At 44.9% G+C, this 144,179-nt stretch overlaps 1 non-coding gene across 1 annotated transcript; it reads right to left on the reverse strand.

Moving 5' to 3' along the window:
• Nucleotides 1-33,761: 33,761 nt before the first annotated feature.
• Nucleotides 33,762-33,947, reverse strand: LOC138752059 (U2 spliceosomal RNA). The gene has a single exon (XR_011350346.1). It is a non-coding gene; the product is annotated as a U2 spliceosomal RNA (small nuclear RNA).
• Nucleotides 33,948-144,179: the final 110,232 nt, after the last annotated feature.

Genomic DNA, 144,179 nt, shown 5'->3' on the forward strand with positions numbered 1-144,179 from the left:
ACCTCCTTTGAAGAAGACCGCAGAGCCCACCTCACTGACAAAAGACAAAGGAGGAAAAACCCAACACCCAACCCCAACCAACCAATTTTCCCCTGCAACCGCTGCAACCGTGTCTGCCTGTCCCGCATCGGACTTGTCAGCCACAAACGAGCCTGCAGCTGACGTGGACATTTACCCCTCCATAAATCTTCGTCCGCGAAGCCAAGCGAAAGAAAGAAGAAGTAATGGTTTAGCCAACCTAGGACTTTTAGTATTCCTATATAAGATGATATTTTAGAATCTAATTTATCAAAGAATACTTTAGAGATGAAAGTTGGGATAGCTTGAAATGTATGTGAGAACTTTGGCAAAATAATAATTTTAAATGCATTAATTTGACCTACTAATGATGATGTGAATGGTGACCATTCCGATAACATTTGTTCAGCAAAATCCATCAAAGGAAGATAATTATGTTTGTATAAATCCTTAAAAGTTTTTTGCAATTTTTATACAGAGAGTGTAAATTGATTTTTAACATCAAATTTGACATTCCCTCAGTAACACTTATTTCAAAAAAATGTAAATTTCATTCTTTAATAAAATCTTTTAAAAGAGGATCTTATAATACTGTAACATTGAATCTCCAGAGGCTCTGATAACTCAGGGGAGAGAGCACTATTCTTGTAAACCAGAGGTTGCGAGTTTATTCCTTGCTGGGGCCACATTTCTGTGAGGGGCACTGGACAAAGTGGTGACTCTCTGTCTTCTTTACGGTAATTTAATGTATGTTAAATTCTAAATGTAGTATTACATAACAATAATGGAACCTTTACCATTGGGAAGCCTTTTTCATGCTGTCAGGAAGATTCATAGACATTTTCAAAGGTGCATGATCTGATATTACAATTGAATCATATTCATAACTAAAGGGGCCAAACAATATCAATCAGAAAGTAGTCAATTCAAGATTATTTAGTAGGTAGCAATGAGTTACTTGATGAACTATCAATCAAAGGGTTAAGACAGTAGTTAAAATTACCACCCATAATTGTGATGAAACTACTATTGTTTGTAAATGACATGACCTTTCATGTTAGACCCTGCTCTCATTGGCCGGCTCGTGACTCCTCCCCTTTATCCCTCATAAAGGCTGCCATGCCACAATCCTGCCCCCAGTTCGGGTCCAGGTCAGGGAGAGCCAGCAACAAAAGGGTTGCTTTCTATCTCTTGCTAATAAAGGACTTCAGTTCCAGTGACTTCAGTCTTTGTGTAATTGATTGTGCATCAATTTTATTAGCAAGACTTTGTTTCTTCGGAACATGAACAAATACTTGAAGCTGGATCCTCCTACAGATCGACCCGATGAAACCCAAAGCAGCCTACAAATTCACACTATGATGTTGCTGTTTCAAAAGATTCCTCGCAGCCTCTGAGGCTGCAATCCAGAACGACGAAGACAAGCTCCATCTGCTATTTTCGTACATCGAGTCTACCAGATGGTCAGGGACTGCCAGACTTACAAAGATGCCACGGACACCCTGAAAGGTCAGTACAAGATTCAGGTGAACGAAGTCTATGCGCGGCACGTACTCCACTCACGCAGGCAGCGACCCGGAGAAACTTTCGATGACTTTGTCAGGGCCCTGCAGGAGCTGGCGTGGGACTCCAACTGCCAGGCTGTGAGTGCAGAACAGCACACACAGCTGTCGATCAGAGATGCCTGTGTAGCAGGCATCTGCTCTGATTAAGTGAGACAGAGGCTACTCGAGCAGAAAAGACTGAGCCTACCTCAAACAATCGAACTGGCCAACACTCTGGAAGTAGCCATTCACAAAGCAGAATTATTCTCCAGCAAACATGCAGCCACCTCATGGGGAACACGGGTGCCGCCATCTTGGGGATCACATCCCCTTCCTGCCCCGAACTGATCTCTTCAGCAGTCAGCGACCACCTGAAGTGCTACTTCTACATGCATGGCAAGCATCTGAGGAAGCCATCTGCTCCAACTGCAGGAAGAAGGGAAACTTTGTGAAAGTTTGCAAGTCTAAGCAAACCCCCAAGCCCAGCAGCACCAACCACCCAGGAAAGTTCTCTGTTTCACTGTCCATTCATTCATTTTTCACTTCTCTAAGTTCAGACAATTCTTATACTGTGCACAGAATTTAACATTTATGAATTTTCACCATGCTCTGGTGCTTAAAGGTAAACAGTTACCACTCAAGAAGGTTCTTGTTGGTTTCAGAGAGAAATTTGTTGCTCGTTGGACACACACAAAACTGATTTCCTCCAATCAGTCACTTCAGTGTCTTGCTAAAGAAACTTGCCCCATCATGAGTTTTCCAAATGATAGCCTCTTCTTCCAGATCACCACAGAGTTCCGCTTGTTTCCCTTATTTCAAAAGAAACACTCTAGCCAGCCATTTTCTCTTGTAAGGACTACAAGGGTTTTGAACAGGCTGAACTCAGAACTCACAACCCATCTTCAAAATGGGGTTTTCAACAAGCTGCCAGCTTGCCATGTTATAGCCTCCAAAAGCTACTATAGAACTTTTCTCTCTCTCTCTCTCTCTCTCTCTCTCTCTCTCTCTCTCTCTCTATCTATCTATCTATCTATATATATATATCTCTCTCTCTCTGAAGAATCCTATTTGTTTTTTAATCTCTGATTGTAAAATCTAAAAACCTCTCGCAAGGCTCCAAACCCAATCTTTGAAAGATCTTATCAGTACTTCTGAGCCTGGACTTTATTGCCCATACACATTAGATCCACATTCTTCATTGCTTCTGCAAAGCCAACCAGAGCCTCAACGTCTCGCTTCAGCAAAGTGCTTGCATTTTAACTGAGATGTCCTTTGTAAAGTATTACTGTTTGTGAAGTGACCTAGACTAAACTCCCTCAATCTATCTCTTTTAAAGACATATGTATTCATAACCATACTAATATGACCCTTAACAATAGTAAGTAACTTACATAATTACTTGCGCAGGAGAGAACTCATACAGCAGGGAGAGATGTGTTCATTCTCTATCGAAAAGAATCCAACCTATAATAAAAAGAACCCACAAAAAACAGTTTAAAAAAACTCATTTAAAACCCCTCAAAAACCAACTACAAATGCCCAGGTGGACAGCATATTAATTAAGTCTCCTCCCTTCTCTCCAACCAGCAAGCCTCAATTATAAAGCCAGGAATTTATTTACTTTAATATTTGTATACTTGGAGTGTGCACATGCATTGTTTGTCTGTATGTGTGATATGTCTGGATGCGTGTCTGTGTGTTTTTGCACTGAGGACCAGAGAATGCAGTTTCGTCAGGTTGTACTTGTGCGATCAGATGATAATGAACTTGAACACTTCTGTTTGTGGTGGATAATTATGCAATATTGTCTTGCTTCCTACATTACCATAATGATGCAGTTCTAAAGTGCACCAGGGGCTGCAAAGACAATGGCCTGTAAAGCACTTAAATTGACATGCCAGCTTCTTTTATGTCAAAGTGTTCCAAAGAATCTCCATTCTTAGGTCAACCCGTCAAAAACCAACATGGATTGGAGCCCTGGAGAACGGTAATTGACTTGAGGCATTAACCTGTCAGATTTGATAAGTATTTCTGGCATTTTTAACCAAAGATAGAATTTATTCACAATAAATTATTTACAAATGGAAACCCGTTCAGTCTGTTCTCATCCTTACTTACATTCCCATTACTGTACCTTTTACATTCCATTTACACTGTTACCACCACTGTGGCATCATGTTGTTTCTCCCCCGCCCCCTCCCCCACACCCCCACCCCACCGTTGTTTGAAAGATTTCCCCACAGTGCCCTTGCATTGGCTGCACCAAGCTTCAGTGCGTTCCTCAGCACATACTCCTGGAATGTGCCAGTTGATATGCCATAGACAAGTGTTCTACTAATACAAGCAACTCCATACATGAGACGCAGTCAGTATAATGCACCCCACCCCCCTCCCCATTACATCATCACTTCTAGTGAGGTGGGCCTGTGCTACAAACACCGAGACTGGGAATTGCAGCGAGGGGGAGACACTGCCACACCTTCCGCTCAGTCAGCCCGACCTCAGCATCTCATGGTGACCAACCATCAGGAGGTGAAGGAGGTGCTTGCCTTGGTCAGACGGGGCATTGAGGACAAGAGTTGGGACATAATGTCACAGCTGTTTATTGTACACTGAACGATATACATGTGCACCAAAACGCTTACTTGCTGCAGCCAAATAGGAACTCCATGAAAAGACATGACAATAGTTTACCTTAAATTAAATTTTGATAAATAGTTCAAGAGAAAAGAAATAAAGATGTCTATTGTGTGCGGTTCTGGTCGCCAGTTTGCAGGAAAGATGTCATTCAGCTTGAGAGAGTGCAGGAAGGTTCGGAAAGATTGGAGATTCAAGTTTCTTTTATTGTCACGTCATAAAACAAGTGTAAGATTACACAAATTTCCATTTAGTCCGCTGTAAGGCATGCAAAGGTTCATCAGTAGCAAAAATCGCACGGTGCCTCTAACTGTCACAGAAGAAAAAGTTACTGAGTGTCCGTGGATTCGGCTCCCGCAGCCATTGAGCCCAGAGCCAAACCTCCGACATGATCAGGAAGTCTTCAGCTCCTGAGGCCTTCGGGTGCCCTTCTTCCCTCGGCATCCTTTTGCATCCTGGTTCCCGATGACTGGTACCCTTTCAGCTGGTCTCCAGTGTTAGGTCTGCTTTGTTCCAGAATGAGTGAGTCAGACACCAGACTGAGTCGAAATCAAGGTTCTTTATTACCGGATTGTAACACTTACAACTAACAGAGTTAGTTGGAGAAGGCGCATTCTCCCGATATCAGCAAGTGGTGTTTTTTTATACCCCAGGACACGCACTTAGTAAATTATCATACCATTACATTGTCCAATGAATAAACTGTTGCTATCCTTCTCTGTTAGTCTGCTGTACATCATCTTGTTATTGCCACACTTATCTTGAGTGTACAAGGTCACATCTGCATTCTGTTACTCCTTAGTACTGGGTGACTCCTTCTCCGGTCCCATCTCATGATGTTTTTACCTTACAATCCCTCCTTTGTCCTCTTTAGAGGACAATCTTGCCCTGACTACGCTACCACCACGTTACATTAGTTCGCCTACTATTGCCAAGCTCTATACGGGTTCTGTTCACGGGGTTTTTCGTCTGGTGGGCGAGGGCTCCCCCCAACCCTCTTTAGCGTATACCCCCATCCGTTTCCCCGATCCCATTGCCCGCTTACAAGTTTTCTCCCCATTTGCCCCCAAGCAACTAACTGTCTTTCCCTTCTAAGCATTTGTAATTAGTTAAGATAATAGTAAACATTCGTGCTACAGTCTATTTTATAACATCTCCTCCCCTTCGCATTCTTCATCAGACTCCGGATCGATCTCAGCATTTTTTGACGCCTCCTTTGAAGTGAGATAGTCCCGCTCCGTAGCTTGTAGAGCTTGATATTTCGGAGGCAGATCATCGCGGTTGGCAAAGGCTCTCTCAATGGTCCTCGTGACCAGCGTTCGAATGCATGGAATACAACAACAGCCACAAGTGATAAAAATGGATACAGAAATGAAGAATCCTAGGAAAAGTTGTCCCAACATTGTGCCCCATTTCCCAAACACTCCATGTAACCAGGACAAAACAGGGTTAGAGACTCCAGATTGGGCTTTTAATTCCTTCGCCAATGCCTTAAGTTTTGTCAGCCCCTTAGTGAGTGACCCATCTGGCCCTGTGTTATTAGAGATAGAAGTGCAGCATAGATCTCCAAACATGGCACACACTCCGCCTTTTTCCGCCAGGACCATATCAATCGCTATCCTATTCTGAAGCGTCATAAGGGAAGTTCCTGACAGTTGTTGGTGTACTGCCTCAACAACGTCCCTGGTCAAATTTGTAAGGCGCTGGACATTATAGTGAATTAGGTTGATCCTGTTTACGTTTTTATTTGCTGTGATGGGAAAGATTGCACTAAATATAGGAAAGTTTTCAAACCCAGCTGCAATCTCATCGGCTAGTTTAAATTCATCCGGTATATTCCAGGCTTGGCCAATTGCATCAATCCACACCCCGTCAGGGTTCCTTCCTTCTGGCCCCAGGAGTCCAACACTCCTTCTCCTTCTCCACATCCAACCCCCTGTGTGGTGTAGATCTAGGGCATCCTCGCCCCCCCCCCCCCCGCCTTTCCACAATCAGGACTGGCGCATTCAGCGTTACTAAAGCACACCGACCATTCCAGTTAGAGGGGAGCCAGTTATACAGCACTCTACCTCCGCAAAACCACCAAATATCTGCCCTAGCCTGGGTCAATCGGGTAGCATTGCTGCTGCCCGTGAGATCAACATGAGTCCTGCACGAGTCACTGGGTAGCCAACCCATGTGGAAAGCATGTGCCGCTGTGTTGTTATTGGCGAAGCAAGAAACATTACTTATGCCCGTGGATCTAAAGATAGGGGGGGGTCACATTGGCCGGAGCTATGGGAAACGCCTTTTCCCATGTCAGACACCTATTCGTCACTACTGTCACTGTCCCCGTCAGGTCCTGATGTCTCAGAGTCGGAGGTATATCGTTCACGCTTGTCTCTAAGATAATTTCTTTGGTTAATGTCTAGTGGTTTTACGTCTTTCCCTTTCGTCCTAACTATGTCCAGGCGGGCATGTCTACTCTTTTCCTTTCCGAGTTCCCTTATGCTACTTCCCTCCCCTGGTGGGCCGTATCTCGTTTCCTCATCTGTACTACACTTTTCGTCCTTTACTCCTGTTACTACTCCTCCAGCTTGAAGTTCTGCTGACAATGTTGTAGTTATCTTTTCCATTTCTCTCAATACATCTACCATTAACTCTTTTTGTTCCTTACTTATCTTCCCTAGTACAATCACATCTTTGTTTAAGTTTTCAACGTTATCCTGAACCTTTTTCATGTTCCTTTTCTGTGTCTCTAAGTCTTCTTCTATTTTCTTGGATCCTGCGGGGGTCTCGATGTCTATTAATCCCCCTTTTATTTTAAGTAAAGGAGCCTGTATCTCGACTGACGTGTCCCCATTCCCGATGTTCCCGTCCTGTCCCAGTGTTTCAATATCGGGATATAAGGGACGTGACTCCTGGGTCCCATCTGTAGTGTCAGGGGTATCATGTGACTCAACGTATGCATAGGGCGGGGGTCTACAAGCTATTTCTACAGGGGCCATAATAGGTGGGTTATCAGGGAGACTAAATTCTTCGAATAGAGCTAGGACATCGCGGTACTGCATCTCCTTGTCTCTCATCATTTTTTTTACAGATTCTCGATTAAAGATTTTCCTTTCTATATCCCGTTTTGTTTCTTCCAGCTTATCTAAGACCCTACGCTTTAGAATTTTGTTTCCCTCACCTGTCAGGAACATCTCAGCGCTCCCGGGTAGCCACCCCATCTTCCTCCAGCACATTTTCGGAGAATCTTTTGTTTCTCCAATGCCTCTTTACTGGTATTTCGCTTCTCTAATTCCTGATTAATTTCCCTAATAACTTGGTCAAAGGTCTTAGCAGACAACTGTGCAGCCATTACTGCGGGGTCGCTTCCTAATGCCTCTTTTAATTTAGGTTCTTGTCCGTTTAGGGGATCTATGTTAACGAAAATCGCTTTTAAAAATATCTCTTTGCAGGCCGGATGACAAAAGTTTTTTAGTGAAACAGTCTCTAAGTCTGGTCCTCCGGTGGACCTCAGACTGTCCTGTACACTCTGATTGCTCGTCTTCCACTCTCTGTTTTCCCAAAGAGGTCTGAAAGTTAAATTACAACTAGGAAACCAAATTTTTGGGCTATATTTTTGTCCAGTTTCCCTGTACCGATCTATGAATTTACGTAACTTTATCTCCTTGGTGATACTGGGAATACCTTCATTTAACTTGTCAAAGATATTCCGAATAAACCGTGTGTCTCTTAAGATTCTGTCAACTTTTTCATTGATATCTCCTACCTGATCCGGACACAGCTTCTGCAGTCTTTGGTCGTCGCCCTTGTTCACCAGGCAGGCATCTCTGAGTACTCTTTTTGTCGTCTCGAGATCTCTAATGTCTGCTGTGGTATTCCGCCACGGCGAATTTGGGAAATAAATTCTTACGTTTTCAAGTGTACAGACATTATCATACCTACCGGACATTTATAAGCCAGTCTTTATACAATTGAGACCAATAAGCCTGAACCTTCATTTTCTTTCAAAGCCCAACCTTCACGTGGGAGATTTCTCCTCTTAATAACCAGTTTAGGGCAGAAAACTCAGGTCCCCAATTGTTCTTAGACCACCTTCTCACTCTATTGGACTTTGCAACGACACAATAAAGACTTTTTAAACTCTAGTAGTTTGTCGGCGAAGCACTTATCAAATGTCACTCAAACACCTTAAGGACTTTTATAGTTTTGTCTGTAAACACTTACGTGTTACAATCCTGGCAGGTGACGACCTTCAATTAGGATCATCTAATTTGTCCGATCTCCAGTTCTTACTGACAATCATAGAGATTTTAAATGGGAGAATTTTGTTAAAACAGGCTTCTCTGGATCTTTTTGTCAGCCGGCTGAAATGATTGTCAGGAAAAACAGAAACCGTCGTCTAGTGTTCACTCACCCATCACGTCGGGGTCACCAAATTGTTAGGTCTGCTTTGTTCAAGAATGAGTGAGTCAGACACCAGACTGAGTCGAAATCAAGGTTTTTATTACCAGATTGTAACACTTGCAACTAACAGTGTTAGTTGGAGATGGCGCATTCTCCTGATATCAGCAAGTGGTGTTTTTTTTATACCCCAGGACAAGCACTTAGTAAATTATCATACCATTACATTGTCCAATGAATACGCTGTTGCTACCCTTCTCTGTTAGTCTGCTGCTCATCATTCTTGTTAGTGCCAAGCTTATCTTGAGTGTACAAGGTCACATCTGCATTCTGTTACTCCTTAGTACTGGGTGACTCCTTCTCCGGTCCCATCTCATGATGTTTTTACCTTACACCAGCCAGTTTCCAGCAGTCCGCAGCCTGGTGTTAGTCCTTTTCCACGAGTCGCCAGCAGCCTGCGTGGATTCCTCATCTCGAGTCATCTGTGTGTTCTTCACTTGCAGAGCCTCCTGTGTGTTCACCGGTCTGCCGCCAAGGTCACCGTCTCATAGGGACATTCCCTCTACTTCTCCTTCTCAAACAGTGGGTGATTAACCTATTTCTGGTGCCCTATGCCAGTCCACTGCTCCCCTGGAGACTGCAACCCTTCAAGGCCGCTGCCGAATACAGGCGCCACCCTCTTGGCCCCAGACCCCACGGTCGCAGGATTTTAAAGTAAAATACGATTTGCTCCTTTAACAGGCTGTTTAAAGACTGTACGGCAGTCAGACTGGATGCTTGAGAAGCTCCAACAGTGCTGCATTTTCCACTTGCTGGGGCTGGAAGGCCTGAATCAGAAGAAGAGATGTTTTGGATGGTACTGGCATGAATAAGGTGAATGGTTACAGCCTAAACCTATGGTAGGGGATTCTTAAACTAGAGAGCATAGATTTAAGGTGAGAGGGGAAAGCTCCTCCACAAAGAGGGTGATGTATATGAGGAAACACCTTCCAAAGAAAGTGATAGAGGCAGGTATAATTGCCATATATTTTGATTTATAAATTGACTGGGATATAAGTCAACCCCCTTTTTCAGCCTCATACCCTATCAAGGCATTCCAGGCACCCACAACTCTCTGCGTAAAAAACTTGCTCTTGATGTCTCCCTTAAGCTTCCCTCCCTTCACTTTGTACATATGTCCCAGGTGTCCTCTGGTGTCTGCTATTCCTGCCCTAGGAAAAAAGAGCTGGCTGTCCACCCTATCTATGCTTCTTGCCAATCCGCATTATTCTTGCCAATCTGTATTGATTGGGATCGGGAGGTGAGGAAATCCAGGATTCAATTGTACAATGGGGGATTGAGGCCCAGCGCTTAGAGTTTTATCCAGCGTATAAGTCAACCACAATTTTCTGGATGCCTGTGTTGGCCCATTGATCGGCATATAAGTCAATGCCCCCCACCTTAAGATTGCGCAGATTGATCTTCTGGGCGTTCACTGGAGGCGATTGCCATCATAGAGGGTCCATCGATACAGTGCAGCATGCGACAAAAGTATGAAGCGAGGTTTAAGTTGAAAGTGATAGAACTGGCCAAGGAAACCAACAACTGTGCTGCTCCAAGGAAATTTGATGAGCACGAGAAGATGGTTAGAGATTGGAGGAAGACAGAAGAGACTTGAAGAAAAATATCAAAAAGGCAATGATCGTTGAGAAAAGGAATCACTCGTTGGCCAGAGTTGGAAAATTACATTGCAGAATGGGGACATGAACAGAGACAAAATTGCTACATAGTCACCTGAAATAAAATAAGAACATTTGCACTGTAGTGGGCCAAGTCACACCCAGATCTCCATGATGATTTTGAGGCTGGTGCAATCATTTCATGAACAGGAAAAATCTGGTATTACGCTAAAAAACAAAAATTGTACAGAAACTACCAAAAGATCTTGATCACCAGTTTATTATACGGAACCGGCAGAAACACCAGTTCGCATTGCCCAAATATCAGAAACATGGATGAGCTCCCCAATAAATTTCGACATGATAGACAATAGAACAATAGAAAGGTGTTAAAACTGTGGAAACCAGAAGTACAGGCCACGAAAGGATCAGGTTTACCGTGGTGTTATCGTACATGGCCGACGGGACAAAGTTAAGACCTGTAGTGCTGACACAGCCAAGAAAGACTCAGCCACCACATTGAAAGTCATTAATGACTGTTTTTATTCAAATTCAGCGCGCGCCCCTTTAAGGGCAGCAGGAGCTCAGTCACCTCGTGCATTGTGCCATCATAATTGCTGCCCCAGGCGTGCGCTGGGCAGGAGACGAGGCAGCATCTTCCCACGTGGTGTTACACACGAGTGCTCCGCCACACAATCCCCCCAAGAACCGGCTACACGTCCCACCACTTGGGCGAGCAGCCCCGGTGTTTTGGGCATGGCCGTCTGCACCAGCCATGATAGATCTAAGTGCGCCGCCTTCAAACAGTCCACGATGAAAATTTCATCTTTATCCCCTATGGTCCAGAGTGAAAGTCCTGCCAGACTGCTGGAGGAACTTGTATGGACCTCCATACGGGTGCTATAAAGGTGCTGTATGTGGGCCGCGCCAAACAAATACAAATTCTGTCAAGTCCAGCTCTTTGGGACGATGTGTCGGCCAGACGCCATGATGCAAGGGAGGAAGAGGCTAGCGAGAATAGTTTCTTACGGAGATCTGCCATAAGGTTCACGTGCTCGGACGTGAATTTGGGCTCCAGGCCAAAGACTCACTGGGTAGCGAGAGCGGCGCGCCGCAGACCAATTCTGCAGAAGACACCTGTAGGTCCTCCTTGGGTGATGTTCTGATGCCAAGGAGGACCCAGGGCACTTGGTCTGCCCAGCCTGGGCCGGTGAGACGAGCCATGAGGGCGGATTTCATATGACGATGAAACCTCTCCAAACCATTTGCTTGCGGGTGGTAGGCTGTGGGGTGGTGGAGTTTAACCCCCAGGAAGTTCACCAGCTGAGCCCAGAGCATGGAGGTGAACTGGGCGCCCCTGTCACTGGCGATGTGCACTGTGACTCCGAACTTAGTGATCCAATGACTGACTAGGTTCCTGGAGCACATCTCTGTGGAAGTCTCTTTGATGGGAACGGCCTCCGGCCATCTCATGCTCCGATCGACTATTGTGAGAAGGTAGTGCACTTCTCTGGACACCGGCAGGGGCCCACAACGTCAATGTGGATGTGCTGAAATCTCCGCACTGCTGGGTCGAATTGCTGGATTGGGGCCAAAAAGCATATGAAGGAATTCAAAGAGGCCAAAGGGGGTGATGATCACTGTCTTGCCGATCTCCTCGGGGTGGATCAGGATCTGATGATACCCCCGCACCAGATCGACCTTGAAGAAGACTTGCACGCCATGGAGATTGGCTGAGAAGTCGTGAATGTGTGAAACCGGGTACCCGTCCGGTGTGGTCGTGTCATTCAAATGCTGGTAAACACCACAGGGTCTCCAGCCCCTGGAGGATTTGGGGGCCATGTGGAGAGGAGATGCCCAGGCACTGTCCGAGTGATGGACGATCCCCAACTCCTGCTGTGAGGAAGACTCCTCCTTTGACAGCTGCAGCTTCTTGGGTGGAAGTCATCTGGGCTTGGCATGCAGCAGGGGGCCCTGTGTGATATACCCCATGCTGGGGTAAGGTGGCACTGAATCGTGGTTGTAGGATATCGGGGAACTCATGGAGTATGTTCAAATATTCAACTCTGGAAGTGGCGATGGCGGCGATCTCGGGCCTGCAGGCGATCGTGGCACCCAGGCACACCGAATGGAAGGTGCAAGTGTTGACCAGCCTCTTCCCTTTATGTCGACCAACAGTCCGAGTGCCCTCAGGAAGTCAGCCCCTAACAACGCAGTATCCACTGAGGCTAACACAAACTTCCAGTGGAATTTCTCTTTCCCGATCTGGATCTGAGCCCTGCGGATACCGAAGATCTTGATGGCAGAACCATTGACTGCCCATAGGGTAGGACCATGAGATCGGGTGCATGTCTCGAGGGCGGTGGAGGGCAGGACATTCAGCACCACTCCTGTGCCCACCAAGAAACACCGGCCGGTGGACTTGTCGGTAATGTGAAGGAGGCTATCCACGTGGCCAGCCATCGCAGCCATCAACAGTGGCTGGCTGGGTCATTTCCCCTGGTAGTCACATGGTTGTCAGCACTTTTGAGCTTGCGCTCCCCAGCGCTGATGGTAAAAGCACCAAGTGGAACGGTACTCCTCTGGCTTGTGCTTGGCGGAGTTTTGCGGCCTGCTGGCTTTTGGTCGTGCAACCTGACTGAGAGCTGCTTCATTCTCCCTCTTGGTGCGCCAGAGGGTGTCCACTTGGGCTGCGACTCGGCATGGATCCGTGAAGTCCTCATCCGCCAGGAGTAGTTGGATGTCCCCAGGCATCTGCTCAAGGAAGTTCTGTTGGAATAGGAAAAAAGGTTTATGATCCTCTGCCAGAGCCAGGATCTCATCCATTAGGGCTGATGGTGTGTGTTCCCCAGGCCCATTGAGGTGCTGGAGCCTGGAGGCACGCTGCTGACGGGAGAGCCCGAAAGTGCCAGGGAGCAGATTCTTGATGGCAGGTGGGTTGTATATTAGATCGTCCACCCTGGCTGCCGTTCCTTCGTCCAGCACGCTCACGATGTGGTAGAACATCATGGGATCTGCTGAAATGTTCCTCAGTTGAAACTGCGTCTCCACCTGCCCGAACCACATACACAGGTGATGGGTCCAGAAGGGGGGCAGTTTGATGGCAACGGCATTGATCTCTGCCGGATCCATGTTCTTGAGACCAGAGAGGCATCTGGGTTCAAAGGGGTCGCCAATGTAGTGCTGACACAGCCAAGAAAGACTCAGCCACCACACCGAAAGTCGTTAATTACCGTTTTTATTCAAATTCAGCGCGCGCCCTTTTAAGGGCAGCAGGGGCTCAGTCACCTTATGCATAATCGCTGCCCCAGGCGTGCACTGGGCAGGAGACTTGAGGCAGGGAGAAACCTGACAGCGCCATCTTCCCATGGCTGCCCTGTCACGTGGTGTTACACGCGGGGCCGGTTCGCCATGAGAGAGTGTGCTGCCACAGACCCATGTTGATCTTCAAATACAAAATTAAACCAAAAATGAAGTTCTCTGTAGGTATTTTTGTATATTTTCATGAAAAAGGATGGATGGATGAAAATGGTGTAAAACTATGGATAAGCAACTATGGATATGAACAAGCGTCTGGGCATTTTATGCAAGGAATGGAGTTTGCTAGTCTGGGATATGTTTCGTAGCCATTTAACTGAGAAGACTAAAAGTAGATTAGCACTACATTATACTTATATGGCCGTTATCTCAGGTGGTTTGATGTCTATATTGCAACCTCTCGACATCTGCTTGATCAAGTCATTCAAAGACCATGTGCATGAGGAATGGAATACAGGGATGGTGAGTGCAGAAAAGTCGTTTACAAAAGGCGGGGCAATGCGTGTTGCATCACCTGATGTGCTGTGTAACTTCATGCTCAAGGCACGGGGCAAAGTTAAAGAAGAGACTGTGATAAAATGGTTTAAAAAGTGCGGTATCTCTTGTGCAATTGATGGCACGGAAGATGATTTATTGTGGGACACTGACGACGAAGCTGAAACCACCTCATTAGATACAGACTGGGACCCATATGATGACTGTTTAAACAGTGAGAGTATGGATGTTCTTGCCGCCATCTTTGCCTCAGACGATGATAACATGAGGGATTTTGAAGGGTTCTAAATGTGTTGTTGTTTTCACTCAGACAGTCATTTTGAAGGGTGCTCATTGTGTTGTTAATTTCAATAAAAATCTCAATGAAAATCTGAAGCATTCGGGGTTTTTAAAAATTTTTCGAGGATCGACTTATACACTGGATCCGTACAGATTGTATTTTGAGCTGAATTTAAGGTCTCAAAAGTATATATGGTGTATAAGTCGACCACCATTTTTTGAGATTGTTTGTCCAATTGGAGGGCGGTATCGAGTGGAGGGCCTCAGGGATCGGTACTGGGTCCACTGCTGTTTGTCGTATATATTAATGATCCAGATGATAGGGTGGCAAATTGGATTAGTAAATTTGGAGATGATACAAAGGTTGGTGGTGTTGTGGACAGTGAGGAAGATTATCAAAGTTTACAGTGGGATATAGGACAGTTAGAAGAGTGGGCTGAAAGATGGCAGATGGAGTTTAATACTGATAAATGTGAGGTGCTACATTTTGTTAGAACGAATCAAAACAGGACATACACGTTAAATGGTAGACAATTGAGGAGTGCAGTGGAACAAAGGGATTTAGGAGTCATGGAACATAATTCCCTGAAAGTTGAAGCACATGTAGATAGGGTGGTGAAGAAGGCATTTAGTATGTTGGCTTTCACAAATCAGAGTATAGAACACAGGAGTTGAGATGTTATGTTGAAATTGTGTAAGGCATTGGTGAGGCCAAATTTGGAATATTGTGTGCCCCTTTGGTCGTCGAATTACAGAAAGGATATAAACAGTATAGAGAGAGTGCAGAGGAGGTTTACGAGAATGTTGTCGGTGTTTCAGGGTTTGAGTTGCAGGGAAAGGATGAGCAGACTGGGACTTTATTCCCTGGAGCGTAAAAGGTTGAGGAGTGATTTGATAGAGGTATTCAAAATTATAAGGGGGACAGATAGAGTCAATGTGGACATGATTTTTCCACTGAGAGTGGGGGTGATTCTAACAAGAGGGAATGGATTGAGAGTAAAAGAAGAAAAGTTTAGGGAAAGCATAAGTAGGAATTTCTTCATGCAGAGGGTGGTGGGGGTATGGAATGAAGTTCCGGCAGTGGTGATAGAAGTGAGATCAATGTTAATATTCAAGAAAAGATTGGATAGGTATATGAATGGGAAAGGTGTGGAGGGTTATGGGCCAAATGTGGATCAGTGGGACTAGGTGGGAGATGATGCTCGGCATGGACTAGTAGGGCCAAACTGGCCTGTTTCTGTACTGTAAATGATTATATGTGTGAAAAACTCTCAGATAGGGATATGAACATAAAACAAGTTGAGGGCTGTGGGTGTGAGGAAAGGAAGGGGATCCATTGTTATGGAGTAGGTTTACATAAGTCAGCTCAACACGGCCTGCTCCCTCTCCAAAGCATCCACATCCTTCCTGTAAACAGATGACACCATTTTCAGATCTTCAGATGACAGAGGCTGTCCAATGGCTGCAAGCAGTTAGCGCAATGCTGCTACAGTGCCAGCGATCAGGATTTGAGTTCGAATCCCGCGCTGTCTGTAAGGAGTTTGTACGTTTTCCCCATGTGATGGGTTTCCTCCCACCCTTCAAAATGTACCAAGGGTTGTAGGTCCATTGGGTACAATTGGGTGATACAGACTCATGAGCAGAAAGGGCCTACTGCCATGCTTTATGTCTGTATACTTTTTTTTAAAAGGTGCAAGGCTGGATTGTGCTACATCTTGACCTCTTGCCTGGGTGGATACAGCTCCAACAACCCTCAAGATACTTGATGCCGCCCAACACCAAGCAGACGACTTGATTGACATCACATCCACCTCCTCAAGCAGGCCATTTGGATGGTGGTCCTGGCACTCTTGGGTTGATCGCTCCTTCCCCACTGCAGCACTTTGTTACACTTCACTAGTAATGATGGCACAACAGGAGCTGTTATTAAATCATTAACAAGGGAATAATTTACAAATTTAAAGCACAATTAATATTCTTTTTTAATTGCAGCTTCGGCAACTAGAATGAGATTGTGTTCTCATTGTGGAGCAGGCTATTATCTATTCTAGTTATTCTATTTTAATATGATTTTAAACCCTTCCAACAAAGAAGCAGAATTTTATTATCATGAAGATGTCACGAAATTCATTGTTTTGTGGCAGTGTTAAGGTACAAGGTTGCTATAAATTACATTTTATTTTAAATAAATTAGTCCAAAAGATGAGAAAGTGAGGAAGGCTCTGGTTCATTGTCTGTTCAGAAATCTGATGGTGGAGGGGAAGAAGCTATTTTAAATTTAAATTTAGACATACAGCACGGTTGCAGGCCACTTCGCCCCACGAATCTGTCCCGCCAAATTTACACCCAAATAATCTACATCCCCATTACGTTTCGAAAGGTGGGAGGAAACGGAGCCCCTGGGGAAAACCCACAGAGACACGGGGAGAACGTAGAAGCTCCCTGTTTACAGTGTGGGATTTGAAACCCAGTCCGATCGCTGGCGCTGTAAAAAGGGTCGCACTAACCACAACACCAACCATGCCACTGGGTGTTCGTCTTCAGGCTTCTGTACCTCCTTCCCGATGGTAGCGGTGAGAAGAGGGCATGGCTTGGGTGATGGCAGTCCCTGAGGACATTGCTTTCTTGAGAGACCACCTCTTGTAGATGTCCTCATTGGAGTGGAGCTTGATGAACCATGGTGGGACTGCCAAATTAACAGCCCTCTGTAGTCTTCTTCTGACTTGTGCGATGGCACCTCCATCCCTGCCTCTTGCCCCTCAAAGTGTGCGCGCGCACACATTTTGCAACCAGTGCACAAAGAAAACTGTGTGCAAAAAATGCAGTAACCTAAAAGCTAGCAATTAATAATTATACTTCGTAGGATACAACCATACTTGCATGATATTAAAACATGCAAATATAGTTTTATTAGCTATGAGAGGCAAGCTGTGCCTGTGGTGCACTGTTAGACAGAATCAGACGTACACAAGGTCAAGGCTGTACAACAGGTTTTAGTATCGCACCCACTATGTACATACAATATTTACAGGTTGAGATGATTCAGTGCCCGCCGGGGTCCCTGTGACTGTCATAGCACTGGCTCCTGGTCACTGGTCAGAGGGGAAGTGGGGGGGGGGCTGGCGGCAGGGGTGTGTGTGGTTGGTGTGGTGCCGCACGGAGGGGTGGCCAGGGGGGCCGGGGTCGACGTATGTGGGTCGAATTGGTTGGATGGGGGGGCGGGTTCGTCTCCTAAGGCTGAAGTGGGCCCCTGATGGTCAAGGAGGCTCTGTGTGCCCCATAGCTGCCTGGGGACGGGGATGTATGCCCGGTCAGATTCATCCTGGGTTGGAGGATGGTGTGGTGTGATGGGTACTCCTGCTGGTGCCAGGTCCTTAGTTGAGACGGTGTCCTCCCTGCCACTGCCAAGCCTAACGTAAGCATAGTTATGGTTTGCATGAAGGAGGAAGACCTGTTCCACCAGGGCTTCGGCCTTGTGTGTCCGTACGTGCTTACGCAGAAGCACCGGTCCTGAGGACGTGAGCCATGCTGGGAGTGAAATTCCAGTCGCCGACCTCCTGGGAATGAGAACAGACGTTCGTGAGGAGTCTTGCTGGTAGCCCGAGCAGCAGTGACCAATGGCATGGAGCACCTCGGGCAGGGCGTCCTGCCAGTTCTCAACGGCCCACCCTTTTGACCTGACAGCCAGGAGGACTGCCTTCCAGACCACTCCATTTTCGCGTTCCACTTGCCCATTGTCTCTCGTATTATAGCTTGTTATGCAACTGGTCACGATGCCCCTCACCGTCAGGTACTGGTGCAGCTTGTCGGTCATGAAATTAGACCCCCGGTCATTGTGGATGAAGGCAGGGCAGCCAAACATGGTGAAAGTCTGCCCCAAGGCCCTGATGACGGAGCCGTGGAGGTGTCCGGACAAGGGATAGTGAAAGGGAAATGTGAGTACTCACCCACTACCATGAGGAAGTAGACGTTTCAGTTCGTGGAAGGCAGGGGCCCTTTGAACTCCATGCCGATATGCTCGAAAGACCGAGTAGCCTTTACAACGTGGGGCTGTTGGGGGGGGGGAAACTGAAGAAGTGGTATTTACACTCCCCACAGATCCAACAGGTCTCGGTCATGTCCCTGACGTCCCTGATGGTGTACAGCAGATTTTGGGACTTAACGAAATGGTACAACTGGGTGGCGCCCGGGTGGCAGAGGGTCTCTTGCAAAGCCTGCAACCTGTTGTCATGCATAGACACGCAGTTACGAGAGAGGGCATCAGGGGAGTCGTTAAACTTCCCGGGGCAGTACTGGATGTCGTAGCTGTAGGTGCTAGCTCGACTCTCCAGTGCAGGACCTTGTCGTTCTTGATCTTGCTCTTGTGGGTAGTGTTAAACATGAACGCCACAGCCCACTGGTCCATGAGGAGCGTGAATCTCCTGCCAGCCGGGTAGTGGCGCCAGTGGCGGACCGCTTCCACAATCGCCTGGGCCTCTTTTTCAATGGCAGAGTGCTCTAGCTCGGAGCCGTGGAGGGTCCTGGAGAAGAAGGTGACAGGGCACCCCCCCTTGGTTGAGGGTAGGAACGAGGGCCACCTTGGAGGGATCGCTCTCCACCTGGAAGGGAGAGTCCTCATCCGCAGTCTGCATCGTGGCATCCGTGATGTCTTGCCTGATGCGACGAAGACTGCCTGCACCTCAGGTGGGAGGGGAAAAGTTGTGGCTTGGGCCAGTGGGTGCACCTTGTCCGAGAAGTGAGGGACCCACTGCGAGTAATAAGAGAACAGACCCAGGCACCTACGGAGGGCCTTTAGCATGGGGGGGAGGGGTAACTCCATTAATGGGCGCATCCTTTCCGGATCTGGGCCGACAACTCCATGGGCTCGATGTACCCCAGGATGGCAAGGCGGGTGGTGCTGAATATACACTTCTCCTTGTTGTAAGTGAGGTTCAGCTCCCCGGCCATCTGGAGGAATTTTTCCAGGTTAACATCGTGGTCCTGTTGGTCACGGCTGCAGATAATGACGTTATCCAGATATGGAAACGTTGCCTTCAGCTTGTGCCAGTCTACCATGTGATCCATCTCCCACTGGAAGATGGAGACCCCGTTCGTGACCCCAAAAGGAACCCGGCAGAACTGGTACAGGCGCTCGTCCGCCTCAAAGGTGGTGTAGGGCTTGTCCTTCAGGTGGATAGGAATTTGGTGATACGCCGACTTCAGGTCAATCGTGGAGAAAACCCAGTAGCGGGCTATCTCATTGACCATGTCAGCAATCCTTGGCAGGGGGGGGTAGGCATCCAGCTGGGTGTACCAATTATTGGTCTGGATGTAATCCACAACCATCCTCAGTTTACTTCCCCCTTTGACCACCAGGACTTGGGCTGTCCAAAGGCTGTTACTGGGCTCTATAACATTTTCCGCCAGGAGTCACCGTACCTCCGCCTTGATGAAGTCCTTGTCTGCAGCGCAATAGCGCCTACCTCTGGCAGCGATTGGCTTGCAGCCTAGCGCAAGATGTGGAAAGAGCGCCAGTGAGGTGATGCGCAATGTGGAGAGACCACAGGTTGGACGGGGCTGCTAGGTTGGTGTGCTGTGCAATGTGAGTGGAGGTTGGAGCCCCCTGAAAGCAAGGGTGACATTCTGCAGGTGGCACTGGAAATCCAGGCCTAGGAGGAGTGGTGCACAGAGTTTGGGCATGACCAGGAGACTGAATCCTGTGTAAGTCTCCCCTCGCTCCATTATATTGACCAAGCAGCGCCCGAGGGTATCACAGTCTTATCCTTGTTGGCGAGGGCGATTGAGCAGGTGGTGGGGTGGACCTTTAACCTTAGGGAGTGGGCCACACTCAGGTGAATGAAGCTCTCGGTGCTGCTACTGTCCAACAGGCACTTTGTTACCTGTCCGTTGACTCGCACATCCATCATCGAGTGCCCAAGATCGTGGTGGCTGTCCCTGGTCAACGTGGTGGCAGTCAGGACTGCCTTGGATTCAGCGTTGTCGCTATCCAGAGGGATGAGGAGCATCGATAGGGTGGCCTGGTCATCACCCATGTTGACCACGTCAACATCGGTTGTGAGGTGCAGCGTGGGGTAGCCGATGGCCTCCGGAGGCATGGGGAGCATCGGTAGAGTGGCCTGGTCATTGCCCGTGTTGACCACGTTATTCTCAACGTCATCAGGGGCCCTTCGTGTCGGGTACTGCCTTTCCCAAGATGGTGGCAGTACGTGGGGAGCCACTGCATGGCTGGCCTCCTTCCCCAGCTGCATTTGCTGTGCCAGGGGAAGTGACATCATCACGGCCGGTGGCAATGACGTCGTTATGTCAGCCGGAAGTGGCGTCATACCGTGAGCTGGAAGTCTCTGTCTCTGTTTTCCTTACGGTAGACAAAGTTAAAGAATTTTGTGTATGTGGCATTTTAAATGTAGTATTACTTGACAATAATGGAACCTTTACCTCATCGTAGGAAGGATGTGGAAACTTTGGAGAGGGTCCAGAGGAGATTTATACCAGGATGTTGCCTGGATTGGAAAATCTATCCTTCAAGACAAGGGTCTTCCCTTTGGAGTGAAGGATGAGGTGATTTAATAGATGTTTACAAATTTACAGGAGGCATACATAAGGTGGACAGTCAGCACATTTTTCCTGGGGCAAATGCCAGAGGACATGGTGAAGTGAGGGCAGTTTAGGGGAGACATCAGGGGTACAGTTTTATTTACATAGAGTAGTGGGTGCCTGGAATGCATTACCAGGGATGGTGATGGAGGCTGGGACAATGGGGGGGGGGGGGGCATTTAAAAGACATTCAGTCAGGCACATGGATGAAAGACAAATAAAGGGTTATGAGGTAGGGAGGTTTAAGTTTTCTTGGGGGTAAGTCAGTAGAACATCGAGGCTAAACCTCCCACCCTCCCCCCCCCCCCCCCCCCCACCCACCTTCAATGCAGGCCCTCCAGTATAGAATGTTTCCACCACAGGAAGAAGATCCTGACTGTCTGTCCACACCCTCTCCTGATTTTATAAACTTCCATCAGGTGTCCTCTTATCCTCTGATGCGATAGAGAGAAAGAGAGAGAGAGAGAGAGAGAGAGGGAGGGAAAAGAGAAAGGTGGCACAGTTTGCGCAACGCTATTACAGAACCAGAGACACCTTTGTATCTGACACTATCTGTAAGGAGTTTGTTCGTTCTCCCCATGGGTTTCCTCAGGGTTCTCCAGTCTCCTCCTACTTTCCATAGACGTAAGGGGTAAGTAGGTCACCTGGGCGGAAGGAAGCAGAGCCTGTTACCCAGCCCTATCTCTAAATTTAAAAACAAGCCTATCCTGGTGACTGATATCAAAGTTCAAATGTATTGTCAGAGTGTATACCTGACATCACGTACGACCCTGAGATTCTCTTTCCTGCGGGCCAGGCAGAATTTCTCCTGACTGTAAACTCTACTCAAGAAGAAAGAAATGCATACAAAAGAAGGAAATGTAAACAAATTGACTGTGCAAATACTGAAAATAAATCTTCAGTCATAAATAATGAGCAAAAGTAAAGAGTCTTTAAATGAGTCTCTCAACGAGTCTTGTTCAGGGTCTGATGGTTGAGGGGTAGCAGACGAGTGGCTATAATTTACATAAACAAAAGAACACACTCACTCGTTCTTCAGTACAAAAATGGAGTCGTCCTTCTTTATTACTCATTCACAACAACCCTTCCTCATCCCATAAAAAGCCACCCAGCCAAACCCTGCTGACCTTTCCATCAGTTCGCTGCCGCACGAGTGATCGCCCCGCTCGTGCGCTTCTCCTGTGCCCCTTTCACACGCGCGTGGCCCGTCACAGTGTCCACACCCCTCCCCATTCTGACCCGTGCATGCGCTCTACTACTCGCGCGCATTGCCCCGGATGCATCACCAGCTGCGACCGGCTCTACTCCCAACCCAAGTGAGTGACGGTAGCTCTCCTCCAATCCGGTGGGCGTTCCTGGTGAGCGGCCCATTAACTGCACGGACTAACCCATGACCAAGTTCAGAAAACTGGCACCCTCCGAAAGCCAGGAGAATGTGCAGAAGAGGCTGAATTGGCCAGGACCCTTGACAATTACACTCACATTAGTTGATATCTGGGTGGCAATCCCACAATTTATTTGCTTTATGTTGTAAATGATTGATAACTGACAATGTAGTATTACAACGTGACAGGATTTGCGATGAAAATATTGATTTGAACATTCAGTATTACAGACTGCTTACTTGCTTGCCTGTGCACCTCCCCATTCCCCTTCCTCCCTCCTCTCCTCCCACACCCCCCCCATCTTTTTATTCAGGCACCTAGCTTATTTTACCTGACCATTCCCCTTCCTCCCTCCTCTCCTCCCACACCCCCCCCCATCTTTTTATTCAGGCACCTAGTTTATTTTACCTGACCACCCCTCCCCCCAAACCTGGCCCAAAATCTTGGTTACCTGTTTACTTCCTGTGGATTGTGCATCGAACGTTGGAGATAACCTGCTGGTTGCTCACAGAAGAACCCTTCTCCCTGCACAAGGTACAAGGTGACAAATAAACTTAAAGCAGAAAATAAGGTCAAGAGGTCCATGAATTGCATACACCTATTATTAGAGGTGAGGTTGGAAGAGATACAGGCTTCATTAATCTCACACATGTGCACATAGACGGCCTTTGTCTAATCAGGTGTGAGCTAATGACCTGTTCAGTTTTACTTGCACAGTTTAATCCTTCCTTGCCCTTTACAGCTATCACAACAAACTTAGAATAGTATCTGGTTTTTAACGCTGATGAAATAACTAGCTTTGTTTTGAATAGAAGACCTGAAATTCAAAGAGAAGCATACCCTGTTGTCAGGAGAATCCTTTATCAGATTGCAGCGGTGCACAGCTGATGTGATGACAGGACCGGTGTGCGGCAAACAATTCAGCTCTCATCCAAGGGGAAAAAAAATGAGTCATTTTTAAGTTTGCAGATGTCACAAAGATTGGTGGAGTTGTGGACAGTGTCGAAGTGTTAAAGAAACCCACAGGATATAGATTAGTTGCCGATTATAGAACCATTAAACACTACAGCACAGAAACAAGCTCTCTGGCCCATCTAGTCCATGCTGAATAATTTATTCCGTGAGGTCCCATTAACCTGCACCCAGGCCATGGCCCTCCCTACCGTCCCCATCCATGTAGCTATCCAATCTCTCTGAGATGTCAAAATTTCTTAAATGCCTGCCTTCACCACTTCAACTGGCAGCTCATTCTACCACTCTCACCACTCTCTAAATGAAGAAGTTCTCCTTGCACGTTTCACCCAGGAAAGAGGTTGAGGCTACTTCATTAAACATATTTAAGGTTCAGTTAGATAGATTTTAACATAAAAAATGAATTGAGGGCTCTAGGGGTGGGGGGGGGGGGGGGGGAGGGAAGCCAGATACATGGAGTTGAGCCAATGATCAGATCAGCCACAACCTCATCGAATGGCGGAGCAGGCTCGATTGGCCAGATGGCCGACTCCTGCTCCTATTTCCAATGTTCACCTTTAACCCATGTCCTCTAGTTTTTGTCTCATCTATCCTCAGTGGAAAAAGCCTGCTTGTATTGCCTCTATCTGTACATCCTTCATAATTGTATGTACCTCCATCAAATTTACCCCCATTCTCTGATGCTTTGGGGAATAAAGTCCTGTTGCACATTTTCCTGTAACTCAGGTCCTCAAGTTCATGCAACAACTTTGTAAATTTTCTCTGCATTCTTTTAATCTTATTGATATATTTTCTGTCGGTAGGTGACCAAAACTGCACCCAATATTCACCAATTTCCTATACAACTTCAATGTCCCAATTCCTTTTTTTTTAATTTATGAAGGTCAATGTGCCACAAGCTTTCCTTGCAACCCTATCTACCCACGATGTCACTTCAAAGAATTATGCATCTGCATTCCATGTTCTACCACATTCCTCATTTCCCCATTGCTTACCTTTCAAGTTCTACTCTGGTGATATTTCCAAAGTGCAACACCTCACACTTGTCTGCATTAAATTCCATCTGTCATTTTGCAACCTATTTTTCTAGCAGGTCTTGATCCACCTGCAAGCACTGAAAGCCTTACTCACTGTCCACAACACCTCCAGTCTTCGTGTCATCTGCAAACTTGCTGATCCATTTTACCACATTATCATCGAGATCATTGATATAGATGACAAACTGCAATGGTCCCACCACTGATGCTTGCAGCACAACACTAGACATAGACCTCCAATCTGAGAGGCAATCATACACTACTACTCTCTGGCTTCTCCAGTCTAGCTAACGTCTAATCCAGTTTACCACTTCATCCTGAATGCCAAGTGTCTGAAAATTCTTGACCAACCTCCCATGTGGGACCTTGTCAAAGGCCTCATAAAGTTGATGTAGACAACATCCACAGCCTTTTCTTCATCAACTTTCCTGGTAGCCTCTTCGAGAAACACTATTTGATTGATTAGATATGACTTTCCATGCACAAAGTCATGTTGACTATCGCAAACCATAGACTGGCCAATAGTCAGAGAGAATTGGAGGAGCAAATTTGTAGAGAGATAGCAGACTGATATAAGAAGCAGAACGTTGTGAGTGTAGGAAATTTTAACTTTCCACATATTGACTGGAACTCCCATACTGTAAAATGGCTGGATGGCTTGGTCAAATGTGTTCAGGTACATTTTCTAAATCAATATATAGAGGTACCAATAAGAGAGGATGAAATACTGGATCTCCTATTAGGGAACCAGGCAGGTCAGATGTCGGTGAAGTATGTGTAGATGAGCATTTTGGGTCCAGGGACCATAATGTCATTAGTTTCAAGTTAATTATGCATAGGTCTGGTCCTTGAGTTGTGATTCTAAATTGGAGAAAGATCAATTTTGTGGAAATGAGAAAGGATCTAGGAAGAGTGAATGGAAATAAGTTATTTTCTGGCAAGGGTGTGTTCAGTAAGTGGAAGGCCTTCAAAGGCAAAATTTTGAGTCTGCATGTTCCTGTCAGGATTAAAGGCAGTTAACAGGCACAGGAAACCTTAGTTTTCAAGGGATATTTGCAAACATCAGGAAGGCAAAAAAATGTCACGAGGTTGCTTTGGCAGATAATGTGATGGTAAACCCAAAGATTTTCTACAAGTATGTGAAGAGTAAAAGGATAGTAAGGAACAAAATTAGTTTACAAGAAGATCAGAGTGGTCGTCTATGTGGTGCCTCATGAGATGGGGGAAGATCTTTGTCCGCAGTTTTTTGCATCAGTATTTACTCAGGATACTGGCATAGTCCATAAGGAAGGAAGGAAGGGAAACAAGCAGCAGTGGCATGGAACATATAGAGATGAAAGAGGAGGAGGTGCTTATTGCCTTACGGTGAATAAAGGTAGATAATCCCTTTGGCCTGAGATGATATTCCCTCGGACCTTGAGGGAGACTAGTGTAGAAATTTCAGGAGCCCTGACAAAAATATTTGAAATGTCCTTCACCAGTGTGAGGTGCCGGAGGATTGGATGATAGCTCATATTTGTTTCGTTGTTTAAAAAAGTAAATGCAGGAAATTACAGGCTGGTGAACCTGACGTCAGTAGTGGGTAAATTATTGGAGGGTGTTCTGAGAGATCAGATATACAAGTTTAACAATTCTTATAGAGGAGGTTACCAAGAAAGTAGATGAAGGAAAGGCTGTGGATGTTGACTACATGGACTTTAGTCAGGCCTATGACAAGGTCCCACATGGAAGGTTAGTTCAGAAGATTCAAGCAATAGATATCCATGGAGAGGTTGTAAACTGAATTTGAAATTGGCTGAATGGGAGATGACTGAGAGTAGTAGTAGAAAAATAATTCTCAGACTGGAGGCCTGTGGCTAATGGTGTTTGTCAGGGATCTGTCCAGGAACCATTGTTGTTTGTTGTCTATATCAATGATCTGGATGATAATGTGGTAAATTGGATCAGCAAGATTGTTGCTGAGACTAAGACTGGAGTCATTGTGGACAGCAAGGAAGGCTTTCAAAGTTTGCAGAGGAATCTGGACCAACTTGGAAAATGGGCTGAAAATGACAGATGGAATTTAAAACAGACAAGTGTGAGGTGTTGCATTTTTGAAGGACAAATCAAGGTAGGGTATACACAATAAATGGTAGGGCACTGTAGAGTGCGGCGGAACAAAGGGATCTGGGAATACAGATACATAATGCCATGAAAGTGGTGTTACAGGTAGATAGGGTTGTAAAGAGAGCTTTTGGCATTTTGGCCTTCATAAATCAAAGTATTGAGTATAGGAGTTGAGATGTTATGGTGAGGTTTTATAAGACATTGGTGAGGCCAAATTTGGAATATTGTGCGCAGTTCTGGTCTCCAAACTACAGGAAGGATATCAGTAAGATTGAAAGAGTGCAGAGAAGATTTACTAGGATGTTGCTGGGTCTTCAGGAGTTGAGTTACAGGGAAAGATTAAACAGGTTAGGACTTTATTCCTTGGAACGAATAAGATTTGATGGAGGTTTACAAAATTATTATGGGTATAGAGTAAATGTGAGTAGACCCTTTCAACATGGATTAGGAGAGATAAATACGAGAGGGTATGGCTTTAGGATGAAAGGAAAATGGTTTAGAGGGAACTTCTTCACTCGGAGAGTGGTGGGAGTGTGGAACGAGCTGACAGGAACATGTAAACTCAGTCCTCTTCAAAATTTCCCATTTGAAGGCCTTCCACTGGTCTAGCAAACATGTGCTTGGTTACAACGTGCAGTCCATACTTACCAAATCCTTTCTGATTCCATCAAAGTTGGTTACACCTTCCAAAATCTTCTTTTACTTTCTTTCACCAAATTGAATGACCTAATTTGTCCTCAGTGGCATTTCCCCAGAGTAACATTCCTGGTATTAAAGCTCTAGTTATATATAGTTATAGCGCCTTTGGAAGACTACACAAAAGAGTCTGGAAAAACAACCAACTGAAAAACCTCACAAAGATTCGCATATACAGAGCCATTGTCATAACCACACTCCTGTTCGGCTCCAAATCATGGGTCCTCTACCGGCATCACCTACGGCTCCTAGAACGCTTCCACCAGCGTTGTCTCCGCTCCATCCTCAACATTCATTGGAGTGACTTCATCCCCAACATCGAAGTACTCGAGATGGCAGAGGCCGACAGCATCGAATCCACGCTGCTGAAGATCCAACTGCGTTGGGTAGGTCACGTCTCCAGAATGGAGGACCATCGCCTTCCAAAGATCGTGTTCTATGGCGAGCTCTCCACTGGCCACCGTGACAGAGGTGCGCCAAAGAAGAGGTACAAGGACTGCCTAAAGAAATCTCTTGGTGCCTGCCACCATGACCACCACCAGTGGGCTGATATCGCCTCAAACCGTGCATCTTGGCGCCTCATAGTGCGGTGGGCAGCAACCTCCTTTGAAGAAGACCGCAGAGCCCACCTCACTGACAAAAGGCAAAGGAGGAAAAACCCAACACCGAACCCCAACCCACCCATTTTCCCCTGCAACCGCTGCAACCGTATCTGCCTGTCCCGCATCGGACTTGCCAGCCACCAGCGAGCCTGCAGCTGATGTGGACATTACCCCTCCATAAATCTTCGTCCGTGAAGCCAAGCCAAAGAATATTCAATCAACTCCATTGGGATGGTATTGATCATATGCCCAACACCAAGCTTCTGAAATAGGTAGATTAATGGGATGCATTTATCTATCTCTTCACAAGTATAGTGTGCATTCCTTTGAATATAACTTGCTCCGAATCTAATCTCAGGTTTATCCTGGTGCCCTCAAGTTCATGTTTATTTATCATTTGATTGTCCAGGTGCAACTTGGATGAAATGGCATTGGAGCAACACCGGGCCAACATGCACAGTATACATAAAACACCTGGTGTCTGGCACCTACAGGGATTAGTAGTTGCCGTATAAGCGTATTTGTCAATTGCTTGAGATTGCGAGTTGCGTCATTGGTAAACTAATCGTGAGGCACGCCAATTTTAATCTTCCATATTTTCTACCTATTTATTTTCCACAACTATTTTGCCGGTTATTTTGAGGCTGCCAGTTGCTTGAAATCTGGATAACAGAGATTTAACTGTACATTTTAAAAATATATAATAGTCGAGTCACAGAGAGTTGGCATGAGCAGTTCATTAGTCGTTCAGTGTTCTCACTGCCCATGGGAAGAAGCTGTTCCTCAGCCTGGCGGATCTGGATACTCTTGTATCTCTTCCCTGACAGGAGCAGCTGAAAGATGCCATGCACAGGGTGGTAGGGATTCTCAATGATTTTGAAAGCCCTCCTTCGACAACAATCCTGGTAAATCACATCGATAGGGTCCAGTGGATTGACCGCTGATCCAATGCTCTACAACAACCGTAACAACACTGTGATGAGGCCGGCCAGGACGCTCTCGATAGAGCTTCTCTAGAAGGTTGACAGGATGGTGGCCAGTAGACTTGCCCGCCTCATTCTTCTCAGGACGTGCAGTCACTCTTGCGCCTTCCTGGCAAAGTAAGGGGACGTTGTGTGTCCAGGATAGGTCACTTTTCAAGTGGGCTCTGAGAAATGAGGTACTTTCTACTCTCTCCACTCCAGAGTTGATAAAGTGAAGTAGAGGGTGGTTGTTCCTGGTCCTCCTGAAGCCCCAATCACCTCCTTTGTCTTGGCCACATTGAGTCTCAGGTTGTTATTCTGACCCGACGACTGTTGTGACATCTGCAAACTTGATGACACTGTTGGTGCTGGATCTGGTGATGCAGTTCTCTGATCAGAGAGTCAGCCATCACCCTTACAGGGTTGGAAACATGGTCAGGCCATCATACGTAGCCCCTGGCCTCCATCGGTGTTTCCTGTTGCCTTGGAAAAGCAGCTAATATATTAAAAGACCTACCCTACCCCGGCCACACTCTCCTCACCCACCTCTTGGCAGAAAGATTCACAAGAGTGAGACTATGCACGACTAGATTCAAGGACACTTTCTTTCCTGCTGTTATCAGACTCCTGAATAAACCCCATAATCATGAAATTATATTGGCTTTGCTCTGTACTGACTCTCTCTCTCTCTCTCTCTCTACCACTAGTACTATTTTTTGTACTGTTCCCATAATACCATCAGAGGGATGGAATTAGGACATTCGGCCCATTGAATCTGCCTTGCCATTCCATCATGGCTAATTTAGTACCCTTTCCAACCCCATTCTCCACATAACCCTGAATTTCCTTCCTAATCCAGAACCTCTCCACCTTGATCTCAAATTTACTCAATAACCTGTCCTCCACAGCAACAAATTCCACAGGTTCACCACCCTCCGGACAAAGAAATTCCTCCTCATCTCTGTTCTAAAGGGAGTTTTTTTATTCTGAACCTATGATCTCTGATCCTAGACTCCCCCCACCATCTTGACATCCGCTCTCTCCAGTTTTGGACAGGTTCAACTTGCCCTTGTGACGTTCTTGCTGCACTGTGTATGAGATCTCCACTGAACTGTTGACAAAACAATCTCTATCACTGCATCGCAATGCATGTGTAAGGTGTGGATCCGGGAGAGTCACGTGACCTCTCCATCCGGAACCTGGTGGGTCACATGACCTCTCCGTCTGGGACTTTGTGGGAAGGAGAATTTTAAAATAAAATGCTGTCAGCTCCTTTAACAGGCCATTTAAGACCAGTAGAGAGCTGCCGGTGGTCGGACTGGGTGGCAGAACCCTACGGAGAAGCAGTCTGCTCCAGCAGGCCCAACAGCACCACCAATTTTCTATGAAAAACTACTGCCTAGTGGCACTCACCACTATGATTATGAAGTGCTCTGAGCCACTGGTAATGGAGTGCATCAAAGCATACCTACCAACAACAAAGGACCCATATCAGTTTGCCTATCGGTCAAATGACGCAATAGCTCTGACCCTCCATACTGTCCTGACCCACCTGGAAAACGATGCCTCATAAGCTGGACTGTTGTCTGACATTGACATCAGCTTGGCATTCCTACCTCAGATACTGGTGTGCACAGAGCACAGTGCGACTGGTGGATAAACCGTCCTCGCTGGGACTCAACACCCCTCTCCGCAATTGGATCCCGGACAGCCAGTCCAGGTTGGCAACAAAACCTCTCGTCCCATCACGCTGAGCCCTGGCGCACCTCAGGGCTGTGTGCTCAGCCTGCTCCTGTTCACGCTAGTGCCCCACGACTGCACTGCCAGATTCGGTCCTAACAGAATCATCATATTCGCGGATTATGCATCAGTAGTTGGTCTCATCGGCAACAATGAGTCAACTTACAGAGAGGAGGTTGGAAGGCTCGTCAAATGGTATGAGAACAACCACCCGAGTCTCAATGTGGATAAGACAAAGGAGATGATTCTCCTCTACATCAATGGTTCAGTCAAAGAGAGAGAGGAGAGCACAAATTTCCTAGGTGTGCATATAAAGGATGACCTATCCTGCACCCACATCACCTCCTCATTGGTCAGGAAGGTGCAGCAGTGCCTACACTACCTGGAGGGCAAGGCTACCGGTCCCCATCTTGACATTTTGCAGGAGTACAATTGAGAATATCCTACCTGGCTGCATCATTGTGTGATATGATAGCTCAAAGCATCGGTCTTGAAATCAACACAGTGGATCATCATACAGGCTGAGAAGATCACTGGGATGTCCCTTTCCTCTACTGATTTCATTTACCATGAATGTTGCTTAAATAGGACTCAAAGAATTATATAGGACCCTTTCCATCTATCACACAGTATCTTTAATCCACTATATCAGGAAGGAGGTAATGCAAATCAGGTATGTCAGGCTGAGAAAAAGCTTCTTCCCACAGGCTGAGATTATTGAACAGTACCCTGTGACCAAGTAAATCATCCCAAAGTATTTCTATATATTTATTTTTATATTCTAACATTTTGTAAATATGTGATTATTTACACGAGGACCCAGTCCTCATTGCGGGCTCCGTAGTGGAGAGGGTCAAGAATTTCAAAGTCCTGGCTGTCAACATTTCCGAGGATCTGTCCTGGAGCCTCCACGTTGATGCAATCACAAAGAATCATCACCAGCGGCTACTCTTTGTGAGGTGTCTGAGGAGGTTTGGTATGTCACTGAACATTCTCGTAAACCTCTACAGGTGTACCATGGAGAACATTCTGGCTGGTTGTAAGCACCAACTCTCTGGACAAGAATAAACTCCAGAGGGTTGTTAACTCATCCTGCGCCATCGTGGGCACCTGACTTCACTCCATCGAGGACATCGACATGAAGCGGTGCCTTAAAAAGTAGACTCTATCCTCAAAGACCCCCCACCACCCAGGCCACGCCCTCTTCACTCTGCTACCATCGAGGAAAAGATACAAGAGCCTAAAGACAAGCACTCAATGGTACAAGGACAGCTTCTTCCGCTGCCATCAGATTCCTGAATAATCAATGAACCAAAGGCACGGCCTTACTTTTCATCCACTATTATTATTAGTTCTCATGGTAATGTCATAAGATGGTTATAATATGTATATTTTCACTCTGATGCTGCCACAAAACACCGAATTTCATGACTTTTTCGTGATAATAAATCCTGATCCTGATTCTGATCTTGCTTTTTATGGGCTGTGCATTATGTGTATCTACAGTGGTCCAGAGAAATGCTGTTTTGTCTTGTTGTACGGGTACTCCTCAACTTACAACTGTGTTCAGTTCTAACCAACCGGTCGTATCTGGAAATGGACATACATCGGGAATTCACTGTATCTGTTTTATCATTTGTCAACTACATTGTGGCGTCTTCCATGGTCAGCTCTCGCAAGAGGTTGGCCTCCCCTGCCATAGGCGCTATCTTCCGTCGAGAGGCCCCTACTTTCACCTGTAAAAGTGTAATTTTGCATATTTTTTTCTTTTTTAATTTATACCGTTTTTTTTGGTCCTAGTCGCATAGGTTGTAAGTCGAGGACTACCTATATATGGAGATTCCGATGATAATGTTCACTTGGAGCCGGGGAAGGTGAGCTGGTGGAACCCACCTCTCCTGCCTTGAGTACATCTGCACCCACAATTTCAACACTCTCCGTGTGAAGAAGTTCCCCCTTTAAACATTTCACCTTTCACCCTTACCCCCTTCCTCAGGTATGTATCTCACCCAACCTCAGTGAAAGTCAAGTGTATTGTCACACATACCCCAGGGACAAGAATTAGATTTAGATAAAATAAATGCAAGTGAGAGAATGAGGGGAAATTTGATGGAGGAATAATCAATTATTCCTTGGCCACAATGCAATCTTGGCCACAATGCAAGTGGACTTTTTCCATCGAGATGAGACAAGAGGACATGGTTGACAAGGTGAAATATTGAAGGGGAACATTGGGGCAGTTGCTTCACACAGAGTGTGGTGGGAGTGTGGAACGAGCTACCAGCTGAAGTGGTGAATGCAGGCTCAATTTTTACATTTAAGAAAAAGTTGGACAGCTAGATAGTTTGAAGGGGTATGGAGGGCTATGGACTGGGTGCAGGTTAGTGGGATGAGGCAGAATAACAGTTCAGCACAGACTAGAAGGGCCAAAGGGCCTGTTTACTGTGCTATAATGTTCTATGGTTCTATAAAGCATGGTAACAGGCCTTTCCAGCCCATGGGTCCATGTACCCCTAAATACCCAATTAACCTGCTACCCGCTACAATGCCCGTACATTTTGAACAATGGGAGAAAATTGGAGAGCCCGGAGGAAACCCATACAGACACAGGGAGAATGTACAAACTCCTAACTGACAGTGTCGGATTTGAATCTAGGTCACTGCCACAGTTATAGCACTGTACTGTCAATTACGTTGACCCACTCACCCTGTCTGAATGCTTGTTTAGAGAGAAGGACAGCAACCCATACATTGCACCAAGTGCTGAGTTGCAGAGAGACCAGTGAGATCAGACTAAAGGCAATACAATTTTACTTGTGTGGGAATCATTCAAGAGTCTAATAACAGCAGGAAAGAAACTGTCATTCAGTCAGTGGTGCGAGATCCCACACTCGTGAACTTTCTTCCCGATGGGAGAGGGTGAGTAAAGAGAGTGTGGCTGGTCTGGTATTGAGGAATAACCAGGCCACCGAGGAGCTCTCCCCTCAAATTAAAACAACCGGGAATGTGGACGGGGCAGTGTTTAATCTCTGGCATGGTGGCATATCTTCCATACTGCACAGGGGTGTCAATCTGAGACAATGCTATTGGTATGCTGGCCTTTATAAATCAAAACATAGAATATAGGAGTTGGGAGGTGATGTTGTGACTGTTCAAGGCATTGGTGAGGCCAAATTTGGAATATTGTGTGCAGTTCTGGTCTCCAAATTAGAGGAGGGTAGAGAGGGTGCAGAGAAGATTTACTAAAATGTTGCCCGGATTGCAGTATCTAGAATACGGAGAAAGATTGAGTAGACTGGGTCTTTATTCATTGGAGCATAGAAGATTTTTTTTTGTACACTGTTCCCAAAGGCACTGCAATACTAGGTCGATGCGTGGAGTGGACAGAGCAAGCCCCTATTCCATCTCCCTGTTCCAAAACTCAATTTATGGTCCCTAGATAAGGGACGTATCAGATATTAAACTGATAAGAACAGATTCTACACTTGATCTTAGCCAAAAGGCCGAGAAGCGATGGAGCATAGAAGATTGAGGGGGGATTTGATAGAGGTATATAAAATTTTGAGGGGAATAGATAGAGTAGATGTGAATAGGCTCTTCCCCTTGAGGGTAGGTGAGATTGGAACAAGGGTCATAAGTTAAGGGTTAGGGGGCAAAAGTTTAGAGGTAACATAAGAGGAAGCTTCTTCACTCAGAGAGGGGTGGCTGAGTGGAATGATCTTCTGGAAGAGGTGGTTGCGGCAGGGTCAATTTTGTCATTTAAGAGGAGGATGGATGAGTACATGGGTGTGAGAGGGTTGGAGGGTCATGGACAGGGAGCAGGTAGGTGGAACTCGTGGAATTCACTTAAATTGCTGCAGACTAGAGGGGCCGAGATGGCCTGTTTCCATACTGGAATTGTTATATGTTATATATTACAATACCTCTCTGGGAATATGGAACAAAACTCCAGTAAATAAAAATGCAGTTATGAACCTTAGAAAGAATCTGGTATTTGTTTTATTTTTATTGAAATAATTAATCTTCCAATATATCATTTTCATCACAACTTTTCAAATGTAGATAGATGCAGTACAAACTAAATTGGAATTTGCAAATATCAAATTCAATTCTGATTTACCTCTAATCCTCATGTAATAACTAGATCCTTGATAATTCAGTGAAAAGTAATAATGCTGCTTTCAGATGTACAATGGCCCTTAGGAATGAATACATTAGGGAGATGAGGTTCTGATAAACCACAGGAACCTGATTCAGATGCTGAAGATCCTGTCATTTTGAATCAAATTTCCTTAATGGAAGAAATAAAGCTTTGGTTATTGGCAGGGACGATGAATAAGGACATCTGTTGCCTGTTAGACTAAAGCCTGCAACAATGGATATGTAAATTGGCTGCACTGCCACTCAGGCTGATGTCATATGTATACTGAACAGTGTGGAAGAACAGAGAGACATTAGGGTCAAGTCCATAGATTTCAGATTTATTGTCAGAGTATATACATGACATCACATACAACCCTGAGATTCCTTTTCCCTGCGGGCACAGCAGAATTACCACCAATTGGTAGTGCAAAAAATAAACTGTGCACAGCGTAAACATGTAAACAAACTAAGAACTGTAGACAAATAACAAACGTAAACAAAAAAACTGTAGACGGATAACAAATGAAAACAAATTGACTGTGCAAAGCAGAGAATAAAAAAGGAAATCAATAGAGTGCACAAGTAAGAGTTTGTCGTTGAGGAGCATGATGGTGGAGGGGTAACAGCTGTTCCTGAACCTGGTGGCGTGAGTCTTGTGGCACCTACACCTCTTTCCTGATGCCAGCAGCGGAGTGTGTGCCGGGTGGTGTGGGTCTTCGATAATTGCTGTTGCTCTCCGACGGCAGCATTCCCTGTAGATGTGCTCAATATTGAAGATGATTTTGCCTGTGATGTCCTGGACTGCGTCCACTATCTTTATGCTCAGGGGTATTAGTGTCCCCATACCAGACCGTGATGTAGCATACTTTCCACCACACCTCTGTAGAAATTTGCCAGGGTTTCTGCTGTCATACCAAACCTCCGCAAACTCTTGAGGAAGTAGAGGTGCTGACGTACTTTGTTCACAATGTCATTGGTGTGTTGGGTCCAGGAAATATCCTCCCAGTTAGTGACTCCCAAAAATGTAAATGTGCTCACCCTTTCCATCTCTGATCCCCCAATGATCACTAGATTGTAAACCTCTGGCTTTCCCTTCCTGAAGTCAATTTTTGTTGAATGACAACATTGTCTGACTGGTTTAATGCAACCTAGATTGTATAACTAAAATGGATGAGGGGGGGGGTGGGGGGGGTGGCTTGGGAGGAGGGAGGGGGGGGGAGAAAATGTCACTGTATATGTGTGAAAAAGAAAAAGTGTATATCATGGCTAATGTGATTTATGGTGTGAAAAATAAAAAATTTTTAAAAAAAACAATCAGCTCCTTAGTTTTGGTGACATTGAGTGCAAGGTTGTTGTTGCACCATTCAGCTAATTTTTCACTCTCCATCCTGTACGCTGACTCATCCCCTTCCTTTATACAACACACTACCGTGGTATCGTCAGCAAATTTGTAGATGGTTTTATTGTCATGCCAAGTCACACTGTTGAAGGTGTAAAGTGAGTAGAGCAGGGGGTTAAGAACAGCTCTGTGGTGCTCCGGTATTGATGGAGATTGTGGAGGAGAAGGTCTTACCAATCTTCACTCATTGTGGTCTAGAGGTGAGGAAATCCTTAGTCCAATTACACAATGGGGTGTTGAGTCCCAGATCTTGCAGTTTGCTGATTTTGAGGGGATGATGGTGTTAAATGCCAAACTGTAGTCGATAAAGAGCATCTCGATGTATGCATCTTTATTGTCCAGGTATTCCAGGGGGCTTGGTGTAGAGCCAGTGAGATGGCATCCGCCATAGACCTGTTACTACGATAGGTGAACTGGGATGTGTCCCTGTCACTGCTCAGTCACTGATCTGCTTCATCCCCAGCCCTTCCAAACACTTCATCACTATTGATGTAAGTGCCACTGGTTGATGGCCATTCAGGTAGGTTACTGCACTCTTCTTGATTGGCGCCTGTTTTAAACAGGTGAGTCCCACACCCTGCTGGAGTGAGATATTGAAAATATTTGTGACTACCTTGGTAAGTTGGTCACCACAGATTTTTAATACTTAGCCAGGTACTCCGTCCAGCTGGATGCTTTTCTTGGATTCACTCTCATGAAGGAAGCACCCACGTTATCCTCAGATGTGGAGTGGATGGGAGCGTTGACAGAAATATTTAAAATGTCACTGGCCACAGGGGAAGTACCAATTTACTGGAGGATGGCTCATGTTGTTCGGCTGTCCATAAAAGGATCCAAAAGAAGACCTGGTAAATGTAGGCCTATAAGACTGATGTCAGTGGTGGGTAAATTAATGGAAAGTATTCTTAGAGATGGTATATAAAACTATTTGGAAAGACGGAGATTGAATCGGAGTAGTCAGCATGGTTTTGTACATGGTAGATCATGTCTAACAATTCTTATAGAGTTTTTCGAGGAGGTTACTAAAAAGGTTGATGAGGGGAAGGCGGTGGATGTTGTCCATTTGGACTTTAGTAAGGCTTTTGATAAGATTTCCCATAAGAGGTTAATAATGAAGATGGAAGCATTAGTTATTAATGATGAAGTAGTGAAATGGATTCAAATGGTTGGATGGGAGATGCCAGAGAGTATTGGTGGAAAATTGTTTGCTGAATTGGAGGGCGATGTCGAGTGGAGTGCCTCAGAATCGGTACTGGGTCCACTGCCGTTTGTCATATATATTAATGATCTAGATGATAGGGTGACAAATTAGATTAGTAAATTTGCAGATGATACAAAGGTTGGTGGTGTTGTGGACAGTGAGGAAGATTATCAAAGCTTACAGTGGGATATAGGACAGTTAGAAGAGTGGGCTGAAAGATGGCAGATGGAGTTTAATACTGATAAATGTGAGGTGAGCTATATTTTAGTTGGACAAATCAAAATTGGACATACATGTTAAATGGTAGACAACTGAGGAGTGCAGTGGAACAAAGGGATTTAGGAGTCATGGTACATAATTCTCTGAAAGTTGAATCACATGTAGATAGGGTGGTGAAGAAGGCATTTAGTATGTTGGCTTTCATAAATCAGAGTATAGAACACAGAAGTTGGGATGTTATGTTGAAATTGTATAAGGCATTGGTGAGGCCAAATTTGGAATACTGTGTGAAGTTTTGGTCGCCGAATTACAGGAAGGATATAAACAGTATAGAGAATGTGCAGAAAAGATTTAAAAGAACGATTCTTGGGTTTCAGGGTTTGAGTTACAGGGAAAGGTTGAGCAGGCTGGAACTTTATTCTCTGGAATGTAGAAGGTTGAGGGGTGATTTGATAGAGGTATTCAAAATTATAAGGGCAACAGATAGAGTCAATGTGGATAGGCTTTTTCCACTGAGAGTGAGGGAGATTCAAACAAGAGGGCATGGATTGAGAGTAAAAGAGGAAAAGTTTAAGGGAAACACAAGAGGGAATTTCTTCAGGCAGCGGGGAGTGGGGGGATGGAATGAACTTCCAGCGGTGGTAGTAGAAGCGAGATCAATGTTAATATTCAAAGAAAGGTTGGATAGGTTTATGGATGGGAGAGGTATGGAGGGTTATGGGCCAATCGTAGGTCAGTGGGACTAGGTGGAAGAAGACTCGTAGGGCCAAACTGGCCAGTTTCTGTGCTGTATATGGTTATATGGTGTTATGGAATGTGCAGAAGGGTAGTTCTTCACTGTTACTATTGCCAAATCAGGCATAGAAGTCATTGAGTTCCTCTGGGAATGAAGCTTTGTCATCAGCTACTTCATCAGGTTTGGTTTGTAGCAGTTTATTGCATTTAGGCCTGCCACATCTGTCAGGTGTCCCTTGTTTCCATTTTCACTCGGAATCTCCACTTAGCCCAGGAGATAGCTTTCCTAATTAGTGGGGGTGGTATATAGGCCTCCGAATAGTAGTGTAGAGGTGAAGGAAGGCATTAAAAGAGAAATTAGAAAAGCGTGCAATAAGGGAACAGCTGTCATCATGGGAGACTTTAATTTGCATATAGATTGGACTAGCCAAATTGGTAAAAATACTGAGGAGGAGGAATTCCTTGAATGTTTACGGGACGGTTATCTAGACCAATATGTCGAGGAACCAACTCGGGAGCAGGCCATTTTAGATTGGGTATTATGCAATGATAATGGGCTAATCAACAATCTTGTATGAGGCCATTTGGGTAGGAGCGATCACAATATGATCGAATTCTCACTCGACATGGAGAGTGATGAAATTAAAATCAAGACTAAGGTCCTGAATTTAAATAAAGCGAATTATGATGGTATGAGACGGGAGTTGAGTAAGATTGATTGGGTGGTGTTTATGGGGGGGTTGACGGTGGATAGACAATGGAAAGCATTCACAGATCTAATGGAGAAATTGCAAAAATCGTTTATACCGGTTTGGCATAAAAATAAACCAAAAAAGGTGACTCAACCGTGGATAACAAGGGAAATTAGAGACAGCATTAGGTCCAAAGAGAGAGCATATCAATTGGCCAAAAAAAGTACCACAACCGAAGACTGGGAGCAGTTCAAGATGCAGGAAAGGAGGACAAAGGGATTAATCAAGAAAGCAAAAATAAATTACGAAAGTAAGCTTGCGGCAAATATAAAAACCGACTGCAAAAGCTTTTATAAATATGTCAAGAGGAAAAGATTGGTGAAATCCAAAGTAGATCCCTTGCAGTCAGAATCAGGGGAATATATAATGGGGAATAAGGAAATGGCAGACCAATTAAATTCTTACTTTAGTTCTGTTTTTACATTAACCTCCCAAGGATGTTGGGAAACATAGAGACTAATGCAAGGGAGGAACTGAAAGAAATCAGTATCTCTAAGGACATGGTCTTGGGAAAATTGATGGGATCGAAGGCAGATAAATCCCAAGGGCCTGATAATCTACATCCTAGGGTACTTAAGGAAGTGGCCATTCAGATAGCAGATGCTTTAAGAATTATTTTCCAGAACTCGATAGACTCAGGATCAGTACCCATGGATTGGAGGGTAGCTAAGGTTACCCCACTATTTAAAAAGGGGGGTAGAGAAAAAGCGGGGAATTATCGGCCGGTGAGCCTTACATCAGTAGTGGGCAAAATTATGGAATCCATTATTAAGGATGTAATAGCGGAGCATATGACTAGCAGAGGAGGGATCGGACAGAGTCAACATGGATTTACAAAAGGTAAATCGTGCTTGACCAATCTATTGGAATTCTTTGAGATGGTGACAGGTAAAATAGATGGGGGAAAGCCAGTGGATGTGGTGTACCTGGACTTCCAAAAGACCTTCGATAAGGTCCCGCATAAACGACTGGCTTCCAAAATCAAGGCTCATGGGATTGGGGGCAAAGTATTGATGTGGATTGAGAACTGGCTGGCAGGTAGAAGACAGAGAGTTGGGATAAATGGCTCATTTTCTGAGTGGCAGGCGGTGACCAGTGGGGTGCCACAGGGATCTGTACTGGGACCCCAGCTGTTCACAATTTACATTAATGATCTGGATGAGGGGATTGGATATAATATCTCCAAATTTGCAGATGACACTAAGCTAGGAGGGGTTGTGTGCACGGAAGAGGGGGGTCAGGAAGCTCCAGTGTGATTTGGATAAATTGAGGGACTGGGCAGATACATGGCAAATGCACTACAATGTGGATAAATGCGAGGTTATCCACTTTGGTAATACAAACCGGAGGGCAGATTACTATTTGAATGGCAATAGATTAAGAGATGGAGAAGTGCAGAGAGACCTAGAGGTACTTGTACATCAGTCTCTGAAGGTGAGCATGCAGGTACAGCAGGCGGTTAAAAAGGCAAATGGTATGTTGGCCTTCATATCAAGAGGGTTTGAGTATAGGAACAAGGATACCTTACTGCAGCTGTACAGGGCCTTGGTGAGACCCCACCTGGAGTATTGTGTGCAGTTTTGGTCACCTTATCTATGGAAGGATGTTCTTGCAATGGAGGGAGTGCAGAGGCGATTCACCAGGCTGATACCTGGAATGGCAGGAATGACTTAGGAGGAAAGATTGCGCAAATTGGGATTGTACTCGCTGGAGTTTAGAAGATTGAGAGGGGATCTCATAGAGACCTATAAAATTCTGGCAGGACTGGACAGAATGGATGCAGATGGGATGTTTCGAAGGATGGGAAAATCCAGAACCCGGGGCCATGGTTTGAGGATAATAGGCAAACCATTTAGGACCGAGATGAGGAGGAATTTCTTTACCCAGAGGGTGGTGAATCTGTGGAATTCATTGCCACAGAGGGCAGTAGAGGCAGGTTCATTAAATATATTTAAGAGGGAATTAGATCTATTTCTTCAGTATAAGGGTATTAAAAGTTACGGAGGGAAGGCGGGGACAGCGTACTGAACTTTAAGATCAGCCATGATCTCGTTGAATGGCGGAGCAGGCTCGAAGGGTCGAATGACCTACTCCTGTTCCTATCTTCTATGTTTCTATGTTTAGCTCAAGACAAGATTGTTCTCTGAACACCATGCTGTCAGCCTTTGGACTTCATCCCTGTTGGCTGTCTCATCCCCCTCTTGAAACAAGTCCAATCACAGTTGTGTCATCCACAAACTTGATGGAGGGAATAGAGGATGGTGCTCTACACACTCTTGTGGAAAGCCAAGGCTGAGTAGAAGGGTAGAGGAGAGGTGAGTGACAATTTTAGCCGTTTTGGAGCAGTTCATTGGGAAGTTCTTAATCCATAGTTTGGGAAACCCGAACTCAGCAAGTTTTGTAACCGGTCTGCTCAGGATGACGATGTTAAAGGCAGAGCTGAAGTCTATGAACAGCATCCTCAAATAGCTCCCCTGGTGTTCAAGTGGGTCGGTGCAATGTGAAGAGCTGTGATGATGGCATCCACTGTAGACCTATTTTCCCTCTAGGCAAACTGATATGGATCAAAGGTGGGCGAGCGACTGTTGCAAGACCAGCATCACAAAGCATTTTATGGTGACCGGCATAAGTGCTACCGGGCGGTAGTCATTGACATTCTTCTTCGGCAGTGGGATGATGATTGTGGCAGACTTCAGGCAAGGTGGGATGATGGACCTAGACAGGGACAGGTTGAAGATCTTTGTGAAGACCTCAGAGAGCAGATAGGCACACTCCTTCAGCACCCTTCCTGTCATGCCATCAGGGCTGGTAACTTGAATTCATGGCACTGAGCACCTGTCTCGCATCACACTCCTGCACAGTGAGGACATGGCTGTAAGAGGCTGATGAGGGTGTTCTGTCCGTCTCCGCTGCTTTCACCTCCATTCGAGCAAAGAAATTATTAAGATCATCAGCCAGCGCGGCCTCACCTCCGGCAATCACACTGCTGGTTTTGTAACTGGTGAAATACTGGATGCCCAGCCTCACTTGCCGTGGATCATTAGTGATGAAATGGTCCTCAGTCTTCCTCTTATAGGCTGCTTAAGCATCTCTGATGCCTCCCTTCAGGTTGGCTCTAGCGGCACTCTATAGTGCTCTGTCGCCAGACCAGAAGGCGGTGTTACGATCCTTGAGAAGAGTTTTGACCTCCTTTGTCGTCCATGGCTTCTGGTTGTGGGTAGGAACAGAGGGGAGGTCACGGAAGCAGAGTTCAGGGAGTTGGGTGCTTGGTTGAAGGACAAGACCTCCAGGGATGGGATCTCAGGATTTCTGCCCATACAACGTGCTAGTGAGGTTCGAAATAGGAGGATAATGCAGCTTAACATGTGGCTAAAGACGTGGTGCAGGAGGGAGGGCTTCAGGTTTCTTCCAGGAAAGGTGGGACCTCTTCGGATGGGACAGTTTGCATCTGAACGGGAGAGGGACTTGTATCCTTGTGGGAAGATTTGCTCGTGCTGCTCCGGTGGGGTTAAACTAGATTTTCAGGAGGTGGGAAGCAGAGTGCCAGAGCAAATAGAGGAGTGGAGGAGGGAAAAGGTGATATGAGAATTGCATGCACCGTTAGAAGTCAATGGGTTGTACATGGTGGAAATGTTCTCAGATGCATCTATTTCAATGCAAGGAGTATTGTAGGAAAGGCAGACAAGCTTAGAGCATGGATTAGCACATGGAATTATGACATTGTGGTCATTAGTGAAACTTGATGGCAGGAGAGGCAGGACTGGCAGCTGTGTTCCGGGCATCAGTTGCTTTAGACGTAATAGAATGTGGGGGGGGGGGGGGGGGGGGAGGAAAGGGGGGAAATGAAAGAGGGAGGAGTTGCATTCCTCGCCAGGGAAAATATCACAGCTATGCTCAGGCAGGACAGACTAAAGAGGCTATAGGGGTGGAGCTGAGCAACGGGAAATGTATGACTACATTCATGGGGTTGTATTATAGACCACCCAATTGAGGGAGCTAATCTGTAGAGAGATAACAGACAGCTGCAGGAAACATAAGGTTCCGATAGTTAGAGATTTTAATTTTCCACATATTGATTGGGATTCCCATACCGTAAAAGGGCTGGATGGCTTCAAGTTTGTCAGAAATGTTCAGGAAAGTTTTCTAAATTAATATACAAATGTACCAATTGGAGACAGTACAATACTGAATCTCCTTTTGGGGAACGGGACAGGACAGGTAACAAAAGTATGTTTAGGGGAACATTTTGGGTCCAGTGATCATAATGTCATTAGTTTCAAGTTAATTACGGTGAAGGATGGGTCTGGGCCTTGAGGTGAGATTCTAAATTGGGGAAAGGCTAATTTTTTTTAAAATATTTTATTTCAAAAGTTTTAAAACACAATTGCATTTCAATGAATAATGAAGTATATATAAAAAAATACATGTGGTATATATAATCCTACTCCCCCTTGCCTCCCTACCACTCTCCTCCCTCCTATCTACCCCTAAAAGGAAAAGAAGAGATCATCAAAAATACATACACAAATGTTCAAAAACTGATCATTAAGAGTGAATAAAATAGCTTATTTTGATATAAAGGCATTTTACAGGAAATCTTACCTTTCCCGCTTATCTTATAGTCTATTTTATTCCATAATTCAATTATATGTTTCAATATAGGTGGATCTTTAGTACATATTAATAATTTTGAATTAAATTCATAAATAAATTCTTGTACAAATTTTTCATCTATTTTAGTTAATTGTATCTTAGCCCACACTGAAAGTTTATGTAAATAAAACATTCCAGTAATAAATTGCAACTGACCATCTTTATATTAATTTTGAAAATGTGTAAGTTGTAAACCTCCTCATTCAAATTTCCAAGTTAATTTCTCCAAACATACTCTCAGCATTTTCCCTTTCCACAAAAATTTCCTAATAATTAAATTTAAATCCTTAAAAAAATTTTTGAGGCAATCGTCAGGGAATAGATTGAAAACAATATTAAATCCTTGAAAAAATATTAATTTTAATACAAGTTACTCTACCTATTAAAGTTACAGGTAAATCATTCCATCTATTTAAATTCTCTTTAATTTTATAAAATAATGGTTAATAATTCAAATTATATAAATTATCCAAATTTTTATCATTTTTTAATACCTAAATATTTAATTGCATTATCTGACCATCTAAATTGGGCAATCTGTTTACATTGAGTATAATCTCCCTCAACCAATGCCATAATTTCACTATTGTCCCATTTAATTTTATAACCTGATATTTCACCATATTCTTTTGGTCTCATATACAATGAACACAAAGAATTTTCAGGATCTGTTGCATAAATCAAAACATCATCAGCAAACAAATTAATCTTAAATTCCTCACTATTAACTTTAATTCCTTTAATATTAATGTCTTGTCTTATTAATTGTGCTAAATATTCATTTGCTAAAACAAATAAAGCTGGAGACAAAGGATACCCTTGTCTAGTTGATCTAGTTAAGAAATTTGTCCATTAGTCGCCACTTTAGCAGAAGGATTTTCATATAAAGTTTTAATCCAACTAATAAATACTGATTCAAATCCAAATTTTTCCAAAACCTTAAATAAACAACTCCATTCTAATCTATCTAATGATAAAAATCAATGCTGAACCTCATTTCTTTTGAGATATATTAATTAAACTAATTAATTCTGCAATATTGTCTGCAGTATATTGACTTCTAATGGTGCATGCAATACTCACATCACCTTTTCCCTCCTCCATTCCTCTATTGGCTCTGGCACTCTGGTTCAATCCAGATTGATTCACATGAATTAAGTTCTGTAAATATTTAGCTATACTTTAGCTATAATTTTATAATCAACATATAATAATGAAATTAGTCTGTAAGATTCAAGTTTTAATAGATCTATTGGTTCTGCTCCCTCCAATTCTTGTAAAGCCTCCTCCTCTTCTGCCCTTATTTCTTCTTCTTTTTCTTCTTCTTCCTCAGTTGATATTAAAGTCTGTTTCACTTGTCTTCGGGCCTTTTGTTTATCCCTAGCCTGATTAGCAACGCTAGTCAACATGGGCTTAGTTAGCTCCGTTGTTTGATAGAGAGGTGCCGATTCAGTAGTGCACATGTGCAAAGTTTCATGCATGCGCAGTAGTTCCTGCAGCATCAGTTCAAGAACTTTCTTCTGCACTCCAGCACCATCTTTGTCGGCTCCCTGAGGAAATGGCGCTGGTTTAACGTTCACCTTAGCCGATGCTTGTTGGGTCGATCTCGGAGGGAGAAGAAGCAAGTTGGCCAGATCGATCAATGAGGTGGGCCCCATTTCTTCAGTCAGACTAACCTCTTTGATAGTCATTTTCTTTGCCGTTTGAGCCTTTGATTTCTTCATTGTTTTAAAACAAGTCTCAATATCTCTATTTTGTTTTAAGTTTTTCCATTTGGGTTTTAATTAATTCTGCCAGGAGAGGCGTATTTTCACGTCTCCAACCTATGCCATTACGCCACGTTCCCTGAGAAAGACTTGTTTTGAGGAAATGAGAAAGGATCTAGAATGCGTGGAATGGGTTGTTTTCGGGCAAGGATGTGCGAGGTGAGTGGAGGACCTTCAAAGATGAAAATTTGTGAGTACTGAGTTTGTATCTTCCTGTCAGAATTAAAGGCAAGGTTAGCAGGCATTGGGAAACTTGGTTTTCAAGTGATATTGGGGATCTGCTTCTGAAGAAGAAGGAGGAGTATAACAGGTATAGGCAACATGGAGCAAATGAGGTACTTGAAAAGTATAAAACATGCAAGATAAACCTCAAGAAAGAAATCAAGAAGACAAAAAAAATGAGGATGCTTTGCTAAACAACGTGAAGGAAAATCCTAAGGATTTCGAGAGGTATATTAAGAACAAAAGGATAGTAAGGGGAAAAATTGGTCCCCTTGAAGATCAGAGTGGTCGGCTTTGTATGGAGCCAAAAGAGGTGGGGGAGATCGTAAATGGATTTTTTTCATGCATTCACTTAGGAAAAGGGCTCAGAGTGAGGCGAATAAGCAGTGAGGTCATGGAACCTACACAGATTAAGGAAGAGGAGGTGCTTGCTGTCTTAAAGCAAATAAGGGTGGATAAATCCCCAGGGCCTGATGAGATATTCCCTCGGACAGTGAGGGAGACTAGTGTAGAAATTGCAGAGGCTCTAGCAGAAATATTTAAAATGTCCTTAGCCACGAGTGTGGTGCTGGAGGATTGGAGGGTAGCTCACATTATTCCATTGTTTAAAAAAAGCTCCAAAAGTAACCCTTGAAGTTATAGGCCAGTGAGCCTGACATCATAGAATGTAAATTGTTGGAAAATGTTCTAAGAGGTCGAATAGTCAGAAACTGATTCAGGATAGTCAACATGGCTTTATGTGCGATAGGTCATGTTTATCCAATCTTATAGAGTTTTTTTTTAGGAGGTACCAAGAATGTTGATGAAGGAAAGGCTGCGGATGCTTTCCACATGGCTTTAGCTAGGCCTTTGACAAGGTTCCAAAGGGGAGGTTAGTCAGGAAGGTTCAGACGCTAAGTTTTCACAGTGATGTAGTTGTGATAGTACAGATCTATCACCAATGTACATAGTGTATATAGTTACTGTATCTAGACTGTGCTTACAGCGATTGGCTGAGAGCTAAGCCACGCCTATTGTCTGGGCCTTAAAGGGTTGTGTCCCTAGCCAGGTCGGATCATTCCGGACTGGTCGGCCACCTGTGAAGAGCTCCTGTCTTTTGCTAATAAAAGCTTTGGTTTGGATCAACAAGTCTTTGGTTCTTTCGACGAGCTCTACAGTAGTGAACTGGATTCGACAATGGCTGGATGGGAGAAGCTAGAGGGTAGTAGTGGATGGTTGCTTCTCAGACTGGAGGCCTGTGACTAATGGTGTGCCTCAGGGATTGGTGCTGGGACCATTGTTGTTTGTCATCTATATCAATGATCTGGATGATAATGTGGTAAATAGGATCAGCAAATTTGCAGATGAGACTAATATTGGAGGTGTTGTGGACATTGAAGAAGGTTTTCAAAGCTTACAGAGGGGTCTGGACCAGCTGGAAAAATGGGCTGAAAAATGGCAGATGGAATTTAATGCAGACAAGTGTGAAGCATTGCATTTTGGAAGGACAAATCAAGGTAGGACATACACGGTAAATGGTAGGGCATTGAGGAGTGCGATAAAACAGAAGGATCTGGGAATACAGATGCATAATTTCCTGAAACGGCATCATAGGTAGGTAGGGTTGTCAAGAGAACTTTTGGCATCTTGGCCTTCATAAATCGAAGTATTGTGTTCAAGAATTGGAATGTTATGGTAAAGTTGTATAAGACTGTGGAGGTACACCGCCGGCCTACTGCAGGGGGCAACCTCTGTACCTGCAGGAGTGTACCGCCGGCCTACTGCAGGGGGCAACCTCTGTACCTGCAGGAGTGTACCGCCGGCCTACTGCAGGGGGTAACCTCTGTACCTGCAGGAGTGTACTGCCGGCCTACTGCAGGGGGCAACCTCTGTACCTGCAGGAGTGTACCGCCAGCCTACTGCAGGGGGAAACCTCTGTACCTGCAGGAGTGTACCACCGGCCTACTGCAGGGGGCAACCTCTGTACCTGCAGGAGTGTAAGGCGACAAGACAACACCTGGCCGGCTGTCAATCAGTCAGCCTGAAGGGATCAAGCCCCACCCGGTCGGGTGTCAATCACCGTCTGGGATATAAGCCTGCGCCGGCCTCCCGAAGCTCACTCAGAGCTACTGCAGCTACAGCCAGCCTGGCCCTGTGGAAGTCTTTCTGGATTAAAGCATATAGTACAGTCTTTTCCTTGTATGTGTCTGATTCTGGCTCACAGCGCACCACAATTTAATTCACAAAATTTTCCCACGGCTGCCATGGAAAAACTCCTGAGTGCTGTGAGCCTCAAAGTCGACCCACACCACCCGGAAGCCCAGACACGCTTCGAGATCTAGCAGCACGCAGTCAAGGCAATCATCAAGCCACACAAAGGCGGCATCCTGGACTCAGATCGTAAGAGGTTGGTCCTACTCCGGACAAAGCTGGGTCCCCACTCCTTCCAGGCAACCAAAGGCTGCTGCACGTAATGGACACTCTCGAGAACTTGTACAAGCCCCCCATGAATGCGGTCTGTGCAAGGTACCTCCTCAACACCTGAGCCCAGCAACCTGGGGAAGGAAACCTGCAAAAGTTGGCCCGACAGTGTCTGGCTGAACCCGGGGTAGGTGCAGAGGAGGTTGAGAGACTGATCCAGGACACCTTCGTCCGAGGGCTATGCTCAAGGGCCATCCAGCAGAAGTTGCTATAAGACAATATCTACGCCCTAACCAAGACAGTGGAAGTGGTCAAAACCCTGGAAGCGGCAGCCCTGGATATCAAAGCCTTTGATTTCAGGTTCCCCCAGACTCCCTCATGGCCCTCTCACACTGCAGCTGCAGCCCCAGACCGAGCTGGGGAGGAAAACGTCGCTGTAACAGGTGCCCGGAACCCCTGTAAGCACTGTGGGTCCTGGTGTGGATCAGACCGACGATCGCGCAAAAACTGCCAGTATTACTCCCAATGCGGCAAGAAAGGCCACTTCGCTAAAGTGTGCCTCTCAAAACCAGTTGGCAGCTCAGCGACCCTCTATGACCTCCCCACCTCCCCCACGGACCACTCCAAGTGCACGTGCCGGACGGCGACATTGTCCTCACTATGACTTCCACCTTCTGACCTCGACGGTGCAACATCTGGCCCCACCAGCGACTGTCACAGTGTGTGACCTGAGCACCTGGACCAGCACCCGCCCTCACCAGCACTGTCGCAGAGAACTAGAGTGACGTCACTTCCGGCTGATGTAATGATGACACTGCCGCCGGTCAGGATGACGTCACTTCCCCCGGCACAACAAACACGGCTGGGGAAGGAAGCCAGCCACGCAATGGGCCCCCACATGCCACCACCAACTTGGGCCAGGCAGCAGCCGACATGGAGGGCCCCTGACGATGTTGAGGACAACGTGGACAACACGGGCGGTGCCCAGGCTGCCCTACCAATGCTCCCCACGCCTCTGCGTGCCAATAGCTGCCGCACGCCACACACCACAACCTTCGTCGATGTGGTCCACACGGACGATGACCAGGCCGCCCCACCGACGCTCCCCACGCCTCTGGATGCCATAAATCACTGTGCACAACCGGAGAGTGACGACTCCGACTCCGGAACTGGTCCTGGCTGCCACCACACTGATCAGGGACATCCCTCATGTGCTCGGGCGCACTATGATGGAAATGCAAGTCAACGCGCAGGAAGTCGGCAACTGGAATGTCCCTCCCAGCATGGCTCACGTCCCCAGGAACAGTTCTCCTGTGTAAGCATGTATGGACACACAAGGCCAAAGCCCTTCTCGAGCAAGTCTTCCTCCTACATGCAAACCACAACTACGCCTACATTAGGTTCGGCAGTGGCAAGCAGGACACTGTCTCAACCAGGGACCTGGCATCAGCAGGAGCACCCACCACACCACACCATCCTCCAGCCCAGGACGACGCTGACCGGGCATGCATCCCCGTCCCCAGGCAGCTATGGGGCACGCAGGGCCTCCTTGACCACCAGGGGCCCACTTCAGCCCTGGGAAACAAACCTGCCCCCCCACCCATCCAATACGACCCTCATATGTCGACCCCGGCCAGTCCAGTCACCCCTCCGCACGGCACCACACCAGTCACACAGACCCCTTCCGCCAGCCCCCCCCCCCACTTCCCCTCCGACCAGTGACCAGGAGCCAGTCCTATGACAGCCACAGAGACCCCAGTGGCCACCGGACCGTCTCAACCTGTAAATATTGTATGTGAATAGGGGGTACAATTCCTTGTTACTGCACCCCGCCAGGACAATTTTAAAGAAGGGGGTGAATATGGTGGTACACCACCGGCCTACTGCAGGGGGCAACACCTATACCTGCAGGAGTGTAAGGGGACAGGACAACACCTGGCTGGCTGTCAATCAGTCGGCCTGAAGGGATCAAGCCCCACCCGATCGGGTGTCAATCACCCTCCAGGATATAAGCCTCCCGAAGCTCACTCAGAGTTACTGCAGCTACAGTCAGCCTGGCTCTGTGGAAGTCTTTGTAGATTAAAGCCTGTTGAACAGTCTTTACCTTGTGTGTGTCTGATTTTGGCTAACAGCACACCACAAAGACATAGGTGAGGCCAAATTTGAAGTATTGTGTGCAATTTTGATCAACAAACTATAGGAAAGATCTCAATAATATAGAAAGAGTGCAGAGAAGATTTACTGGGATGTAGCCCAGACTTCAGGAACTGGGTTACAGGGAAAGGTTAAACAGTTTAGGACTTTATTCCTTGGAGCGTAGAAGAATTAAGGGAGATTTGAAAGAGGTATTTAAAATTACGAGGAGGATAGACAGAATAAATGTAGACAGGCTTTTGCCACTGAGGGTAGGTGAGATACAAACCAGAGGACATGGGTTAAGTAAGAGTGAGAGGGGAAAACGTGGGGAACTTCTTCACACACACAGTGGTGGGCGTGTGGATCGAGCTGCCTTCTGAAGTGGTGAATGGGGGTTCAATTTGAAGAATTTGGCCAGGTACATGGATGTGAGAGGTGTGGATGGGCTAGTTGCAAGTCAGTGGGACTAGGCAAACAAAAATTATTCAGCACAGACAAGAAGGGCCAAAGTGGCTGTTCTGTGCTACAATGTTCCATGGTTCTTTGGTGGTTAAGAAAACATTCGGTGTTTGTTCTACGTTAGTCGATGCATTGAGTTCAACAGTGGTGAAGTAATATTGCAGCTCTATTTTCTTCATTTTTGTATTTAGGGATACTGCACAGTAGCAGGCCTCCACAGTAGCAGGCCCCCACCCGCACCCCCGGCCCACAAGCTGACTAGATTATAAGTGGACAGCCAGCACCATTTTCCCACAACAGCAATAGTCAATACAGAAGATCTCTGCGTAAAGTGAATGGAGGAATGTTAAAGAGTGGTAAGTATTTTGCACAAAGACTGGTAAGTGTCTGGAATGCATTGCCAGGGAGACTGGTACAACGGGGGCATTTAAAAAACTCTGATGAGCACATAGATGAAAGAAAAATAGAGGGTGAGGTAAGGAAAAATAAAAATGCAGTGGATTAGGGTTTGGATGGATCAGCACATCATGGGCTGAAGGGCCTGCACTGTGCTGTAATCGTCTATGCTTCAGTAGCACCTTCAATAGGTGGATAATTGGAATAAAGCAATGGTTATTAGGGTACCCAGGAATGTATATATTACCACGAATGAATTAAATCAGGAATTTCATGAAACATGAAAGTCTGCAGACAGCGTCAATGTAGTAAAAACAAAAAATGCTGGAGGAACTCAGCTTCCATAGGGGCTAAAAATCATGACCAACGTTTCAGGCCTGACCCCTTCTTCAAGGTTTGAGCAAAATGAATAAAAAGGCTGGGGGAGGAGAGAAGGAAGGGCTGGATTGTGGGGGGTGGGGGGGGGAGCACAGACCAACAGGCAAAAAGCCATAATTTAACATGGACAGGAGGACAGGAGAGGAAAGGCTAGAATTGATCAGGGGAGGAAAGGAGACAGGAGGGAAAGGGAAAGAGAGAGAGAGCACTAGAGGCAAGGAGACATGGGGATACGGGAAGGAGAAAGATGGGGTGGGGGAGGGGGGATGGCTGCTGGAAACCGGAGAAGCCGATGTTTAGGCCATTTGGTTGGAGGGTGCCAACTTGTTTGAGGTTGAGCAATGATACGCATCATGGTCTTGGCTTTGGTTAATCATCATCCATGATGCAGTCTGACGCCTCTGGGGGCTGAACAATTCGTTTTCTCATCCGACCCCACACTCAGCAGGCCAGGGAGCATCCATGGAGAGATGGGTAAGGAATACTTCACTTCTGATCAAGCAACTTTGACCTGCATTGTGGTTCTATATGCACAGGGTTTTTTTCTCATACAATGGCAATGTATTTCCTTTTGAAAGTCCAGCTGGATTTCTGGTCTTAAATGCCACACTCTGGAATGCACTAATCTGGATGAGATCTTCAATATTCTGGTTGGGTTACTAATGTTCCTGTTGTAAAGGGCTGAGAAGGTTAGTTGCCATGTTCAGTGATAACTATGGCAAATTTCTTTAATATGCATTGCTAATAGAGATGCAACACATTAGCTGACAAAAAATATTAACTTCAAGCCCCTCCCCTAATCAAACTGCTTCACTCCGATACTGATGTCATTTTTTTTTGTCTCAATTACCCAGCGGAATCTGGTTGTGGCTGGCAAGAACAGCATTTAATACCAATCCCTATTTTCCCTCAGGATTGTGATCAGCTGCATTCACGATCCGTCATTGAGGGAGACGAGGAAGTTCCAGGATTTCCCTGCTCTTACTCGCTTTACACCTACAGCTGTGTGACTCGGTACGGCAATAACACCATCTACAAATTCGCTGATTACACCATGGCAGTGGGTTGTATAAAAAAAGGGTGATGATTCAGCATACAGGAGGGAGATTGAATGGGACACCAACATAGCCTCACTGTCACCAAAACCAAGGATCTAATTGTTAACTTCAGGAAGGGAAAACCAGAGGTGTACTACGATCCAGTGGTCATTCGGGGGATCAAAGGTGGAGAGGGTAACCAAATTTAAATTCGGGGGGGGGGGGGTCTCAATCTTGGAAATTCTTTCCATACCCAACACACCATGACATCGTGACAAAAGCACATCAGCGCCTCTACTTCCTCAGGACTTTATGGAGGTTTAGAACCGCACCAGAAACCCTGGCAAATTTCTGTGGACATGTGGTGGAAAGTGTGGTGATCATGGTCTAGTATGGGAACACCAATATTCCTGATCATAAAGCAGAGGGCACCACAGGTAAAAACCTCCCCACCATCAAGATCATCTACAGGGAACGCTGCCGTCGGAGAGCAACAGTAATCATCAAGGATCCACGTCACTCAGCACACGCTCTGTTCTCACTGCTATCATCAAGAAAGAGGTCTAGGTGCTACAAGACTCACACCACCAGGTTCAGGAACATTTGCTACCCCTCCACCATCAGACTCCTCAACAACAAACTCAATCGGGGACTCATTTAAGGATTCTTGTGCACTTTATTGACATTTTCTTTTTTGTATTGCACAGTCAGTATGCTTACATTTCTTTATGTTTACATGTGTACATTGTATACAATTTTTTTTTGTGCTACCAATAAGTGGTAATTCTATCTTGCCCAAAGTAAAAGGGACTTCGGGGTTGTATGTGATATCATATATTTACTCTGGCAATAAATCTGAAATCTGAATCTGAATTTTAGTCTCAGCAAGGATGAGTGACCTGCTGATATATTTGCAGGAAGGCATTGGGAGGACTTTGGAGGTAGCAGTGATTTTCTGGGCCTGCTGCCATTGACCTTGTGTCGGGAATGGTCTTAGTTCTGCCAAGGCTACGGAGGGAGAGCATTTTAACATTGGCTTTGTGGACACTACCTGCGCTATCTCCCACATGTCCCACAGTCAATGCTCATTTCCCATGGTGCATTGGGTTGCCTGCTGTACATCTATCATGGTGACCCATTGAAGGGAGAACTGATGAGTATGGAGCGTTTTAAAATGTTGACAGGAAGAGAGAAGTTGCTGCAAACCTTCCTTTCTCATTATCAGTTAGAGCTGATAAGGGCATCCTTATTTGCCATGGTAATAAAAGACTATTGACCATGGGGTAAGGGGCATGATCCTGATTAATGAATCCCAAGAGAAGAGAATTCTAAGAAATATGTACTGAAATGGAGTAGTCTCTCGCTTTGCAAAATGATTGAAGATGTGTTTGTGCAGCTGTGTTCATGCTTGTTTTCAAACAACCAAAGGTCCACTTTAACACAGGCCAAGAAAGAACACCAGCCCCTCTGCCTCGTCAGACGGCTGAGGAGATTCAGCCTGCCACCTGTGTCACTCAACAACTTTGACAGGTGTACCACTGAAGGTATCCTCTCAGGATACATCACCACATAGCACAAGCCATCGCATGCATACACGCCACTTCTCTCTTTCGACCATCCACGCTTCCTGCTGCCAACATATTAAAAGACTCGTCCAACCCCGGCCACACTCTCTCTTCATCGCCCTCCTGTCAGGTTCATGAGGGAGAGATCGAGAATGACCAGATTCAAGAAGCTTCTTTCCGGTCCTTATCAGACTCCTGAATGAACCTGACAAGAATAAAATGATGACGCCTTTCCACTCTACCAACTGATCTTACCCTTTCATTGTGGTCTGTCATACTGTGTTTTACTATTGTACTATGTATGCAATGTCTAACTTGGCTGCTCTGAAACAAAGTCTTTCACTGAAGACAAGATTTACATAAGACAAGATTTTTTTTAAATTTAAACATCCAGCACAGAACGGACCATTTCAGCCCATGAGCCCGTGCCGCCCAATTTACCTATAAACCCATTTCGAATGGAAACCGGAGCCCCCGGGGGAAAACCCACGCAGACGCGGGGAGAATGTACCAACTTCTCACAGACAGCGTGGTACTCGAACCCCAATCCCGACCGCTGCTGGTGCTGACCGCCACACCAACCGGACTGCCCCTGAAATCTGAACTTGAATTTACAGCCTTAGACCTTTCGCCTATTTTTTTTAAATTTAAAGCCAATTTAAACCCCGTCCCGCCCAATTACATTGAAATCAACCGACAACCCCGTAAGTTTTGGAGGGTGAAAGGAAACCAGAGCACCCGTAGGAATTCGAAGCAGGTCACGTACAAACTCCTTGCAGCCAGCGCCGGATTTGAAGCCAGGTACCTGGCTCCATAATAGCGTTACACTAACCACCGCGCTAACTGCACCATCCACATATTCTCCTATCATTGATAGATACAGATGCCTACATCAGGAGGGAGGTACAGGAGCATCAAAATCAAGACTACCAGGCTGGGAAAGAGCTTCTTCCTGCAGACTGTGAGACTGGTCTTGTTTACCAAATCAACAGATGGAAGAGAATGCTGGCACCTCTATTATCTGCTGGAGAGTTTTGCTGTTGTAAGAGGGTCATGTGGCTTTGCAAGCAGAGAGAGTCAAACAGGCTTTCTCTTGGTCTCAGTGTGTGTGTGTGAGAGAGAGAGAGAGAGAGAGAGACACAGAGAGCACTTGATAGTGTTACAACAGCAAAACTCTCCTACAGACAATAGCGGCGCCAGCATTCTCTTCCATCTGTTGCTTTGGAAAAAAACAATCCATTAATGGCATCTCTTGAGCAATTTTCAAAGCTCTTGCAAAAAGGTGTGAGAAGCCATTATGTCTAGCAGAGTTCCAGTATTTCAAATAAGATCTGTTTTAAAGTGTTTGCATGTGACCAACTCTAACAAACCTTTCCCAATTCATCTCCCAAAAACATTTCTATAAACTCTGTCACACGGTGGATAGGTAGTCAGCCAGCACCTTTTTCCCCAAGGCATGAATAGAAAACACTACAGGACAACATGAAGGGAGGGAAATTTAGGGGAGACATCAGGGGTAAGGTTTTTTTTTTACAGAGTGTGGTGGGTGACTGGAATTTCTTACCATGGTTGGTGGTGGAGGCAGGAACAATAGGGGCATTTAATAGACTCTGAGACAGCTACAGGGATGAAGGAAAAATAGAGGGTTATGAGGAAGGGAGGATTTAGATTTTTTTGGATAGGTCAACATAATATCATGGGCCAAAGTGCTTGTACTGTGCTGTAATACCTATGATGGGCTGAATGGCCTGTTTCTGTGCCCCACCTGCTGAATGTTTCCACCGTTTACAGTCTTGACTTGATTTGCTGGGAGTGGAGGGGAGGGATCCGTGAATTCTGGGTTACTTACTGTGAGGGGCGGTTGAGGGCCTCCGAAAGCCATCGTCACATTCCTAAACTGACTCTGGAAGTCGAGGCCCAGGAGGATCGGCGCACAGAGCTGGAGCATGACCAGCAAAGGAAAAGTTACTGGTACCCACTAATGTCTGTTTGATAGTCTTTTGCCGCCAAGGTTCTTCTGTACATTAAATTGTAGTGCACTACCAGTAACCATAAAGACTAGGCAGAGGGAACGATAGGCTTTAATGTACAGAAGAACCTTGCTGGCCCAGATCCAGGTATAGGAATGGCAAGAAGGGAGAGGTTTATGGCCCAGGACCACGGGGGAGGAGTCATAGGGTATGAGTCATCAGTGGGCGGGCCAGCTCCATATATCCAGTAGTCAATCATAACTATATACAATAGAGGAAACATATCAACACAAATTCATTTGTGGTAAACAGCAGTGGCTTTCAATTTAATTTGACCCTTACAAAGAGGAAACAATGCCTCTAGCATGAGAGGACATCTCAATTTCCTGAGCCCGTCAAATAATTAACCTGTCAGTTCCTATTCCCTGGGTCTGCCCTGCAGCCTCTCCGCTTGTAGAAAGCTTTCAAAGTGTTTAACATCACTAATTATCTTCAAGCTGGGACTGATGAGCCATACGACGTGAAGTGTACTGAGGAGAGGCGAGGTACACTGAGGAGGGGCGAGGTGTACTGAGCAGGGATGAGGTGTACTGAGCAGGGATGAGGTATACTGAGGAGGGATGAGGTGTGCTGAGGAGGCTACGAAGCGGCCTTCGGCGGGCCGGAGGGTTGCCTTCGGCAGTGAGGCAACATTCAGCAGCTGAGGCAAGTCAAGGTGAGGCAAGGTCCGGTGGGAGCAGCGGCGAAGCAAAGTTCAGTTTTTGAATTTTTTGATATTTTAGCAAATCCTTAATATTTTAAGTAATCCTTTAATTAAAATAAGAGAAGGTAAATGGAGCCAGCTAGGGCAGTGGATTGCTCTGAATGTGGGATGTTGGAAATCTGGGGCAGCACAATTGTCCCTGATGACTACACCTGCAAAAGGTGCATCCAGCTGCAGCTCCTGACAAACTGAGTTAGAGAACTGGAGCTGGATGAACTGTGGAAAATTTCAAGAGGTAGAGAGGGTGATAGAGAGGAATTTTAGGGAGACAGTCACCCCAAAATTTGGGAGGCAGGTAGGTGGGTGACTGTCAGGAGAGGGAAGGGGAATAGGCAGACAGTGCAGAGCACCCCTGTGGCCGTTCCCCTCAACAGTAAGTCTACTGTTTTGGATACTGTTGGTGGGGATGACCTACCAGGGATAGATTGTAGTGGTCATGTCTCTGGCACTGAGACTGGACCCTCAACTCAGAAATGAAGGAGGGAAAAAAGAAGAGCAGTAGTAGATTCGATACGTGGACAGATAAGAGGTTCTGTGGGTGAGATCGAGAATCCCAGATGGTCTGTTACCTCTCTGGTGCAAAGGTCCATGATATCTCAGATCAAATTCTTGGTATTCTCAGGAGGGAGGGTAAGCAACCAGATGTCATGGTCCAGTAGGGATCAATGATGTGGGCAGGAAGGATGAGGAGGTCCTGCAAAGAGACTTTAGGGATTTAGGTGCAAAGTTGAAGGACAGGACCTCCAGGGTTGCGATCTCAGGAGTGCTACCCACGCCACGTGCTAGTGAGGTGAGAAAAACAAAGATAATCCATCTTAACATGCGGCTAAAGAGGTGGTTTAGGAGGGAGGGCTTCATGTTTCTGGACAATTGGGCTCTGTTCCAGGAAAGATGGAACCTATTCAGACAGGACGGTTTGCACCTGAACTGGAGGGGGCCTAATATCCTTGCGGGTAGGTTTGCTAGAGCTGCTCTGGGAGTTTTAAACTCGATTGGTAGGGGGATGGGAACCAAAGTGTGAGAGCAGATAGTGAGGTGGAGGAGGATAATGATCATGTGAGGACAGAAATCAAAGGTTTGCATGTGATAGAAATGTTCTCAAGGGTATTTATTTTAATGCAAGTATTGTTGGAAAGGCAGATGAGCTTAGGGTGTGGATTGGCACATGGGATTATGACATTATTGCTATTAGACAGACTTGGTTGCAGGAGGGGGCAGGACTGGCAGCTCAATATTCTGGGGTTCTGTTGTTTCAGACATGATAGAAGGGGGAGGGGGATGAAAGGGGGAGGAGTGGCATTGCTAGCCAGGGAAAATATCCTCAGGCAGGACAGCCCAGAGGCCAACAGAGCCCATATGGGTGGAGTTGAGGAGCAGGAAAGGTGTCACCACACTGATAGAGTTGTAAACAGGGAGGCTCTCTGGATCATCCTGAGATGCTACGGATGCCCATGGAAATTCATAAAAGTGATTCAGCTGCTCCACGACGGAATGACAGGACAGGTCCTTTGCAGTAGTGATATATCACTGCAATTGCCATTTCTAATAGGGTGAAGCAGGGCTGTGTACTAGCCCCGGTCTTGTTCCATCTGTTCTTCACTGGCACATTGTCACGTGCTGTCCAAGGTCTGGAGGAGGGACTGTACATCAGGTACCAACTGGACGGCTCTCTTTGACCTTCACCGCTTGAACACATGGATGAAGTGCCTCTACACAGTCATTCAAGAAACCCTTTTTGCTGATAACTGTGCGCTCTTGGCGCACAAAGATAGTGGTCGACAGTTAATGCTGAACACATTCTCAGACACTGCTACACTCTTTGACCTGACCATCACCCTGATCAAGACTGAAGTTCTCCATCAGTCCATGCCAAACACCAACACCATAGAACCAAAAATCACTGTTGACAACACCCAGCTGACAAAGGTAAACAGCTTCAAATACTTGGGGAGCAGCATCTTAAGTGATGGGTCTTTGGACAAAGAAATTGACTCCAGGCTCTGGGGAGGCTGCGTACCAGAGCGCTCAATCAACACAATAGCCACATCGTTATGAACTGTGGTCATCCCTTCTCTTCTATATTGATGTGAGACCTGGACTCTGTATCAACATTACATCAAGCAATGGGAGAAATTCCACAAGCGCACCCTCCATTCCATCCTTGGCATTTTTTCAAACTGAAGGACCACTGATATAGATCACCCAATAGTCACAGAGAATTGGAGGAGTAAATCTGTGGAGATAGCAGACTGATGCAAGTTGTGATTGTAGGAGATTTTAACTTTCCACATATTGACTGGGACTCCCATACTGTAACAGGGCTGGGTGGCTTGGAGTGGTAAAATGTGTTAAGGAATGTTTTCTAAATCAATATATAGAGGTACCAACGAGAGAGGATGCAATACTTGATCTCCTATTTGGGAACCAGGCAGGTCAGGTGACAGAAGTATGTGTAGGTGAACGTTTTGAGTCCAGTGGCCATAATGTCATTAGTTTCAACTTAATTATGGGGAAGGATAGATCTGGGCCTCGAGTTGTGATTCTAAATTGGAGAAAGGCCAATTTTGTGGAAATGAGAAAGGATCTAGGAAGAGTGGATGGGGATAAGTTGTTTTCTGGCAAGGATGCGTTCAGTAGGTGGAAGGCCTTCAAAGGCGAAATTTTGAGCATCCAGAGTTTGCATGTTCCTATCAGGATTAAAGGCAAAGTTACCAGGCATAAGGAACCTTGGTTTTCAAGGGATGTTGGTGATCTGGTAAAGGGGAAGAGAGAGGTTAATAGCAGGTATAGGCAACAAGGAGCAAATGAGGTACTAGAAGAGTATAGAAAATTTAATAAAATACTTAAGAAGAAAATCAGGAAGGCAAGAAGTCATGAGGTTGCTTTGGCAGATAATGTGAAGGTGAACCCGAAGGATTTAAACAAGTATGTTAAGAGTAGAAGGACAATAAGGGACAAAATCAGGGTGGTCATCTATGTGTGGAGCCCCATTAGATGGGGACATCTTAAACATTATTTTTTGCATAGTATTTACTCAGGAAACTGGCATGGTGAATGAAGAAGGAAATGAACAGTAGTGGCAATGGAACATATAGAGATTAAAGAGGAGAAGGAGCTTCCTGCCTTACAATGAATAAAGGTAGATAAATCCCCTAGGCCTGACATGATATTCCCTCGGACCTTGAGGGAGACATTGTAGAAACTACAGGGGCCCTGGCAGAAATGTGCTTAGCCGCGGGTGAGTTGCCAGAGGATTGGAGGGTAGCTCATGTTGTTTCATTGTTAAAAAAGTAAACCAGGAAATTACAGCCCAGTGATCCTGACGTCAGTAGTAGGTAAATTATTGGAGGGTGTTCTGAGAGATCGGATATACAAGTATTTGGATGGCCAAGGGCTGATTAAGGATTGTCAGCATGGCTTTATGCATGGTAGGTCGTATGTAACCACTCATAGAGTTTTTTGAGGAGGTTACCAAGAAAGTAGATGAATGAAATGCTGTGGATGTTGTCTACATGGACTTTAGTAAGGCCTTTGACAAGGTCCCACATGTGAGTTTAGTTCAGAAGGTTTAGGCACTAGATATCCATGGAGAGGTTGTAAATTGGATTCAAAATTGATTGAATGGGAGAGGACAGAGGATAGTAGTTGATTATTGCTTCTCAGACCGGAGGCCTGTGATGAGTGGTGTACCTCAGGGATCTGTCCTGGGACCATTATTGTTTGTTGTCTATATCATTGATCCGTACAGTAAATTGGATCAGCAAGTTTGCAGGTGATGCTAAGATTAGAGATGTTGTGGACGGTGAGGAAGGGATCTGGACCAACTGCAAAAAATGGGACAGTAAATGGCAGATGGATTTTAATGCAGACAAGTGTAAGATGTTGCATTTTGGAAGGACAAACCAAAGTAGGGCATACACAGTAATTGGTAGGGCTCTGAGGAGAGCGGAGGAACAAAGGGATCTGGGAATACAGATACATAATTCCCTGAAAGTGGCGTCACAGGTAGACAGGGTTGTAAAGAAAGTTTTTGGCATCTTGGCCTTCATAAATCAAAATATTGAGTACAGGAGTTATGGTGAGGTTGTATAAAACATTGGTGAGGCCACATTTGGAGTATTGTGTGCAGTTCTAGTCACCTAACTACGGGAAGGATATCAGTAAGATTGAAAGAGTGCAGAGAAGATTTATTAGGTTGTTGCCTGGTCTTCAGGAGTTAAGGTGCAAGGAAAGATTAAACAGGTTAGGTTTGTTGGAGCATAGAAGAATGAGGAGAGATTTGACGGAGGTTTACAAAATTATGAGAGGTATTGACAGAATAGATGTGAGTGGGTTGTTTAGGAGAGATAAACACAAGAGGTCATGGCCTAGGGTGAAATGGGAAAGGTTTCTGGGAACATTAGGGGGGATATCTTCACACAGAGAGTGGAATGAGCTGCCATTTGACATGGTAAATGCAGCCTCACTCAATTTGATCGATACATGGATGGGAGAGGTGTGGAGGGTTATGGACTGGTTGTGGTCCAACGGAACTAGCAGTATGTTGTTTCGCCACAGACCAGAAAAGCTGAATGGTCTCTTTTCTGTGCTGTAGTGTTCTATTCTACAAAGCAAAATGGCAAAGTAAAGCTTCCTTCAAGATACAACTGTGAAACAATGTTCTGCAGGACAGCAGTGCAGATGAGAGTTACTGCCACCAATAAAAGATGTTGTCTTTATAGCTCTGCTTTTATTATTGCTGCTCATTTCAGAAACAGGGCAGAAGGTCCTGCCAGCAATGCAGTGAAACACGAAAGCCTGCTAATGCTGCGATTGTCGTAAATAAAAACCAGAAGAACTGGAGGATGTCAGCAGGTCTTGCAGTGTCCACAGGAGACAAAGATACACAACTGATATTTCAAGCCTGAACTCTTCCTCAAGGTATGAGTGAAAAAAGCAGGCAGGTGCCTGAATCAAAAGGCTGAAGAGGAGGGAAGAAAGGGCAGACCAACAGATAATGGGAATTGACACCTAGTGTTAAAGGTGTCCATCTTTCTTTGCTTCTCAGTCTTTTAAGTCAGGCGCCTGTCTACTTTTCACTCATACCTTGATGAAGGGCTCAGGCCGAATCGTCGGTAAAAATATCTCTACCCCTCTGGGCACTGCCGAGTTCCTCCAGCATTTCTGCTTTTTTACTCCAGTCAGAGTGTCTCCAGACTTTCATGTTTCACTGAATCGTTTGACTATTGCAGCAGGGAAGGTTCTGCAAACAATGCAATCACCTGTTTTATCCCTGTGTCCATTCAGTCTGTTTCATCTTCCTTCATGAAGAGTTCAGGGATTCTTTATTCCAGACATTCTCTACAATTTCTTGGTCATGTCCCCCACCCAGCCTCTGCACCAAGGACTCCGCTCAAAGTTTATGGGCCCTCCTTCCCTGTGTCTTCCATACTTCTCCCTTGCTAACTATACAAGGAAGAAAAGAAAACCAGGGTTTTACTTCAATGAGCTGTGGATCCTGTTACGAGCCCAGAGAACCCCAAAACCCAGCAGCAATATTCACCAAGACAAATGGTTACTTAAACAAAAGTTGCTTTTAATGATCTTTAAACATGAAAATAGAATCAAACTTTAACTTAACTCTATTGACTTACCTAACTCCCTTTTAATTCTAAGCACACATGTGTGTAATGTGTGTGTAAGTTCAGAAAAGTTATTTGATTTACAGTCCAATCTCACTTCTCACTCCTCCAAGTTCACTGGCAATTCTTATACTGTGCACATTATTTAACATTTATAAAGTTCACCAGGCTTTGTTGCTTGAAAGGTAAATGGTTACCACTCAGGAAGGTTCTTGTTGGTTTTCAGAGAGTGATTTGTTGTTCCAGGACATCCACACTGATTTACTTCCATCAGCCACTCCAGTGTCTTGCTGACAAAACTTGCCCCTTCAGGGTTCTCCAGATGATAACCTCTTACTTTCATGTCACCACAGAGTTCCTTCTTGTTTCACTTATTCCAAGTGAAACATTAGACAGCCAGCTTGCATGAACCACAAAGGTTTTGACCAGGCCATCTTACAAATCGGCTTTCCATAAGCTTGCTAGCTTGTCCTGTTCCAGTCCCAGCTGCTTTCTGGCTATTACACTGTACAAAATCAATCTCTCTCTCTCTCTCTCTCTCACACACACACACACACACACACACACACACACACACACACACACACACACACACACACACACACACACACACACACACACACACACACACACACACACACACACACACACACACACACACACACACACACACAAAACCTGCTTGAAAAAGCCAGAGGACATGGGTTAAGATTGAAAAGAGAAAAGTTTAAAGGGAATATTGGTGGGGGGGGGGGGGAAGAATCATCACACAGAGAGTGGTGGAAGTGTGGAACGAGCTGTCAGCTCTCAGTTTTAACATTAAAGAAAAATTTGGATAGGAAGAATATGGTCCTTGTGTAGGTCAGTGGGATTGGGCACAATAATATCTTATCAAGTGAAACACAGCACAGAGATGCAGAGTTACAGACTGAGATCAGCTGGCACAGAGCAATAGCAGCATAATTTTACTGGAGTGAGGCTCAGTCAGGAGTCTGATAACGACAGAAATGGAACTGTCCAGGAATCAGGAGAAGCCTATTCTCGTAGTCGTCAGTCTTCTTCCTGATGGAAGGAGGGAGAAGAGAGTGTGGGTGGGGTGGGATGAGTTTTTGTTGGCTGCTTTTCCAAGGCAGAGGGAGGAATAATGGGGTGGGAGGGGGAGGAACTTGATGCAATAACCTGACTGCATTCTCAACTCTTTCTCGTATCTTGCGCTGTTGGGTATGTCACCCTGACAGGATGCTTTCAATGGTGTTTCAATGGATAGGTCTGTCAACAGTAGCCAAGCTATCAATAACATAGTGCTGCAGCCTACAGAACCACTATCTCACTGTTCCAGTGGCCCAAGCCCTATTCTGACCCCCAGTGCTGTTTGTGTGGAGATTGCACATTCTTCCTGTGACTGTGTGGGTTTCATCCAGGTCCCCTCGTTTCCTCCCTTGTCCCCAAGAAGCGCAGGACATAGGTTAAATTTCCACTGAATATTTCCCCTCGTGTGCAGGTAAGTGGAAGGATAGGAGTGAAATTGAAAGGAGTGTAGAGCGAATAAAAGGAAAGGTTGTTTCCCATGGTGGGAGAGTCTAGGACAAGAGGGCACAACTTCAGGTTGAAGGGCTTCTGGTGAGAACAGAAATGCAGAGGAATTTCTTCAGCCAGAGGGTGGTCAATCTGTGGAACTTTTTTGCCACAGATGGATGTGGAGGTAGGACATTGGTGTATTTAAGGCAGAGATTGATAGGTTCTTGATTAGGCAGGGAATTAAAGGGTATGGGGAGAAGGCCAGGCAGTGGGGCTGTGGGAAGATGGATCAGCTGATGTTGAAATGGCAGAGGAGATTTGATGGGCTGAATAGCCCATTTCTGCATCTGTGTCTTGTGGTCTTAAAATAGGATTAGTGTAGATAAGTGGTGGTCTATGTGGACACACAGGGCTGAATGGTTCATTCTTTGCTTCCATGACTTGGCTTCAATCCCATTGATTGACATGGAAACCATGATGACACCTCAGCCATGTCCTCTCATGACATTGTTGGAGAGGATGCCGTGTCAGACATGAACCTGCTCCAAAGTGCAGATGGGAAAAGGTTGCCACATACCCACAAATTTGCTGACGATGGCATCATTGTTTGGCTGACCAATTGTAAATTGAGTTTGGATGCAGGATGGAGGTCAAGAACCTGATAAGTGGGTGACAACAACAATCTTGCTCTCGAAGTCACACAGGCCAAGGATCCTTTAGCTGGTTTTAGGAAGGACGGGCCAGGGGACCATGCACCTGTCCGCATTGAGGGGGAAGGAGGCGAAGGGAGTCACAATCTTCCTGGGAGTCCATATCTCAGAAGACCTTTCTTGAGTCAACACATGGAGGCAACCATGAAGGCGGCACACCAAGGCCTCTACTTTCTAAGGAGTCTAAGGACATTTGACATGTCATTGAATATCAACTGTCTACAAGTGCACTGTGGAAAGTATAACGACAGGTTGCATCACCGCCTGGTTTGTCAATTTTAGTGGTTCAGTGTCAAGGATCGCTATCAATACCTCGTCAATGTTCTGGCATGAAATTTACTTCTTTGAAGATGAAGGACTTGGACTCTTCTTCAGGCCCCTTATCCAATACACAGGCCTGTGGCATGTCTATCAACTCTGTAGAGGATCGAGGAGCTCCCCAAACATACAAATGCATGGGTTTGTATACCCCAGCACTTCTGACATTAATATATCAGAAAATAGTCTCCTTTTAAGTGGCAAACATTATCACATTGGTATTAATCCACGGAATGTCCATCTACAGGTGGCATCATATTGTGGACCAATCAAAGAGGCACTGTTTCCCCCCACTCCCCCCCTCACTTGCCTCATGTATTTTTGCACTTTCATCAAATTCTTGAAAGTTACATAATTTCAGACAAATCAGGACTCAGGGAATTTTATCAATGACGCAGGCTATCATTGCCAGGTCCCCCAACTTTCCTCAAGTATCTGCCAATGTCCCAGCTTAAGTATTAATCAGGTTGTGTTAATCAGCATCAGTTTAAACTAAACAGACCCTTACTTCCACACCAGGAATGGTGAGTGCAGCAGTTACCGCAACGCTGTTACTGCGCCAGCGATCAGGACCGGGGTTTGAATCCCAGGCTGTCTGTAAGGAGTTTGGAGGTTCTCCCTGTGTCTGTGTGGGTTTTCCCCAGAGATCAAGTTTCCTCCCACCCCTGAAAATGTACAGGGCTGTTATAGGTCAATTAAGTGTGGGCTAAAAGGGCCCGTTAAGGGGCTGTCTAAATTTAAATTTAAGGAACGCACAAGGCTGCAGAAGATAGCAAACATAGCCAGGCCCGTCACAGGACTTAGCCTCCAATCCATTGCCGACATTTGTGCGAGGCGTTCCCTCAAGAACATAGCCAACATCATAAAGGACCCCCGTCACAACCTCTTCTTGCTGCTACCTTCAGGCTGAAGATACAGAAGACCAAAGACAGCAACTGTAGGTTTACGAATAACTTCTTGCCAACAACCATCAGGCTCTTCAACCTCCCCTTGGTACTATTGCACGTCACTTCTGTGAATGTTTAATATCTGATGATGTACTAAATGATGTATATATGTGGTGTCTCTTCTCATTTAATTCCATTCGTCTACGATGGTGGTTTTTCTTCACAAGTACCCGTCTGACTACAGCGCGCAAGAATTTCGCCACATGTACATTGCTATAATAATGTCTATTGTCGCACACACTGTACAATGTCCTGTGCAATGAAGGAAGTAACATCATCAATACACGTGGGGTACATGGTGTAACTTCCTCACACACCAACAAGTAATTGGCCTGTCGAAGTCTGTGAGAAGCCTCAAGCAAGGGATGACAATTCTGGCTGCACAGTAATGATGGCATCACCATCTGTGCCTCTGTCAATGGTCCAGATTGTCCATTAATATGGGTCAATGGGTAGGGGCAATGAGAGAGAGAGAGAGAGAGAGGACATAATAACACAGTTTGGGCCTTTCAGCCCATGACGTCGTGCTGACCTATATATTCCCAAAAAGAAACTAAACCATCTCTCTACCTCATTACCCTCTACTCTTCTTTCATCCATGTTCCTGTCTAAAAGCGCCTTAAATGCCCCTATTGTTCCAGCCTTGGCAATGCACCCACAACTCTGTGTTACATAACTTACTTCTGATGTTGCCCCATAAACCTTCCTCCCTCCACCTTGTAGAGATATTCTCTGGTGTTTGCTACTCCCACCCCGGGAAACAGGCACTGGCTGCCTACCTCATCCATGCTTCTCAGAATCTTGGAGACCTCTATTAAGTCACCTCTCATCCTTCTTTGCTCCAAAGAGAAAAGCCCAAGCCCTGCGAACCTTGTTTCAGCAGACATATTTTCCAATTCGGGCAACATCCTGGTAAATTTCCTCTGCACCTTCGCCATAGCTTCCACATCCTTATTGTAAAGAGAAGACCAGAACTGAACACAATATTCTAAGTGCAGTCTCACGAGAGATTTGCAGAGCTGCAACATGACTCCTGAGCTCTATCCCCCTATTAATGAGCCCCATTAATGAGCCTTCTTAACTGTCCTATCAACATGTGCATCAACCTTGAGAGATCTATGGGTTTGGATGCCAAGGTCCCTCTATTCTTCCACATTGTTAAGTATCCTACCATTCATCATGTACAAATTTGACTTTCCAAAATGCATCACCTTTATCTGGATGGATCTCCATCTGCCATTTTTCTGCTCAACTCTGCACCCTGTCCACATCCTATGAGATTTCAGATTTATTGTCAGAGTACACACCTAACATCACATACAACCCTGAGATTGTATGAATTACCTTCAACATTATCCATAACTCCACCAACATCTTCATCAAACTTAATGACCCGCCCTTCTACTGCTTCGTCTAGTTCAGTTCATTTGGAACAGATCCCTGCCAAACTCCACAAGTCACTGTTGTCAAAGCCTCTGAAAGCTAATCATTTAATATTTGGAGAGCAGTTCCAATCATCACCTGGCATATCTAATGTGCTAATATAACCCGGTGACTCAGATTAAGAGCACTTAAGTGAAATAAATCATTCTTTTCAACCTTAAAACAACTTCATTAATTCGTTTGTGAGCAAAATAAAGGCAGAGTTCAACTTCTAACCCAATCATTTATATTCACTGCATTTGTATCATAAAAATTCAAGCAATTTCTGTTTTAGCTGTGGATCCACATTATCTTTTGAGGATCAAATGTGCTTGAAAAGGCATCATTAAAGCTTTGAATTCATCATCAGTTTCCTGGATCTGTCTGTCTTTGTGCCTGAGTTTTCGAGAGGGTTTGGGGGGTGTTTTGCGTGGGTGGGAGGTTTGCGTGGGGGGGGGGAGTTTGTGTGGGGTGTTTGTACGGGAGCTATGTCCCCTAGTTCTGGTCTCAGCTACCAGTGAAAATAATTTTCCTGCCTCTATTTTATTTATCCCTTTCATTATTTTATATGTTTCAATAAGATCTCCTCTCATTCTTCTGAATTCGAGTGAGTATCATCCCGGGCGATTAAGTTTCTCCTCGAAGGTCAACACCCTCATCTTCAGGATCGACCTGGTGAACCTCCTTTGGGACTGCCTTCAAGGCCAGTATATCCTTCCTCATTTATGGAGACTAGAACTGCACCCAGTTCTCCAGGTGAGGCCTCACCAGCACCTTGTACAGTTGCAGCATCTCCTCCCTGCTCCTGAATCCAATTCCTCCAGCGATGAAGGCCAACATTCCATTTACCTTCTTAATAACCTGCTGCACCTGCAACCCAACTTTTTGTGATTCATGCACAAGCCCTCCCAAGTCCTTCTGCACCACAGCAGGCTGCAGTTTCTCACCATTTAAATAATAATCTGCTCTTCTATTTTTCCTATCAAAGTGGATGACCTCACATTTACTAACCTTGTGCTCCATCTGCTAGACCTTTGCCCACTCACCTAACAACTATATCCTTCTGCAGCCTCTCCACAATCTCTGTACAATTTGCTTTTCCACTCAATTTAGTATCATCTGCAAACTTGGCTACACGACACTCTGTCCCCTCTTCCATATCACCAATGTAAATGATGAACAGCTGAGGGTCCAATATTGACCCCTGCGGCCCCCCATTTTCCATTCAGAAAAACACCCATTTATCTCAACTCTCTGCCTTCTGTAAGTCAACCAATCCCCAATCCATGCCAATATACTTCCTCCATCTCCATTCATCTGTACCTTAGTGGTAAATCTCTTGTGCGGCACCTTATCAAACACCATCTGGAAATCCAAATATACATCATCAACCTGTTCCCCTCTATCCACCGCACCCATTATATCCTCAAAGAATCCTAACAAGTTTGTCAAAACAAGATCTTCCCTTTCTAAAACAATGCTGCGTCTGCCTGATTGAACCCTTACATTCCAAAAGTTTCACTATTTCATCTTTAATGACGGCTTCAAGCATTTTTCCAACTATAGACGTCAAGCTAATTGGCCGATAATTTCCAGTCTTTTGCCTATATCCCTTCTTAAAAAGTGCCTGCTGTCTTCCAATCTTCCGGCACCTGCCCAGAATCCAGAGAATTCTATTAAATGACTACAAACACATCGACTATAACTCCCGCCATTTCCTTCTGTAACCTAGGATGCCTCCCATCAGGACCAGGGGATTTGTCTGCTTTCAGTCCCATTAGTTTGCTCATCACCATCTCTTCTGTAACAATTATTTAATTGAGGCCTTCCCCTCCTTTCGCTTCCCTACCACCACTCTTTGACATGCTGGACATGTCTTCCACCGTGAAGACTGACACAAAATATCTGTTCAATACCTCGTCCATTTCCTCATTACTCAATATCAATCTCCCTTTCTCATCTTCCAAGGGACCTTCGTTGAATCTATTCTTCCTCTTCTGTTTTATTTATTTTTTTAATGTTTTGCTATCTGTTTTTACATTCTGTGCTAATTTACCTTCATAATCACCCCCCAGGTTCGATCGCTGCCAGTCAGGTTCTCCCAGTGTCTATGTGGGTTTCCTCCAGGTGCTCAAGTTTCCTCCCACATTCCAATTGCGTATGGGGTTATCAGTTAAATGGTCATGTTGTAGCAGCTATTATGGTAGATGCTACTAATAAAGGCAAACACACACAAAGGTTTTTTGCAGACATACACAGACCTTTTATTCCCTGCCTGTTAATGAGCTCATTACTGGTCCACATGACCAGCAGGTTGAAGCTATGAGCCATTAGCGCCCTGTGCCTTTAGGCAGGGGCTTCATCTGATCCACTTGCTGTACTTTGCCGCCCAGCACTGCTAGCTCACCATGTGTCAGGTAAGTCTGTGAATTGACAGTGTGCGCCCGCTACATCACCTCCCCCCCAGAATCGTCACCATAACTTAAGATGCCAGCACACTTGACTTAGGCGGACATCCACGTCACCTGGGTTGAGGGCATTGAACTGGTAAAGTAGGGTCCGTATGGACGGGTTTAAATCTGTCCACGCTAAATAGCTGTGGATGCCCTCCGATGTCTAATGCATATACCACTCCATCTCTCTTAATCACACAAAATAGTCCTTCATATGGTTTTAGTAATGGTGCCCTTGGAACCTGTCTTCATACGAATACAAATTCAGTGTTTAATAGTGATTGGGGCACTTGTTGTCTAGGTTTGCCATGCCAGTTGGTAGAGGATGGTTTGCTGTTAGCAATACCCTTGAGGAGTTGTTGCAGGATGTCCATGTCTGAATTGCTTGTGAAGTGAATATCTCCTGGAACCATAAGGGCCGTACCATACATCAGACGATGCAGACAGACCTTCTTTTGGAGCTGTTCACACTCCTAGTAGAACCCAAGGTAGTTCATCGACCCATTTGGGGGCGGTGAGTTGGGCCTTCAGTGAAGATTTAAGTTGTCGATGGAAACGTTCCACCAGGCCGTTGGACTGCGGATGGAACGCAGTAGTGTGGTGCAACTGTGTACCACAAAAACGAGCCAAGGAAGCCCATAACGCTGAAGTGAACTGTGGTCCACGGTCCAAAGTTATGTGTGTAGGCACTCCAAATCTAGCAATCCAATTTAAGATGAACACTCTAGCACATGCCTCAGCATCAAAAAGACGTTGTCTCCAAGATAATGGGACAAATGGTCGAGGATAGCCCAACGATACATCACTAAGGAGTTCTGGACTACCTTGTTGTGGTGCCACCTGTTGAATGTCGAGTCCAGTAATAGCTGTACTGTATGCCTGTATATCCAGATCCACAGATTGTGCCGCAGGCAGTTGAACAATGTTGACTCCACTTTGAATATGGCACACACTTGATCTAGAGAGCACATCTGCGACCAGATTGTCCTTTCCCGAAATATGACGTATGTCTGTAGTAAACTCTGAATGTAGGACAAATGTCATTGTTGTCTTGCCGACCAAGGATCTGTGACTTTGCTAAAGGCGAGAATGAGCAGTTTATGGTCAGTGAATATGGTGAAATGTCGACCTTCCAAGATATATCGAAAGTGCCTTATAGCCAGATAAAGCGCTAATAGTTCTTGATCAAAGGCACTGTACTTCATTTCCGCTGGTCTTAGATGACGACTAAAGAAGGCAAGGGGCTGATAATGGCCATTGTCGTATTGTTCCAGAACTGCACCCACAGGTGTTCCCGAGGCATCTGTGTTAAGCGTCAAAGCAGCTTCAGGATTTGGATGCGCAAGCATTGCTGCTTTGGCTAATGTCTCTTTGGTGGACATAAATGCGACCTCTGCCTCTGCGGTCCGGGTAATGTTTTTGTTTGGAGCAGAGATGATGTCAAACAGGGATCACAGGATGTCAGCAATCCCGGGAATAAATCTGTGATAAAAATTTATCATTCCCAAAAACTTCTGTAGCCCTTTGACGGTGACAGGTCTGGAGAATGTACAGATGTCGTCTACCTTGCCTGATAATGGAAATATGCCGTCTGCTGTAATTTTATGCCCTAAGAATTCTATGGTTGACTTGCTATATTGGCACTTGCCAAAGTTAATTGTCAGACCAGTCTTGGAGCCGTTGGAAAAGGTAGATGGAAAATGCAGGCAGTGATCTTGCTCATTTTGACTTGCTACAAGGTGTCATCCAAGTAAATATACACAAAGTCTAAATCTCTGCCTAGAGTGCCCATAAGCCGCTGAAATGTTTGCGTGGCATTCTTTCAGCCAAATGGCATTCTGAGTGAATATCATTCTCGTGAATCGGTATCTGATGATATCCCTTAACCAAATCAATCTTTGAAGCTATGTGGCAATGATGCAGATGGGCAGTGAAATCCTGTATGTGTGGAATTGGGTATCTGTCAGGTGTAGTGACATCATTAAGCCTACGGTAGTCTCCGCTGGGTCTCCATCCACCTGTCTTCTTGGGTACCACATGCAAAGGTGAGTCCCAGGGGCTGTTTGAGCGTTGGATGATATCCAATTCTTCCATTGCTTTAAATTTTGCCATTGCTTGCCGCCATTTATCAGGTGCCAGACGACAAGCCCTGGCATGGACCAGTGGGCCTGATGTGTCTATGTAATGAGACCCACCATGGGCTGTTCTTGAGGCATTGAAGTTAGGGATGAGAATATGGGGAAATTCGTTGAGTAGAGCAGTATATCCGTCCAGAGTATGTACTCTGAGTTGTGAAGCTCTCCCTTTTATGCACGCCAGTGGATATGTCTGAAAGGTGATGGCGTGAACTAATTTTCTGCATTTTACATCTACCAATAAGTTGTGGGAACGTAAAAAATCCGCTCCCAAAATGGATTGAGCGACAGAAGCGAGGACATTATTCCAATGGAACGTGGTTCCACCTATTCCAATTGTGACTCATCTAGTGGCGAAACATGGAATGGCAGTTCCATTCGCCGCTCGCAGGGTCAATTGGTGTTTTTAATGCGTCCTTTCAAAATAGGTCGCCGGGAGCAAACTAAGTTCAGCACCTGTGTCTACAAGGAATTTGGGCTTACCCGCATTGTCCTAAAGCTATAATAGGCCAGTATGTACTCCAGCTGCCGAGGCCACTACTGGCAGCCGGTTCTCTCATTTCCTGACTTCTTTTTGTAGTAGGTACATGGCTGGATGCACTTATGGGCATTTTTCCCCAGTGGCAATGGTAAAAATACCACACTTGATGTACATCAGCACTTTCCTCTTTCTTGGATTGTACTGAGATACAGGAGGCTGGTCGGATGCGGGAGATGCTTCTGCAGCAAAAGCGGGATGTATTCGGTCGGACTCTTGTGTAGGATACGATAGAGCCTGTCAGCCTCTCGACCCACGTCATGGAGAGAACGGAAATCCATGTTACCAATGGGGCTGGCAACGTGAGCTGGAAGTTTTGACAGATAAATCTGGCAATGCCAGCATCTCATTCATATCAGGTCTGATGGATTCTTGTCACCTAGGCCTTCCATGTTCAAAATACGCATGCCACGCTCATGCCTAGTAAGTTCCAATGTGTCAAGAAGAAACTGGCGGAACCTGGTGTACTGGTCTTCTGCCGGAGGATGAGCAATAAATTTGCTTATTTGCGAGGCAGTGGCCACGTCCAATGCCACTCACGACATGCCAAAATTTTGTGTCTTCCACCGTTATACCCTGAAGACGAAACTGGGTTTTCAGCCTGAAGAAACCAAATTTGAGGCTGATGTGTCAAGAAAGGAGGCAAATGAAGCCCAACTGCATTAACTGCCAAGGTAGCAGCAGTTGTTACTACTGTTGAAATTTCCTCATAATGATTCAAATTCATTGAATCTTAACTTTGGGGTCACCAATTTGTAGCGGCTACTACAGTAGATGCTACTTACATAAAGGCAAACACACACAAAGGTAGTCAACTCAAGACTGGTTTATTGCAGACATAAACAGACCTTTTATTCCCTGCCTGTTAATGAGCTCATTAGTGAACAGCTACTGGTCCACGTGACCAGCAGGTTGAAGCTATGAGCCATTAGCACCCCACGCCTTTCGGCAGGGGCTTCATCTGATCCACTTTGGCGCCCAGCACTGCTAACCTGTGATGTGTCAGGTAAATCTGTGAACTGATGGTGACAGTTCACAATACCACGCTGTGTTCCCGCTATATCGTGTGTACTTGTGCAACGCAAGCTCAGAGGCTGGAATGGCCTGTTATCTCGCTGTCTCTCAAAGCTAAAAAAAGTGAATTTAAAAATGTATGGCCTTATGGTATGAAAGAATTTCACAGGGAAGGCAATTAGTGTGAAATCATTCAAATGAAAATTATTGGAGCACATTAAAGTCTTTTAAAAGACAAGGCACATGGATACAAGAAAAATACAAGGTTATGAATGTGAGGTCGTGAAAGTTTAGATAGTTGAGTAGGTTTCTATTGGACAGCACAACATTGTGGGCCAAACATTACTGTGCTGTAATGTTCTATGTTCATACCTAACTACGGAATTGACTCACCTGAGCTATGGTGAGAGAAATGAGCTTCTTTGTGGGGGGGGGAGGGAATGGATTTAGATCTCCACACCCCAAGTCTTTCCACCAATGGGAGGTATCCAAACTTTGCCTCAAATCCAGGTCTGCTGTAAACTAATTGATGAAGATCATTTTTTTTACTATTCAGTCATTTTAGAGGTGGTTGGGGACTGGCAGTGGTGGTGGGGAGGTGGACGGGGTCCAGCAGTGGTGGTGGGGAGGTGGTCAGGAGTGCTCTGCTTTTCCAGCCAGAATTTTAAAGTCACCTGTTTTTGTATCTGACCTACAAGACAACCCCTTTTTTCAAGGTGTTTTTTGGGCACTTCAAGGGTCGTCCCATCTGCTGAAATATACGATAAGTTTTGCTGGTTTGGGCAGCAATTATTATCCTTGTGGTGGATTGTTTGCTTGGCCATTTCTAAAGGACATCATGGAATCACCGTCTGGCCACACTGTGGTTGCGCTGAGGTAGCTGCAAGCAAGCATAAACTCAGAAAAGAATGTACAACAGACTTTATTCCAGTAAAAGTCTGAACACCAGTTCATGCCTTGGGTGGCTCCCATGCGACTGGCTTAGGAGGGGCCGGCTTAGGTTTATATTCAGGCCGGCTGATTGACAGCCGACCAGGTGGAGTAAGCCCCTTAGGTGGTCTTCCTGCAGATACAGAGATCGTCCCGTTCAGTAGGCTGGTTGTCATATCACCACATTCACTCCCTTTCTAAAATCAAGTCTGGAGGGTCAGGTATGTAAAATGATGCCAGTGGTATTTACAAATTCAGACAATCCAGTGGTCGTCGGAGTCTCTGGGACCATCGCAGGGTTGGCTCCTGGTTAAAGTTCAGCAAGAGTGTGGTTGCCTGAGTGTTGGCTGGGTCCAATGTAGTCGTGGCGGGCGTTAGTGTGGGCAGCATGGTAGCTATCTGCAGGTCTGTCCGTGGAGGGGGTGTGTGTCCAGGTGGGTGTGGTCCATTGAATGTTGGCTTGGACATTTGGGAAATCCTTTTCAACAGCTGGGATCCCATCAGAATCAACACTTTTAATAGGTGATGGGGCTAGATAAAACAACCGCTGGGGCAGATGATGTTGTCTTCAGAAAAGGTTTGATGGGTTCAAAGAGAATCAAGGCTGGACATGTGTTCTGAACTGCTTCCAATCTCCTAACATCTTTCTTTAAGAAGGAACCCAGTATTGTACAGAGTACTCCAGTCCGTCTCACATGGCAACTGAAGCATAAGGTCCCTTGTTTTCAATCACTTTTCCAGCTGGTAAATGGCATTCTGTGAATGTTCCCTGTACTTGCTGAAGGCATTCACTAAGCTTTTTGCAAATCATATACTAGCTCACAAGGTTCCTTATAACAAATCAGATGATAAATTTGGAAGAACCTGAACCATCTTAATGCACATCTGCAGAATGTTAATGAGCAGAATGTTACTCTCTGAGTAAAGAAGTTCCCCCTCATGTTACCTCTAAACCTCTGCCCCTTAACTCTTAACTCATGTCCTCTTGTTTCAATCTCTCCTACTCTTAACAGAAATAGTCTATCCACATCCGCTCTGTCTATCCCTTTCATAATCTTAAATACCTCTATCAAATCCCCTCTCAACCTAACTACAGGAAAGATATCAATAAGATAGAAAGAGTGCAGAGAAGATTTACTAGGATGTTGCCTGAACTTCAGGAACTGAGCTATGGGGAAAGATTAAACAAAATAGTGCTTTATTCCCTGGAGTAAAGGAACTGGGATTCAGGAACTGAGTTACAGGGAAAGGTTAAACAAGTTATGACTTTATTCCCTGAAGTGTAGAAGAATGAGGGAGATTTGATAGAGGTGTTTAGAAGTTATGAGAGGATAGATAAGAGTAAATGTAGATAGGCTTTTTCCACTGAAGGTAGGTGAGAGACAAACCAGAGGTTAAGGGTGGAAGGGGAAATGTTTAGGGGGAACTTCTTCACATGGAGAGTGGAGGGGGTCTGAAATGAGCTGCCAGCTGAAATGGTGAATGCGGGTTCATTTTTAAAATTTAAGAAGAATTTGGACAGGTATATGGATGGGAGAGGTGTGGAGGGCTGTGGACTGGGTGCAGGTCAGTGGGACTAGGCAAAATAATATGGTTCAGCATAGACGAGAAGGCCAAAAGGCCCTGTTTCTCTGCTGTAGTGTTCTATAGTTCTATGGAAAGACCCGTTACTGTGTTGCAACTCTAAATTAATAAAATAAATTTAACCTAAAATCAGGACTGCCAAGCTGGGAAATAACTTGTTCCCACAGGCTGTGAGATTGATGAGCTTTGTCATGTAACTGAGTAAATCATTCTAAAATATTTATATATATAGTTATTTTAAAATATATCTTTATGAATATATGTTATTATATGCTCTGCTGTGTGTGTGTGTGTGTGTCTGCAGGCGTGTGATGTGTGCACCTGTGTGTGTGCACGTGCTGTGATCTGGGGAAGTGCTATTTCATCTGGTTGTACATGTACAGTCAGGTGATAATAGACTTGAACTCCAGGATTGCCAAACACATCCACAGGCTGTGAACAGATAAGAAAGATGACCTGTGAACCTTGGTTTTTGCCACAGTTTTATGAAAGCGGTGACAAATGTTTTTCCATAAATTTACGTATTAAATTTTCCATTTTCAGAATATATAAATATAAACATGACGACCCCCTTCTCTCCCTCCCCCTTCACAGTATAAATCCGTACACCATTAGGGTTTACAATTGGGTTTAAAAAAGAAAATCTTCATTGGGGAGATGACTTGTATTTTTACAATAATAGAAGTTTTTTTACATTTGGGTCCCTACTTAGTCTAAATATGGTTGTCATATTTTTATAAGTACATCATATTTATTCTTTAGATTGTAAGTGATTTTTTTTCCCATAGGAATATAACTGTTCAGCTCTGTCTTCCATCGTGCTGTCTGTAGAAGGGAGTCGGATGTCTAAATGATTGCAATACATTTCATTTCTCACCGTCAGCTAAAGCTATTTTAACAATAAATTTGGAATTTAGTTAGTTTATTACTTATTTCAATAAAGCTGCCCAAAAGATAAAGGTCCGAGATGCCTGGGAAGGCCACCCCTGTTATCCTTGTTCATATTTCAGAAATATCCTGCCAGGAAGGTCTCACCTTCGCACACGACCACATAGCATGTATAAACATACCTATTTCTGTTCCATGTCTAAAATGCTTCTCCGATATCTTTGATTTCAATCGTTTCTGTGGTGTGAGGTATAATTGGAGTAGAAAATTATATTGTACTAATCCGTATCTTGCATTTATTATTGACATCATACTATCCCAACACCAATCACATTGCAACACCTGGATCCAACTCCCATCTCTCTCTCTCGATCTCTGCAAACCTGGTTTTGCACTTTCATTTGAGAGTTAAGTACATCTTAGGTATAAATTTTGGTGCGTTCCCCAGCCAAATCTCCCTAATCTTAGGTGGGGGCAAGTTTGGCCCCCATCTTACTCTTAAGAATGATCTTAGCTGGAGAAAGCAGAAGAATGCCCCATTAGCTACTCCAAACTTATTTCTTAATTGTTCAAAAGACATAAGAGAACCTTCCATAGAACAATTATCAATATATCTTATTCCTTTGTCATTCCATAAATTCAATATTTTGCTACCCAGATTCACAGGGCAGTAGCACAATTTTACATAATGGTGTCCTCAGTGATAATAACCGCTTTTTTACCCGATACATTTGTTTACTTCATGACATATTCTAATCACGTGTAGTAATATAGATTTATTCTGGGTTTTTTGTTGTTGTCTTAACATTCCACATATAAATAAAGTCCTTCATTATCTCCTCTTATTGAATTTCAGTCCCATTCGAATCCACGAAAGGGGACCGTTTTCTTCAAAGAAAGATGATAAAAAATCTTCCTTGTGCTGATAGATAATACTTCTTAAAATCCGGAAGTCTAAGCCCTCCAGTTTATAGTCCCATGTTAACTATTCCAGTGAATTCTTGGCACTTTGTTATTCCACAGGAATTGTCTTGTATAATTTTGTAAGGATTTAAAGAATTTTTTGGGTTAGTACCATAATGTTATGATCCCAGAGGACCCCAAAAACCGGCAGCAATAGATATTCACCAAGACAAATGGTTACTTAAACAAAAGTTGCTTTTAATTATCTTTAAACATGAAAACAGAATCTCACTTTAACTTAACTAACTTAACTTAACCCCCTTCTAATTCTAAGCACACATGTATGTAATCTGTGTGTAAGTTCAGAAAAGTTCTTTGGTTCACCATTCAATCTCACTTCTCATTCCTCCAAGTTCACTGGTTGCAGGCCAATTCTTATACTGTGCACAGAATTTAACCTTTATAAAGTTCACCCGACTTTGGTACTTGAAGGTACATGGTTACTGCTCAGGAAGGTTCTTGTCGGTTTTCAGAGAGAGATTTATTGTTGCAGGACATCCACAACAGATGTACTTCCATCAGCCACTTCAGTGTCTTGCTGACAAAACTTGCCCACAGGTCACCACAGAGTTCCTTTTTGTTTCTCTTATTCCAAGTCCTCTCCTCTTGCATGAACCACAAGGGCTTTAACCAGGCCATCTTCCAAATTGGGCTGTTGAAAATGTTTCTGGGACGGTTTGTGTCTCCACCACCTGGTCCAACACATGCATCAACAAATCTTTAAATTGTCTATAGAACTTGGGAGGGAGCCCATCTTCCCCCAGAAAATTATTGGCTTGTAAATTACCCAAAGCTTTCTCTATTTCTTCCCTTGTAAAAGATGCATCTAAATCATATTTTTCTCTCTCTCTTCTAATTTAGGAAGTTCACCATTTGTTAAAAATTCTTCCATTTCATTTTCATCTCCAATTAGTTCTGATTTATATAGTATTATCTAAATGTATTTAATTCTTTTTGATTATATGTTTAGTATCAACTTCTGTTTCTTTTGCAGTTATTATTCTGGATGACTCCTCCTTTAACCTGCTAAAATAACACTTTGTGTACCTGTTCTCTGAGTTCATAATATTTTTGTTTAGATTTTAGTATTTTTTTTACATTATATATATTTGTGGTGCTTTATATTTAATTTTGTACAGGTATTCGCTAATATTTTTCTTGTGTTTCTGATATCTAAAATTATTTTTCCAGTTTTGTTATATCCTTCTCAGTCTTTGCATGTTCCTTCTTACGATTTTCAGCATAAAATAATAATTTGTCCCTTCAGATAAACTTTAAGCAGATCCCATATTAGAAAACTATTGTCAGTAGAAGAAGATTATTTTCAAAAAATATATTTATCTGTCTCTTAATAAATCCTTCCTCTTTAGTAATTTAGCATTAAGGCACCATCTATACATGCTTTCTTGCTTTTCCATTATTGTAATAATTAACATTAATGACGAGTGATCTGTTAAAAGTTTTGCCAAATATTCCATTTTTACCACTCTTCTTGGTAACTGAGCAGACAATAAAAAAGGTGAATCCTTGGATGCGAATCATGTACCCTTGAATAGAATGAATAGTCTCTTTCTAAGAGATTGAGCTGCCTCCAAATATCAATTAGTTTTAAATCCTTCATAAATGATAACGTTGTTTTCACAACTTACTGATTTGTCCAATTTAGATCAAACAAAAATTGAAATCTCCTCCAATCAATATACTTTGTCTTCCCCCTATAGTTTTTAAAAATATATCCTTCAGAAAGAATTCATCGTCGTAATTTAGGGCATAAATATTCATAAACATCCATGATTTTGCATAAATTTTGCATGTGCCATCACAAATCTTCTGGCTTGATCAGATAGCATCTTTTCTTTTATTGTTGGTATATTTTTATTAATTAAAATCGCTACAACTCTTGTTTTTGATATTACTTGCCCTTCCCATCCTCTTTTTAATTTTGCATATTCTTATTTGGTAAGATTTTTTTCTTGTAAAAAGACTATAATTTTTTTAGGTACGCTGAGACCTATTATCTCTTCACCAACCCATTAATTCCATTGGCATTAAAACTAATAAATTTCAATGTTCTATCCATATTCTTCTTTCAAACAATATTTTTAATAATAAAATCTCTTTGACTCTTTAAATAGTAAAGTAATCCTTCACCTTTAAGAAAAGCGCACAATGTCCCAGCCCCGATGGTGACAAATTCGTAGAGCACAGATAGCCCACAAAAAAAAGCCCACGGAATCTCTCAAGGAAGAAAAACCCCTCCCTTTAGCGCCATCTTTTTTTAATTACTCCTTTCCAGGCACCCTTAGACCAGAGTCTCCACCCTGCTACTACTTTTCCCAGATTTTTTTTCCCTTTTACTGAGTTCTCCATGAATATTTATATGCATTTAACTTTTAAACAATAAATACAAGTCAGTTCAACAAAAAATAAGTAAATAATATATAAATAAACACAACTTTTACTCCTTTGACTTAGTTCCATTATAAATATTTTCACAATCTTCTCCGCCTTTTTTGTTTACGAACTTTGCAGAAAATCTATCACCTTGTTCTTTGTCTTGAAAAATCACTGGTTCTGTTTAGAGTAATTATGTGCCTGCTCCCAGAATTATCTCCTGTTCTCGATAGCTTAAAAGTCTCTCTCGAACTGGTCTTGGTCTCTGGTCACTGGCTCTTCTGGGTCCGAGTGTTCAGTGAGCTCTCTCAATGTGCAGTTATTCTCCAAATTTGTCTTTTTCCAACACTTGGGGATCCATTTTTGAAATAGGTTCAGTAGGTCTCTTCCCTCGACTCCTTCCTTTAGTCTGATAATTTGGATTTTGTTTCATCGACTGAAGTTCTCCAATATGATCAATTTTGTCAAACTGTCCTTGTTTATCAGACTCCCATTCTTTGGATTTGTTTTCCAAAGCCTCGAGTTTTTCATGCGTTTTCACCAATTCAACCTCAGCTCGACCCACTCTCTTTGTCAGGTCATCAGTGATATCTTTTATTTTGTTCATTTTTTCCATCACATCCCATCATAGTTTCAATCGGTTACCCAAATTCTCCTTTTTTTCCAGGAAGATGCTCAGCTCTTGACCTGACTCCCCAGTTTTACCTGGTTCTGTCATTTTTGCCCCACTTTTCAAAAGTTCACTTTTGAACTTTCACCTGAAGTTCCCAGTTTAAGAGGAGCTTCCTCAGTCTTTGTTTTTGGTCACCTTGGCTTCTTTCTGCTAGATTTATCCATTTTGGATGAAGAAAATCTGGATTTTGAAGTTTTAACCATCTATTTATAATTCTTCATGGAGAGCTCAACCAAAGCATGTTTATCTAGGACCTTCACATGGTCACGCCCCCCCCCCCCCCATGACAAACATTTCTTGCTTTCGACAGGTGTGATTAACCCACATTTGCTGTGGCAGGATGGGGATCATTTCGTGGCATTATTTTATGGCCACAGATTCTGTTCCCAAACTAAAGACAAGATGCTCAGCCCCAGAATAATGGCACAACAGGCGGACACTGGATCAGAATTTACCATCATGAACAAGTCACGAAATTGTTGATTTGCTGCAACATCACAGGGCAAATATTCATCTAAACCACCTTACAGCAATAAATAAAAATAATGCATTTAAAGTCAAAGTAAGGCAGTGTCTTTGGAACATTGATCATTTAGTGGGGAAGAAGCTGTCCTTGTGCCGCTGAATGCTTGTCTTAAGGCTTCTGTACCTCTTTCCCTAAGGTAGCAGAGTGAAGAGGGCATGGCCTAGGTGGTGGGGATCCTTGAGGATGGAGGCTACTTTCTTAAGACACCGCCTCATGTAGATGTTCTCGATGGAGTGCCCATGATCTTGCGGACTATGTTGACAACCCTCTGGAGTTTTTTTCTTGTCCTGAGATTTGGCGCCTCCGCACCAGACAGTGATGCAACCACCCAGAATGCTCTCCACCTGTCGAGATTTTTAGTCTTCAGTAACATACTGAATCTCCTCAGACACCTCACAAAGTATCGCCTGTCTTGGGTAAACTTGTACCTCTCACTTTGTTCGTTTTAGATAGGTCACAGTGTTCGAACTACCGAAAGAAAATAGACACACACACCGAGAGCAGTTCAGTTTATACAAGTCTTTATTACTAAATCTAAAGCTGAATTCACACTACAATATGCAAGCCCTTCCCAATTATACTTATCAACGCCTGGATTGGTCCCAACTGCCGAAGCGAGGCACACTTGTAGTAGGTTGTCAGGGCGCCGGTAGCAGCTTCTCTAACTCCCTCGACTGGGACATTAGCTGGACTCTTGAAGTTCTTCTTGCTGAGAGATGTAGCCACCTCTTCCAGAGTCTTTCTCTTCAGCAGTGGAACCAGGGCCCATATTACTCAAAAGTTGTTTACCTCAGATCCTATCTCTTTTGAACAAATGGTTTAATTAACTTCAAGGTCTCCTGACAGTCTGCGACCAACAAATGTAAACTGCTCTGGGCCTCATAAGTGTAAATTAGATAATGTCTTCCTATTCAACTACATCCTGGGCCCCATGGTGGGTGTTTACTAAATATGCATCCTGGGCTCATGGTGTCTACTAATTCTAAAAAAGACATGCAAGTTTTCAGCCTTGCAAAAGCAAAGACTGCAAAAGTAAGAAACACGGTTTAAATCTTCCATTACATAGCCTCTGGTGAACTTTCTTTGCGATTGCATCAATGTGGAGGCTCCAGGACACATCCTAGAATTTGAAGTGCTTTACCCTCTCCACTACTGAGCCATCGATGAGGACTGAAGCCCACAGTCATTTCCTTGGTTTTGCTAATGTTGAGGGCAAAGTCGTTGTCATTACACCATTCAACGAGCTGATCGATCTCCCTCCTGGACGCTTCCTCATTGCCATTTGTGTTTCTTGCGACAACTGTGGTGTCATCGGGAAACTTGTGGATGGCATTGGAATTGTGCCTGGGGTGCTCCTGTGTTGATCATTAGTGAGGATGAGACGTTGCAATTCATATTGACTGTGGTCTTCTGATGAGTAGGTCAAGGATTGTTGGAATCTAGGGATGAAAACATTATGAAATAAATGATTAATTAATAAGTGTATATTTACTGCATGGTTCAGGGGAAAAGAGGAATGTGATTAAGTGGCAATCACAGCATGGAGCAAAGTTGGCTGAGCAAAATTGTCTGCTCCAAAATACAGGGAGAGGAAATGCATAAAACGATTTAGGAGGAATGCTCAAACTAAAGGAGGTGGTGAGTACCACAGGAGACACAGGCCAGATCAGAACAAACAATGGCCTGCAAGAAACAAAGGGAATGGAAAACCAGTCTAGGAGGAAGATTAAGGCAGGAGGAGGTGTTAAAGAGAACAGCAGAAATTGGCCAGACAAGAACAGAATGGTGATTAGAAATATCTGGGGATGAATTAATTTCTGATCAACACAACAGGATAGTCTGGCCTGGAGGATTAAGATGGGAGTGCTACACCCCAGATATCTGCAAAACAGGAGATGACTTGTGATAACCCTTATGCAAAAAGATCTAGCAAAGGAAGACAACTTTTGTTCTGTATGATAATGAAATCTAGCAAAGGAAGACAACTTTTGTTCTGTATGATAAGGTTGATCTATATAAACTGAGCCAACTGGACAATAGGGGTCAGTCTTGGGGAGTAGCTCACTGTGCAGGTGACCTATGAACTAATGAGTGACCCAGAGCTCTGTTAAGTTTTATTCTTGTGCTGTGTAATAAATTGACTGTTGAACCGAATACCTTCTCCTATCACTTCATTCAAAGAACACGCTGGACTCAGACTACACATAGACTAAATTAAGAGTAAGGTAAAGCCAGAGTCCGACAGGATCCAGTTGCCGGGGAAGGGGGGGGGCGGTGCAGAGACCGAAGGTTTGATGCTTCTTGGAATAATGGTGTTGTAGGCCAAGCTGCGGTCGATGAAGAGCAGCCACATGTATGAGTTGTTGATTACGAGGTGATCCAGTGCTGAGTGGAGAGCCAGTGATATTGCATCCGCTGGAAAGCAATTGCGACGATGGGGAAATTGCGGTGGGTCCAGACCTTTGCTTAGATAAATGTCAAAACATTTCATCACAGTAAATGTTAACGTTCCTGGGCGATAGTCGGTGAGGCAGCTCACACTGCTCCTTTTGGACACCGGGATGATTGATGCCCTTTTGAAGCAGGTGGGAACCTCTGACTGCAGCAATGAGAGGTGGAAAATATCTGTGAACACTCCAGCTAGTTGGTTGGTGCAGATTTTCAGTACCTACTGGCATCACTGGGTGGGGATAGATGAGGACCACACCGGGTGACACCATCAGAAGGGGTGACACCAAAATGGCTGTCTACTGTATAAAATGTTTGTGCAGTGAGTCAGCAGAAATTTATTCATTTTTTTATTTTAAAAAATCCCCATTAGTTATAACAACAAACATTTATCGTAAGCCCAGCTTACATGTATCAAGGCTAAAGCACGATGCTAATTTACTTTCTGAACCTTCTCCGGTCAGAAGCCAATGATGCTTCAAATCACGTGGTTTCAGCACGCGCCATAAAACACGCACTGTTGTTTTTGTTTGCTGCTGTGCATGATATTGTAATTTAAAGGAGTAACTTTGCGAGTTGGGGGGTGGGGGCATGATGGCATAGGATGGAGATGTGAAAATACGCCTCTCCCAGCACAATTAATTAAAACCCGAACAGAAATGTTTTTAAAAATTTAAGATGTTGAGACTTGTTTTGAATTTAACTACATTGACTACAAAGAAATCAAAACCTCAAACTGCAAAGAAAACGACGATCAAAAGAGGTTAGTGTGACTGAAGAAGCAGGAGCCTGCCTTCTCAATGGAGCCTGCGGACTTTCCTCCTCACCCTCCGAGATCCATATGACTAGTCATTGTGCTTCTACGGCTAAAATCAACGTTATGCGGGTGCCACTTCTCTGGGGAGCCTGCGAAGATGATGCTAGAGGATCCTTGAATTGCCGACGTCGCAGGAGAAATTATCGCGCGTGCCCGATATTTCACACGCACAATGGAATCAACGTCTCGGTGTGAAACAACTAAGCCAGCTAAGCCCATGCCTGCTAGCGTCACTCGTCAGACTAGGGCCAAGCAGAAGGCTCGCAAGCAAGAAAGACCAATGCCAATGTTGAGTGAGGAAGAAGAGGATGTGGGAAGAGAAGAAGAGGAAGAAATGTTTGAAGAATCAGAGGGAGCAGGACCATGACTTCGTGGAGAGAGGCCCCAATCTATGCAACCAGGATATCGTGGAGAGAACCCCAATCTATGCAACCAGGATATCGTGGAGAGAGGCCCCAATCTATGTAACCATGACCTCGTGGAGAGAGGCCCCAATCTATGTAACCATGACCTCGTGGAGAGAGGCCCCAATCTATGTAACCATGACATCGTGGAGAGAAGCCCCAATCTATGCAACCATGACATCGTGGAGAGAGGCCCCAATCTATGCAACCATGACTTCGTGGAGAGAGGTCCCAATCTATGTAACCATGACATCGTGGAGAGAAGCCCCAATCTATGCAACCATGACATCGTGGAGAGAGGCCCCAATCTATGCAACCAGGACATCGTGGAGAGAGGCCCCAATCTATGCAACCAGGACATCGTGGAGAGAGGCCCCAATCTATGCAACCATGACTTCGTGGAGAGAGGCCCCAATCTATGCAACCATGACATCGTGGAGAGAGGCCCCAATCTATGCAACCATGACATCGTGGAGAGAGGCCCCAATCTATGTAACCATGACTTCGTGGAGAGAAGCCCCAATCTATGCAACCATGACATCATGGACAGAGGCCCCAATCTATGCAACCAGGACATTGTGGAGGGAAGCCCCAATCTATGCAACCAGGATATCGTGGAGAGAGGCCCCAATCTATGCAACCAGGACATCGTGGTGAGAGACCCCAAACTATGCAACCAGGACATCGTGGAGAGAGGCCCCAATCTATGCAACCATAACATCGTGGAGAGAGGCCCCTATTTATGCAAGGTACGGAAGGAGGGAAGCTTGAATTTTGTCAGACTAAACTCTCTCAGCTCAATTTATAATACTTTCAAAACAAATTAAAACAGTGACTAGTCATATGGATCTGCAATTTAATTCTGAATCCAATACACAATTTGAATACCTTAAAGGTGAAATGAGTTTTATTAAAGTACGCTAAAACTGTGGACAAAGTGAAAGCTAAAGTTCAAAAAATTGAAGATATTCAGGATTTCCATCATAATATGGAACAATGTAAGGATACAGTTAATAGAATGGAAGATTCTTTTATGGCTTGGGAAGTTCAAAGGAAGGAACTTTTACAGGAAATTGATATATTGGAGAATCATAGTCTTAGAAATAATGGTAAAATTGTTGGACTGCCCGAAGATTTTGAAGGTCCTAAAACCCAGTACAGTTTTTTGCATAGATGGATTCCTGAAATTATGGGCCTAAAAACTTTTTGAATGGATTGGAATTGGATAAAGCTCATCAGAAAGAAACCATTTCAGGGACAGAGACCATGCTCCATTTACATTATCAAGATAAAGAAATAATATTAAGATTGGTGGTCCAAACCACTAGAAAACAGCAAGGCCCTTTAATTATTGAAAATAACAGAGTATTTTCCTATGCAGATTTGAGTATGTCTATTGTTAAGAGCAAAAAAGAATTTAATCTGGCGAAATCTGTTCTTTGGAAGAAGGGATATAAATTTGCTTTTTGATATCCAGCTGTACTTCCTGGAGAAAATCAAACACGATTTTTTTTTAACCGATGAGGATAAAGCCTTGGAATTTGCTAATTCATTGCCTGATAATAAACAAGAATCTACTCAAAGTCCATCTCTTCAGCAGCCGACATTGAGCCAAGATAATCTGCAAGACAGATGTCAGATGTTTGAGCGTCGAGAATCGATTGATGATCCAAGTGAACAAGAATCTTGAAGAAGCTTTTTATACTTGATAGAATGATAGGAATGTGGTTTTATGTATTCTGTCCTGGGGGGGAGGGGCAGACTTTTTGTCCTGAGTGGCACGTGGTTGTGGGAGAGGGCCGCTTCCCATATAATAGAGGGGAGTAGTACTGGTCGTCAGACTCTGAAATAGGCCTCTCATTAAATGATGCCCTTGCACTGCTTTTATCTGTATTTTTTTATCTATCCTGCACTCTGTCTCTGTAACACTGCCCCCTGCAGTTTTGTTTTATGATTGCAACACCCACTGTTCTTCAGCATGAATTGTCTTGGCTGGATAGCAGGCAAAACAAAACTTCTAACTGTATCCCAGTACATGTGACAATAAACAATTCAATTCACGGGTGAAGAGTGAAATGTTTAAAGGGAACACAGAAATAATAGTTCATCGCAGAATGGTTGGGCCAAAGGGGCAGTTTCTGTGTTGTCGTGTTCTCTGATTCGATGGTTCATCAAAACTACTTTGATAATAGTCCTGTACATAAAGCGTATCTACTTCTCTTTCCACATATGCTACCAGACCTAATTAAATTGTTCCATCTTTTTTTTAAATTCTAGATTTCTAGAATCTGCAGCTTTTCATTAATTTTAATCTGCTGGTTTCCAGAGGTTGATGCCCAGTGCGGTATTGTTTGAGATCCCACCTTGTGAGGTCACACTGAAGATACCAGCTCAAGATTATTTTAAAACAGAAAATGTGATACTATATCTATTTCTGTCACACTGTGCTCTCTGGTTCCAGTCTCCCCACCAAAGGAAACCTCCTCTCCACACCCACTCTATCCAGGGCTTTCACTATTCAGTCGGCTTCACCCCTCCCCACCCCACCTTATCCTTCTAAGTAGAGTTCCAGAGCCATCAAACACTTCTCAAATGATAACCATTTAATTCCAGGGATCATCGTAGTGAACCTCTCCATCCTTCCTTAGATAAGGAGCCCCAAACTGATCACAATACTCCAAGTGCAGTCTGGCCAATGCCTCGCCAAAACCTCAGCATTGCATCCTTAATCGAATATTCTAACCTCTTGAAATGAATTGTATTTGCCCTCCTTACCACTAACTCTACCTGCAAGTTTACAATCAGGGGATCTTGCAGGAGGAATCTCTGCTATACCATATTCTTGCCTAGTCCCTGGTACAGTCAGTTCATCATGTGCAATTATGCACACACATGCACAAAAGGCATCCTGTTCACCTTGCCGATGTGTTCGGGTGGGAGATGATAAGTGAAAAGATCAGGCGATCAAATTTATTATCCTGTGATTGCACGAGTACAGGATGTTGTCTGGATTGGATCACCTGTGAAGCAAAACTGACAGAGCTGAGGCATTTCCCTTTGGAACATCAAATGACGTGTGGTGACTTAATGAGGTATAAAAGGTTATGAGGGGCGTAGATTGCATGGACAGCCAGCACTTTTATTCCAGGGTGGAAATGGCCAATACCAGAGGACAGCTGTTTGAGGTGAGTGGAAGAAAGTGCAGGGGAGACGGCAAGGGTAAGATTTTTTTATTCAGAAATTGATGGGTGCCTAGAGTGCATTGACAGGGGTTGGTGGTGGAGGCTGGTTTAATAAGGATTTTCAAAATACTTTAGATTGGCACATGGATGCAAGAAAAATAGAGGGTGTAAGGTTGGGAAGGATTAGATTGTTGAGTACATCAGCACAAAATCGAGGGCACTGGCAGCACTAGGGGAGTGCGGACCACACCGGGTGATACCAGAATGACTGGCTATAAAATGTTTGTTCAGCGGTTCAGCTGAAATACATTATAATTTACTCTTTGAACCTCTTAATGGGCTCCAATCAGAGCCCTCCCCTTAACTCAGTGCCTCCACCATTTCACCCCTCCCCCGGCTCAGCACCATCAATGCCACCACCACCACTACGCCCCTCCCACCTCCGCTCAGTGGCGCCGCCACTAACCGCTGCACCCACACTGAGTGCCATGACCAACCCCCATCCCCACCCTGCTCAGCCTCACAGTCACACCAAACATACAAGGAACATCTGTTTCTTCTACCTCGGACAACCGGTCCATTTTGCCGGGGGGGGGGGGGGTGGGGGGAGGAGGTGGCCACACCGTGAGTTACTGCACCGGGTGACACCAAGCCTAGTAACGCCACTGATGGAGGACCAAAGGTCCGGTGCCACACATACCAGCTCCAAAACTATTCAAATAACTTCGTCACACACAGCATTTAAGGATGCTGTCTGCGGTAAATGAAGCAGCAAAGCTGAGCAAGCAACCTGACAGTGCAGGGGCAAGGTGCAAAGCTGTTACGATGACCCCTCTCTGAAGTGATTAATCCTGCAATTCCTAACAGGCATTCTGGGAGGATCTGAATCATTCATACAAACTACTGAAAAATAGTTTCAAAAATTACTCAAGTCGGGAATTTCAAAGGGAAAAGATATTTTATTAATTTGTTTGTGGGACTTGGAGATCACTGGCGATCACGAGTTATTTCCCATCCTTAATTGAACCACGGAGGGAGTTAAGAGTCAACGGCATCGATCGGCATTGCAATGGTCACACCCAGGCAAGCCTTGCCTCTTTCAAAAACAAATCTGCCCTAAATCCCTCTTGAAACTTCAAAAGACCTTTGTTTTCTTCCACCACTTCGATAAAGGATCTTCAAAGCAAAACATTAACTCATTCTTCCCCGCAAGTGCTCCCAGCATTCCCTTCCCCGTAGGGCTTGACTGATCCGAAAGGGTTTCTGTAACATCCCTAGAGCTGTGGCTACGATTGCCTTGATTTCACCAGCAAACTACAGAACAGAAACAGGCCCTTCAGCCCTTCTGGTCTGTGCTAAGCTATTATTCAGTCTAGACCCACTGACCTGCACCAGTCTATATCCTTCCACACCCCTCACATTCATAGAACCACAGAACACTACAGCACAGAAAACAGGCATTTTGGCCCTTCTAGTCAGTGCAAACCACTATTTTGCTAGTCCCACTGACTTGTTTGCACTCCATAACCCTCCAGTCCTCTCCCATCCATGTACCTATCCAATCTATTCTTAAAACTCAAGATCAAGCCCACATTCACCCCATCAGATGGCAGCCCATTCCACACTCCCACCATTCTCTGTGAAGAACTTTCCCCTAATGTTCTCCCTAAACCTTTCCCCTTTCAGCTTAAAACTATAACTCCTTGTATTTACCTCCCCCAATCTAAATTGAATGAAACTACTCCCATCCATTCTGACTATAATTCTCATAATTTTGTAAACCTCTATCAAATCCCCCCTCATTCTTCTTCACTCAAAGGAATAAAATCCGAACCTGTTTAATCTTTCCCTGTAACTCAACTCTTGAAGACCTTGCAACATCCGAGTAAATCTTCTCTGCACTCTTTCAATCTTATTGATATTCTTCCTGCAGTTAGGTAACCAGAACTGCATGCAATATTCCAAATTTGGCCTCACCAATGTCTTAAAAAAACTTCAACATAACATCTCAACTCCTGTATTCAATACTTTGATTTATAAAGCCAAGATGCCAAAATCTTTATTTACAACCCTGTCCTCCAGGGAATAATGTGACTGTATTCCCAGATCCCTTTGCTCCTCCACACTCCTCAGTGCTCTACCATTTACTGTGTATGCCCTACCTTGGTTTGCCCTTGCAAAATGCAACACCTCACTCTTGTCTGCGTAAAACAGATGAGTTATTTGCCATCTTTCTGCCCCAGTTGATCCAGATCCCTCTGCAAACTTTGAAAATCTTCCTCGCTGTCCACAACATCTTTGTGTCATTAGCGAACTTGCTGATCCAATTTTCCACACTATCATCCAGGTCATTGATATAGACAACAAACAACAATGGACCCAAGACAGATCCCTGAGTCACAGGCCTCCAATCTGAAAAGCAACCATCCACTACTACTCTCTGTTTTCTCCCACGCAGCCAATTTCTATCCACTTTACAACCTCTCCGTGGATACTCGTGTCTTAACCTTTTGAACTAATCTCCCATGTGGGACCTTGTCAAAGACTTTACTAAAGTCCATGCAGACAACATCCAGAGTCTTTCCTTCATCTACCTTCATCTAACTTCCTCGAAAATCTCGACAAGATTCGTTAAACACGACCTGCCACACACAAAGCCACGCCGACTGTCCTTAATCAGCCCAGGACTGTCAAATACCTATATATCCTGTCTCTTAGAACTCCTTCCAATAATTTACCCACCCCTGACATCAGGCTCACCGGCCTATAATTACCGGGCTTATTTTTGGAGCCTTTTTTAAACAATGGGGCAACATGAACTACTCTCCAATCCTCTGGTACCTCAGTCTTGGCTAAGGACAATTTGACTATATCATTCAGGACCCCTGTAATTTCTATACTAGTCTCAATCAAGGTCTGAGGGAATATCCTGTCAGGCCCAGGGTATTTATCTACCTTTATTCGCTGTAAGCACCTCTTCCTCCTTAATCTCCATTTGATCCTTGCCACTACTGCTCGCTTCCCTTCCTTCTTTATTCACTATACCAGTTTCCTGAGTAAACAACTTAGGCCTGTTTTAAAATAAATCACTATCTTGGCTCAAAGTCAGTTGACATCAAAGTAGAAGATTCAGTGACTTAAATCTTTGTTAGGTGGTCACTCTACTACAGCCTCATTTTAAAAAAAAGCTCAACCCCCATTTCCAACAACCAAACCGCATTCTTCTCTGCATTCGAGCCTCATCCACCTTTCAGATCAGTAAGGCCATTTTATGGATATTAGAAAGACTATAACCAACATAAACCGAACAGCCAAACATGAACAGAGTCGAACAGGACAAGCGGACAGTGTCATTGCAACCAAATGGAACAAGTTGTTCAAGTGAACCAGTGTGGACTTGAAGGGCCGATATGGCCTGTTTCCGCGCTGTAAACTGTTATATGGTTATATGTTATACTGATGCAAAAAAACTGTTTAAGATCTCCCCGATTATTTGAAGCTCCACATATAGTTGACCACTCTGATCCTCTAGGGGACCAATTTGTCCCTTACTATCCTTTTATTCTTAATGTTCTTGGAGAACCCTTTCGGGTTTACCTTCACATTATCTGCCAGAGTAAACCCATGTCTTCTTTTTGCCTTCCTGATTTCCTTCTTAACTATCTTCTTGCATTTTCTGTACTCTTCAAGGAGCTCATTAGCTCCATGTCCAATTTTTTTCTTAAATGTCAAAATTGAGCCTGCATTTACCAATTCCACCAGCAGCTTGTTCCATGCTCCCTTGACTCTCTGTGTGAAGAAGCTCCCCCTGATGTTACCTTTAAACCTTAACCTACATCCTCTGGCTTTCATCTCCCCTACCCAGCAGCCACAGTGGCAATCAAACTGGGTCCTGGGACAATGGCGCAGAACACCAGCTGTAATTCCAGCAACATGAACGTCAAGAACACAAAGACACGGGAAACAGGAGCAAGGATCAACCATCTGGCCTATCAAGCCTTCCTAATCATGACTGATCTGGCTGATCCACCTCTCTGCCTGTTACTTATAACCCCCGCCCCCCATCCTTCCAAAAATATGTCTTTAACACATAAACGAGGCAGCCTCTATTGCTTCCTTGGGCAGAGAATTCCACAGATTCACTTCACTCCCGCAGAAACAGTTCCTCCTTAAATCTACTCCCCCAAATCTTGAGCCTATGTCTCCCAGTTCTAGTCTCACCCACCAGTGGAAACAACCTCCCTGCTTCTATCTTATCTATTCCTTTCGTTGCATTAATTTCCATGATTCACCCTCATCATTTCAAAATATTTTTATTGAGTTTAACCTATAAACATCAATACAGAGTTGACAATCACATAATAATTCCTTTGTATACAAGTAAGCAAGCACAATCTTTTAGGGGTTATATGACCCAGACATGGGGAGTTTTTCTGTACCAGCACAATGGCCTTCTCTACATTGTTGGCTAGAAGAGTCACCCTATTCAAATGGAAAGACTCCCGACGTCCAGCAGTTTTTCAACCGTTCTCTCATATTACGTCCTGTTTAAGTTTAGAAAAAACTAAAATATCAGCCCAGGATATTTCATTCATCAGTGAAATTTGAAGATACGAAGTGACCTTTGATGTCTTATTTTCATTTGATGTAAATGTTTTTATTGTGATTAGATGCATTTACTATTCCAGATGAGCTATAGTCTTAACTGATTTTTTTGGATTCACAGTAGGAATCAAAAGCTACAAAATTTATGTAACCCTCAGGATAAGCTGCTCAGGTGTGTTTCTTTTAGTTAGTTATTTTCTCTCAATAGAGTAGGTTAGGTGGTCCATATATGTTTTATTTTCTGTCTTCATCCAGTGCAGCGGAAGGGGAATGAGCTTACATTGTTTGATGTTTTATCTTGATATAATATCGTGAGTGATCTTGTATTTTAAGTTTTGTTCCCTTTTCTTCATTGTACTGTATTTATTATTTTAAAAAATTTAAAAATGTAAAAAGGAAACAAGTAGATAAAACGACATCAATAATTGCTTTGAATAAATGGGAAGGGGGAGAGGGAGGAAGGGAAGGGAGGGGGGAAAAAGGGGAGAAAATGATACTGTATATATTCAAGAGAAAAATGTCTGTAATGTATTTTGGTCAATATGGTTTATTGTGTAAAAAAAATAAAAAAATAAAAAAAAAATTGGTTTGAATACCTCAGAAACATTTAATTGAAATAATCTATGTGAACATGTTAAACCTGTTTGTTGAAATAACGTATGAAATAAAGCCAAAGAAAAAGAAAAAAAAGCTTAAAAACTAAGACCCAACCTTCTAAGTTAAATTTTTAAAAATCAATAATGTGGAACGACTGGCAACCCCCCAGAGAGCAGGCTATGAATCACAATAACTGTGGTACAATAATTGTTCATTCTTCCAATTATTAAAAAAAATAGGCCCCACAATTTCATAAATTGGAACATTCCATCTTTAATATTATATCTAATTTTCTCTAACCTTAAATAAGATATTACACCGTATAACCACGGTGTATGAGTAGGTGATGAATCATCTTTCCATTTCAATAAATTGCTTATCTGGCAATTTATCGACATAGTAAAAGCTAAAATGTTTTCCTGAGATGCCGATATAAGTTTATCCCCCTCATCATTCTGAACTCAAATGTGTCCTGTTCGACCTCTCCCAATAAAGTAAGCCCTTCATTCCACAATCAACTTCTGCACTCTCTCCAAAGCCAGTGCATCCTTTTTCAAGTAAGGAGACCAGAACTGCACAGAGGACTCCAGGTGCGGCCTCACCAGGACCCTGAACAGTTGCAGTTGATCCACCCTGAATCCATCTGACAATGAAGGCCAACATTCCATTTGCCTTCTTGATGACCTGTTGCATCTGCCAAAGCAGGTTTTGCTACTTCTATCAAAGTACTCTGCACAAAGGGCAGCACTGTTGGCATGGCGGTTAACGCCACGCTGTTACAGCGTTCTGTCCTCTGGACACCATGATCAGAAAGGTTTTGATTTTGACTGGATGAGATAGATGGCCAGATTTCAGGAACTGTTCTCACTGTTGAGATGATTAGAGCATGGAAAGGATTTGACACTTCTTTTATTGCTTTTCATGTTGATGGTTCTCGGTGAGAGAGAGTACACATCAAAGAGCTAGATGAGATGCAACGCCAACCTCGAGACAAAGGGACCATTTCAAATTAAGCAGCTGTGATTATAAACTGAGTTACACAGATTTTTTTTTAAATTTTATTTATTACTTTAAATGTATTTGACAATCAACAATCATCCCAAATACAAAATGTTAAGAGAACCCCTCCACCCACCCCCATATACATGCTATTAAATAGAGAAAGAACAAAGAAAAAGAAACACCGAAAAGATCATCCCATTGTCAGTGCATACAGTAAAACAAATTTCTTTCTTTCTTTGGCTTGGCTTCGCGGACGAAGATTTATGGAGGGGGTAAAAAGTCCACGTCAGCTGCAGGCTCGTTTGTGGCTGACAAGTCCGATGCGGGACAGGCAGACACGATTGCAGCAGTTGCAGGGGAAAATTGGTTGGTTGGGGTTGGGTATAATACCACAGCGTTAAAATCTTTACAGAGGTCTAGCAATTGTAATCCTATATTGGTGACAGTGAGGTGCCTATATGCTCTAAATAAGTCTGCCAGATTCTTAGGAAGGTGTTATATCCCTTCCTGAGATTTATGTGACCCTTACAAATAGGATGCTGCAATTCAACTTCGAAGACCACCTCTCCATGAGTAGATGGAAGTCAGACTTCCATGATACTGTTGTGCATTTCCTGGCCACACATAAGGCAATTTCTGTAAATTCGATTTGAGAATTAGTTAGGATCTGCCAACACTGTGGTAAAGTTCTCCGGAAGACCAAGCTCTGAGTCTACTGGGAAGGTGACTGCCATGATCTTGGTTAGGGTGTCACAGAGGTCACATCAGAAGAGCCTCACCTTCGTGCAAAGCCAGGTAGAATGTAAAAAGGAACCAACCTCTACACCACACCTAAAACTTATCTCTGCTAATTCAGGTTTATACTGGTGTAATTTCTGTGGGGTGAGGTACAGCTGATGGAGAAAATTATAATGGACCATTCTATACCTGGCATTGATAACAGCCAACAAACTTTCCTGACACAGATCTGACCAGAGTTGTTTGTCAATTGATGTCTCTAAATCTGACTCCCATCTCAATCTAGATTTATGGAAGCCTGGCTTTGGGTTCTCACTCAACAATGAAAAATGCATTCTAGAAATAAACTTACATGCATTTCGTTCATGGAGTAGCTTCTCATTTTCGGTGTGTCCCAGTCCAGTCCTTTCAAGGCCCAAATTGGCCCTCAGGAAGGATTGTAACTGAAGATAACAAAAAAAGATCTTAATGGACAAGTCATATTTCTTCTTCAGCTGTTCAAATGACATGAAAAGTCCTTTATCACAACTATCTTCCAGACTTTGTATCCCCTTATGATACCAAGCTTCCAAATTTTTATTGTTCAAAGTTCATTTTGTCCTCGGTGATAAATCCTCTTTTCAGTCCAGAGCCTCCACAGGAATTCCATTTATACATGAAATCATTATGCACCTTCTCTTTCAGAGAGTTCAATCCAATTTGTACCCAGGAGGGGGTATCGTCCCTCTCAAAAAATGAAGAAATGAATCTCATTTGGGCAGCTAAATAATACTTTTTTGAAATGAGGCAACAGGATGCTTCCTAACCTATAATCCCATGGATATTCTGGGTACTTTACAGTTCCAAATAAATTGCCCCACATGCTTATTTAAAAAGTTTTGAGGTAGTGGAATGGGCAAGGACTGGAAGAGATGCTGCAATCTTGGCAATATATTCATCTTTTCACAGTTGACCCTGCCAATTAGAATGATGGGGAAATTCATCCACCTACTCAAGTCTTCTTCAATTTTGACAAGTAGTGGGAGGTAGCAAAGTTTGCATAAATTCTGGAGATCATCATCCACCATTACTCCAAGGTATTTGATGCCATCCAAGGACCATTTGAATGGACTTGTTGGGCTGATACTCAGCGTGACCAAAATTTGTTAGTAGGATGACTTCACTTTTTCCCCAGTTCCCCTTGTATCCTGAAACTTTGCCATAAGCTTTGAATAGAATTTGAAATTTTGTAAGGAAATTAATCCGATCTGTTAAATACAGAATTACATTGTCTGCCGTAAGATTAATTTTGTGGCTTGTCTGACTCACCATAAAACCCTTTATCTCCAGGTCTTGTCTAATTGCCTCTGCCAAGGGCTCAATAGCCAAGACAAAAAAGTTCTGAAGACAAGGGGCAACCATGTCAGCTTGATCTTCTCAAAGGGAACACTGTCGAGATCTGTCCATTATTGGCGACCCTAGCATTGGGTCTGCAATAAACGGTTTTAACCTAATTGATGAACAGTTGCCCAGATGCGAGCTTGGACAAGACTCTAAATAAATATGGCCATTCAAGACTGTTAAAGGCTTTCTCAGCATCCAGGGCCACAGCAACACTTGTATACAGGATAACAGTGAAGAATCTACAAAGGTTGTTGGCTGACTGACATTTCAAGATAAAGCCGCTCTGATCTGGATTTATTAATTCATTAATAATAACCACATATATATACCAAAGTGTTGTGACCTCCTGTAAAATCTCTGTACAAGTAAAAATATATCTCCTGTGGAAAAGTAGCATAATATCAGATAAGGCACTGACATAGTTGACAAATTTAAAAATAAGATTAAGAAAAAAGATAAAGAGCCCTCTCCCCACCCCCACCACTGACCCAATGCCGATCTCTTAACATTCAGCATCACCTCCCCTGTTAGGCTGGGATGTGCATCCTGCTCTCACTGAGTACAGCATATCTGACTAACTCTTCAACACTTTACCTGGTGCAGAACTCCTGTATAAAAAAAAATAAACTAATATACAAGATTATTCAATTTTGAATACAACATTGGTTTTTTTTTTAAACTCTCAACTCAGAAAAAATTACTGTGAAAATCAGTCACTATAAAAAAAAACTAGTCAGTTTAAATTGGTTTAGATTGGAACTCGCTTATCTATTATTGGTGGGAAAAGTGACAATAGTTTAAGGCACATATCCACGGTTCCATTTAAGACACATATCCACAGCGCAGTTTAAGGCACATATCTGCAGTACAGTTTATGACACAATTTAAGGCACATATCCACGTCACAGTTTAAGGCACATATCCACGGTGCAGTTTAAGACACATATCCATGGCACAGTATAGGGCACATATCCACAGCACAGTTTAAGGTGCATATCCACAGCACAGTTTAAGGTGCATATCCACAACACAGTTTAAGGTGCATATCCACAGCACAGTTTAAGGCACATATCCACGGTGCAGTTTAAGACACATATCCATGGCACAGTATAAGGCACATATCCACAGCACAGTTTAAGGTGCATATCCACAGCACAGTTTAAGGTGCATATCCACAGCACAGTTTAAGGCACATATCCACGTCACAGTTTAAGGCACATATCCACGGTGCAGTTTAAGACACATATCCACAGCACAGTTTAAGGTGCATATCCACAGCACAGTTTAAGGCACATATCCACGGTGCAGTTTAAGACACATATCCATGGCACAGTATAAGGCACATATCCACAGCACAGTTTAAGGTGCATAACCACAGCACAGTTTAAGGTGCATATCCACAGCACAGTTTAAGGCACATATCCACGTCACAGTTTAAGGCACATATCCACGGTGCAGTTTAAGACACATATCCATGGCACAATATAAGGCACATATCCACAGCACAGTTTAAGGTGCATATCCACAGCACAGTTTAAGGCACATATCCACGTCACAGTTTAAGGCACATATCCACGGTACAGTTTAAGACACATATCCATGGCACAGTATAAGGCACATATCCACAGCACAGTTTAAGGTGCATATCCACAGCACAGTTTAAGGTGCATATCCACAGCACAGTTTAAGGCACATATCCATGGTGCAGTTTAAGACACATATCCACGGTGCAGTTTAAGACACATATCCATGGCACAGTATAAGGCACATATCCACAGCACAGTTTAAGGTACATATCCACAGCATAGTTTAAGGTGCATATCCACAGCACAGTTTAAGGCACATATCCACGGTGCAGTTTAAGGCACATATCCACGGTGCAGTTTAAGGCACATATCCACAGCTCTTCCACCTGCTCTTGTTCACCATTTTATTTTCCTCCTGGCAAATTATGCAAGAGTGTCATTGCTTCCCCGGGTGCCTTGACAAATCTTCCTTCCATTAGGGAGTACAATCCTCAGCATTGCAGGGTGAAGCAAGGCAATTGGGGTGTTCTTAGACCGGAGCTCCTTTCTTACCTGGTCAAACTCCCACTTCACTAGACCTGCACTTAGGTCAGGGAAAAAATAACACTGGCCTGTTGTTATTTGTAATGGGGCCCTTGTCCTCTCTCACTCACCATGCAGTGGTGTGTAGGATTATATCCCGGTCTTGATATCTCAACAGATGTATTAGGCCATGTCTTATTCTCTGGCCTACAGACATGCCAGGTGCAGAGACTCAATGGTCCTTTTCAATCACTATTGTTTCACAAAAATGTTCTCATCCCAGAGTATCTGGGATCCAGCCTTTAAAAGATTCTACAGAATCCTTTCCCTCAGAGTCTTTCTTCAGGTTAACGATACAGACATTATTATGCAATGGATAAATATTGGGAGAATTTGGTAAGATTACTGGGTTAAATACACATTTTAAAACAGATCTTATTTGAAATACTGAAGAATTCATATTCAGTAACATTGCAGGATCTTTGGAGACGTTTATGTACATTTTACATATAGGTGCTAATTGAAATGACATCATGAAATGAATAGACCATTGTTGGAATTTGAGACGGGCAAGATGTTTGGTTGACTACATGGCTTCTGAACTTTCTGCAAAGTGCTCACAGAAAAGTCACTCCTGGGTTTTGTTTATCTAAAACAACAGCTTGACAAAGGGGGAGAACTCTTGTTGTTTGCTGAAGAAGGTGGGGGATTTTGCAAGTGAGAGAGTCACATGGGCTTCCTGGAATCTCAGTTGGAGAGAGAGAGAGAGAGACAAGTTAACAAGCCCTCTCTGCTAGTGTGTGTGAAACTGAAAAGAGACTGAACAATCACGGCTGAACAGTGCAAGCCAGAAAGAGCTGGTTGGAAACAGAAAGTTCCAGAGCAGAGGATGGCTGGAAGTGCTATCTGTCTGATGTTTCTCTTGGAATAAGAGGAACAGAACGGAACTCCGTGGTAACCTGAAGAGGTTACCATCTGAAAAACCCTGAGGGGCAAGTTTCATCAGCGAGACATTGAGGTGACTAATGGTGATACCTCAGTTGTGGAAATCCTGGAACAACAAATCTCTCTGCAAACCCTACAAGAACCTTCCTGAGTGGTAAACATATACCTTTTGAGCACCAAAGCCTGGTGAACTTTATTCATGTTAAATTCTGTGCACAGTATAAGAATTGCCTGCATCCAGAGAACTTGGAAGAAGGAGAGGTGAGATTGAACTGTGAACCAAAGAACTTTTCTTAAATTTACACACACATTACATACACGTGTGCTTAAAATTAGAAGGGGGTTAATTTGGGTTAGTTAAGTATAGAGATAAGTTAAAGTTTGATTCTAGTTTCATGTTTAAAGTTGATTAAAAATAACGTAAAAACCATTTGTCTTGGTGAATGTCTGTTGCTGCTGGGTTTTCGGGTCCTTTGGGCTCGTAACAATTATACCTGCTGTAATTTTCTAGCTGGTCCACTTTTCCCAGCAGTAAGTCAGTTTTCTTCCTTAGTGCCTCAAGGGAGGAGTCTATCTCTTTTATTTAGTCCTCTACCGTCCTGACACAGTCCTGCGTGGCAGCCACTCGGGTGGTCAACTGATTGAACATGACTTTAAGTCCAGAGATGGACTGGATAATCTCTGTTTGGGCATCTAATTTATTAGAGAGGGTTTTGTTACCTCTTTGAATCTCCTGAAGGAGGAAATGTAAATCCTCTCCTTCAGTGGTTGCCCCTGAGCTGGCCCTGTGCCAGGGATGGATCTCTCTGCTGCAGGCCTCCAGGTTTTTGCGGTGGCCATCTTGCTGTTTTGCTCAAGTCCCTTTGCTGAGATGGATACCACTATCAAAGCTGGATTCTGGTCAGTAACTGCATTTTTTTGATTAATTCCTTGTTTCTTGCTCATGCTTTAGCTGTTGAGCTAGTTTAAAGGCAATTTTGACCATTTTTAACTGTGTTTTAATTGCATTCTTCTGAGGAGCCCCGGGCCTTGCACGCTCCCATCTCATCTGCATCACATGACCCCCCCTCTCCTCACACAGACATTTCTCGCAGAGGACTCCCTACAGATTGTGGAGGTTAGTTTAAATGTGGTGGAAGATACCTTTGCAAAAGATGAAAGATGGAGGGCTACAGGGATCTGGGAAAGAAGTGTAAGGCCTGGGGAAGATGAGCCATGGTCGGGTGGGATGGCAGGACAGGTCTAATCGACCTGCAAAACTGGGACTCCACTCACGAGGATGAACGGCTGGAAACTTAAGTTGGCTAACCCACTCATCAAGTTCAAGTTTATAGTCATCTGATTGCACATTTACATGTACACCCCATGAAACATAGTGCACACACTGTACATCCTACACACAAACCACATATGTACACAGCGATCAGAATAAATGCATAGAAAAGTAATTTGGGTGTCTAGGATTGTTCAACCATCTCACTGGCTGCGCAAAGAAGCTGTTCCCCAGCCTGAACGGGAATGGGTAGGGAGCAGATCCAGAGGTGACAGGGATCAAGAGTTTTGCTCCTCAGGGCACTGAGTCCATAATGGTGGGTGTTGTTCAACATTCAATCAAGTCAAATCCTGACTCCAAGAAATTAGACTACCATATTTGATGGCATATAAGATCCTCTTTTTCCCCCAAAATATGGCTCAAAAATATCCCTCCGGGTCTCATATGTGGCGTTGAAATTAGGGTGATAATGTTGAGTAACACTAATATCATCACTGTGTGGCTCACTAGAATCACCGCCCCCTGTTGTTGGGGACTGCTGGCGGGCTGTCGGAGGGGAGTGGGGCGGTGGGATCAGTGTGGGGACTGGTGGTGGGCTGTTGGGAGACTCTCCCGAGTGGCCAGCTGTCGGTCCCCACACTGGTCCTGCTGCTCCACTCTCTCCCGCCAGAAAGCCTGCCACCAATTCGCCCACTGATCCCTCCACTCCGCTCCCCCCACCCCCAAATGACAGCCCGCCACCAGTTCCTATGCTGGTCCCACAGCCCCACTCTCTCCAGGGGGAGAGCGGGGCCGTTGGACCACCATGGGAATCAACAGCGGGCCGTCGGGTAAGAGTGGGACAGTGTGGCTGCCAGAATGGAGCGGGCAGCAGATCCAGCATGGGGACTGACAGCAGCCCACCAGGAGAGAGTGGGTAGTGGGCCGCCAGGAGAGAATGAAACAGCGAGCTGCCAGGAGAGAACGGGGCAGCGGGCCAACAGGAGAGATTGGAGCAGCGGGCTGACAGGAGAGAGCGAGACAGCAGGCCAATGAGAGAGAGTAGGACAGTGGGCCACTGGGAGAATGGGAGACAGCAGGCTGACAGGAGAGAGCAGGGCAGTGGGCTGACGAGAAAGTGAGGGGCAGCAGGCTACCGGGAGGGAGCGGGGACCTGCAGCAGCAGTTTGGTTTGATAAAATGTTTTCTGCTACAGTGAAGCTGCTTGTGTTTTACAGCAGTATTATTTATTAAAAAGATTTTTCCTGTTGTCCTTGTTGGACTTTTTTCTGCTTTACTTCAGCTACATATTTCAATAACATAAATGCACAAAAAAATTCTTAATATTCCCTGTTGAAATGGGGGGTCTTTTATGTGCCATTAAATACGGTAATTTTACAGGTGGGTGAAGAAGATGAGAGCAGACTTCAGAACAATTGTGTTCTGCATCCAAAGGGAACTTCAGTTTTTTTGATAAGTAATAAAAGAATAAAATTAATATATTATTGCTTAACCAATAGAAGGTAGGATATTAAAGCTCACCCTCTCTACCTCTGATCTCCCAAGGATCACTGGATTGTAGACCTTTGGTTTTCCCTTCTGACGATGAGTTCCTTGGTTATTTTTGGCCCTTCAGCCCACGATGTTGTGCCAACCTATCTAACCCTTCCCTACCTCACATCATAACCCTGTAGTTTTCTTTCATCTAAGTGCTGGTCTAAAAGTCCATTAAATTTCTCAATTGTCCCAACCTCCATCACCACCCCTGGTAATGCTTTTAGGCACCCACTAATCCACGCTGCTGAAGATCCAGCTGCGCTGGATGGGTCACGTCTCCAGAATGGAGGACCATCGCCTTCCCAAGATCGTATTATATGGCGAGCTCTCCACTGGCCACCGTGACAGAGGTGCACCAAAGAAAAGGTACAAGGACTGCCTAAAGAAATCTCTTGGTGCCTGTCACATTGACCACCGCCAGTGGGCTGATAACGCCTCAAACCGTGCATCTTGGCGCCTCACAGTTTGGCGGGCAGCAGCCTCCTTTGAAGAAGACCGCAGAGCCCACCTCACTGACAAAAGGCAAAGGAGGAAAAACCCAACACCCAACCCCAACCAACCAATTTTCCCTTGCAACCGCTGCAATCGTGTCTGCCTGTCCCGCATCGGACTGGTCAGCCACAAACGAGCCTGCAGCTGACGTGGACTTTTTACCCCCTCCATAAATCTTCGTCCGCGAAGCCAAGCCAAAGAAAGAAGAATCACTGGGTAGAAAACGTGCCCCATGATGTCTCCTTGAAACTTCCCTCCCCTCGCCTTATACAGATGTCCTCTAGTATTTGATACTGTCGCTGTGCCAAAAAGGCGCTGGCTGTCCATCCTATCCATGGCCTCTCGTAATCTTCTAGACCTATATTAAGTCTCTTCTTATCTGTCTTTGCTGTAAAGAGAAAAGCCCCAGCTCTGTTAACCTTGCCTCATAAGACATGTTCTCGAATCCGGGCAACAACCTGATAAATCTCCGATGCACCCTCTCCAAAGTATCCACATTCTTCCTGTAATGAGATTTCAGATTTATTGTCAGTGTGCTTTATATGACATCACGTACAACCCTGAGATTCTTTCTCCTGCGGGAGAGGCAGAATTAACACTTACTGGTAGTGCGATAAAAACTGGACTCAAGAAGATACAACTACATGTAAACAAATAAAGAAATGTAAACAAATGGACTGTGCAATACAGAGAGCAAAAGAATCAATAAAGTGCAAAAGGTAAGGGTCCTTAAATGAGTTTATTGTTGAGGAGACTGATGGCGGAAGGGGAGCAGCTGTTCCTGAACTGGCTGGCGCAAGTCTTGTGGCCCCTGTATCTCTTTCCTAAGGGCAGCAGCGAGAACAGAGCGTGTGCTGGGTGGCGTGGATCCTGGATGATGCTGCTGCCCTCCGACAGCATGTTCTCAAGGGCCAGGAGGGTTTTGCCTGCGATGTCCTGGGCTGTGTCCACTTCCTAAGGCAGGGCTCTACTCTCAGGGGTATTGGTGTCCCCCATACCAGACTGTGATGCACACTTTCCACTACACCTCTGTAGAAATTTGCCAGGATTTCTGGTGTATTGCCAAATCCCTGCCAACTCCTGAGGAAGTAGACCCGCTGACCTGCATTCTTCATGATGCCATTAGTGTGTTGGGTCCAGAAAAGATCCTCCAAGATAGTGACTCCTAAGAACTTAAATTTGCTCACCCTCTCTACCTCTCATCTCCCAAGGATCACTGGATTGTAAACCTTTGGTTTTCCCTACTGACGATGAGTTCCTTGGTTATTTTTGGTGCACCATTCAGCCACGTTTTCAGTCTCCCTCCTGTATCCTGACTCATTTCCCCTTCTTATACAGCCAACTTCCGTGGTATCATCGGTGAAGTTGTAAATGGTGTGTGCTAAAGCTGGTGGCACCTGTGCTTGGTAGCAGCCACGAAGGTTGCAGATTCCGGGAGCAATGAATCAGTGCAGGGCACCTGAACGGGGAGAACATCACCCCCACCGTTGAGAAGAAGAAGCAAAGGGAGTAACCTTATGGGACAGTAACCACAGTGGCCGAGCAGTGAGGGGCCCAGGGGCTGAGGGACCCACAAGGCTGAAGCTGACTTTGAAGACGGTGGACCCACACTGGCTGCTGGAGCCTGCCTTGTGCGAACCAACTATTGGAGCCGAGATTCGAGAGGGTGCCAAGGCAAGAAGGACCTCGGGCACGGAAGGTTTCCTGACCACATCGGAGGGTTTGGATCTGGAGCTCAGCTGCCGATGGATTGAACAGGAGTGTCTGCGGCTGCAGAAGCTGCAGGACTGCTGGAGGCAAATCCACGGGCACTCAGTGACACTGAAGGGATTCTCTTTTGCTTCTCTTTCTTTCATCTTGTGAGGGAGACCGGGCAACGCTAATAGCGACTCTTTGTCTGCCTTATGGCAAGCTGAAGGCAACATTGTGTAACATTGCATGCTCTGTACATGACCATAAAGGAATCTTGAATCTTGAATGATAACTTCCGGTCATGTGACAAATCCTTCATGTCATTACAGTGTGTAAGCTTTAACCTGTAAAACACACTGGTTTTAAACCATGTTTGTCATAAAGCATTTTTTTTAAACTGAGAAGGATGTATAATATCACTATTCTAAACCAGCCATTCTTAATGGGGTGGGGGGGCATATGCAACTGCCCACCCACCCACCCCCCCCCCCCCCGAGGCCACAGCACATTTAAGAAGGAAATAATAAAATATTTTTTAATGCAGACTGTAGGAGAGAAGTGTGGAAGAAACCAACTAAGCCTGACAGCTTCACGGGGAAGAAGGCCCATAAACTTTGAACCGAATCCCAAGGGGACCGTAGGCAAAAAAGATTTGAATGGCTGTTCTCAACCACTTGCTGTCCTCATCCTCATGTTCCACCTTTACTGAGTGGACAGTAAATCACAGTCATTACCTCACTTTCTCTTCTTTTTTTGCACTAATTTACTTATTTTTGCATGCTGTAAAACAACAAACTTTGTGACAGGTCTCGAAAATAAATTCTAATTCTAGATCTGATCCAGAGAGCAGAGGAGAGATGGACATGATAATGTGGACAGGGAGGGAGGGAGGGAGTGGTAGGATGGGGGCCAGTTGCATAGTGGTGTACCAGGAAGGGAGTAAAGGATGACAGACAGAAGCTGTTAATTGGCTGATGCCAGACAAAGGGAGAGGGGATCAAGGGGAGGAGGATGACGAGTGTGAGATCGGGAGAGAAAGCCAACAATGGATGCGTTAATGAAAGCAGGGAGAATCGGTGAAGGACAGATGGGACCAGGTGCAACTGAAGGGGGTAGAGGGGAGTGGGGAAGAATCCTGTGGGTGGAAGAGGATTGAACCCGAGAGGCAGGGGGATGAAAACGTGGGTGCGGAAGGGGACAGAAAGCGGGGGGCGGAGAGGGTGAAGGAAGTAACTCAGGGAGTAAGTTAACGGAAATTGGAGAATCCTATGCTTGCACCATAGAACCATAGAATACTACAGCACAGAAACAGGCCATTTGGCCCATCTAGTCTGTGTCAAACTATTATTCTGCCTTGTCACATTGTCCTGCACCCATACCATAGCCCCCCCATACCTCTCCCATCCATGTACCTGTCCATATTTTTCTTGTATGTCAAAATCGAGCCCGCGTTCACCCCTTCAGCTGGCAGCTCATTCCACCTCCCACCACTCTCTGAGCTGTCGATAGGAGGTGTTGTTCATCTGGTTTACATTGAGCCTCACTCTGGCAGTGGAGCAGGCCCAGGACAGACAAGAGGAAGGGTGGTTTTATTTATAACACGGTAGAAGCCAATTCCGGCCATTTAAATTTGTGCCGCCCCATTACATCCAAATTAACCTGCAACCCTGTACGTTTTGGAAGCACCTGGGGAAAACACACACAAGTCACAGGGAGAAGGCATAAACCCCATACTGGAATGCCAGGTTTGAACCCGGGTCACTGCCAGAGCGTTTGAAATGGGCAAACACTGCAGATCCTGGGATCTCAGGTGAAAAAAGAGAAACGGGAGAGACTCAGTGGATCAGGCAGCATCCAACTCTTCCAAGATGACTAACAAAGAGTCTTCTCTTGTGCTGTCACTAAACTCCCCTCTGGTCATCCATCAAGAGCCTGTCCTTATGATTCCAGCGCCATCCATCGCTCCTGTTCCTTATCTAACTGACCGCAAAGTGGCCAATCATTGAACTGTTACCCAGAACCTCTGCCCTATCATCTCTTTCCTCCTCAGTCACCACCACAGTCAAGCCAACCAATTAGTCTTTCAGGCGATACTTTAAACTGGTAGATATAAATAATTTGCTAGTCCTTCTTAATGTAATTTTGTTTTCATTTTTAAATTACATTTTTAATTTATAGGTACAGCACAGTAACAGGACCTTCTGGACCGCGCCACCCAATTTCACCATGTAACCAATTAACCTACTAACCTTGTATGTCTTTGGAACACGAGGTGAAACTGGAGCACCTGGAGGTCATGTGAAGAAAGTAGAAACTCCTTCCAGACAACACCAGATTGGAACCCAGGTTGCTGGCCCATTAACGGCACTAATCACTACACTAACTGTACCGCTGTTACGAGCCCAGAGGACTCAAGAAACCAGCAGCGTCAGAAATTCACCAAGACAAAGGTTACTTAAACAAAACTGGTCTTATTTTCTTCATACATAATAGTAAGATCAATACTTAACTTATTACTATCAACTTAAACTATCAACCCCTCCGTGTCTCTAATTCTAAGTGCCCATGTATGTTTACGTGTTCAATCAGCAACTGACATGTCTTACCGAAGAAACTTTCTCCCTCTTGAGTTTCTCCAAAAGATAACCTCTTCTTCCAAGTTTCCACAAGGAGTTCTTTTTTCCCCCTATTCCGGGAGAAACAATTCAATTCAAAGTATTGAGTATAAAAGTTGGAATATTATTCTATTCAAGTCATTGGTGAGACCACACTTAGAATATTGTGGGCAGTTCTGGTCACCCAGCAGCAGGAGAGATATGAATAAGATTGAAAGAGTGCAGAGAAGATTTATAATAATGTTGCTGGGTCTTCAGGAGTTGAGTTACCGGGAAAGATTAAGCAGGTTAGGACTTTATTCCTTGGAACGAAGAAGAGTGAGGGGAGATTTGATAGAGGTTTATAAGATGACGAGGGGTATAGATAAAGATGTGAGTAGGATGTTTCTACTTAGATTGGGGGAAATAAATACAAGGGGCCATAGCTTTAGGCTGAAAGGGGAGAGGTAAAAGGGGAACATTAGGGGAAAGTTTTTCACTCAGAGTGGTGGGAATGTGGAATGAGCTGCCATCTGATGTGGTGAATGCAGATTCAATTGAGTTTTGAAAATAAATTGGATAAATACATGGATCAAAGTGGTCTGGAGGGTTGTGGAATGAGAGCAGGTCAGTGGGATTAGCTAGTTTTATTGGTCAGCACAGAGCAGAAGGATCAAAAGACCTTTTTTTTTGGCTGCTGTTGTGTTCTATGGCTCCATGGTTCTAACCTCTGCAATTGACTACAGAGATTTAGAATAGGCTGAACTTAGAACTCAAAACCCATCTTGAAATGGGGTCAAGCAGCGGGTCTGCTAACTTGCAGCCTTCACCGCAAACTGTTGCAGAATACTTTCCCAAACAATGGATGTTTTCTCCCTGTTTGCAAAACCACGCAGCCCCTCTTAGGACGACAAACTTCAATCAGACATTTATAACCCTGGCACCAGTTTAAAAGCAAAAAAGTTCTCAGTTCATGAGCCTGGACACTGTTCAAACATACTGGTCCATTAATACCTACTTGTGAAACTCAACTGTGAAAACCCAACTGCAGGTACAAAGTCTACCCTTGCATATCTCTTGCATAGCAAATGAGATGTTTGTTTGTGAAGTGTGACCTGTTAACTAAACCTTACAATCTTACCATTTTAGGATATATTTTTATCATAATTTTATTAACATTCTGCAACACTGCCCTCCTGGCCAATCGATAAACATCAGGTGTGTGGAAGGGCACTTCATTAGTTGCTCAATTGTAAGTCAGGATTCTGGACCATTTATCCAGCAACATGGGTTCAAATCCCAACATGGCGGCTGGGGAATTTATGTTTAAGTAATTAATTGCAGTGTAAGGTGGCATTGTTGCAAAAGTCTGTTTGATCATTGTCTGCGTTGCTTACCACGTCTGGCCTTTAGGTGATTCCAATTATGTGCTTTCCTGTTGAGCATCTCAAGGTGGACAATCAATTTCAACTTTATTCAAGGTGGACAATCAATGCCAACTTTATTCAAGGTGGACAATCAATGCCAACTTTATTCAAGGTGGACAATCAATGCCAACTTTATTCAAGGTGGACAATCAATGCCAACTTTACTGGTGATGTCGACAGCCCATAGGAGAATAAATTCAATGAAAAAAAATGGCATTAATGTTCAAGGGAAATTGCCTGCAAATTTGTTTCCCTACACTGATGTTTAGTTTGTACTGAGTTCAAGAAAGATGCCTGTACCTGAAACTCTTCCATTATATATAATGATGATCATCTCCAGATCATCAGCTAATGAAAATACGAGGAGAGATTTTCTCATGAGCACTAATTATGCTTCTGATCAAGGAGAGAACTGCTTTTTCATTTTGAGATTGCCATCTCTGGAGAGCAGCCCAGGTTTGATTCATGAAATGGTCAAGGTTAATGAATACAACTCGTGGTGACCAATTAACATAAGCACTCTGCATTACAGGAATATTTAATCAACAAAGTGAAAAAGCTGTAAATCATTATATCAGACCAAACTTCATAAATTCTTCATTTGAGTTTACCATATATACACGTTTAAATGTCACAACCTTGTAAAATTTGACCCCCCCCCTCCTAATTTTGGCCCCAAAATCTGGTATTTTCCATACAACGTATGTAAAAATCAAACCACCTCCCCCCCCTTAATTTTGGCCCTGCCTGCCCGCCCATAGGAGCTCCCGATGCCTCAACCGCGGACTCTCACCCAGGCCCTGGCTGCCAGCTCATCCGAGCTCCTGACGCCTCGACCGCTAACTCTCGCATAGGCCCCGGCAGCCCGCCCAACCAAGCTCCCAACACCTTGAATGCAGACTTACCACACAGTCCCGGCCATGGTGATGTGTGGAATGTTGGTCACAACAGTTGATTTTTTTTGATATCAATAGTGTGCAAAGTTACTTAGTAACTGGACACAGCCCAGAACATCACAGGCAAAACTCTCCCCACTATTGAGAACATCTACAGGGAGCACTGAAGTTGGAGAGCAGCAGCAATCATCAAGGATCCACACCACCCAGCACATGCTCCGTTCTCGCTGCTGCCATCAGGAAAGAGGTATAGGGACCACAAGACTCGCCCCACCAGGTTCAGGAACAGCTGCTCCCCCTCCACCATCAGACTCCTCAATGACAAACTCAATCAGGGACTCATTTAAGGACTCTTATTTCTCTATTTTAAAGTGTTTGTATGTGACAACCCTTTCCCAATTTATCGCCCAAAAACATATCTATATTCTGTCACACAATGAATCTGAATTTTAGTTCCCAACTAATCTTGATTCAAACTCTTGAGACTGTGGTGGTGAGTTATCCCCAACCATAGCCTCACTAAGAGTGCACAGACAGGGCAAGATTCCCTAAGGGTCTCGTCTGTGCCAGGGCAAACACACCACAGAGGGAAACAACCCCAAAACCATCAGCTTCACCCTCCGCCACCAAGTGAGTAGAAATCTCAGGTATCCAGATGTTGGCAGAATCAGAAGCCATCAGTCAATAGCCCCGTGGAGTAAAAACTAGAGAACATGGGTTAAGGGTTAAAGGGGAAAAGTTTAGGGGGAACATTAGAGGGAACCTCTTCACACAGAGAGTGGTGAAATTTGGAATGAGCTGCCAGCTGGATGCGGGTTCACTTTTAACATTTGAGAAGAATTAGGACAGGTACATGGCTGGGAGAGGTATGGAGAGTTATGAACTGTGTTTAGGTCATTGGGACTAGAATTATATTTTGGTACAAACTAGAAGGCCTGAAGGGCCTGTTTCTGTGCTGTAATATTCTAAGGTTCTATAGGTGAATGGAGTAGAGGGGGAGAGGATGTTTCCAATGGAAATACAGACTATAGTGACCCATTGCGGGGATTGACAGCATACTTGGCATATTGCATCAGGCTCATCCGTGACCTTGACTAACGGCTGTTTCATCTTGTTTTACTTGGTGGTGTAACAGATAAGATATGCCGGTCTCAGACACTGAGGCATTGCAGACTGCACGTCACTGTATGTGGGCCTGCTTAAGCTCCAAAACTCTCACTTTACTAATCCCTATCCTTTCCATAACTAAGCCCTTTGCCTCTCTTATCTTGTATAGCCCAATGTCCCTTTCCCTTGTGAATACGGATGAGAAAAAATTGTTCAATATTTCTCCCATCTCATACGGTTCGTGACATAGTTCACTGGTCCCATCATCCAGTGGACCTATTCTATCCTAGAGTCTGCTTAATTTCTTTTTATCTTCGCCTGTACCATAGAACCAGAGAACACTACAGCACAGAAAACAGGCATTTGGCCCTTCTAATGCGTAAACATCATGCCACTAGTCCCATTGACCTGCACTTATTCCATAAACCTCCAGACCTCTCCCATCTATATATCTATCCAGTTTATCTTTAAAACTTAAGTGAGCCACATTTACGATGGGAGCTTGTTCCACACTCCTACCATTCTCTGAGTGAAAATGTTCCCCCTAAATCTTTCACTTTTCACCCCAAAGCCATGTCTTCTTGTACTTACCTAAGTGGAAAGAGCCTATTCACATTTATTCTATCTATACCCCTCATATTTTTGTAAAGATCTATCAAATCTCTCCTCATTCTTCTATGCTCTAAGGAATAAAGGCCTAACCAGTTTAATCTTTCCTTGTAACTCAACTCCTGAAGACCCGGTAATATCCTAGTAAATCTTCTCTGCACTCTTTCAATCTTACTGATATCCTTCCTGTAGTTTTGCATCCAGAACTGCACACAATGTTCCAAATTTGACCTCACCAATGTCTTATAAAACCTTACCATTACATCCCAGCTCCTATATTCAATACTTTGATTTATGAAGGCCAAGATGCCAAAAGCTTTCTTTACAGCCCTGTCTACCTGTGACGCCACCTTCAGGGAATTATGTGTCTAATGCGCAGTCAATCACTCAAAAGACGAGAGGTACAGAGCTATAGGCTTTTATTTACAATAAACTTGAAAGTCATCCTGTGCTGTGACCAAGCTTTCTGGAGAGGGGTTACGGTGTTGGAGCCTTTATACAGGGTCAAGAGGGAGGAGCCACAGTCACAGAACAGGGCAGAGCCAGATTAATGAATGTACAGTAGTTCACCACAGCATCTGAATTCCCAGATCCCTTGGTTCCTCAGCACTCCTCAGTGCCTGACCATTTACCATGTATGTCCGACTTTGGTTTGTCCTTCAAAATTGCAACACCTTACACTTGTCTCCATTAAATTCCATCCACCATTTTCTGCCCCATTTTCACAGTTGGACCTGATCTCTCTGCAAGCTTTGAAAGCCTTCCTCGCTGTCCACACACTTTCAATCTTAGGGTCATCAGCAAACTTTCTGATCCAATTTCCCACATTATCATCCAGATCATTGATATAGAGTTGGTGGATTAAGAGGTCGAGGTGCAGCATTACTTGTCAGTGCTGAGGCAAGGTAGATTGGAGGGCTCGTCAAGAGGCAGTGTGGGTAGAGCTGAAAAATAAGAAGAGTGAGGTTACTATTATGGGGGTATATTATAGCCTCTAAATGGGGAAATGGAACTAGAAGAGCAAATAGTTGAGACGCCCACTAGAGGGGGAGCAGTGTTAGATCTGTTGCTTGGGAATGCAATGGGGCAGGTGACCTATGGAGAGAACTTCGGATCCAGTGATCATGGGTCCATTAGCTTTAGCTTAATGATGGAAAGGGATAGGTCGGGTCTGAGATTGAAGGTCTTTGAGTGGAGGAAGGCCAGATTTGGAGAAATGAGAAGGGATTTGCAGAGAGTTGTGTGGACTGATCTTCTTGCTGGAAAGGAGCAGAGGAAATTTGGGGGGCATTTAGGGGTGAGATTTTGAGAATACAGGATCTTTATGTTCCAGTCAGGCCAAAGGGGAAGATTAAAGGTTTGAGGGAGCCATGGTTTTCTGGTGAAATTAAGAAGTTAGTTCGGGACAAGAGGGAGGCCTATACCAAGTATAAAAAACAAGGGATTGAGGAGATGTATGGTTGTTACTTAGATTGCAGGAAGAACCTTAAGAGGGAAATTAGAAAGGCAAAAAGGAGGTATGAGGTGTCCATAGCTAATAAGGCGAAGGTGAATCCTAAGGGTTTTTACAGATATGTGAACAGTAAAAAGGGGGTTAAGGATAGAATAGGTCCACTGGATGATGGGACCAGTGAACTATGTCACGAACCGTATGAGATGGGAGAAATATTGAACAATTTTTTCTCATCCGTATTCACAAGGGAAAGGGACATTGGGCTATACAAGATAAGAGAGGCAAAGGGCTTAGTTATGGAAAGGATAGGGATTAGTAAAGTGAGAGTTTTGGAGCTTCTAGGGTCAATTAAGATGGATAAGTCTCCTGGTCCTAATGGGATTTTTCCCAGGACTTGAAGGGAGGTCAGGGAACAAATAACGGGGGCACTGACAGTGATTTTTCAAAGATCACTGGAGGAGAGGGTGGTACCTCAGGATTGGAGGGTTGCAAATGTAATTCCGTTGTTCAAAAAAGGCAGTAGGTGTCGGCCAAGTAATTATTCGCCAGTAAGTTTGACTTCGGTGGTGGGGAAGGTTATGGAGGGTATTCTTCGAGATAGTATACACACATATCTGGATAGGCAGGGATTGATTACAAACCCAGCATGGGTTTGTAAAAGGAAAGTCATGTTTGACGAACTTTGTTGAGTTTTTTGAGGAAGTGACGAAAAAGATGGATGAAGGTAGAGCAGTGGATGTGATCTATTTGGATTTTAGTAAGGCTTTTGATAAGGTTCCGTATGGAAGGTTAATAAGGAAGGTACAGTCACTAGGAATTAGTAGAGAGATTGTGACATGGATTCAGAGGTGGCTGGAAGATTGACAGCAGAGAGTCATGGTGGACAACTGTCAGGTTGGAAGCCTGTGACAAGCGGGGTGCCTCACGGATCGGTGCTGGGTCCCTTGTTGTTTATCATTTATATTAATGATTTAGAGGAGGGTGTGGTTAACTGGGTAAGCAAATATGCGGATGATACAAAAATAGGGGGAGTGGTGGATAGCGAGGTAGATTTTCTTGGATTACAGAAGGATCTGGTTTGTTTGGAAGAGTGCGCTGAAAGATGGCAGATGGAATTCAATGTAGACAAGTGCGAGGTGTTGCATTTCGGTAAGAATAACCAGAATAGGGCATATATAGTTAAGGGGAGGGCATTGAGGCACGTAGAGAAACACAGGGACCTGGGGTTATGGTACAGATTTCACTGAAGCTGGATTCCCATGTAGACAGGGTGGTTAAGAAGGCATATGGTATTCTGGCCTTCATAAATCATAGTATAGAGTATAGGAGCTGGGAGGTGATGCTGCAGCTGTTTAAGACATTGGTGAGGCCAGGTTTGGAGTACTCTGCTCAGTTCTTGTCTCCAAATTATAGAAAGGATATAGATAAGGTGGAGAGGGTGCAGAGAAGGTTTACAAGGATGTTGCCTGCTTACAGCGTCTGGATTACAGGGAGAGATTAAGGAGTCTGGGACTTTATTCATTGGAACAAAGATGACTGAGAGGGGACTTAATAGAGGTATTTAAAATTATGAAAGGAATAGATAGACTACACATAAACAGACTCTTTCCCCTGAGGGCAGGGGAGGTTGGAACAAGAGGCAACACTTTAGGAGAAATATTAGAGGTGGCTTTTTCACTCAGCGAGTGGTGGCAGAATGGAATGATCTTCCGAATGAGATAGTTGCAGCAGGGTCCCTTCTGTCATTTAAGAGAAGGTTGGATGTGTACATGGAGGTGAGGGGTTCAGAGGGTTATGGGCGGAGAGCGGGAGGTTTGAGCTAGTGGAGTTGCTCTAGTGGACTGGTGCGGACTCGAAGGGCCGACATGGCCTGTTTCCGCTCCGTAAATAGTTATATGGTTATATAGACAAGAAACAAACAATGGTCCCAGCACCAATCCCCAAGGCACACCACTAGTCTCAGAATGCTGCTGGAATGTAAAAAGTACGTCTTCTAAGCTTTGTAACTGAGAGCAGAAAGTGGGGGAGATTGATTATATCTTTGCTTGGCACCAAAAAATTAAAACTGAGTAGACTGAGTATCGGAGTTGAGTGGTCATTGTAGAGCAGTGGGTCTCAACCTTTTTTTCACCCATATACCACCTTAAGTAAACCCTTATTAACCACAGAACGACTATGGGAACCAATGGACGGGGTACAGAGATCTTTCAGGACAGAAATGATGTGAAATATCTTCAGCCAGACGGTGATGAATCTGTGGAATTCATTGCCGCATACAGCTGTGGAAGCCAAGTCATTGGGTAGATTAAAAATGGAGGTTGATAGGTTCTTGATTAGTAGGGTGTCAAAAGTTATGGGGAGAAAGCAGGATAATGGGTTTGAGAGGAAAGATATATTAGTTGTGATTTGAATGACAGAGCAGACTTGATGGGTCAAATGGCCTAATTCCGCTCCTACCTCTATTGATTTTATAGTCAGCAATGCAAGGCTTAGCTGCCAATAGTGGAGCAATTACCTTTGAAGTTAAAATATCAATACAAGGAGCATCTGTGGGAATATTTGTCATCCAGAGCTGGTGGAAATAGAATTAGTTAGTGGCTTCAAAGGGAACGCTCAAAGGAAGACCATTTGTGAGCTCAGGGGAAAGAGCAATAAATGGGACCAACAGCCTCGATGTGCCTCGAGCTAGCATAGGCACGATGGGCCCAGTGGCTCCCACTTCTGTGGCCCAACAGTTTCAGAATTGCAGTTGAGGCCAAGATTTCAGAGACGAACAGAGCAGCAGTTGTTTATAGAGATAAAGAGCGGAGAGATTTGAAAATGCTCTATGCCGTGTGCTCGCACATTATGATGATAATAAATGTAATTTTGCTACTTTCTTTCATCTATGTGGTATTTAAAATTATGTAAAAAAAATATCAAGTTTTTTCTATGCTTTCTTCCATAATTTACGTTTGTGTATTGAACTCGATTCCAGCATCTGCAGACTTTCTTCTTTAAACTGCTAAATTTTCTTTTCTTTTTGTTTGGTTTGAAAGCAGGATCCCTCGTTCAGTGATTAGGGGAATCAATATTACAAGGAATGACTCACCTCCACAAAGCAGCAAATTTGATCAGAATAATCAACGTTAACTGATTGCGTTCAGTTAATATCATTATCATTCAGTCCAGGTTTGACGACTGACATGCAAGGGAAATATTTAAATAGCTGGTATTCACTTGCCGAAACTTGAGGAACTGAGTTGCAGTGAAAGGTTGAATAGGTTAGGACTTTATTCTCTGGAGCGTTGGAGTGCTTGATAGAGGTACACAAAATTTTGAGGAGTATAGATAAAGCAGGATTATTTCCATTGTGTTTAGGGTAGAAGAGAAAAAAAGCAGAAGTGACAGGGAAGAGGATGGCTCTCTGAATGCAGAGCAAAGGGAATATAGTTTTTTTCTCTCCATGGAGCACGGGAGGCTGATGTGTGAATTTAAGGAGGCAAGTACAGTCATGAAGGACATAGAAACATACCAGGGGTTGTAGGTTGATTGGGTGTAATTGGTCAGGGGCCAAAATGGCCTATTAAATTTGCTGTAGGTCTAAATTGTAAAAACAAAATTGAAAGGGTGACCTTTTCTCAAGGGAGGAGAGTCTAAAACATAGGTTTAAGGTGAAAGGGGAAAGATTCAAAGGTTCCTGAGGGGCACTGTTACAAGATCAAACCAGCAACCACAAAGAAGGCAAATCACACAGGGGTAAAGATGAACAATTACTTTATTAACAAAAAATTCACCTTCAAACTTTAATTCAAAATCCCCCCTTTTACAACCATGCCCACTGGTTACTATGCAAATCTCTATAACAGTGTAAAACTAATAAATTCCCCAGCCTAAATATAACATATGTAATTAAAGTCTAAGTTATATTTCCAACCAGCTCACAGAAAAAGCTTAGACACAAAACAAAGACAAAACACACAAGAGAGGAACCACTGGCTTGGTCCGGATCCTTCTGGCTGCCTTTGGAATATTCGTCCTTTTTGAAATCCCAACATTCTAAACTGTCCTCCAGACCATGACTCATGCTCTGGGCCTCCTTTGTTTATTGTCCAAGTCCAAGTCCAGAAATTTTTAGATCATTTTCTGCACATGCTCAGTCTGTCTCCCACTCTCTCAGCAGTCCACCTTCACCTTGACTCTCGAAGGCAAACTGTTACTTTTTAACATAAAACCACACAAGACATAGTCCAATGCACAATACAGAACTCTGTAACAGGCACCTTCTTCACACAGAGGTCGGTAGGTGTGTGGAATGAGCCACCAGAGGAAGTGGTAGAAGCAAGACTGAAAATATAGGTTCAGTAATAAGTAATGTGCAAGAGTCTTTAAATGAGTCTCTAATTGAGTTTGTCATTGAGGAGTCTGATGTTGGAGGGGGGAGCAGCTGTTCCTGAACCTGGTGGTGCGAGTTTTGTTGCCCCTATACCTCTTTCCTGATGGCAGCAGCGAGAACAGAGTGTGTCCTAGGTGGTGTGGATCCTTGATGAATGCTGCTCTCCAGCAGCAAAATTCCTTCTAGATGGTGGTCGAGGGTGGCGTTCTTGGCTGTGCCCACTACCTTTTGCAGGGCTTTCCGCTCAGAGGCATTAGTGCCCCTACACCAGGCTGGGATTCAGCTGGTCAGCACACTTTCCATTACACATCTGTGGAGTTTTCCGATGACATGTCGAACCTCTGCAAACTCCTGAGGAAGTAGAGGCGCTGACGTGCTTTCTTCGCGATGTCGTTAATGCATTGGGTCCAGGGCCGGACCTCTGAGATAGTGACTCCAAGGAATTGCTCACCCTCTCCTCCTCTGATTCCCCAATAATCATTGGATTGCACACCTCTGTTTTCCCCTCCTCAAGTCTTAAATCAGTGCCTTGGTTATCACATTGAAGAAGAGTTGTAAGGATTCACTACCCTTTACCTCAATCATTTGACCAAGTTCCAATTGCCTGCACTTAATTTCCAATCCCTGAAACACTTCCACTCATATACAGTATCTATCCAAAAGTCTTCTCAGTGTCATAATTGTTGCCGCCTTGACCACTTCCTCTGGCAGCTCGTTCCACACACGTCCACTGCCCTCTGAGTGAAATCTTTCACCTCCCCACCCCCCACCTCACCCTAAGTTTTACCTTCTAATTTTAGCCTCTCCTGTCTCAGGAACAAGACCATTCACCCTATCTATATCCCTCATGATTTTATATACATCCGCACTAAAAGGTCATCCTTCAGCTTCCTACTGCCTCTCCCTGTGGCTCCACCCCAGCAGAAGAGCAGATATTTGTCATGGCCAATATTTTATCTTTCATTCAAAGGGCAAATTATCTGCTTTTTAATCGAAGTACTGCCTGTGGGAAGTTGTCAATTACACCAATTGGAGGTGTCATCTCCGACAATGTAACATTGACTGCATTTCGAAAATAAATAATCAGTGAGAAACACTTTCCAATGTTCTGATTCTGGTACTAAAGCATATGTCATTCTTGTACTTTTAAAAATAAAACATTTTAAAGCAAAACCACTGATTATGTCACCCTGGATACAAGGGCCCGCAGGTGCGGGATCCTAGTCCAATAAAACAGATGGCTGGAGGAACTCAGTGGATTATAGAGACATAAGGCACTGGATCAGGCCCTTCAGCCCAACAGTGCCAGGTTGGCAATCTGGACTAGTCCCATTTGCCTGCATCTGGGCCATATTCTTGCTCTCCGTTTATTTGGCTTTTGAACATTACAATTGTACCCACTTGTACCGCTTTCTCTGGCAGCTCGTTCCAGATGTGGACCACCCTCTATGTGAAAAAAAGATACCCCTTGGGTCTCTTTTAAATCTCTCCTCCCCACCCCCACCTCACTTTAAACCTATGCCCTCCAGTTTGAGAATCATCTGCCCTGGGAAACAAAAAGTCTGTGAAAAGGTTGATTTAATGTGCTATCCCTAACATAAATACCGCATAAGTATTCAGGGACGGCACAGTGGCGTAGCGGTTAGTACCATGCTGTTCCAGCGCCAGTGATCAGGACTGGGGTGCAAGTCACAAGCTGTCTGGAGTTTGCATGTTCTCCCCGTGTCTGTGTGGATTTTGTTTGGGCGCTCCTGTTTCCTCCCATCTTTCAAAACATACTGGGATTGTCGGTGCAATTGGGTAGCATGGGCCGAATGGGCCTGTTACCATGCTGTATGTCTAAATTAAAAATAAAATCCAGTACAGAGATCAGTTTGAAACCCCTGGAAGTAGGAGATGTGGCCAAGTTATATCTGATGGTAGGGGAGTCAAAGATAAGAGGGCACAACTTCAGGTTTGAAGGACGTCCATTTAAAACAGAGATGTGGAGGAATTTCTTTAGCCATTTCTTTGCATTTCCTACCATGGGCAGTTGAGGAGGCTAGGTCGTTGGGTGTATTAAAAGAAGAGATTGTATTGAGTTCAGGAGATTGGGTTGTTATGGTAAATTTGTATAAAACATTGATGAGGCCAAACTTGAAGTAATGTGTTCAGTTTTGGTCACCAAGTTACAAAACAGATTGAACAAGTGCAGATAAGATTTATTAGGATGTTACCCGAACCTCAGGAACTGAATTACAGAGAAAGGTTAAACAGGTTAGGACTTTATTCCTTGGAGTGTAGAAGAAAGAGGGGAGATTTGATAGAAGTATTTAAAATTATCAGAATCAGAATTTATTACTATGAACAAGTCATGAAATTCAATTTTATGGCAGCGTCATAGGGCAAACATATATATTATAACCATCTTACAACATTATGATAAAAGAATAAAAATAATAGTCCATGAAAAGTGAGGCAATGCCTTGGTTCATTGATTATTCAGGAATCTGATGGCAGTGGGGTAGAAGCTGTCCTTGTACCACTGAGTTCCTCGTCTTTAGGCTCCTGTACCTTTTTTCCATTGGTAGCAAAGTGAAGCGGGCATGGTCTGGGTGGAAGGGGTCTTTGAGGATAGAGGCTGCTTCTTTTAAGACACCCCCTCATGTAGATGTCCTTGATGGAGAGAAGTCTGGTTCCTGTGATGTTGCAGGGCAAGTTAACAACCCTCTGGAATTTATTCTTGTCCTGAGAGTTGGCGCCTCCATACCAGGCAGTGATGCCACCAGCCAGGATGCTCTCCACGGTAAACCTCTAGAAGTTTACGAGAGTCTTCAATGACATACCAAATCTCCTCAGACACCTCACAAAGTATATCGGCTAGCAAGCCTTCTTTGCGATTGCATCAACATGGAGACTCCAGGGCAGATCCTCGGAGATGCTGACACCCAGATATTTGAAATTCTTGACCATCTCCACCACTGAGCTCTCGATGAGCCTTCGATGGGTCGTGTTCCCCTGACTTCCTCCTGAAGTCTACAATCATCTCTTTGGTTTTGCTAATGTTGTTCACAAGGTTGTTGTTGTTACACCATTCTACGAGCTGATCTATCTCCCTCCTGGACGCTTCCTTATAGACATTGGTGATTCTGCCGACAGCTGTGGCGTCATCAGAAAACTTGTGGATGGCATTGGAATTGTGCCTGGCCAGGCAGTCATGGGTCTATAACAAGTAGAGCAGTGGGTTAAGCACGCATCCTTGGGGTACGCCTGTGTTGATAATCAGTGAGGAGAAGACATTGTTTCCAATTCGTACTGACTGTGATTTTCCGATGAGAAAGTCAAAGATCCAGTTGCAGAGGGGGGATATGAGGGGAATAGACAGATAGGCTTTTTCCACTGAGGGTAGATGAGATACAAATCAGAGGGCATAGGTTAAGGGTGCAAGGGGAGAAGTTTAGGGAGCACGAGGGGGAATTTCACAGAGAGAGCGATGGGAGTGTGGGACGAGCTGCCAGCTGAGGTTGCTGAATGAGTGCTCAGTTTTAACATTTAAGAAGAATTTGGACAGGTACATGGATGGGAGAAGTGTGGAGGAGTATGTATTGGGTGCATGTCAGTGGGAATAGACAAAATAAAATGGTTTGGCACAGACGAGAAGGGCCGAAGGGGCCTCTAACTATGGTTCTATGAGGGAAGAGAGTGTACCTCTTAAATATTGCTCATCTGCCTCAACCACCACCCCATGGTGGCAATTCCAGGCACCACCACCCTGCCTAAATATCTTGTGTAAATCTCCTTCTAACCTTCCTCCTCTCATTTTAAACTTATGCCCACTAGCACTCAATATGTCCACCCTGGGAAGAAATCTCTTACTGTCTACCCTATTTCTGTCTCTCATCATAATACTGTGAGGTCTCCCCTCAGCCTCCAACACTCCAGAACAAACAACCCAAGACTGTCCAACTCTCCCCAGAGTTCATATCCTCTCAACCAGGCAACATGCAGGTGCACCTCTTCTGCACTCTCTCCAAAGCCTCCACTACCATTCATGTAATGTGGTGACCAGAATGTTACACAACACTCCAAATGTGGCCTAACCAGAGTTTGAACAGAAATGTGGAAGAATTTCTTTAGCCAGAGGGTGGTAAATCTGTGGAATTTGTTGCCACAGGCAGCTGTGGAAGTTTCTGTTCAAAGTGGACACCCTTCAATCCTGAAGTTGTGCCCACTTGTTCTATCTCTCACCATTGGAAATAATCTTTCTACATCTAAGACCTGTCTAACATACTAAAGGGTAATGTTAAGGCTGCAGTGGGAGGTCAGGATCCAGAAGAGCCTCTATCATTAAAAAGATAGTGCTAAGTAAACTAATGGATCTAAAGGTGGGATGCATCCCAGGGTACTGAACGAAGTGGCGAGTTCAGAAAGAGTCTTTGTGGGAACCAACCAAAATTCTCTAAATTTTGAGTAGGTCCCGTTAGATTGAAAGACAGCAAATGTTACACTACTGTGAAAAACAATGACAAAGGGCAAAGACAGGTAATATCTATGGGATGGTAAATGCTTAAAGAAGAAACAACGAGACATCTGGATGGAAATTGTCCCATCAGGAAGACACAGCACAGATTCAGTAAGGGCAGGTGTTATTTCATAAATTTACTGGAGTTTAATCAGTGCTGAGCGGAGTGCAGCAGTTGTTAGTGCTGGGCTACAAACTATTCATTAAGAACCTGGAAAGGGGAACCAAGTGAGCTGTGTCTAAGTGGGGACTAAGTGTGGTGGGTCTCAGAGGGGACTAAGTCATACCCACACTCCTGTTCGGCTCCGAATCATGCGTCCTCTACCGGCATCACCTATAGCTCCTAGAACTCTTCCACCAGCGTTGTCTCTGCTCCATCCTTAACATTCATTGGAGCGACTTCATCTCCAACATCGAAGTACTCGAGATGGCAGAGGCCGACAGCATCGAATCCACGCTGCTGAAGATCCAACTGCGCTGAGTAGATCACGTCTCCAGAATGGAGGACCATCGCCTTCCCAAGATTGTATTATATGGCGAGCTCTCCACTGGCCACCGAGTCAGAGGTGCACCAAAGAAGAGGTACAAGGACTGCCTAAAGAAATCTCTTGGTGCCTGCCACATTGACCACCGCCAGTGGGCTGATATCGCCTCAAACCGTGCATCTTGGCGCCTCACGGTTCGGCGGGCAGCAACCTCCTTTGAAGAAGACCGCAGAGCCAACCTCACTGACAAAAGACAAAGGAGGAAAAACCCAACATCCAACCCCAACCAACTAATTTTCCCTTGCAACCGCTGCAACCGTGTCTGCCTATCCTGCATTGGACTTGTCAGCCACAAACGAGCCTACAGCTGACGTGGACATTACCCCTCCATTAATCTTCGTCCGCGAAGCCAAGCCAAAGAAGTGTGGTGGGTCTAAGAGGGGACTAAGTGTGGTGTGTCTAAGAGGGGACGAAGTTAGGTGTGTCTAATAGGAAACTAAGTGTGGTGTGTCTAAGAGGGGACTAAGTGTGGTGGGTTTAAGAGGAGACTAAGTGTGGTGTGTCTAAGTGGGGACTAAGTGTGATGTGTCTAAGAGGGGACTAAGTGTGGTGGGTTTAAGGAGACTAAGTGTGGGTGTGTCTAAGTGGGGACTAAGTGTGGTGTGTCTAAGAGGGGACTAAGTGTGATGTGTCTAAGAGGAGACTAAGTTTGGTGGGTTTAAGAGAAGACTAAGTGTGGTGTGTCTAAGTGGGGACTAAGTTGGTGGGTCTAAGAGGAGACTAATGTGATAGTACAGATCTATCACCAATGTACATAGTGTATATAGTTACTGTATCTAGACTGTGCTTGCAGCGATTTGGCTGAGAGCTAAGCCACGCCTACTGTCTGGGCCTTAAAGGGTTGTGTCCCTAGCATGGTCGGATCATTCCGGACTGGTCGGCCACCTGTGAAGAGCTCCTGTCTTTTGCTAATAAAAGCCTTGGTTTGGATCAACAAGTCTTTGATTCTTTCGATGAGCTCTACAACTAAGTGTGGTGGGTTTAAGAGGAGACTAAATGTGGTGTGTCTAAGTGGGGACTAAGTGTGGTGGGTCTAAGAGGGGACTAAGTGTGGTAGGTCTAAGTGGGGACTAAGTGTGATGTGTCTAAGAGGGGACTAAGTGTGGTGGGTTTAAGGAGACTAAGTGTGGGTGTGTCTAAGTGGGGACTAAGTGTGGTGGGTCAAAGAGGGGACTAAGTGTGGTGAGTTTAAGGAGACTAAGTGTGGTGTGTCTAAGTGGGGACTAAGTGTGATGTGTCTAAGAGAAGACAAAGTTGGTGGGTTTAAGAGAAGACTAAGTGTGGTGTGTCTAAGTGGGGACTAAGTTGGTGGGTCTAAGAGGAGACTAATGTGATAGTACAGATCCATCACCAATGTACATAGTGTATATAGTTACTGTATCTAGACTGTGCTTGCAGCGATTGGCTGAGAGCTAAGCCACGCCTACTGTCTGGGCCTTAAAGGGTTGTGTCCCTAGCCTGGTTGGATCATTCCGGACTGGTCGGCCTCCTGTGAAGAGCTCCTGTCTTTTGCTAATAAAAGCCTTGGTTTGGATCAACAAGTCTTTGATTCTTTCGATGAGCTCTACAACTAAATGTGGTGGGTTTAAGAGTAGACTAAATGTGGTGTATCTAAGTGGGGACTAAGTGTGGTGGGTCTAAGAGGGGACTAAGTGTGGTAGGTCTAAGAGGAGATTAAGTGTGGTGTGTCTAAGAGGAGACTAAGTGTGGTGGGTCTAAGAGGGGACTAAGTTTGGTGGGTCTAAGAGGAGATTAAGTGTGGTGTGTCTAAGAGGAGACTAAGTGTGGTGGGTCTAAGAGGGGACTAAGTGTGGTGGGTTTAAGAGGAGACTAAATGTGGTGTGACTAAGAGGAGACTAAGTGTGGTGGGTCTAAGAGGGGACTAAGTTTGGTGGGTCTAAGAGGAGATTAAGTGTGGTGTGTCTAAGAGGAGACTAAGTGTGGTGGGTCTAAGAGGGGACTAAGTTTGGTGGGTCTAAGAGGAGATGAAGTGTGGTGTGTCTAAGAGGAGACTAAGTGTGGTGGGTCTAAGAGGAAATTAAGTGTGGTGTGTCTAAGAGGAGACTAAGTTGGTGGGTTTAAGAGAAGACTAAGTGTGGTGTGTCTAAGTGGGGACTAAGTTGGTGGGTCTAAGAGGAGACTAATGTGATAGTACAGATCTATCACCAATGTACATAGTGTATATAGTTACTGTATCTAGACTGTGCTTGCAGCGATTTGGCTGAGAGCTAAGCCACCCCTACTGTCTGGGCCTTAAAGGCTTGTGTCCCTAGGCTGGTTGGATCATTCCGGACTGGTCGGCCACCTGTGAAGAGCTCCTGTCTTTTGCTAATAAAAGCCTTGGTTTGGATCAACAAGTCTTTGATTCTTTCGATGAGCTCTACAACTAAGTGTGGTGGGTTTAAGAGGAGACTAAATGTGGTGTGTCTAAGTGGGGACTAAGTGTGGTGGGTCTAAGAGGGGACGAAGTGTGGTAGGTCTAAGAGGAGATTAAGTGTGGTGTGTCTAAGAGGAGACTAAGTGTGGTGGATCTAAGAGGGGACTAAGTTTGGTGGGTCAAAGAGGAGATTAAGTGTGGTGTGTCTAAGAAGAGACTAAGTGTGGTGGGTCTAAGAGGGGACTAAGTTTGGTGGGTCTAAGAGGAGATTAAGTGTGGTGTGTCTAAGTGGGGACTAAGTGTGGTGGGTCTAAGTGGAGACTAATGTGATAGTACAGATCTATCACCAATGTACATAGTGTATATAGTTACTGTATCTAGACTGTGCTTGCAGCGATTTGGCTGAGAGCTAAGCCACGCCTACTGTCTGGGCCTTAAAGGGTTGTGTCCCTAGCCTGGTCGGATCATTCCGGACTGGTCGGCCACCTGTGAAGAGCTCCTGTCTTTTGCTAATAAAAGCCTTGGTTTGGATCAACAAGTCCTTGATTCTTTCGATGAGCTCTACAACTAAGTGTGGTGGGTTTAAGAGGAGACTAAATGTGGTGTGTCTAATTGGGGACTAAGTGTGGTGGGTCTAAGAGGGGACGAAGTGTGGTAGGTCTAAGAGGAGATTAAGTGTGGTGTGTCTAAGAGGAGACTAAGTATGGTGGATCTAAGAGGGGACTAAGTTTGGTGGGTCAAAGAGGAGATTAAGTGTGGTGTGTCTAAGAGGAGACTAAGTGTGGTGGGTCTAAGAGGGGACTAAGTTTGGTGGGTCTAAGAGGAGATTAAGTGTGGTGTGTCTAAGAGGAGACTAAGTGTGGTGGTTCTAAGAGGGGACTAAGTGTGGTGGGTCTAAGAGGAGATTAAGTGTGGTGTGTCTAAGAGGAGACTAAGTGTGGTGGGTCTAAGAGGGGACTAAGTGTGGTGGGTTTAAGAGGAGACTAAGTTTGGTGGGTCTAAGAGGAGATTAAGTGTGGTGTGTCTAAGAGGAGACTAAGTGTGGTGGGTCTAAGAGGAGATTAAGTGTGGTGTGTCTAAGAGGAGACTAAGTTGGTGGGTTTAAGAGAAGACTAAGTGTGGTGTGTCTAAGTGGGGAATAAGTTGGTGGGTCTAAGAGGAGACTAATGTGATAGTACAGATCTATCACCAATGTACATAGTGTATATAGTTACTGTATCTAGACTGTGCTTACAGCGATTGGCTGAGAGCTAAGCCACACCTATTGTCTGGGCCTTAAAGGGTTGTGTCCCTAGCATGGTCGGATCATTCCGGACTGGTCGGCCACCTGTGAAGAGCTCCTGTCTTTTGCTAATAAAAGCCTTGGTTTGGATCAACAAGTCTTTGATTCTTTCGATGAGCTCTACAACTAAGTGTGGTGGGTTTAAGAAGATACTAAATGTGGTGTGTCTAAGTGGGGACTAAGTGTGGTGGGTCTAAGAGGGGACTAAGTGTGGTAGGTCTAAGTGGGGACTAAGTGTGGTGTGTCTAAGAGGGGACTAAGTGTGGTGGGTTTAAGGAGACTAAGTGTGGGTGTGTCTAAGTGGGGACTAAGTGTGGTGGGTCAAAGAGGGGACTAAGTGTGGTGAGTTTAAGGAGACTAAGTGTGGTGTGTCTAAGTGGGGACTAAGTGTGATGTGTCTAAGAGAAGACTAAGTTGGTGGGTTTAAGAGAAGACTAAGTGTGGTGTGTCTAAGTGGGGACTAAGTTGGTGGGTCTAAGGGGAGACTAATGTGATAGTACAGATCTATCACCAATGTACATAGTGTATATAGTTACTGTATCTAGACTGTGCTTGCAGCGATTGGCTGAGAGCTAAGCCACGCCTACTGTCTGGGCCTTAAAGGCTTGTGTCCCTAGCCTGGTCGGATCATTCCGGACTGGTCGGCCACCTGTGAAGAGCTCCTGTCTTTTGCTAATAAAAGCCTTGGTTTGGATCAACAAGTCTTTGATTCTTTCGATGAGCTCTACAACTAAGTGTGGTGGGTTTAAGAGGAGACTAAATGTGGTGTATCTAAGTGGGGACTAAGTGTGGTGGGTCTAAGAGGGGACTAAGTGTGGTGGGTCTAAGAGGGGACTAAGTGTGGTAGGTCTAAGAGGAGATTAAGTGTGGTGTGTCTAAGAGGAGACTAAGTGTGGTGGGTCTAAGAGGGGACTAGGTTTGGTGGGTCTAAGAGGAAATTAAGTGTGGTGTGTCTAAGAGGAGACTAAGTTGGTGGGTTTAAGAGAAGACTAAGTGTGGTGTGTCTAAGTGGGGACTAAGTTGGTGGGTCTAAGAGGAGACTAATGTGATAGTACAGATCTATCACCAATGTACATAGTGTATATAGTTACAGTATCTAGACTGTGCTTGCAGCGATTGGCTGAGAGCTAAGCCACGCCTACTGTCTGGGCCTTAAAGGCTTGTGTCCCTAGCCTGGTCGGATCATTCCGGACTGGTCGGCCACCTGTGAAGAGCTCCTGTCTTTTGCTAATAAAAGCCTTGGTTTGGATCAACAAGTCTTTGATTCTTTCGATGAGCTCTACAACTAAGTGTGGTGGGTTTAAGAGGAGACTAAATGTGGTGTGTCTAAGAGGGGACTAAGTGTGGTGGGTCTAAGAGGGGACTAAGTGTGGTAGGTCTAAGAGGAGATTAAATGTGGTGTGTCTAAGAGGGGACTAAGTGTGGTGGGTCTAAGAGGAGATGAAGTGTGGTGTGTCTAAGAGGAGACTAAGTTGGTGGGTTTAAGAGGGGACTAAGTGTGGTGGGTCTAAGAGGAGATTAAGTGTGGTGTGTCTAAGAGGAGACTAAGTGTGGTGGGTCTAAGAGGAGACTAAGTGTGCTGGGTTTAAGAGGAGACTAAATGTGGTGTGTCTAAGAGGAGACTAAGTGTGGTGGGTCTAAGAGGGGACTAAGTTTGGTGGGTCTAAGAGGAGATGAAGTGTGGTGTGTCTAAGAGGAGACTAAGTGTGGTGGGTCTAAGAGGGGACTAAGTGTGGTGGGTCTAAGAGGAGATTAAGTGAGGTGTGTCTAAGAGGAGACTAAGTGTGGTGGGTCTAATAGGAGATTAAGTGTGGTGTGTCTAAGAGGGGACTAAATGTGATGGGTCTAAGAGGGGACTAAGTGTGGTGGGTCTAAGAGGGGATTAAATGTGATGGGTTTAAGAGGGGACTAAATGTGATGGGTTAAGAGGAGACTAAGTGGGGTGGGTCTAAGAGGGGACTAAGTTTGGTGGGTCTAAGAGGATATTAAGTGTGGTGTGTCTAAGAGGAGACTAAGTGTGGTGGGTCTAAGAGGGGACTAAGTGTGGTGGGTCTAAGAGGGGACTAAGTTTGGTGGGTCTAAGAGGGGACTAAGTTTGGTGGGTCTAAGAGGGGACTAAATGTGATGGGTCTAAGAGGGGACTAAGTGTGGTGGGTCTAAGAGGAGATTAAGTGTGGTGTGTCTAAGAGGAGACTAAGTGTGGTGGGTCTAAGAGGGGATTAAGTGTGGTGGGTTTAAAGGAGACTAAATGTGGTGTGTCTAAGAGGAGACTAAGTGTCCTGGGTCTAAGAGGGGACTAAGTTTGGTGGGTCTAAGAGGAGATTAAGTTTGGTGGGTCTAAGAGGGTACTAAATGTGATGGGTCTAAGAGGAGACTAAGTTTGGTGGGTCTAAGAGGGGACTAAGTTTGGTGGGTCTAATAGGGGACTAAATGTGATGGGTCTAAGAGGGGACTAAGTGTGGTGTGTCTAAGAGGAGACTAAGTGTGCTGGGTCTAAGAGGGGACTAAGTTTGGTGGGTCTAAGAGGAGATTAAGTTTGGTGGGTCTAAGAGGGTACTAAATGTGATGGGTCTAAGAGGAGACTAAGTTTGGTGGGTCTAAGAGGGGACTAAGTTTGGTGGGTCTAAGAGGGGACTAAATGTGATGGGTCTAAGAGGGGACTAAGTGTGGCGTGTCTAAGAGGAGACTAAGTGTGGTGGGTCTAAGAGGGGTCTAAGTTTGGTGGGTCTAAGAGGGGACTAAATGTGATGGGTCTAAGAGGGGACTAAGTGTGGCGTGTCTAAGAGGAGACTAAGTGTGGTGGGTCTAAGAGGGGTCTAAGTTTGGTGGGTCTAAGAGGGGACTAAATGTGATGGGTCTAAGAGGGTACTAAGTTTGGTGGGTCTAAGAGGGGACTTAGTTTGGTGGGTCTAAGAGGGGACTTAGTTTGGTGGGTCTAAGAGGAGACTAAGTTTGTTGGGTCTAAGAGGGGACTAAATGTGATGGGTCTAAGAGGGGGCTAAGTGTGGTGTGTCTAAGAGGAGACTAAGTGTGGTGGGTCTAAGAGGGGTCTAAGTTTGGTGGGTCTAAGAGGGGACTAAATGTGATGGGTCTAAGAGGGTACTAAGTTTGGTGGGTCTAAGAGGGGACTTAGTTTGGTGGGTCTAAGAGGGGACTTAGTTTGGTGGGTCTAAGATGGGACTAAATTTGATGGGTCTAAGAGGGGACTAAGTGTGGTGTGTCTTCAGTTTGCTTATGACATTAAATTGAATAGAAAAGCAAATTGTACAGAGGATGCAAACGGTCTGCAGAGATGTAGTAAGGTTAAGTGAGTGGGCAAGGGTCTGTCAGATGGATTACAATGTTGGTTAATGCAGGATCATCCACTTCTGCAGAAAAAATGTCGAATGGTGAAGCATGCTGTTGTACAGAGAAACTTGGGAGTGCTTGTGCATGGTTGCCAAAAGTTTGGTCTACAGCTGCAGCCGGCTATCAAGAAGGCAATTTGCTAGAGGGATTCAATTTAGGAGCAGGGAGATTCTGCTGCAATGGTACGAGGTCCTGGTGAGGCCACATCTAGTGTCCTGCATGCATTTCTGGTCTCCTTACTTGAGGAAGGAAGTGCTTATTCTGAACTATATCTATGTCCTGCTGTGTCCTTTGACACATGCGCTGCCAGACTGAGACCACCCCCAAGAGGAGGAACAGCACCTCATCTTCCAACTGGGCATCCTCCAACCAGGCATTAATATCAACTTCTTCAGCTTTCATTAAAACCCCCCACCCCACCCCCCACCACACCCCCACTCACCCCTTCCCCCGTCACCTTCACTCAGCTCTGTCTCTTCCTTCCCTGCATCCTTTCATACGACATGATCAATTATAATCTCATCTCTTATCATATCCAGTTCACACCTTTTTTTGGTCTGGATTCCTCCCCCAGCCACCGCTGTTTGAATTCTGAGATTGCCTGCTTCTGGCTTATTCCTTGAAGAAGGGTTCAGGCCCGAAATGTCGGTAATATATCTTTATCTCCGAAGGATACTGAGAGTCCATCCGAGTTCCTCCAGCATTTTGGTGTGTTTTTATACTAAAACTTGCAGCGCCTGCAGAATTTTGTGTTTCACTGTGTCCTTTGACAAGTCACTGCAACCCTGACAATGTTTGTGTCATCTGCCAATTTACTAATCAAACTACCTGTACTTTTGAAGGGATTATTTATATACCACTGTAGAGCTCGTCGAAAGAATCAAAGACTTGTTGATCCAAACCAAGGCTTTTATTAGCAAAAGACAGGAGCTCTTCACAGGTGGCCGACCAGTCCGGAATGATCCGACCTGGCTAGGGACACAACCCTTTAAGGCCCAGACAATAGGCGTGGCTTAGCTCTCAGCCAATCGCTGTAAGCACAGTCTAGATACAGTAACTATATACATTGGTGATAGATCTGTACTATCACATTCACCCCTTCTTGGAGAACTGACCCTGGAAAAAAAAACAAAAAAACGAGGGAGAGAATGAAAGGAAGGGGTAGGTTAAGGACTGTAGCGGTCAGGGGGTCTGACCATCCGGCGTGACCGCTGTGGTGTCGGGATTGGGGTCGCTGGAGTGGTGTCGTCAGCGGGCTCATCGGGTGCGACCGCTCCTTCGCTCAATTCCCCAGTCGTGCTGTCGGCAGGGTGGCCCGGGTCGTTGGGGTGCTGTTGGTCCTTCTGTTGCGGCACGGGGCCTGGGGAATAACGAGTTGGGGAAGGTTGGGTTGGGGGGTTTGCTGGGTCTACCGCGTCCTGAGCTAGGTCCCGCACCGAAACAGTGTCCTCCCGCCCGTCTGGGAACTCAACGTAGGCGTAATGTGGGTTCGCGTGGAGTAGAGTCACTCGGTCGACCAAGGGGTCGTTCTTTGAGTGCCGGACGTGGCGTCGCAAAAGGACGGGGCCAGGGACGGTGAGCCATGCCCGTACAGTGGTTCCTGATTCAGATTTCCTCGGGAAAAGGAACATCCTTTCGTGGGGGCGTGGCATTTGTTGCGGTACATAGGAGGGAGCGGATGGAGTGTAAGGCACTAGTGAGAACCTCCTGCCAGTGAGAGGTGGGGAGACCTTTAGACCAGAGAGTCAGTGTAACCGCTCTCCATATGGTGGCATTCTCCCTCTCGACCTGGCCGTTACCGCGTGGGTTATAGTTCGTGGTCCTGCTTGAGGCGATCCAGAAGGTACTGTTGCAGCTCTGCGCTCATGAATGAGGACCCCCTATCACTGTGGATGGAATTGGGGTACCCGAAGATGGCAAAAATACTGTGAAGGGCCTGTATCACTGAGGTGGCAGTGGTGTCTGGGCAGGGCACAGCGAACGGGAAGCGGGAGTACTCGTCGATGGCCGTAAGGATGTAGTTATTACGGTTGGTCGACGTTAGGGGCCCCTTAAAGTCTACGCTAAGATGCTCGAAGGGGCGGGTGGCTTTGATAACGTGGGAGTTATCCGGACAGAAGAAGTGTGGCTTGCATTCAGCGCACACCGAACAGGCTCGGGTCATGGAGCGGATCTCCTCGACTGTGTAGGGTAGGTTGCGCGCCTTCACAAAGTGGGCAAACCTCGTGAGCCCTGGATGACAGAGCGCCTCATGGAGTTTCTGTAGTCTGTCCATCTGTATGCTGGCGCACGTCCCCCTGGAGAGCGCGTCAGGCGGGTCGTTGAGCTTACCAGGCCGGTACAGGATGTCATAGTTAAAGGTGGAGAGTTTGATTCTCCATCTGGCGATTTTGTCATTTTTTATCTTACCTCGCTGGGTGTTGCTGAACATGAAGGAGACCGCGCGTTGATCAGTCAACAGTGTAAAGCGCCTCCCAGCGAGGTAATGTCTCCAACGACGCACCGCTTCAACTATGGCCTGGGCCTCCTTCTTGACCGAGGAGTGTCTACTCTCTGGACCCTGGAGGGTTCTGGAGAAGAAGGCTACAGGCCGACCGGCCTGGTTCAAGGTGGCTGCCAGGGCGAAGTCGGATGCATCGCTCTCGACTTGAAACAGGGCAGACTCATCGATCGCGTGCAGCGTCACAGCGGCGATGTCGGATTTAATTCGATCGAAAGCCGCTCTGGCTTCGGTCGAGAGGGGAAAGGAGGTGCTCTTGATAAGAGGACGCGCCTTGTCGGCATAGTGTGGAACCCATTGGGCATAATACAAGAAAAGGCCCAGGCAGCGTTTGAGCGCTTTCTGGGTATGGGTGGGGGGGGGGGGGGGTAAGTCCATTAGGGACGCATGCGGTCAGGATCTGGCATGACTATCCCATTCTCCACCATGCAACCTAGAATAGCGAGTCGTGTGGTCCGGAAGACACACTTGTCCAAATTGTAAGTCAGGTTCAGCCGATGGGCAGTTTGAAGAAAATTGTCTAGGTTGGCATCGTGGTCCTGCATGTCGTGGCCACAGATGGTGATATTGTCCAGATACGGGAAGGTAGCGGTTAGCCCGTTCTGGTCCACCATCCGGTCCATTTCCCGCTGGAAGACCGTGACCCCGAATGGTACCCTGAAAAATTGATATAGCCCCCCCATTCGCTTCAAAGGCCGTGAATGGTCGGTCCTCACAGCGGATCGGGAGCTGGTGGTAGGCCGAACAAAGGTCAATGGTGGAGAATATGCGGTATTGGGCGATCTGGTTCACCACATCCGTGATGCGTGGCAGGGGGTACGCATCCAGGAGCGTGAAGCGGTTAATGGTCTGGCTATAGTCGACCACCATCCGTAGTTTTTCCCCGTTCTTGACAACCACCACCTGGGCTCTCCAGGGGCTTGAACTGGGTTCAATGATGCCCTCATCCAGCAATCTACGCACCTCACTCCTAATGAATTGCCTGTTTTTGTAACTATATTGCAGACTTTTGGTGGCCACAGGCTTCCAGCCAGAGGTGAGGTTTGCGAAGAGTGCTGGCGGGGCAATCCGGAGTGTGGAAAGGCCGCAGGATTGGCCCCGGGGAACGGGGGCGGGTTGCTCGGGTGCTTCGGGGGTGGGGCGATGGCAGACCGAGAGGGTGGCGTTGGGTCCCCCAAAGTGTAGGGACACCGTTCGGAACTGACACTGAAAGTCTAATCCCAGCAACACTGGGGCGCACAATTGGGGAAGGACGAATAATTTGAAGTGGGTGACCGTTACGCCCTGTACTTCCAGTGTGGTGATGCAATACCCCTTTATCCCAGTCGAGTGCGACCTCGTCGCTAATGAGATCCTCTGGGTAGTGGGGATAATGTCAAGTCCCCAACGGAGGGTCAGATCTGGCTGGATAAAACTGTCAGTTGACCCAGAGTCAAATAAGCAATTGGTGTAGTGTCCATGCACTTTAATCAGTTCCATTTTGCTCTGGTGAGGGGATGAGAGCATTGCTGGTTTAGTGTTATTGAAGCAGGTTGGAGGAACTCCCAGAAGTGCTGTTGTGGCGGTGTCGGCGGATGAAAGGTAAGTAGTGGGGTTTGTAGTTGCTCGCGGTTGGCGGTGGGTAGGTCGTCGGTCACAGCGGTCGGGCCCCAGCGGTCGTCAGCAATGGACGCTAGGGTGAGTACCTGGTTGGCCATGGGGGTGTCTGTGGCGGCGGCAGTAGCAGCGGTAGCGTCGGCCCCGGGGGTGTCTGTGGCGGCGGCAGTAGCAGCGGTAGCGTCGGCCCCGGGGGTGACTGTGGCGGCGGTAGCGTCGGCCCCGGGGGTGTCTGTGGCGGCGGCAGTAGCAGCGGTAGCGTCGGCCCCGGGGGTGTCTGTGGCGGCGGCAGTAGCAGCGGTAGCGTCGGCCCCGGGGGTGGCTGTGGCGGCGGCAGTAGCAGCGGTAGCGTCGGCCCCGGGGGTGGTTGTGGCGGCGGCAGTAGCAGCGGTAGCATCAGCCCCGGGGGTGGCTGTGGCGGCGGCAGCATCAGCGGTTGCCACAGTCGGGACCGAGGCCGGGTTGAGTGTTCCGCACGGGGGCGAGAGGCGGGCCAACACCATGGTTGCGAGGGTGGGCTGCCCCTTCCGGGTTCGGCGTCTCCGTGATGTCAGACGTTGCCGTGCAGGGGAGCCCTCGCTCTCATTGGACGAGAGCTCTGGGGAAGAAGAGTTTGAATGGGATATTGGCGGTTGGGCTTCACACGAGGCACTGTGTTTGCCGGCAGCCATTTTAGACCTACAGACTGCAGCAAAGTGGCCTTTTTTAAGGCACTTCTGGCACCTGGCTTTTCTTGCTGGGTACTGGGACCTGCTGTGTTTGTCCCTCCCGCAGAAATAACATTTTGGGTTCGCAGGGGGCAGGGTAGCAGCAGCCGACAGGCCGTCAGTATCTCGGAGGGTGGTAGGGTAGAAGGTCACTCTACTCACATCAGAACATGGGGTCCAGTCCCTAGAGAACTCGGTGGACTTTAAGGCTGCATCCTCCATTGTGATTGCAATCCGGGCCACGTCCTCTAGTTTTTCTACCCCTTGCTCGAGCAAGCGCAGCCTCACTTCGTTCGATCGGAGCCCGGCCACATAGGCATCCCGGACGAGATCATTTGTGATCTCGGCAGCAGTTTTGTCCACACAGTTACAGTCCTTGCCCAACGCCTTTAATACTTGTAAATATGCCCTGCTGGACTCGCCGGGCTGCTGCTTCCTCGAAGCAAGCACGAGCCGGGCATGAACTCTGTTCACCGGTTGATTATACAGTTCTTTCAGTACTTTTATGGCTGCGGTGTAAGTGGTCTCATCCTGGATGTTCTCGTAGACTCTCAAGGACACCATAGACAGCAATGCTGTTAGACGCTGGTTATCCTCCTCCACCTCAATGAATCTCAGGAAGTTTTCAAAGTTCAGCAGCCAGAAGTTAAAGGCTTTGAAGGCTGTAGCTGACTGTGGGTCGATATCAAGTTTTTCTGGCCGAGTTAAACGCTCCATCCCTTTCAAAAAAATTCTTTTTGCTAATAAAATTGTAGAGCTCGTTGAAAGAAACAAAGACTTGTTGATCCAAACCAAGGCTTTTATTAGCAAAAGACAGGAGCTCTTCACAGGTGGCCGACCAGTCCAGAATGATCCGACCTGGCTAGGGACACAACCCTTTAAGGCCCAGACAATAGGCATGGCTTAGCTCTCAGCCAATCGCTGTAAGCACAGTCTAGATACAGTAACTATATACACTATGTACATTGGTGATAGATCTGTACTATCACAACCACACACAACAGAGTTCCCAGCACTGATCCTTGCAGATCACCACTGGTTCAAGATGTTGACTCGGAGGAACATCCATCCAGTTTATAAAGGTCAACGAGAGACTGCAGATGCTGGAAAACTAGATTAACGCACAGGATGCTGCAGGAACTCAGTGGGTCAGGTAAAATCCATGGATCTGATGAAGGGTTTTGGCCTGAAACGACAACTAAAATTTCTTAAGATTTAAGATTTCAGATTTCAGATTTATTGACAGAGTATATATACGACATCACACACAACCCCTTAGATTCCCTTTCCCCTGCGGGCGCAGCAGAATTGCCGCAAATTGGTAGTGCAAAAAATAAACTGTACACCGCGTAAACATGTAAACAAATAAAATAACTGTAAACCGATAACAAATGTAAACAAACTGACTGTGCAATACAGAGAGAACTAAAGAAAATCAATAAAGTGCACAAGTAAGAGTCCTTAAATGAGTCCCTGATTGAGTTTGCCATTGAGGAGTCTGATGATGGAGGGGTAGTAGCCATTTTCTGAACTTGGTGATGCGAGTCTTGTGGTACTTATACCTCTTTTCTGATGGCAGCAGCGAGAACAGAGTGTGTGCTGGGTGGTGCCCTCCGACAGCAGTGTTTGCTTGTAGGTGTACTCAATAGTGGAGAGGGGTTTGCCTGTGATGTCCTGGGCTGTGTCCACTACCTTTTGGAGTGCTTAACACTCAGGGGTCTTGGTGTTCCCATATTAGACCATGATGTAGCCGGTCAGACTGTAAAGCAGCTGGTAACTATCTTATACCTTCCATGGATCAAGTCAAGTCTATAGTCATCTGATCGTACATGTCTTCTTTTTTTTGGCTTGGCTTCGCGGACGAAGATTTATGGAGGGGGTAAAAAAGTCCATGTCAGCTGCAGGCTCGTTTGTGGCTGACAAGTCCGATGCAGGACAGGCAGACACGGTTGCAGCGGTTGCAGGGGAAAATTGGTTGGTTGGGGTTGGGTGTTGGGTTTTTCCTCCTTTGCCTTTTGTCAGTGAGGTGGGCTCTGCAGTCTTCTTCAAAGGAGGTTGCTGCCCGCCAAACTGTGAGGCGCCAAGATGCACGGTTTGAGGCGTTATCAGCCCACTGGCGGTGGTCAATGTGGCAGGCACCAAGAGATTTCTTTAGGCAGTCCTTGTACCTTTTCTTTGGTGCACCTCTGTCACGGTGGCCAGTGGAGAGTTCGCCATATAACACGATCCTGGGAAGGCGATGGTCCTCCATTCTGAAGACGTGACCCACCCAGCGCAGCTGGATCTTCAGCAGCGTGGACTCGCTGCTGTCGACCTCTGCCATCTCGAGTACTTCGACGTTAGGGATGAAAGCGCTCCAATGGATGTTGAGGATGGAGCGGAGACAACGCTGGTGGAAGCGTTCTAGGAGCCGTAGGTGGTGCCGGTAGAGGACCCATGATTCGGAGCCGAACAGGAGTGTGGGTATGACAACGGCTCTGTATACGCTTATCTTTGTGAGGTTTTTCAGTTGGTTGTTTTTCCAGACTCTTTTGTGTAGTCTTCCAAAGGCGCTATTTGCCTTGGCGAGTCTGTTGTCTATCTCATTGTCGATCCTTGCATCTGATGAAATGGTGCAGCCGAGATAGGTAAACTGGTTGACCGTTTTGAGTTTTGTGTGCCTGATGGAGATGTGGGGGGGCTGGTAGTCATGGTGGGGAGCTGGCTGATGGAGGACATCTGATCGTACATGTACAACCCAATGAAAAAGCATTCTCTGGTCCTCGGTGCAAAACGTAGACACTCAACCAGACATAACTCACATACTGACAAAAATTAGACATGCATGACAAGTATTTCATCAATTCTGCCTGATCCGGGAATTTTATGTGTTGCTCCAGTTTATAGACCATTGTTCTATTGCCAATTAAAGACAGTGGTCACAGATGTAATGACAAAACTATTGGAATTCTTTGAAGAAGTGACATGCAAGCTGAATAAAGGAGATGTTGTGTATTTTGATTTTCAGAAAGCCTTTGACAAGGTGCTGTGACGACTCAACAAGATAGGAGTCCATGGCATAACAGGAAGCATACCAGCATGGATAGAGCACTGGCTGATTGGAAGGAAGCAGCGAGTCGGAATACAAGGATCGTATTCTGGTTGGTTGCTAGTGATGTTCCACAGGGATCATATTAGGGCCACTTCTTTGTATGTTGTATGTTAATTTATTTAGATTATGGAATGAATGGCTTTGTGGCCAAGTTTTCAGATGATACAAAGGTAGGTGGAAGAGCAGATAGTGTTGAGGAAACAGGGAGGACGTAGAAGGACTTAGATTAAGAGAATGGACAGAGAAATGGAAAATGAAATGCAATGTCGGAAAGTGTATAATCGTGCACTTTGGAAGAAAAAAATAAACGGGTAATTTTCTAGATGGGGAGAAAATTGAAAATATCCAGATGCAAAAGGACCTGGGAGTCCTGATGCAGGATATCCTGAAGGTGAACTTGCAATTTGAGTCGTTGGTGAAAAAGGCAAATGCAATACTAGCAAGAGGAGTAGAATATAAGAGTAGGGATGTGATGATGAGGTTTATAAGGCCCTGGTGAGAGGTCACTTGGAGTGTTGAGAGCAGTTTTGGAAAATGCATAAAGAACAACCAGAAAATCATTTATATCTACCTGAAGCCCCAGCTTAAAGTATCGCCTGAAAGACTAATTGGTTGGCTTGACTGTGGTGGTGACTGAGGAGGAAAGAGATGATAGGGCAGAGGTTCTGGGTAACAGTTCAATGAATGGCCACTTTGCAGTCAGTTAGATAAGGAACAGGAGCGATGGAATGTGCTGGAATCATAAGACAGGCTCTTGATGGATGACCAGAGGGGGCTTAGTGACAGCACAAGAGAACACTCTTTGTTAGTCATCTTGGAAGAGTTGATTGCTGCCTGATCCATTGAGTCTTTCCAGTTTATCTTTGCTCACTCCAAGTCCTGCAGTGTTTGTTTTTTTTCAACGGAGGTACAGTTAGCGTAGCGGTTAGCGGGACGTTGTTACAGCCCCAGTGACTTGGGTTCAAATCCAGCGCTGTATGTTCTCCCCGGGTTCTTAAAAAAATGTAATTAATTTGGGTGCAATTGGGTTTAAATGGCCAAAATTGGGTTCTATATATTAAAAAACAAACTCCCCTTTCCTTTCCCAACCCCACCTGTCTGTCCTGAACCCTTCTTCACCACCAGAGTGAGGACAAATGTAAACCAAATGAACCACCCGTTGACAGCCCAGAGAGTGGTGGGAGTGTGGAATGAGCTGCCAGCTGAAGTGGTGAACGCAGGTTCAATTTTAACATTTAAGAAAAGTTTGGACAGGTCCATGGATGGGAGGGATATGGACTGGGTGCAGGACAATGGAACAAGACAGAATAATAATCTGGCCTAGACTAAAAGAATCGAAGGGCCTGTTTCTGCACTGTGTAATGTTCTATGGTTCAATGAAGATTAAGAAGCCTGCTTAGGGCAGATCAGACACATGTCCTCAACATTTAAATCCATGGATTTATCGGCCTTGTTCACATATATTTTGAAAATATCAGTGCATGCTCTGTAAAGCAATTTTATTGCCAACATTTCATTCATCATTTGATTAGCCAAAGGCAAACGGTGCATCAGACTTATTCAAATGGAACAAATGATACACTTCACTAAATCTAATCAGTACATTTCCAGTTAATAAGAGATCATAGACCCAGCAGGATACTTAGTGAATTTAATAGTTTAATTAGGGTATCTGCATGTTAATTCAAATGTCAAAGAGATAATTGTCTGTTTTGGGCTATTGACAAATTTGATTTAATATCTGGGAATGTTGGAGCAGCCCAGGATTACTTCCTGCATTTATTTTCCCTCAGTATTTACAGCTGAGGGTGGGTGGTGAATCCCTGCAATTCCCTTACCCAGAGAGCGCTGTGGGCTACATCATTACGAGTACTTAAAGTGAAAATATATACACTTTTGAAAGATCGTGGAACTGATGGGGAGTTGTGGTTAGTGAAGTGGTTGGCGAGAATAACTTTATTACAGCGCCAGCAATCCAGGTTCAAATCCGCCGCTGTCGCTAAGGAGTTTGCACGTACTCCCCATGACCTGCATGAGTTTCCTCCAGGTACTCTGGTTTCTTCCCACATTCCAAAGCTGTACGGGCTTTGTGGATGAATGGGTCACATGGGTGTATTTGGGCAGCATGAGATTGCAGGCCACAAGGGACTGTTGTCATTATGCACCTTTCTAAATCTCTAAATCAGAGGGCAACGGGATGTGCCACACAGGAGAAGATGAGGCCTGGATTAGATCAGCCAAGGTTGATGTGTTCCATTTTGGAAGGCCAAACCTGAAGGCTGAGTACAGCGTCAAGGATTGGATACTTAACAGTGTGGAAGAACAGAGGGACCTTGAGGTAAAAATCCATGCATGTCACAAAGTCGCCGCACAGGTTGATAGGATAACTAAGAAGGCCTATGGGATGCTAGGCTTCATAAGTCAGGATATTGAGTTCAAGAGTAGAGAGGTTATGTTGCAACTCTACAAATATCTAGTGAGACCACAAATATCTAGTGTTCAGTTCTGGTCACCTCATCACAGGAAGGATGTGGAAGCTATGGTGAGGGTGCAGAGAAGATTTACCAGGATGTTGCATGGATTATTATGAGGCCATAAGTCTTATGAGGCAAGGTTAGCAGAGCTAGGACTTTTATGTTTTGGAACAAAGAAGGATGAAAGGTGACTTAAGAGAGGTCTACAAGATTCTGAGAGGCATAGATAAGGTGGACAGCGAGCACCTTTTTTCCAAGAAGCAAACACCAGAGGACATCTGTAAAAGGTGAAGGAAGGAAAGTTTATGGGAGACATCAGGAATACCTTTTTTTATTACACAGAGTTATGGGTACCTGGAATTCATTACCGGGGGTGGGGGGAGGGAGGTGGTGGAGGTTGAAACATTTAGGAAACTCTTTGACATGGATGAAAGAAAAGCAGAGGGTTACTGGGTAGGGAGGATTCGATTTTCTTTGGTAGGAGTATGTACAGTGCCATCCATATTGTTTGGGACAAAAACATTATTTTCTTTATTTGCCATTCTGCTCCACAATTTTAAATTTGTAATCAAAGAATTCGCATGTAATTAAAGTGCACATTCCTGATTTTATTCAGTTATTTGTGTACATTTTGATTTAACCATGTAGTAATCACACTTTTTATCCAAAGTCCCCTGATTTCAGGGCACCATAATATTTGGGACATTTGGTATCACAGGTGCTTGTGATACTCAAGTATGTTTAATTGCTTCATTGGTAAAGGTATAAGAGACCTATTCTTGCTTCTATCCTTTTGATCAACTTTGGAGTCTGCAGCTTCCATTTTTTCAACATGATGTTAGGTCTGCTTTGTTCGAGAATGAGTGAGTCAGATACCAGACTGAGTCGAAATCAAGGTTCTTTATTACCGACTGTAACACTTGCAACTAACAGTGTTAGTTCGAGAAGGCGCATTCTCCCGATATCAGCAAGTGGTGTTTTTTTTATATCTCAGGACACGCACTTAGTAAATTATCATACCATTACATTGCCCAATGAATAAGCTGTTGCTACCCTTCTCTGTTAGTCTGCTGCACATCATCTTGTTATTGCCACACTTATCTTGAGCGTACAAGGTCACACCTGCATCCTGTTACTCCTTAGTACTGGGTGACTCCTTCTCCGGTCCCAACTCATGATGTTTTTACCTTACAACAAGGACCAGAGTTGTGCCCAATGAAAGTCAAAGGAGCCATAATGAGGCTGAAAAACAAGAATAAAACAGTAAGAGACCTCTACTGCTGATAACCATATAACCACTTACAGCACAGAACAGGCCAGTTCGGCCCTACTAGTCCATGCCGTAACAAATCCCCACCCTCCTAGTCCCACTGACCAGCACCCGGTCCATACCCCTCTAGTCCCCTCCTATCCATGTAACGATCCAGTCTTTCCTTAAATATAACCAATGAACCCGCCTCAACCACGTCTGCCGGAAGCTCATTCCACATCCCCACCACCCTCTGTGTAAAGAAATTTCCCCTCATGTTCCCCTTATAATTTTCCCCCTTCAATCTTAAACCATACCTTCTGTCATCTTCTGATGACAGAAGAATTCTCACCATAATGAAGAAAAATCCCCAAATGTATGTCCGACAGATCAGGAACACTCTTCAGGAGGCAGGTGTGGATGTGTCAATGACTTCTGTCTGCAGAAGACTTCGTGATCAGAAATACAGATGCAAACTGTGGCAAAGATGAAATGCTTTGGATTTTAGGTAGTTCCTTTATGCTTCCACACTTTGCTCTTGCCATCTCTCTGATACAGGTTCTTGGTCTCATCTGTCCACAAGACCTTTTTCCCAGAATTCTACAGGCACTTTTAAATACTTCTTGGAAATTTGTAAGATGGCCATCCTTTCTATGGCTAACTAGTGGTTTGCATCTTGCCTCATTCGATTCTTTTTGTTTAATTTTAGACAAACAGCATAGCAACAGGCCCTTTCAGCCGATGAGCCCATGTTGCCCAATTACACCCAATTGACTTACAAACCCCATATGTTTTGACGGGTGGCAGGAAACTGGAGCACCCGGACAAAACCCACGCAGATACGGGGAGGACGTACAGACTCCTTAAAGTCATTGCCGGATTCGAAGCCTGGTCACTGCCGCTGTTAACAGTGTTGTGCTTGCAGCTATATCAACTGTGTAACCATTTGTATCGTATCTGCTTCCACCACTACTCCTGGCAGCTAGTTCCGAGCTCCAGCCAGCCTCTGTACAAAAAAAAAGATCTGCCCCTCTGTGGTGATACACCACTAGCCTACTGCAGGGGGGCGATCTCTGTACCTGCAGGAAGGTCACCGAAGGACAGACCACGCCTGGCCGGCTGTCAATCAGCCGGCCTGAATAGACCAAACTCCACCCGGCCGGCTGTCAATCAACCGCCCTGCATATAATCCTGAGTTGGCCTCTCCTGAGCCAGTTACTCAGGAGTCACCAGGACAGTTACCACTGTAGCAGAGACTTTTCACTGAATAAAGCCTGTTGTACAGTCTTTCTCAAGTTTTATGTCTGCTTACTGCTGCAGCCGTGCATCACACCCTCTCATCATAAACCATAAATGTCCTATAATGTTTAACAATTCACCTGTGAGGGCTGACAGCTCACAACCAGGATTCATCCCTTGACAGTGCTGTCGTCTCTCAGCACCACAGCACTCGGTCACACTGGAGGATGGGCTGGGCTCTCTGCAGTGAGACTGGAATAAACCGCCCCAGTCAGAAATGAAAGGAGATGACAAAGGAGTCATAAATTACCTGGTGCAGTGAGAAGTTCTTCTGCAAGCAGACTATCAGGTCATCTCTAACAGTCATATGGCTGTGTAAAGAGCACAATTACAGAGTATAGGATTACAATGGAAAGCAAACAAAAAAATGGTGGCCCTGCCAGAGCTACTGTACCAGCAGCGGTGTCACTGGTGTGGACCTGCAGAGAGCAGGGAGGGCAGACGCAGTGCTCCTCTGCAGGGTCCTACTGCCCAGTCAGACAGCTGATGTCCCCGTAAAGACTTTAAACAGCCCTGTTAAGGGACCTGACATTGGTTTATTTCAAAATCCTCCAACCATGAGGTCTGGGCCAAGATGGCAGCGCCTGTGTTTGGCTGCATCCCTGAGGGGCTACAGCCTCTGGGAAAGTATAAGACTGGCACAGGGCACCAGAAAAGAGGGAGACCACCACTCATTGAGAAGGAGAAGCAGAGGAGGACAGTGATCACAACAGCTGACCCAAGAGGGGCTCTGAGGCTGAAGAACACACTGGTGGTGGGCTATTGGCAACTCGAGGCGAGGAATCCGCGTGGGCTGCAGGCTGCTAGCGACTGAGATCAAGGGACTCACGCCAGATTGAGGACTGCTGGAACTGGCTCGAGTCTGGCTGATGGGGCACTAGGCAACAGATTTGAGCTGCGAGGGGGTGTCGAGGGCTCTGGCAGCTGCCTGATCGTGTTGGAGGTTTGGATCTGGAGCTCAGGTTGCCGACGATTTGGACTGGAGTCTGTGGCTGCAGAGGCGAATCCATGGACATTCGGAGACTCTTTTGCTTCTCTTTCTCTGATCGTAATGGGCACTGGGCAATCTCTGCTGATGGCAAATCTTTGTCTGAGTAACGGTAGACCAGTGGTTCTCAACCTTTTTCTTTCCACTCACATCCCACTTTAAGTATTCCCTCTGCCATAGGTGCTCTGTGATTAGTAACAGATTGCTCAAGGAGGTATGTAGGTGGAAAGAAAAAGGTTGAGAACCAGTGCAGTAGACTAAAGGAAATTTTGTGTAAAATTACATTCTCTTTTTTATTCATTCAGGTGCTTTGCCGTTCGGCGTAGACGATCGTTTATCTCCCTCTGTCATAATCTCTGACCCTCAAATTGTAGTTGTTGCCTCTTCTCCTTCAGTGAAGGGTCCATTTTTGAGCTGAGACCCTATAAACATATATGTAAAACAATATATAACAATTACAGAACAGAAACAAGCCATCTCTGCCCCTCCAGTCAGCACTGATTTAAGTGATCTCCTCTAGTCCCACTTGCCTGCACCCTGCCCATAACCCTCCAATCCCCTCATATCCATGCCCCTATCCAACATTTTTTTAAATGACATAATTGACCCTGCTGCAATCACCTCTTCCAGAAGGTCATTCCACTCAGCCACCACTGAGGAGCTTCTTCTCATGTTATTTCTAAACTTTTGCCCTCTAACCCTTAACTCATGACTCCTCATTCCAATCTCACCTACCCACAAGGGGAAGAGCCTATTCACATCTACTCGATCAATCCCCCTCATAATTTTAAATCCCTCTGTCAACCCTAGTCGATGTTGAGATCATGATTATACATTAGAGTTTTAGCGTGGACATTCCAGCCTTTAAGCCCTCTGTCCTTTGTCCGGCGCCACCTCAAGCCGAATGTATATTTGTTACCTGTTAAATGTCGTATGCACGGCCATGTTTCTTATCACACGCACGCACGGTGAGGGGGAAGTGTGACAGCAGAGCCCCCTGCTCCATTTCCCCCACCCCGAGAGAGTTTCTGACGCTGTCCCTGCATGTCCTCCATTTTGATAAGTTGGAAATGGCCACCCTATTATACAAGAGAAAAGTATTGAAGTGTTTTCCTGTTGACTTCTTCAGTTGCAGTGTCCACACTGGACGGGTAACCCTGGACATTCATCTGCCCAACGTTTTTAGTTTTACAACCAGAAATTCCAATTTGTAGAATCTACTTGTAAAAAAAAGCAGTGTCGCTGGTGCACAATTACTCAGCAAAATGGTGTAAGGCCCTTCTTCCATCTGACAACCTACAGGTCACCCTTGGGCAAGGTGTAGCACCTGTTTATCCTC

The sequence above is a fragment of the Narcine bancroftii genome, chromosome 1 (assembly GCF_036971445.1).
Source record: "Narcine bancroftii isolate sNarBan1 chromosome 1, sNarBan1.hap1, whole genome shotgun sequence".
NCBI classification, from domain to species: Eukaryota; Metazoa; Chordata; class Chondrichthyes; order Torpediniformes; family Narcinidae; genus Narcine; species Narcine bancroftii.